The 144,179-nt window shown below is 42.0% G+C and overlaps 3 protein-coding genes and 1 non-coding gene across 6 annotated transcripts; 2 read left to right on the top strand and 2 right to left on the bottom strand.

Moving 5' to 3' along the window:
• The first annotated feature begins 9,881 nt into the window (after nucleotides 1-9,881).
• On the top strand, nucleotides 9,882-13,899 carry DNAJC28 (DnaJ heat shock protein family (Hsp40) member C28). Of its 2 annotated transcripts, none has more exons than XM_036880269.2 (2): nucleotides 9,882-10,014; nucleotides 11,106-13,899. In XM_036880269.2, the coding sequence occupies exon 2, from the start codon at nucleotides 11,157-11,159 to the stop codon at nucleotides 12,288-12,290; it is 1,134 nt and encodes a 377-aa protein (XP_036736164.2). In that variant the 5' UTR covers nucleotides 9,882-10,014; nucleotides 11,106-11,156; the 3' UTR covers nucleotides 12,291-13,899. The 2 variants fall into 2 exon arrangements, with proteins under 2 accessions (XP_036736164.2, XP_036736165.2); XM_036880270.2 differs by lacking the exon at nucleotides 9,882-10,014 and adding an exon at nucleotides 10,023-10,202.
• Nucleotides 13,900-17,675: 3,776 nt separating this feature from the next.
• Nucleotides 17,676-17,816, bottom strand: LOC118909646 (small nucleolar RNA SNORA67). Its single transcript, XR_005023723.1, has one exon. It is a non-coding gene; the product is annotated as a small nucleolar RNA SNORA67 (small nucleolar RNA).
• Nucleotides 17,817-25,132: 7,316 nt separating this feature from the next.
• On the top strand, nucleotides 25,133-71,080 carry TMEM50B (transmembrane protein 50B). Of its 2 annotated transcripts, none has more exons than XM_036880260.2 (7): nucleotides 25,133-25,288; nucleotides 47,150-47,289; nucleotides 48,889-49,001; nucleotides 50,281-50,348; nucleotides 54,714-54,806; nucleotides 58,028-58,085; nucleotides 70,663-71,080. In XM_036880260.2, exons 2-7 carry the CDS (start codon nucleotides 47,191-47,193, stop codon nucleotides 70,748-70,750), a joined length of 519 nt encoding a protein of 172 aa, XP_036736155.1. In that variant the 5' UTR covers nucleotides 25,133-25,288; nucleotides 47,150-47,190; the 3' UTR covers nucleotides 70,751-71,080. The 2 variants fall into 2 exon arrangements, with proteins under 2 accessions (XP_036736155.1, XP_036736156.1); XM_036880261.2 differs by lacking the exon at nucleotides 70,663-71,080 and adding an exon at nucleotides 61,126-62,571 and having other exon boundaries at nucleotides 25,134-25,288.
• Nucleotides 71,081-75,822: 4,742 nt separating this feature from the next.
• Nucleotides 75,823-98,068, bottom strand: IFNGR2 (interferon gamma receptor 2). The gene is made up of 7 exons (XM_036880244.2): nucleotides 97,845-98,068; nucleotides 90,268-90,400; nucleotides 85,126-85,334; nucleotides 81,537-81,682; nucleotides 79,468-79,627; nucleotides 78,942-79,099; nucleotides 75,823-76,483 (listed from the first exon to the last, which is right to left on the bottom strand). The coding sequence occupies exons 1-7, from the start codon at nucleotides 97,915-97,917 to the stop codon at nucleotides 76,304-76,306; spliced, it is 1,059 nt and encodes a 352-aa protein (XP_036736139.2). The 5' UTR covers nucleotides 97,918-98,068; the 3' UTR covers nucleotides 75,823-76,303.
• Between the last annotated feature and the right edge of the window lie 46,111 nt (nucleotides 98,069-144,179).

Below are 144,179 nucleotides of genomic sequence, written 5' to 3'. Positions count from 1 at the left end.
GGTTGAATTTTGTCAAATGCTTTTTCGGCATCTATGGATATCATTATTTGGTTTTTGTCCTTTTTGTTGATGTGGTGGATGATGTTGATGGATTTTCTAATGTTGTACCTTCCTTGCATCCCTGGAATAAATCATACCTGACCATGGTGGATGATCTTTTTGATGTGTTTTTTAATTTGGTTTGCTAATATTTTGCCGAGTATTTTTGCATCTATGTTCATCAGAGATATTGGTCTGTAACTTTCTTTTTTTGTGGTGTCTTTGCCTGGTTTTGCTATTAGAGTTTTGCTGGCCTCATAGAATGGGTTTTGAAGTATTCCCTCTTCTTCTATTTTTGGAAAACTTTGAGGACGGGTATTAGGTCTTCACTAAATGTTTGAAAAAATTCACCAGTGAATCCATCTGGTCCAGGCCTTTGTTCTTGGGTAGTTTTTTGATTACCAGTTCAATGTGGTTGCTAGTAATTGGTCTGTTCAGATCTTCTGCTTCTTCCTGGGTCAGCCTTGGAAAGTTGTATTTTTATAGAATGTTGTCCATTTCTTCTAGGTTATCCAGTTCATTAGCATATAAGTTTTCATAGTATTCTCTAATAATTCCTTGTATTTCTGTGGTGTCTGTAGTGATTTTTACTTTCTCATTTCTGATTCTGTTTATGTGTGCAGACTCTCTTTTTTTTCTTGATAAGTCTGGCTAGGGGTTTATCTATTTTGTTTATTTTCTTGAAGAACTAGCTCCTGCTTTCATTAATTCTTTCTACCATTTTATTCTTCTTTATTTTATTTATATCTGCTCTAATCTTTATTATGTCCCTCCTTCTACTGCCTTTGGTTCTCATTTGTTTTTCTTTTTCTAGTTTCATTAATTGTTAGTTAGACTGTTCATATGGGATCGTTATTGAAGGGCCCCCACCAGTAAGATGGCGAACTTCCGGCTTCTCTTCTGGGTCCTCGGTTCCCGACGGCGCCACCTAAAGACCAATCACCTCTCTCCCCACTCCCACTCCCAGCACCTAGCCAATAGCCACCAGCCCCGTAGAAGTAACACCACAATCACCCCATGCCCCTTCCTATATAACCCAGCACCTTTCCCCAATAAAGTGGATTTCTCAGGTAAATTGCTGCTGTGTGTTGCTCCTTTCCTTTCAGTTCTTCTTTCCTGAGGTAGGCCTGTGTTGCAATATACTTCCCTCTTACCACGGCCTTTGCTGCATCCTACAGATTTTGCAGTGTTGTTATCACTGTCATTTGTCTCCATATATTGCTTGTTCTCTTTTTTTATTCGGTCATTGATCCATTGATTATTTAGGAGCATGTTGTTAAGCCTCCACGTGTTTGTGAGCTTTTTTGTTTTCTTTGTACAATTTATTTCTAGTTTCATACCTTGTGATCTGAGAAGCTGGTTGGTACGATTTCATTCTTTTTGAATTTACTGAGGCTCTTTTTGTGGCCTAGTATAAGATCTATTTTTGAAAATGTTCCATGTGCACTTGAGAAGAATGTGTATACTACTGCTTCTGGGTGTAGAGTTTGTCTGTTAGATCTATCTGATCTAATGTGTTGTTCAGTGCCTCTGTCTCCTTACTTATTTTCTGTCTGGTTGATCAGTCCTTTTGAGCGAGTGGAGTGTTGAAGTCTCCTAGAATGAATGCATTGCATTCTATTTCCCCTTTTAATTCTGTTAGTATTTGTTTCACATATGTAGGTGCTCCTGTGTTGTGAGCATAGTTATTTATAATGGCTATATCCTCTTGTTGGATTGACCCCTTTATCATTATCTAATGTCCTTCTTTGTCTCTGTGACTTTCTTTGTTTTAAAGTCTATTTTGTCTGATACAAGTACTGTGACACCTGCTTTTTTCTCCTATTAGTTGCATGAAATATCTTTTTCCAACCCTTCAGTTTTATTCTGTGTATGTCTTTGGGTTTGAAGTGAGTCTCTAGTAGGCAGCATATAGTTGGGTCCAGTTTTTTTATCCATTCAGTGACTCTGTGTCTTTGGATTGGTGCATTCAGACCATTTACATTTAGGGTTATTATCAGTGGATATGTACTTATTGCCATTGCAGGCTTTAGATTCATGGTTAACAAAGGTTCAAGGGTAGCTAGCTTCCTTACTATCTAAGAATCTAACTTACCTCACTTAGTATGCTATTACAAACACAGTCTAAAGGTTCTTCTTTTTTCCTCCCCCTTTTTGTTCTTCCTCCATTCTTTATATATTAGGTATCATATTCTCTACTCTTTGTCTATCCCTTTTTTTTGGTATCATTAATATACACTTACATAAGCAGCATTGGGATTACTAGATTCCCCCCATTATCAAGTCCCAACCACATATCCCATTACAGTCACTGTCCATCAGTATACTAAGATGCTATAGAATCACTACTTGTCATCTCTGTGCTATACTGCATTCCCCGTGCCCCCCTGCTACATTATGTGTGCTAATCATAATGCTCCTTATTCCCCTTATCCCTTCCTTCCCACCCCATCCCCCATCCCTTTCTCTTTGGCAACTGTTAGTCTATCCTGGGTTCTGTGAGTCTGCTGCTGTTTTGTTCCTTCAGTTTTTGCTTTGTTCTTATGCTCCACAGATAAGTGAAATCATTTGGTACTTGTCTTTTTCCACCTGGGTTATTTCACTGAGCATAATACCCTTTAGCTCCATCCATGTTGTTTCAAATGGTAGGATTTGTTTTCTTCTTATGGCTGAATAATACTCCATTGTGTATATGTGTCACATCTTCTTTATCCATTCATCTACTGATGGACACTTAGGTTGCTTCCATTTCTTGGCTATTGTAAATAGTGCTGCTATAAACATTGGGGTGAATATGTCATTTTCAAACTGGGCTCCTGCATTACTAGGGTAAATTCCAAGGAGTGGAATTCCTGGGTCAAATGGTATTTCTATTTTTAGTTTGTGAGGAACCTCCATACTGCTTTCCACATGTCTCTCCCTTTTTATTACCTCTGGTTACAGCTATTTAACCTTAGGAACACTTCCATCTATAGCACTCCTTCCAAAATACCCTGTGGAGATTGTTTGTGGGAAGTAAATTATCTCAGCTTTTGCGTATCCGGAAATTGTTTAATCCCTCTTTCAAATTTAAATGATAATATTGCTGGATAGAGTATGGTATGCTTGGTTCGAGGCCTTTCTGCTTCATTGCATTAAATATATCATGCCACTCCCTCTGGCCTGTAAGATTTCTGCTGAGAAGTCTGATGATAGCCTGATGGGTTTTCCTTTGTATGTGATCTTTTTTCTCTCTCTGGCTGCTTTTAATAGTCTGTCCTTATCCTTGATTTTTGCCATTTTAATTATTATATGTCTTGGTGATGTACTCCTTGCGTCCCATGTGTGGGAGATCTGTGCACCTCCATGGCCTGAGAGACTATCTCCTTCTCAAGATTGGGGAAGTTTTCAGCAATTACTTCATCAAGGACACTTTCTCTCACTTTTTCTCTCTCTTCTTCTTCTGGTACCCCTATAATATGAATATTGTTTCGTTTGGATTGGTCACACAGTTCTCTCAGTATTCTTTCATTCCTAGAGATCTTTTTTTCTCTCTGTACCTCAGCTTCTTTGTATTCCTCTTCTCTAATTTCTACTTCATGTATCATGTCCTCCACCATATCTAATCTGCTTTTAATATCCTCCTGTGTTCCTCAATGATTGAATCTCTGTCCTAAATTTGTTCCTGAGTTCCTGAATATTTTTCTGTACCTCCAGGAGCATGTTAATGATTTTTATTTTGAAATCTCTTTCAGGAAGATTGATTATTTCAGTATCACTCAAAACTCTTTCTGATGTTGTTAAGATTTGCTTTGAACCAGGTTCCTTTGATGTTTTGTATTTTTATGTGGTGCCCTCTATTGCCCAGAAGCTCTACTCTCTGGAGCTGCTCAGCCTCTGGAGCAATGTCAGGGATCACAGGGAGTGGTGCTGGTGCCTTGGGGGAGGAAAGAGCTGTTTCCTGCTTCCCAGCTGCTATGCCTGTCTCCCCTGCCAGAACCAGTGGGCTGGACACACAGGTGTAAGCCTCTATGCTTTGTGTTTGTAGCTGCTGTAAGCAGGGGCTTCCTTCTGGCTGTTCTGATGCTAGGGCAGGGTTTGCTGGTTTGTGAGCCAGATGCGGGCTGGCCAGGAGGAAGGTGCAGCAGGCTGCGTATCACAGTGGTGTCCTTGAATCAGCATAGCCAGCCAGGGAGATGGAGCACCTGAAGACTGTGAAAGTTCCCAACCTGCTGAGCAGAGTGTGCCCGGACACTTTTGTCAATCCTTGCCCCTTTGGCAGCCCTCTTGCTTTTAGGAAGTCTCTCAGTCTGCTAGCCCAGATCAGCTGGATCCATTGGATCCCTGTTTTCCACAAGCAGCTGGAATCTCAGTCTCTCCAGGTATTCCACCTGTTTTAGCTTTTCAACCCCACTAATCACCAAAGCACCATGCAATATAAGTTCATGCACCCAGGGCAGATCTTCAGGTCTAGATGTTCAGCATTTTCAGGCCTCCATTCCCTCCCTCCCACTCTGCTTCTCTTCCTCCCACCGGTGAGCTGGGTTGGGGGAATGGCTTGGTTCCCACTGGGTCATGGCTTTGGTACATTACCCTGTTCTGTGAGGTCTGTTTTTATCTCCAGGTGTATGCAGTCTGGTGCAGCCTTCTTTTCTGTTGCTCTTTCAGAATTAGTTGTATTAATTATATTTTTGTATTATATGTGGTTTTAGAAGGAGGTCTCTGTCTCACCTCTCATGCTGCCATCTTTAATCCCCCCCGTGATGCTATTTTAAATGGGATAAATTTTTAAAATTTTCCTTCTCAGATTACTCAGTGCAATGCATAGAAATACAATTTATTTTTATTTTTGACCTTTTATCCTGCAACTTTACTGAATTTTCTTACTAGCTCTAATAGTTTCTTTTTTGTCTCTTTAGGATTTTCTATGCAAGATAATGTATCTATAAATATAGTTTTACTTCTATCTTTCCCATTTGGATTTCTTTTTCTTCTCTTTTCTTGTCTCATTTCCCTGGTTAGAACTTCTAGTACAATGCTGAATAGAAGTGGTGAAAGTTGATATCGTTGTCTTATTCCTGGTCATTCTTTCAGTCTTTCAATGTCAAGCGGGTTTTGATAGGTGCCCTTGATCAAGTTGAAGAAGTTCCTGTCTACTCCTTTGGAATTTTTTTATGAAAGACTGTTGGATTTTGTCAAATGCATTTTCTGCATTAATTGAGATAATTGTGCAGGTTTTTTCTACCTTCATTATATTAATATGGTGCACTCCAATGATTGATTTTCATATGTTGAACCATCCTTACGTTCCTGGGATAAATCCCACTTGGCCATGTGCATCTTTTAATATACTGATGAATTAGGTGTGCTATTATTTTGTTGAAGATTTTTGCATCTACATTCATAAAGGATATTAGTTTTAGTTTTCTTTTCTTGTGATGTCTTTGTCAGGCTCTGATGGCAGGATAATACAGGCCTCATGGAATGAATTAGGAAATTTTTTGGCTTCTATTTTTTTCTTTTCCCGGCACTCCTCAAATAAGCCTTCACCACCAAAGCAGAGGAAATTGCATCTATAAAAGTAACTTTAATTCAGCCATAAGAAGAAAACAAATCCTACCATTTGCAACAACATGGATGGAGCTAGAGGGTATTATGCTCAGTGAAATAAGCCAGGCGGAAAAAGACAAGTATCAAATGATTTCACTCATATGTGGAGTATAAGAACAAAGAAAGAAACAAGTAATAAAACAGCAGCAGACTCACAGAACCCAAGAATGGACTAACAGTTGCCAAAGGGAAAGGGACTGGGGAGGATGGGTGGGAAGGGAGGGACAAGGGGGAAAAGGGGGCATTACGATTAGCAGACATAATGTTGGGGGGGCATGGGGAAGGCTGTACAACAGAGAGAAGACAAGTAGTGACTCTATAGCATCTTACTATGCTGATGGACAGTGACTGTAATGGGGTATGTGGTGGGAGCTTGATGATGGGGGGAGTCTAGCAACCATAATGTTGCTCATGTAATTGTAGATTAATGATATCAAAATAAATTTTTTAAAAAGTAACTTTATCCCATAAGCCTTGTGCACTAGAGAGTGCACAAGCTAATCCTTCAGGAATTTGGATGGCTGAACAGATTTCATACATTTCTTATTAGTAATTATAAGAAATAGATTTTAAGTGTGTGTTTGCATGTGTGCACATATGTACACACATGCCTGTCATATTGGTAAAATTTAAAAAGAGATTACTAATCCAATGTGTTTTCAAGGGTTTGGAGTAAGAGGTATTCCCAAATATGTTGAAGTGTCCATTCATTCATCCTTTCTAGAATATTATTTAGCAATATTTATTTATTCACAAAATATAGTGGCTACCTTTCCACTCCTGTATCTTGAAATCCATGTCTTTCTTCTTAAAGGCTGCAGACCATGGGATGTTTCATGGTTTGTGTCTCCAACCCCCCGTACTTATTTGACCACACACCCCCAACCCTGACCTTTTTTTTGCTATTATAGATACTGATTCAAATGAAAATGTTGGACTCCCTCAACTGAGATTTTCAGAGGTAATCAAAATCCTAAAGTTTGTGTGTATTATTCTTATGCTGAGCCTGGCCTTTTAAATGGACAATTTATTGATTAAAATCATTCTGTCATTGCTATTTTGTTTTGTGTATTTTTATCATGCTAATGGTTTGGAGGGAAAAAAAACACCTTATTTTTCTTACCAGCAGTATTTTATTCCTGTACCTAGGTAAGAGAAGGAAACTGCTTGGTAGTTTGACTACTTTGATGAACCACCTGGCATTGGAAACCAGACAGACACCACCATGCCCACACCCTGACACACAGAAACCTTTGCAAGGCACCCAGCTGAGGATGACAAATGGTCCTTGAAAGGCTGTGAGGAGTGGCAAACTTCAAAGCTTCTGTTTTCCACATTGAAGCGTTGAACTTGGAGTGCATCTTAGAGACAAAGCAGGGAGAAGGAAGGGGAGGAGAGGAATAAGGCACCCAGCCAGGCCTGGGAACAGGAGAACAGGATGTCTAACGGCAAATTTTAGGGAGTTTTGCTTGGTGGCTTTGCATGGAATCCTCCCCTCTGTGTGCTTCTAAATAATCTTCAGTGAAGTGTCCAATTTTAATTGATACCATATAAAATGAAGATAAGGGCCCAGGCTTGCCCAGCACTGCAGCAGGCAGGAACAGAGGCTCCCTGGGGCCTTCCTGGGAAATGTGATTTCTTATTCTTAGTGCTTTTGTCAGCTGATGATTTGGACACAAAAAGCACACTAAAAAATCTGATGAGTAACTTATCGAAGGTCGAGTACTACTAATACATTTTGAACCAATTCTTCCCAGAACTGAGATTGTTACTTTAGAAAGCTGTTTGCCAACCCAATATGCAAATACTCCAGTATTTTCTTTACCTTCGGCAGTATTTAATCATGTATGTCCTCTGGATGAGGAAGGTTTTAGGAAGCATCTTGCACTAACTGTGCAGATTAAATGCCACTAACTGTGGGGCCTTAGGTATTGCCATTTTTCCCTCTCAGAAGAGTAAGACTAGATTTCCAAGGTCCCTTCTAATTTCAACATTCCGTTATCCCTTGATTGAACCGTGATAGATCTAGGGAGAAATAGGGGAAAGGAAGAATGAAAGAATAGTCTGCAGCAGGGTCCCTGAAGCTCAGCATTTTTGACATTCTGGGCCAGATAATTCTTTGTTGTGGGGGCTGTCCAGCACATTGCAGAATGTTGAGCAGCACCCCTGGTCTCTACCCACTAGACACCAGTGAGAATTCTCCACTGTGACAATCAAAAACATTTCCACCATTTTATATTCTCACCAACAGTGCCCAAGTATTCCAATTTCTTCAATTCCTCACCATAATTTGTTATTTTCTGGGTTTTGTTTTTGTTTTTGTTTGAAAGCAGCCATCCTAATGGGTATGATGTAATCTCACTGTGGTTTTTAACTTGCATTTCCTCAATGATTAGTGATGTTGTGCATCTTTTCATACACTTGTTGTCCATTTGTATGTTTTCCTTGTAGAAATGCTTATTCAAGTCCTTTGCCTATTTTAAAATCCACTTATCTTTTTATTGTCACATAGTTCTTTTATGTTACTGTTTGCTCATAAGGAAATCCCTCTGAATGAGAATTTGAGCCCTTTTCTGTGTACCTACATAGAGGGTAACAAGTTATTGTATTGTCTAAAGCTCAGAAAGGCTAGTACCTATTTCTGACTCCTTTTAGAAAACATAGTCATAATAAAAATATTGCTTAACGTGCCAGGCATTGTGGTTTACATACATTGTGTAATTCTTACAAAAACTCAGTGAGTTTGATGCAATTATTTTTCATCATATATACAATGGGGAAAACAATAGCACATACCCCACTGGGCTGTTGTAAGGATTAAGAGACTAATGTATAAAGCATTTAGCATAGAGCCTGGCCAAAAGTAAGTGCTGAATACACCCTTGTCATTTTTTGGTACTTCCATTTTGCAGACAGACACAGCGAAATGCAAGTGGAAGAAACAGGATATCTACGCAGGTCTGAGTCCCCAAGTTTCTGCCTTTTTCTGTTTTCTCTTTTTAATTACCAATCCATACAGGCGGGGGAAATAGTACACCCCCATGACAGTGGAGGAACTTAAAGCCAGGAGTCCCTATTTTATTTTATTTTTTTAATGTTAATAGTATTATTTTTCATCTCTTATTGAAGTATAGTTGATATGCGATGTTAGTTTGACTTGTACAACATAGTATTTGACAAGATATACACTATAAAATGCTTACCACGATAAGTGTAGTTACCATGTCACCACACAAAGATATTCCCAAAGCTAACATAATTTATCCCGGTGACTAATTTATGGCATAATTGGATGTTTGTACCTCTTTATCCCCTTCACCTCTTTCACCCATCCCCCCACTTCCCTCCTCTACGGGGACCACCAGTTCGTTCTCTGTATTTATGAGTTTGTTTTGTTTGTTCATTTTATTTTAAAAATTCCAAATATAAGTGAGGTCATGCGGTACTTGTCTTTGTCTTATTTCACTTAGCACAGTACCCTCTAGGTTCATCCACATTGTTGCAAATGGCAGGATTTTTTTTTTAAGGCTGAGTTATATTCCATTGTGTACATATATACATTTTCTTTATCCATTCATCTATGATGGACATCTAGGTTACTTCCAGTTATCTTGGCTATTGTAAATTATCCTGCAATAAACAGGGGTACATACATTTTTTCAAACTAGTGATTTTGTTCTCGTCGTGGAATTACTGGGTGGGATGGTATTTCTAGTTTTAATTTTTTGAGGAATCTCCACAGTTTTCCATAGTGGCTGCATCAGTTTGCATTCCCACAAACAGTGCACACGAGGGCTCCCTTTTCCAGGAGTCTCCTAGTTTGTTTTTGTCCTGAACTGTCCTCACCCCCTACCTCAGCGCCGGGCTAAGCGAGTTGCTCACTAAGTGATGAACTAATGAAAGGCTAGTTTCCTAGCCTGGATTCGCCAGGTCTTTCTGAGTTACGTAGAACTTCCTTGTCTCTGAGCTGGTGTCCCAGTCTGCAGACCCGAGGCTGTTCAGGCCCTGTTCGGGAAATGGACCTGTCTTTCCCGTCACCCTCCGAACCACTAAAGATTTGAAGGGTTCCAACCCACACTCACGACAGTACTATAAGTCCTACACGCCTCCACCAGGATCACTGGGACACTCGGGCCGCGCCCGCCAGCCTCCCAGAAGGCGCAGGCGTACTACGGGCCGGAGTCCACGGCACTTCCCGCAAACTACACTTCCCACAACCCCAATTGACCAAACTACTCCCGCTCTACGTGGGGGCGGAGGCGGAGCGGATGGCTCTGGGGCTGCACGGAGCGTTCCGAAATGTCCTGCCTGTGTCCTATTGAGTACAGTTGTTTTTAATACAGATTCTAGGGTTCCCTGCTAAGAAAAGGCGCCTGCCCCTATTAGGTAAGGTTTTGCCCGGCGTCTCCTCTGAGGTCCCCTCGGCCTAAAGCGGTAGATGGTCTAGTATTGCGGAGACCAGGCCCCTCGCGGAGGCGGAGACGCCAGAGGAGTGCTGGGGGTGTCGGACCCACACGCATGCGCACAGGCGCTGCACGGGGCGGGAGCGGCTGACGGAGCCCGCGTCCGCATAGGTGAGTAGGGGGCAAAGCGGGCCGGGGCGTGTCCCGTTTCAGGACTGCCCACTTACCCCGCAATGGCCGACGTCACCTCAACGGCCACCATGCCACCCAACTGTAAAAGCTCTTGACCTCAATAGTCCAGGAAATTGGGGTCCCCGGAAGTTCAGTTTTAGCATTTATTATCAAGTTCCCACTTCCAGTTACCCAACCTCCAGCATTTCATTGCTATTATCTATGTAAAATCTTTCTTTTCTACTGTACCCTACGTTTTATAAATAAGAGCCAACATGTTGGGAAGGCTCACGTTCCTTCTTGGGGCATGCAGCAAACAGCTCTTTCCTAACAAGCTATAGAGCTTAAAGTCTTTTGGATGCATGGCAACGTTCAATTTAGTGTCAGACTAGATACATACTTTGTCACGTCTGCTGATCATGTTTGTAAGTCATCTCATGAGAAGACTAAGACTATGAAGGCAGTGATGCACTAAAGATATAGTGGTGCTAATGAAGTTTATAATCTGCTGGGGAGACAGTTAAGCAAGCCTCTTATTGTGCCCTAACTCTAACCATTTTGCTTACACCTTGCCATGTGACTTGGTTATGTTGCATAACCTTCTAGGCCTACATTTTCCAATAAAATGAGAAGATTGAATTAGTTGATCTCTAAGAACGTGCCAGCTCTAAAATTCTGTGGTTGGTTAGTGAGGGGGAGAATCCAGATTGTATAACAGTATATTCATGCTAAACATCAATTACCATTTCTCTGCTAACATTTAAGTATAGCTGTAAGAATTTTGGCAGCAGCATTAGAAAGAACTGCTCCTAATTGTACTTGTAATTACTTTCTTATTGCTGAAAATATGAAATAAGCTCGTAATACAACTTTCTTCACCCTATATTTCTTGTTGTTTTATAGATCATCACTAGGAAGAACTCTGGGTGCAATAATGAACACAGTGTATGTGTGATGATGGCTTCCATCTTAAGATCTCATTGGATAAATGCTTCAGTGATTCCTAATCGAATGAAAATGCTTCCATATCTTGGTGTCATTAGAAATAGAATGATGTCAACTCATAAATCCAAAAAGAAGATGAGAGAATATTATCAGTTGCTGAATCTGGATGAAGGATGCTCTGCAGATGATGTCAGGGAATCTTTTCGTAAGCTTGCCAAGCAATACCACCCAGATGGTGGCTCTAGTACTGCTGATTCTGCAACATTTATAAGGATTGAGGAAGCTTATAGGAGGGTGCTTTCCCATGTGCTTGAACCAACAAATAAAGTTGAAGAAGAAGAAGAAGAAGAAGAAGGAAAATTCAAGTATAAAACACCCCAACACCGGCATTATTTAAGTTTTGAAGGTGTTGGTTTTGGAACCCCAAGTCAACGAGAGAAGCAATATAGGCAATTTAGAGCAGACCGTGCAACTGAACAGGTGATGGAATACCAAAAGCAGAAATTACAAAGCCAGTATTTCGCTGATAGTGTAATCGTTAAAGATGTAAGACAGAGTAAAGAACAAAAGATAACTCAGGCAATAGAGCGTTTAGTGGAGGATCTCATTCAGGAATCAATGGCGAAAGGAGACTTCGATAACCTCAGTGGGAAAGGCAAACCTCTCAAAAAATTTTCTGGCTGTTCATATATTGATCCCATGACTCACAACCTGAACAGAATATTAATAGATAATGGATACCAACCAGAATGGATCTTAATGCAAAAGGAAATAAAGGATACTATTGATCAACTCAGAGAGGCAATTTTAGTGTCAAGGAAGAAATTTGGAAGTCCGATGACACCAACTGAACAGAAACAGTGGAACCAAGTTTGTGAGCAGTTTCAAGAAAACATCAGAAAACTAAACAAGCGAATTAATGATTTTAATTTAATTGTTCCCCTTCTGACCAAGCAAAAAGTCCATTTTGATGCAAAGAAAGAAATTGCCAAAGCCCAGGAGATACATGAGACCCTTGTAAAAACAAAAGAAGTCACAGATAAAAACCCAAATAACATTGATCAGGGAGAAGGAGAGAAAACACCTGGAGTCAAGACAGGTTTTTATAACTGGATGAATGTGTGGAAATTTATTAAAATATGACCAGTGTTCACAGTACTGCCCCAAATCATTTTTAGTTGTACTGACATCACACATAGAGGCTGAGATTTATTGCTATTACACAAGAGTTTGAGAACTGAGTGCCTCTGTACTTTTTCACAAAACTAATCATACCTCCAGTGATGCGTGAGAAAGCTGTAAGAAACTGATAAGAGAATTGTTCAACCAGTCTACTCTGAGGATACAGCAAGAAAAGAAGAGAACTTCTAAGAAAACAATCCATTTCAGAGGCTCAATGTCAGTCACAGGTGAAATGAGTTAGAGGATGGGGTCTCAGATGAGAGATCATAAAGGGTATTCTGAAAGTCTTAGTGCAGCTTTTTTGAACACAGGTACTTAAATAACAAGAATAAAAACTAAATGTTATTATTAAAAGTCACAAAAGTATGGAATGCAGGCAAATAAACCTCCAAATGATGTAAGTTTCTTGCTAGTTTTCTGCATTTATACACCGGAGGTTATTAAAGCTCAAAACTGTCGTAAGACTTTTGGGACGCTCTCTAATGGAAATTAGCCTACTGCAGTTACTACACTCTTGTGTTCTTATGAAGGCCTTTTCGATGCATACTGAATTTAGAAAAAAAAAAAACATATCTATCTGTGTTGTACTTTTTCCTGTCTAACTTCTTGATCATTGGCTGCAGATATCCATCACCCAAGCTAGTTGATTTAGCTTTTCTAGAAATAGACTCCAGAGTCCACTTTAAAGAGTTTGAGGGTATTTTCTGAACTTTCAGAGGTGGAAAAAAAAAATTCTTGGATTTGATGGAAACTTAAGATTTCACTTTTGGCTTCATCTCTAATCAGAGATTGAAATAATAGGTCTAGATAATTCTACCTAAAGCCTGTGTTGTGGATCAGACTCCCCAGAGGGTTTTCCAACAATATGAAAATCTTAGTTTACTGTATGAGGGATCCACTAATAAACAAAGATGAGATGTCTGAATTTTGTGCCAGTTTGCACCTTTGGCAAATGAAAAGATTGACATTCATGGGATTATTGTGTGCTATCCACTTTCAGAAACAGTGGCTTTTTAGATTTGTGTAATTGCATTAGTCCCAAAATTGGGCAACTGAAAGGATATGGAGAGTGATCAAAAGGAGTGGATCTTTTTCGTTCTTTAATTCAGAGCACTGTACTATGGATACGGCTCATAACTGTGGCACTTGCCACTCTGATTTTGCAAGAAGTGTTTTTGTAAAGTGTGCACTAGTTCAAACAATACTACATCTTCAAAAGGAAATTTCGGGCCTTTCTGCTTAGATGGGGTGTTAATTGGTAAAATATGTGACTTTTATTGATTATCATTTGGCTTCTACAGTGACAGTATAGAACAGAGTTATGAACAGTATGAAATACAGCTTTTTAATTAGAGCTGTAGTTCCAAAACACTTTAGAAAGCTATGATTCTGTGAATCACGATAAAAATGGGAATTAGGTGTGTGATATCTAATTGCATTGCAGCAACATAAATAAATGAAACCTTCAGTATGGGATAATGAGAAGGTAAAGTTAACAAAAAACTCTAATAAATTCTTAATTTCAGACAGGACAGGTGTTCTATATTAATAAAGTTAGTTTTAATGATTACTCAGTGGTTCATTGTTGTATAAACAAATAATAATAATAACCAAATTTTTGGCTGACCACCTAAATAAGTGTATAAATCTTGACTGATCATATCAAAACTGATCGTGACATAGATTTTTTTAAGAAGGCAAGTTCACTTATATAAACACAGATTCACTTATTTAAGTAACTAAATACCTGGCCAGGAAAAATATTTTGGCCAGTTTATTATTGAAGTTTCTTGACTCTGATACTTAGTTCTCTTATGATGCAGCATTGACATTTTTTGTTATCTTTTCACCTTCTCACTTTGTCAGTGTAATTCTGGCGGCGGGTGGGTAGTTCAGGGGAAGGGGGAGAAATACCTTTGAACCAAAATCAAAGAGAGAAAGTGGGAGAAACCCATTTATTGCTTACAAGCAGTTCTCTACTTCTGCTTGCCCATGTCTCTCACAACCGGTTGCAGAAAAAGGGGCCAAACCCAAGCTCTCAGGTCCAGATATGCCCTTGCTCCCCCATGTAATTTACCTGTTGATATGGACATGGACTACTTCTCTTCACCCCTTGGAAAAACACCTGTTGATATGGAGATGTACTAAGGCTAGGAGAGAGATTCTGGAAATATTGCAATTTTACCCAAAGGCAGCTTTGCAGGTGGAGTGGTAATTTACTGAGACTTCTGAACCCATGAACAGGCACATACCAAATTCTGCCTGGTTCCCAGCCTTTCCCTGGCTCCTTTTTCAAAGTGGAGAACCAAGACCCTGAAGATAGTACCTTGAAATCAAGGTGGCTTTTGCCTGCCAGCTGTGTGAAACGGCCTTTGCCCTTGTTCCAGGTGCCTGAGGCTCGGCCTCAATAGTTTGGTACCTCAAGACTGTGGTTTTAAGGTCCTTGATAGAAGGACTGCATTACTGTTCATTTTCTTCCTTGTGCCCCCAGGACCTAGCCCTGCTTTTTGGGTGCCCCTCCCAGAGATAGGAGCCCCCTGTAACCCTGTCTCTATGGCTGGGCCTGTTGCTTCTTGGCATATTTCCCTGCTATCAACTGCCTGGGTCCCCATCACTGGATCCCAGCCCTCTTGTGGGACATTCCCAATATGTCCCAACATGTCTCAGGCATGACTTGCTGGTCTTTTTTCCTAGAAGTACTGTCTTTCCTCTTTAACAATGTTCTGTTCCTCCAACCTATGTTTATTGAAGTCCTGAAAGGCAATCCACCATTCCACCATCTGGATTCTCAGAAATCAGTGGTTGAGGGGGCAGAAGGACCCTCAGCCCCACATGCAATGCTCGATACTCACTTTGCTTGGTATCACTGCCACCACCACCCTGGCTCCAGGCAGAGGACACTGAGCCCCCTCTCCTCTGGCCTAAGGGCAGACCCACAAATGCAACACCCATTGTCTGGCTGAGACCAGACTGGAATATCAAAATGCAACTTTCCTCAAGGTTCGGGGATGACAGAAGGGAAGGGAAGACAGCTCCTTGGATGGAATCAACCAGCCTGTGGTCCTCCAGTTTGTCTCTGAGCCCAGTCCCCAGCCTGCTGAGTTGCAGCAGAGTTCAGCATTCTCTCACATCTGGGAGACCCCTAAAGTGTTCTAAGCATACTTCCACTCCCCAAATCTAGACCCGGGAAAGTACGGTCTAAGGGATTTTCTTTCCTGCCACGACCAATTTCAAATACCTGGCTGCTGCTTCTAGGACCCACATCTTTCCTAGATGATAGATGTATGTGCTATTCCCCAAACTCACAGACTCTGACTGAAGATCACAACAGGGCAAATACATCAGACTACACTCCAATAAACTGGACATAGTTACAAGAGGGACCTAGTCACAGTTGTGGAGCAGAGGGTCTTCCTGGTGCACCTTGAGGACCTTCTTGCAAGGAGCATATAATCCAGTGGCGACCCAGCTTTGGCATTTATAGATGAGCTTCTGTGTTCTGTGATTTCAGGTCTGTGGGTGAACCTGGTTCTGCGGTCTTGTCCTCTCAACCTTCCCATTCGGCCACAGTTTACACCATGATTTACCCAGTTGAGTCCCACGATTCTCAGTGAGCTTTGCTTAACTGATGTAGTGGACCGCCCTTGTATTTTTGGCTGCCTGTCATCTCCCAAATGGCCCATGTTGATGGTGGCATGTGTCGTTCATCTGGGAAGATGTGGTTCCTAGCTCAGGAAGTCAGACCTTCAAAGTTGGTCTTGGCAGGAGAGGAAATGCCTAGTTTTCTTAAATGTGCTCAGAAATGGGCACATGACCTAGCTTCCACCACTAAGACTTCTCCTTGGGAGACACGGGTTCAGAATGAGGCATGGGAGGAAATGTGTTGGCTCATTGTGCAAGTTCCACTTCGCTAGTGCAGGAAGGCAGTGGCTGCCAGGTGGAACTCCTGTCACAGAACTGGAGTTGGTATCCATGGCAGTGGCAGTCAAGCTCCTGGCTCGTAGTGCTCGGTGGTGGCCACAGCAACTGGTGTTTTTCTCACCAGGCCAGTTCTTCAGTGTGATTTAAGGCATTGCTCCTGGGAACAACCTTGAGCCACTTTCTCCAGCCCATCCAAAACGTTCAGTGTCCTTTAAGAAGTCCTTTTGCTGCTTAATCCAGCTACAGAGTGGGGATGGCCCTGTGCAACTAAGAACTGTGACTGATACAGATGAGATCATGGGACTCTCATGGCTTTGGGGTAAACAGGAACTGTGCACTGGATTGTATGCACAGGGCATGTGGACTGGGGTTAAACTCACAGCTCTGCCAATGTATAGGTGTGTGAGCAATTTACCAAACCTAACTGACCTACAGATTTCTCAGCTATGTGTGAATGATCAGCTAGTGTGAGGATTCAATGACATATAATATGTAAAGAATCCACATGTAATGAACGCTCCATTCTAAGTATTAAATTAAGTATGCTGTTGTGCTAATAAAATAATAAGTAGAAGTTCTTATTATTTTTAAGATTTGCTAAACAAAATTTCCATAGTTCTTCTCTTAGACGAATATTGACGTCAAAGCTGACCTTGCCAGTTTTAGTCAATTTCCTGAATTCTCTGTATGCCTTCAGCAAGCAGGGAGATTTAAAGGAAAATAAAGACAAAGCCAGTCAGGGAAGATTGTGCATTGTATGATTCCATTTATATGAAAAGTCGGGAATAGGCGAATCCATATAGACAGAGAGGAGATTAGCGGTTGCCTAGGGCTGTAGACTTTGGTAGAAAGTGAGGAGTCACTGCTAATGGTTATGGGTGTCTTTTTGGGGTTGGGTGATAAAAATTTTCTAAAATTGATTGTTGTAATGGTTGCACAATTCTGTGAACATACTAAAAACCAATGGATCACACACTTTTTTTTCCTTTTTGTCTTAAAAAGTGACATTTATTCAGAGAAAAAGAAACAAAAAAATGACAGGATGTCTATCCCATAACTGCCTTCCCTCTCCTGCTGTTTCTCTTCAACCCCACAAGGATTAAACCCTGGCTGGGGCTAGGTAGCAAGACCACCCCTGTTAGGGGGGTCAGAATCTCCTCAATGGAGGTGTTGTGGAAGGTCTTGATATCTCAAAGAATTCTCTTGTCTTCTTCTGTCACCATGTTAATAGCCACACCCTTGCGGCCAAATCATCCAGCATGACCAGTTCTGTGGATGTAGTTTTCCCTGTTAGTGGGAAGGTCATACTTAATGACTAAAGAAACCTGTTGCACATCAGTGCCTCTGTCCTCTGTCAGGAAAGATGGCAACTTCAGCATGACAACGAGAAGAAAGCATAATCTCTCCAGAAGGTGGTTAAGTATCCCATGTAGGCAGCCAAGGGAGGCAAAGGAAATAAACATCCCCTCTCCCCCTAAAACCTGTGGCATGCCAGATTTCATTCCAAGTTGCTACATACCTGAAGAGGGGCACTAGGAAGCCCCTTGGAGAGGAATCACCTTGGGTATCCTACACTTTGAGACTGAATTTTATGGTATGTGAAAGCTGGGTTTTTCTTTTAAAAAAGGTAAAAGAAAATGTAGACTGTTTCCGAGTTTGGTAGGTTGCTTGCTATTTTTCTATAGGCAAGAAATGCATCCAGAAGCATCAGAAATAAGAGAACTGCTTTAAATTGTGTTAAGCATAAAAACGACTGCCAATGTTTCAATAACTTAAATTTAGATGCTTTTACATCATAGTAAAAGTTAATTTTGATGTACACATTTCTGCAAAAACCCTACAGAACTTTGGCAGTATCCCAGGCATTTGCTTCTGTGTCTTTCTTACAACAAATAGCTTCTCTTACCAAACTGAGTGGTGACTTACATAAACAGGAATCCACGAAGTTGAGAAAGATGAGATAAAACAAACGCATATCTTGTTAAAAAAAAAACTGAGAGAAAATGGTTTTTAATTACATATACAAAAAGAGAGAGAAAGAGAGAGAGAGAGACAGAAAGAGAGCCTGTGCATGCCGTTGGGTCCCACTCTGGTGGACTTGAATATTGTGAAAGTTTTGGGAGATGCTTGTTGTAAACATCACTATGGTGCCTACCTTGCCCACAGCTCCACAGGGGCCAAAGCCATTGGCCCAAGTGCAGTGAATATATTAACTGGCTGGTGAAGTGTTACATGGTACAACAAGGTAAAGTTCTTTATTTTGGAAAAAAATTCATTTGGAAAATTCACGTGTATAGAGTATGACTCAATCAGTGCAAAAGGATAATGAACAAGTGAGTTGCCTTTTACCCCAGACCCCCCAGATCCAGACCTCCTGAACCTACTTCCCAGATCTAGTCACCATCAACAATTTCTTGCATATTTGCATTAGTTTTCTATTGTTGCTATGACTACAAACTTAGTGGCTTAAACAACACAAGTTTATTATCTTACAGTTCTGGAGGCCAGAAGTCCAAAGTGGATCTGCTAGTGCTGGTGGGGCTTCATGCCTCCGAGAGGCTTAGGGAGCAATCTAGTTCCTTGTCTTGTCTAGCTTCTAGAGGCTACCTGTATTCCTTGGCTTGTGGCCAAGAGTTGAGATTTTTAACCCATGATGTCTGTGGTTGGTCTGATTCCAGATCTCTATTCTTATCCAACCACTATGCTATTGGTGTGGGCAGAGATGGAACTGGAGCAAACCACAGCCTCTGCAGTGAGGATTCACAAACTCCATTTTCAGAGCCAGCAACAGCAGGGTGGGGCCTTCCCACATCATATCACTCTGATTCTCTTGCCTCCCTCTTTCACATTTAAGGACTCCTGTGGTTACACTGGGCCCACCCAGGTAATACAGCTTAATATTCCTATTTTAAAGTCAGTTGATTAGCAACCTTAATTCCATTTGCAATCTTAATTTCTCTTTGCTATGTAACATAACATTTTACAGATTCTGGCGGTTAGGATATTTTGGGGGGCCATTATCCTGTTACCACAATATCCTTCCAAAAATTCATATATATAATTTATACACATACACTGTCCCTCTGTCTCTCTCAAAATCACACAAATGTGAACATACTATACCTACTCTTTTTGCCTTTTTCTTCACCTGCCTATTAATGTATCTTCACAGTCTTTCCAAATCAACACAGAAAGCTCTCTCTCATTATTTGTAAGCTGAAGTTTTTGGGAACAGCAATGAAATATAATAACGAGTCATAAGATATGAGGTGACAAGAACTAGCACTTGTTGAACACTTCCCTTGCATTAACTGATTGAATCTTCACAACAATCCTATGACATCAGTACCATCATTAAGGTTTTTTGAGAGATGAGAAAGCGAAGGCAACAACAGGTGAGGTAACTTGCCTGGGGTCACACAGCTAGACAGTGGCAGAGCTGAGATTTTAACCCAAGCTGTGTATGGAGAGCCTGATTCCAGATCTCTGTTTGTACCCACCCACAGTGCTATTGGTGTGGGCAGAGACGGAACTGGAGCAAACCACAGCCTCCAGAATGAAGATTCACAAACTCCATACACCGAGGCTCCTGGGGCTGTCTCAGGTTCAGTGTGCTTTGTAGTTGGATTATCATCCTTATCCTTTTTTCCCTTGAGGTCCCTGTCCCCCTGACTGCCCCTAATACCAATGACCAAGAGGCAATATGATGTGGTGGAAAGGGAATGGACTTGGAACTAGGGACATTTGAATTCAGAGCCATGGTTTGCCGCTCACTGGTTGTGCGGCCTTCTTGAGCTCCCGTTTCCCCATCTATCAGGTGAGCGCAATCAGACCCATCATGCAGGATTGTTGTAATCTTTAGGATGATGAACATGAAACGCTGAGTGCAGGGTGAGGTCCTCAGTGGTGAGTGGTCCTCAGCGGAGGTGTTACTGCTCCCAGAGGACGTAATGGAAATCTGTGGGGGAATCTTCAATTGTCAAAATGCCCAGAGAGCACTACTGGCAGAGCTTCTGTTTAGCCCTTTTGCACCAGTACATTGTTCTGACTGGCATCTATTCTGATTTCTGATAAGTCATGCAATCCTAGTTGTTAAACATTTCAAACATCACTCCTCACCACAGGCATTGAGGAGGCGGGGCCAGGGATGCTGGGTGTTTCACAATATGCAGGGTGATGGACCAAAAAGAGGAATTGTTCCATGTCTTGCCCAACATTCAAACATCTCACTAGATATTCACGTGGGTGAAAAATCTGCCAATAATCATCTACACATAGAACAGAATTATATTTTACATGGAAACACAATATACTTTTTGCATGATTTTGAATACACTAATTCTTTTCTCCACAAATGCAACTACCTATGAAAACTATATTTTCTTGGAAATTTTACCGAGAATTGTACCCCATTTCATAAAAACATCACTGATGGCACCATGGCTTATGGCATTTGAATTACCACCACTACATGCCTACTGCAGTCTGCATTTGTAGTTTTGAATGCAAATAGGTACTGGAGGAGATTGGAGATCTCTTTTAATTTAGAACCAGATCTTACTAAATTAGTGAATGTCATAGCCAGGGCCCAGGATGACCCTCAAAGATCCCCACTTTCTCATATTCACATTTTTCTGGAGTGCCTTTCCACACTGGGTCAGAGTTGGTCTGTTGACCAATAGAATATAGCAGAAATGATGTCATGTTGTTTCTGAGGCTAGAAGCTTCCTACTCTCTCTCTCTCTCTCTAGGATCACTCACTCTGGGTGAAACCAGTTGCCCTGTCATGAGGCAGCCTTGTGGAGAGGCCCATGTGCCCAGCAACTGTGGACTCCAGCCAACAGTCATAGGAGTGAGCTTCACTGGAAGCAGAACTTGGTCAACATTGCAGATGTCTGCAGCCCTGGCTGACAGTTTAATGACAAGCTCATGAGGAATCCTGAGTCAGAACAACTCAGCTGAGCTGCTGCCAGATTCCTGATCCTCAGAAACTGTGCAAGATAATAAGTAAATGCTTGATGTTTTAGGTTGCTAAGTCTTGGGATAATTTGCTACATAGCAATAGATAATAATACAGTAGATATACATGAACTCAGTAATCTCATTAATTTCATCTGTAAGCACTGTTTTAAAATATTTCATAGGTGCTACCCTTCTAGTATAATTAAAGCAAATCTGTATTGTAAAATTTACATACTGAAATGATTTATTAATTTGGGGGTCATCTATTGGGTTTCTGTTTAGGTTGTCCCCAGAGGCTTCTTGTACAACTCTACTACTATATCTTTTCTGAGCCAGCCTTTGTTCCCTGTTACCCATCGAAGAATTTGTCTCTGTATCAGTCTTTCGACAGTAGTGTCAGATTTATCCTTGACATAGAGTTCTTGTGATATTTCATCACCACTACCGTTTCCTGTATCACAACATAGATGATTATTTTAACATGACATTTATAAAAAAAGCTTGACTCATTTGTGAGGGTATCATACTTCTCATTTTCTCCATATGTGTTATCTCTACTTCGACTGAGGTTATATTCCCCTTTTCTGTTTTAAAACTAGGTTTTCTTTTACTATTCTAGAAAACCAGTTTGAGATTGTTTTTCCTGTTACTTATAACTGAAAGAAACCAACTGGTAACGTATCTACTGTCATCAGGGTGTAGGCTACAAAGAAGAAATGTTTCCTCTTCTGCTTGACAGATGATCTTCTAAGCTTTGATATCATTTCCTATGTAAAGACCAGTTCTTTCCCCCAAATAACTGACACTGAATATCTATCCTTTCATGTGAGGGTCCTTTCAGATCCACAGGAATATGATTTTAGTCTCAAGACACCTTTATTCAAATACAACAGTTCTAACTGAGTTACTCAGAGGAAGTCTTTTGGTTACACAATCCCATAAGCTCATAGAGGAAGAGAGACAATATTTTCAGAAATGTGCATTTACATGCTTTAGTCTTTCAGCTAGTTTCTGCAGTACACATTTGGAACATATTCTCAAAAGATGGGAAGTGAGTTCTCCATTAGATTAAGATCATGAAGCAGCCTTGAGAAAGGAAAAACAAACCAGAACCTGTGGGACAGTCTGGATTGTTCCTTTCTCTTACTAGGCTTGGACCAACTGGACTGGATTCATCCTGTCCAGTGTTAGGTGAAGAAGGTCTGTTAGAACCTTTCTTGGCCCAAACCTGAAAATGGTCCTGAAGTCAACTCCAGAATCTAGGAGTGACTCCAAGATTTTCAAATAATAGGAATTGAAGAAAACATATGGTTAGCTTGCTACATGATGAAATACCAATTGAATCAGGGCATGTGTAGAATGTTTTTAAAGCTGATTTGCAATTTTATGGAAGACTCAAATTAGTACATTGGAAATGCTGACATTGAAATGTTGACATCAACAACTCAATCCCAGTATCTTTCAAATGTTCATATTTTTGAACGCATAGCTATCTATATATATGCTTGACTCTCTTTGTAAAGGAAAGGTTTATAATGAGGGAGAAGCAAGTTGCAATAGTGAACATGCCCACTCACCTCTGGAAAAGCAACTCAAAGCATGTGCATCCTACCTGCAGGTCAATGGTAATATCTTCCTTCACACATGGTGGTAAGCATTTTCTTAGAGATATTCTGTATAAAAGCTTTAAAAAATCTTGGGGAATCTTAAAATTAATACTTAAAAAAGTGATGACATTTAAGACTATCGTAGAAACTCCTGCTTGTCCCCTAATAATCCATTTTTCCTTTCTTCCTCAGTACCCAAATCCTATTTACCAGTCTTCCTTGCAATTTAGTGTAGCTAAATAACTAAATTTTTGCCATCAGAATGAAAGCAGAAATGCTATATGCGACCTTTGAGAAAGGTTCTTAAAGAGAGGGGATATTCCTTTCTTTGTCTTCTCTCATCTGCTGGTTGGAATGTAGGCATAATGGCTAGAGCTATAGCAGCTCTTTTAGGCTATTAGGTGATATTGGGAATGGAACCTGGTATCTTCCAAATGCCCATGTATTGGAAAGCATAAATAAATGCATGTGTGACTCTCCTGGCTGGAACAAGGTGGCTGGATCTGTCTCCATGAAGTACCGGATTAGCTCTAGACTAACTTTGGACTTCTTAAACATAAGAGGGAAATACCAATTTTTGTTCAAGCCATTGTTATTTTGTCGTTTCCCCCTATTTGAAGCCAAACCTAATCCTAATACAACAATCAAAAATGAAGATTTAAAATTTTATTTTAAAGTCAACTTTTAGAAGTCAGCAATTGCACTAGTTTTAAGTAACTTATGCAGCAAATATTTATCTAGCACTTAGATCTTAGCACATGTATCACACTAACAGATAATATAACTATAAATGTATTACTTGCCAGGTGACAAAATGTAAAAGATAGAAAAATAATATCCATGCAAATGAGAACTGAGGGATAGTAGGATAATAACGAGTATGTGTAAGATTTGTAAGAGTAACGGGAGAATAAGAGAATGACATTTTTTAATGGGGTATGTGGGGGGACTTGATAATATGGGTGAATGTAGTAACCACATTGTTTTTCATGTGAAACCTTCATAACAGTGTATATCAATAATACCTTAATTAAAAAATTGTTTAAAAATAAAATAAATCTTCATTCAATACATTAACAAATATCAAAAAAAAAGAGAATGGCATTTTTTGATAAGTTGGGATGCAAAACCTCTTATTTCATTATACCCCAGGTACAATACTTTTTAGAGTCCCATCTATGATACCTGGACTTATACAGTGCCTTTCCTCAAACAACTGTGAAAATTAATATAGGGAAACCTTAGTAGAGTCGGGCACCTAGAAGGGGGAGCCGCACTACCTCCACCTCAATTACTGGAAGAATTATCAGTTACAGACACCTACAAAAGAATCTTCAATTACAGGCCCCAACAGGGAAAGATGTGCATTGAGTCTCCGATAAAAAATTGACCACCCCTGCAACTCAACCAATGAGGAACTGTCATCACCATAAACCTTTGCTTTTGTCCAATGGACTCTAGTTCAAAACAACCCCTCCCAACTTCCTCCTTCTTCTCCGTAAAATAATCGTCCTCTCCTTTATTTGTGGAACTTGCTTGTGGTATTGTTGTAGCTTGCATGTCCCGAATTGCAATTTTCTGCTATTCTCTAATAAACCTATTTTTTCTGGTAAAATGACTTTTACTTTTAAGGTTAAGGCAACCAGACGTGTAGGAAATTTAGGTGGGGCTTTCAAAGGCTGTTTAAGTTATACTGAAAAATCAAGATGCAGTGTCTTTAAAGGGGACAGTAGGAAGAGACCTGAGTATAAGAAAACCAAAGATCTGGGCGTACGGTCAGAAAAAGCATCAGGGCAGAATCAGAAGAGCTGTTGTACTGGTCACCTCGGGTAGTACAGTAGTAGTTGGTAGCCTCAGACGAGTAACTTCACCTTTCTAGGCCTCCGTTTCTGAGTGGTGGGGATTAGTAACGGGCATCTCTACAGTCCTCCAGTTCCTGAGACCCCTTCTGGGGCACTTGCTCTTCCCTGGGCAGCTGGCGGCCAATGCCGCAGGACCCATAGGCGAAGGGCCCCTGCCCTCTGGGTCTTGAGCTCCGCCCCGCACGTGGTCTCACAGATGCTGCACTTGAAGTCCGCTAGCAGAAACTCACGGCTGGGAGTCAGGCTGCGACCACCGCCCTGAAGGCGACAGAAGGGGCCAAGGACTACGTGACCGCGGATTCTGAGGCGCCGGGTGAGCCAACCGCTAGAGGAGGCCCGCAAAGCAGCAGCGCCCTTGCCCCGCCCCAAGGAGCCCTTGCCCCGCCCCGGACCCTCTCCCCGCCCCTGACCGGCCACTTGCTCTGCGCCGATTGGCTGCTGCTGTGCGCACGGTGCCTCGCCCCGCCCCGCAGGCGCCCACGCTCCCGCCCGCCTCCTGCTCCCGGCTGCCGGGGCTGAGGTGGAGCGGAGGACGCCAGCCGGGGTGCGGCGCCGTCGCCTTCTCTGCTCGCGCGTTTGGGGTCGGTGCGGGAGTCGGGGAAGCCAGGTGAGTGCGGTCAGCGGCGCGCGGGGGGCTCGTGCCCCGGGTCCGCGAGCGGGGAGGTGCCCCCCGCCCGGCCTGCGCTGTGTGGCGGCGGCGGCCTGCCAGGCAGCGGCGGGCAGGGCTTCCGCCGCCCCCCGGCCCAGCCCGCGTCCCCTCCGGCCGCCGGTGGCGCGCAGTGACCTGCACGGCGACCCGCTGTCGGACTGCTGCTCGGGGAGGTCTGGAATGGTTTCCACCTTGAACCTGTCAGCTTCCCAGGGTGCCGGGCGGAGCAGAGAGCACCGCCCGCTCGCGGAGTCTGGGGGCGACTCCCGTTTGCTCTGACCCCTTGCTGGAGACAGTGCCAGTGTTCTCTGAACTTTCCGACGCCGTCTCTACGAGTCAAGAAAGAGGTGGGAAGAGGCAATGGAAGAGGGTCAACATCCTTTTGGAAATTTATCACTGTTGAGTGTCCTTCTAGATAAGTAGCGACAGAGACTTGCCATTGTAGCAATGGTAGGTGTGCTGGGGAAGAGCATTTTTGTTTTTAACTAATAAATTGGCTTCTGAGTTAATCACTGGAAGGTGCTTAATCTGAGACGTAAATATATATGACCTTTGAAGAGCCAAAGCAGCTATGCGCTCGACTATGCACGCTCCCTCCCCGCTGCTGGAGTCGTGTGCGAGTGTGCTGGAGGGGTTCAAGCCTCCGACTGGAGAGAGTGTGATCACCATCACGTTACATGTGCCTCTCAAAGACGTAACTTTCTCTTTTCAGAGTATCCCACCTCTTCTCAGAAGTCTTCACCTACGTGTATCGTAAATCCCCTTTCTTAGCAATTCCTGAGACTCTTACTCCCAGGCTTGTCGCACTTTTCCGTCATCTTCTCTTGGCTTCCCTTCTCTTAATTCGGCTTAAGTTTCAGACGTAGAGTAAACGTTAAACATTTTTACCGATAATAGTGTTGCAAGACTATTCGTTCTAAAATTGGAAATAAAGAAAGTTATCTTGAATATTGATTAAAGCCACAGGAAAAGCAGGTTTAATGAGAGCAGGAGGAGAATGTAGTTTTCCTCTTCCGGAGACACGCCCTCCCCACCTCCATCCTCTTCGCACTAGGATTACAACAATAGCCTTAACTGGCTGGATTTTTCAGAATTCACTAGTGGAGCCCAATATCAAGAATTTATCTTCTTATTTTATCTGTATTTGCTCCTTTTAAATGATAACTAATATATTCAGGTCGTAAAATTTTTTTTTAACATTAAAGAAGAATATCAAGTAAAAAAAACAACTCAGAATGGGGGCTTGATAATGGGGGGAGTCTAGTAACCACATGTTGCTCATGTAATTGTAGATTAATGATACCAAAAAAGAAAAAAACCTCGGAAGTATATCAAGTAAAAAAAATTCCTTGTTTCTTCACTTTCATCCTTACATCCTCAATTCCATTCCCTAGGAGGGTACTGTACAGTAACTGTTGGGCAACTGACTTTTAGTAATATCAGGAAACATTTCCATATCAGTACGTGTAGACCTACCTCATTTTTAAAGTGCTACATAGTATGCCATTCTTTAGATGTACTCTAATGTAGTTTATCCGGCCTGTACTGGTGGACATTTTTGTTGTTTCTGGACTTTAGCCATTTAAAGCCTTGTGGCATGAAAACTCTTTTGTCATTGTAGGGTAAGTTTCAGGTAGATAACTTGAACAGATTATTTTACACCAGTATAATTTTAGTGCTTTTTTCACCAGGAAACTTTTTTATAACTTAAAAGATTCTATAATTTAAAGGCACTTGCTAAATCTATTTGGCTTAAATGCATTTCTTAGGATCTGTGTGTCCTTTTATATTTAGAGATTGGGTCAAAATTTCGAGGACCAGGTTAAATAATGACAAATTTATTAACCTTGTTACCACTTAGTGATGTTGACTTTAAGGTCATATGCCTCACCTGAGTGGCTTGGCAGGAATAAATACAGAGGGCCTTTATGAAGAGAAAATGTGAGCAGACTTATTTTGTGTACATACCATCCTTGTGGTAATCCCCTTGAATATCCAGTAGTAACAGAAATTCTTGTTCTCTTTTTAAGTAAGTTTCTTTTATTGCAAAAAGTATCTCAGATACAAAAATAGTGTGTAGAATACATATTTTCACATATATAGCATTCTTCGTACACATACTCTTCATCTATGTAATATATATAAAGAACATGATAGCAGTGATTCTCATATGTATATAAGATATAAAAATATGATTTTAATGATCCCTGTGTCCACCACCAGATTAAGAAAACATTTGTATTTCCAGAGGTAGCCTCTATCCTGATTTTTTTCATTAATCTTTCTTTTGCTTTTTAAAATAAGCTTTACACATACATACATACACATAAATATATATTTATACATATATACATTAATATTTATGCATATACCCATCCTAAATACTGTACCTGGTTTTGAATGAATAGTGTTAAAAATGATTTTGAATGAATAGTGTTAAAAACAAAGTTCTCATATGAATAGACAGTGAGCGTGTCTCAAAGTTTTAATTACTACTGAGTGCCACAAATTGCTGTTTTAAAAGGATGTAAGGAATAGGTATTTATGTAGTGCATAGGGAAAGGAATGTCTCAATACATTTGCTCAGTTAGTTGTAGTTGGTTAATGTTCCACAGAGCAACAAAATCATAATACTTTTAGAATTAATCTTTCTACCAGGCTGTAAAGTCATAATACCTTATTAATTTCTCCAGTTAAACTCAAACCTTACAGGACTAGAAACTGTGTCTTTATTAACAGTGGATGTTTTATTAAATAAACTGTGGTATTAAAAGTATTCTCCCAGGATGCAGATGAGGTCCAAACACACTTAGTAGAAAATGCTAGAGCTTTCTAAATTTGTGACTAAAATTTTGTTTCATGATTATAACAGAAACCAAACTGTATAAGAAAAGGACAATATTGTCATTAGATGAAGCCTTCTTGGAAAAGATGAGAAGAATGGAATAGCTTCAACTTCCCTCCCTGTTCACAGGACCTTTAGGCCCTGAGGAAGGGGCCCATTCCTTAGAAGAGGACGTCAGTGGGCAGTGTTATGAGTGAGTCTAGGAAATGGGGTTCACCACAGTCAGGGCATTGGAGGGCTCTAGTGTGGACCATGTGCTGGAAGGACAGCAAAAATATGGTCAGAGGGAGTGGGCTGTGTATTTTCTGCTTCTTAGCTCACCTTTACCTGCCTGCAGTTACCAGGGTATGTCAAAGCCCGACCTCTCTGTGAGGGAAGTAAATGTCCTCTCCTGAGATGGGCTCCAGGGCTTGGAAAGAGAACAGAAACTGCATCAGCATATGATCAAGATCAAGACCAAGATGAAGCCAAGCTTGGCTGACTACAGATAGGTATAGGGGCCAGGTTCATGGGGGCCTTTAGTCTTCAGGATAAAAAGAGAGTATAGAGTTAGGACACATCTGTCTCCAGTTACAGTGCTTCAGTCTGGCCTGGTTATCCTCTTTGTCTGGGGCACAGATGGATTCTCTAGCTCTCTTGTGTTGGATTTTTCCTGTATTTTGTACTCCTGTTTTATATTGATTTATTCTCTTTAGTGGTGCTCAAACTCCAGTAGCTTCTTGACAAGAAGAGTTAGATTTTTGGGGACCTTAACCTCTGATGTTGGATGCTGTCTTCAGACATGATTGATATTTTCACTGATAATAGAATTTTAGTTGGAAATAATTTTCCTTCAGAATTTTGAAGTTACTGCTCTGTTGTCATTTTGCTTCCAGTGTTGCTGTTGAGAATTCCAAGCTATTACAGTTCCTAATCCTCTCTGTGTGACCTGTTTTTTCTTCTCTTTGCAGACTTATAGAATCTACACGTTGATCCCAGTGTTTTGAAATTTAAAATGATGTGTCATATTGTGGATCTGTTTTTATCCATTAGGTTGAGCATTTAATGGGCACGTTAAGTCCAGAAAAATGACTTATACTCTGGGGAAATTTTGTGAAATACTTTATTTTCTCCCTTCTGTGCTCTGTGTAGTCTCCCTTCTGAAACACTTGTGAACTTTTTTTACATGTGAACTTTTCAAATGTCTTTTAATTGTCTTATCTGTTTTCCATCTATCTATCTACTGCTATATTTTCTTTTATTTCCCAACCCTTTTAGAAAAAATTCCAAGGTCATATATTTAATTTCCTATGGCTCTTTTTTTGGTTTGAATGTTTCTTAGGGCAGCATCCTATTCTTGTCTAATAGATGCAGTATGTTCTCATCTCTGAAGTTATAATGATTTTGTCGTAAGTTTTCTTTCCCTGCATAGTTTTCTAGCTTCCTATCTGGAATGAGAGGATCTGGCTACCAGTTTCCCAAGCCAAAGCAGAGGAGCAGCAGTCCCTCTGTCCAGTTTCCAGTGTGATACCTACATTTTCCATTGTGCCTGGTGTCCCCCAATCCAGAACACAAGAAATAGGGGGAAAGAACCTCAGACTTTTGCCAGTATGTAGAAGCAGCATTTGACAGCACCATGAAGAGAAAAAGGAGAAGTTCTGGGGCTCTAACTTTTCCAGTTGCTTCCTCCAAGCCTTAACTGGGTTGGTTCTCAGCTTTCCCTGCTCCTGGCTTGGGGATTCAGCTTCCTTGGGTGTGCTGTCAGAGAAGCCTATCTGCTTCTCAGCTTTCAAAATTTTATTGCTGTTGACTCTTCTGTTCTCCCTATCATTAGGAATTTATGACTTTTTAAAAACTTTTATTGCAGTTTTAGTGAACTTAAAAGAGGGAGCAAAATAAGGTACTTTGCGCCATCTGCCATCTTCACCCAGAAATAGTAATCGTTTTTCTGGACCAAAGAGTACTAGCAACACTTCCAGGAGCAGAGTGCCCTCCACAAGACAGTCAGATGTATGTGGACCGTATTTTGGTAGGCAGTGGTTTACGGTATTGAGTAATCACTTCTGCTGGACGCTGCTGTGCTTATTAGCTCTCACTTTCTGAAGGATATGCTGTCATCAGCCCAGTTTACATACCAGAAAACCATAGCCTAGGGAGGTTTAAAGCTCAAACAGCACCTGGCACATAGCAACTATTCCCTGAAGTGTAGAGTGGTTAAATGAACCTGGCCAAGTAGGCACAGCTGGGAAGAGGCTGAGTGTAGGAGTGGGTGCAGGCCAGTGCTAACTCCAAAGTGTACTCTTAGCTGTCTCTCTGGTGGCTTGTGCTGGAAGATGGGATTTGGTACTTCAGGGTGTCCACTTCCTTTGAGTGCATCAGAAGTATTGTTACTATAGGCCTTTTCTGATCTCATTTTAGTGCCTTTGCTCCCAGTTCTACTTACCAGGAGGGTTTTCTTTTACCTGTGTGGGGTGAAAGCTGGGGCCCTGAAACTAGGTTCTCTGAACCGGGGAGAAGGGCGTTTATTGAGCAGTCCCAGAGAATGCAAAGATGCCTAAGCAGGGCTCCTGCAGGGGAGCCTAGATAAAGATGGTCTTGGGAGAGTGAGTTGAATTTTGCCATGACGGGATCAGGTCTTGGATTATGTAGCAGTTACCATCAGCATTAGGTGGCAATTCAGGAGAGTGTGCCTTTCTGTTTTTTTTATCAATCTATTGTTCCAAAAAAATTTTAAACATACAGAAAAGTTGAACAGTAGATTCAGCATTTTCACATTTTGCCATGTTTGCTTTATCTTTTTTTTCCTTCACATAGCCATTTGATAGTATGCTATTGACATCAATAGAGCACCCCTAGACATGTGAGCATGTGCCTCCTGAAAACAGGGCCATCTCTTTACATAACCACAATTCTACCATTATCACATTCAAGAAAATAATTCTCTTATACCCTCTAGTGTCTGACCTGTATTCAGATTTCCCCAATTGGCCCAGACTGCCTTAAAAAAAATTCTTTTTTAAACCAGGATCAGTAAAGTCTTCCACATTTCACCTGGTGTGTTAATTGCATGTTTTGCCCTAGGTGAAATTAATGAAATGAATGATGAACTCCTTTGAAGTTTCTAGTCATATTTCTCTTGGAGATTGCCTCATTACAGTACAGATGTAGGTTCACCAGAGATGTTTTAAAAATAGATAACCTGGCATTACTTTGATTTTATGATCTTTTTTGGGGGAGAGTGGGTGGGTCCCAATTACCTTTTTCTTTTCTTCTTTTTCCTTAAACTCCCCATGATGCTGTGCAGTTAGCCTGGCACGGGTCCTTGGACCTGTGTTTGGGACGCACTGATTTAGTTCACCCCTCTCATAAGCCAGTGCCACATGGCCAGAGAATGTCAGAGCCAGTACTAGAAGCAGGGTTTCCTGTGTTCGTTTTATTTCCAGACATTATTAGAATACCATTTGTTAATCATACGCACAACATAATTGCTCTGCAATATGGTGTGCTGTTATTAAGACAAAACAAAAAGTGCTCATGAAAGCATTTATGCTAATTCTGCCTAGAGAAGGAAATGGTTGATGTATGTTTCTGAAGGTTGAGTTAGGAGTTTGTAGGCAAAAGATGAAAGAAGCATTCAAAGGAGATGTATGTTTGTGTGTATGTGTGTATAAAAAATATATATCAAATTCACATATCCATTATATATAATAGATATTATGTCTAGACATTATATTAGATACATGTTATATACTTATATATGTAATACATAAATACAACATATTTAGTTATACATTAGATATCTAATATATGTTAATATATATATAACAAATTTAGTGGTTTGCCTAACAGTAGGTAGTCAACAAGTATGGGCTGCCTTCTCCCTTTTATTTCTTTTGTGGCTAGAGTATGGAGTTTATCAAGATAGTAGGTGGTGAGAGGGCTGTATATTTGGGAAGGTAGCTGTGCTCACCACTATACCACCAGCACTGCACAGTGCCCTTTATATTTTGGACTTTATCTCACAGGCTGTTGGAAGTTTTTGAATGAATGGTACAACCCAATCTGAGTGTTAGAAAATTCTGGCAGAATATGGACTTGGGGAAGCAGGGAGGATGATTTTAAGAAATAATGTGTTTGAATATATTGTTGCAGCATAATTTATTTCCTTCACTGAAATGATGTTTCTTATTCTCATTTGCTTTTACATATTAGTAGTTTAGATAAACCTAGGTATAAAGTTGAGTCTGTAACAGGATTTTTTTGTAACAGGGTAATTTTGAAAACTATAATAGATTCAATCATTCAGTATATATTTGAGTGCCTACTATGTACCAGGCACTATGTTAGACTCTGGGAAAATTATGGTGATCAAAAATGGACTTGGACTGTCCTTCATGGAACTTACTCTCTATGATGGGTTGGGGGTAGGTGTTAACCAAATAATGAGATTAATAATGCAATACTAGGGTGGATACAGTCTGGTCATGGAAGTCAGTAGCATCTTTCACTTGGATATTTCAAGTTTCTTGCTGGTCTCTCTTTCCATGCTTAGCCCCTAGGGTCTGTTCTCCTCACAGCAGCCTACAGGAGCCTTTTAAATGTCGGTCACCCTGCTCAGAAGTCTCTTATGCCTCCCTATTTCAATCTGTGAAAGCCACAGCTCTCATGATGGCCTGTGAGGCTCTACAATTATCCTTCCTTGCCTGTTACCTCTCTGATCTTGTTTTCTCCTATTCTCCTGCCTCACTCACTCTCCCTCAGCCACGCTGGCCTTCATGTTGCTCCTGGATCACCCAGGCCCTGCCTTAGGGCCTCTGCCCCGCTGCTGTTCTCTGTCACATGTCCATATGGCGAACTCGTTCCCTACCTTTAATTCTTTGCTCAGGTGTCATCTTCTCAGTGGGGCCTACCTCACCACCAGTTTGACATTTCAGCCAGCCCCACTACCACCTGTCCTCCCAGTGCCCCTGACTCTGCTCTGTCCTCCCGACTTCACACTGTCATGGAACTTACTACTTTCTAACATGGTATATTTACTTTAAAAATGATGTTTATTGGCTCTTCCTCCTTCCCCTCCACTGAAGCTCCACCACCAGTGCTTTTTATCTCTTCATGGATTGTATTAAGTGCCCAGTGCCTGGCATGTAGTAGACACTCTATAAGTGTTGAGTAAAGTAAGTGAAAGCTGATTATTTGAGTTAAAAAGTGACAACTAAGCTGATATCTGCAGTATGAGTATGAGTTCATTAGGTGAACTGGGATGCAAAGGGATCAGAAAGAGAGTGTGTGGGGTTAGGTGGGGTGACTTAGCAAGTATGAGGTGCTTAAAGAGAAACGAGGGTAACTGGAGGAAAGAGAAAGTGCTACAAGAGGAAACTGGGGCATGTAAGGACAGGGCCATACTATAGTTTTCTCTTTATCTTAAAACAAATGAGAAGGCAGTTAAAGGTTTTAAACAGGAGGAGATACCAGATTTGTGTTTTTTAAATTTTTTAAAATCATTTCTGCTGCAGGATGGAGGCATTTGATGGGGGCAGGAGTGGGTGTGGCTAGATCAGCTGGGAGGTTGTAGTGGGACAGGTGAGCAGGTGGTCCTCAGGTCACGTGGTGGTGGAGGTGCTGGAGAGAAGTCAGACTTGAGAGATACTTAGGAGGCATAATCAGGTGATGGACTGGATGTGAGAGGTAAGGAAGAAGTAACAAGGATGACTCCGGGTTTCTGGCTCATACAACTGGATGAACGATGACTCATTCATTGCAGGGAATCCAGGAAGGGGATTGGGTTTGGAGGAGGAGATCATGAATTCGGGTTCCTACGTGTTGATTTTAAGGTGACTTTGAGGCCGCCAGCGGATGTCATGCAGGTATTTGGATGTATGGATTTGGGACTGGATATTTAAATCTGAATCAGCTGCATAGAGAAGTAGTAGAAGACCAGATGCACCAAATAATCCACAGTTTTGGATAGTTAAGAGTTCTTAACGAGGATATTCCTAGGGGGGATTAGGTTATAAAATTAAAGTCTCTTAAAAAATGTGTGCTCCCAGAAGGGGATTAAGGGGTATTATGATTGGCACACTTGGTATGGGGGTGTTCCGGGGAAGACAGTGTACCAGAGAAAAGACAAGTAGTCACTCTGTGCCATTTTACTACGCTGATGGACAGTGACTGCAATGGGGTGTGGGGGGACTTGATAATATTGGCGAATGTAGTAACCACAGTGATTTTGTTTTTCTGTTTTTTTTTTTTATTAAGGTATTATTGATGTAGACTCTTATGAAGGTTTCACATAAAAAACAATGTGGTTATTACATTCTCCCATATTATCATGCCCCCCCACCCCCCATTGCAGTCACTGCCCATCAGAGTAGTAAGATGCCACAGAGTCACTATTTGCCTTCTCTGTGCTACACTGTCTTCCCTATGATCCCCCCAACAACATGTGTGCCAATCATAATACCCCTCAATCTGCTTCTCCCTCCCTCCCCATCCACCCTCCCCCAAATCTTAGTAACCACTAGTCCCATCTTGGAGTCTGTGAGTCTGTTGCTGTTTTCTTCCCTCAGTTTTGCTTCATTGTTATACTCCACAAATGAGGTTAATCACTGGTACTTGTCTTTCTCCGCCTGGCTTATTTCACTGAGCATAATATCCTCCAGCTCCATCCATGTTGTTATAAATGGTAAGATTTGTTTTCTTCTTACGGCTGAATAGTATTCCATTGTGTATATGTACCACATCTTCTTTATCCATTCATCTACTGATGGACACTTAGGTCGCTTCCATTTCTTGGCTATTGTAAAAAGTGCTGCGATAAACATAGGGGTGCATATGTCTTCTTGAATCTGAGAAATTATATTCTTTGGGTAAATTCCAAGGAGTGGAATTCCCTGCTCAAATGGTATTTCTATTTTTAGTTTTTTGAGGAACCTCCATATTGCTTTCCACAATGGTTGAACTAGTTGACATTCCCATCAGCAGTGTAGGAGGGTTCCTCTTTCTCTGCATCCTTGCCAGCATTTGTTGTTCTTAGTCTTTTCAATACTGGCCATCTTAACTGGTGTGAGGTGATATACTTAGAGTCAGGTCTTTGATCCATTTCAAGTTTACTTTTGTGTATGGAGTTAGAGAGTAATCCAGTTTTATTCTCTTGCATGTAGCTGTCTACTTTTGCCAACACCAGTTGTTGAAGAGGCTGTCATTTCCCCATTGTATGTCCATGGCTCCTTTATCGTATATTTATCGACTATAGATGCTTGGTCTGTGGGTCTGTTCTGGTGCCAGTACCAAATTGTCTTGATTACTGTGGCTTTGTAGTAGAGCTTGAAGTTGGGGAGCGTAATCCCCCCAGTTTTATTCTTCTTTTGCAGGATTGCTTTGGCTATTCGGGGTCTTTTGTGGTTCCATATGAATTTTAGAACTATTTGCTTTATTTCGTTGAAGAATGCTGTTGGTATTTTGATAGGGATTGCATTGAATCTGTAGATTGCTTTAGGCAGGATGGCCATTTTGACAATGTTAATTCTTCCTTTCCATGAGCATGAGATGTGTTTCCATTTATTGGTATCTTCTTTAATTTCTCTCATGAGGGTCTTAAAGTTTTCAGAGTATAGGTCTTTCACTTCCTTGGTTAGGTATTTTATTCTTTTTGATGCAATTGTGAGTGGAATTGTTTTCCTGATATCTCTTTCTGCTAGTTCATCATTAGTGTATAGGAATACAACAGATTTCTGCATATTAATTTTGTATCCTGTAACTTTTCTGAATTCAGATATTAGATCTAGTAGTTATGGAGTGGATTCTTTAGGGTTTTTTATGTATAATATCATGTCATATGCAAACAGGGACAGTTTAACTTACTCTTTACCAATCTGGATGCCTTTTATTTCTTGGTATTGTCTGATTGCCATGATGAGGACCTCCAGGACTGTGTTGAATGGAAGTGGAGAGAGTAGGCATCCTTGTTCCTGATCTTAAAGGAAAGGCTTTTAGCTTCTCACTGTTAAGTACAATGTTGGTTGTGGATTTGTCATATATGGCCTTTATTATGGCCTCTATACCCATTTTGTTGAGAGTTTTTATCATGAATGGGTATTGAATTTTGTTGAATGCTTTTTTGTCATCTTTGGAGATGATCATGTGGTTTTTGTCTTTCTTTTTGGTGATGTGGTGGATTGATGGATTTTCTGATATTGTACCATCCTTGCAGCCCTGGAATAAATCCTACTTAATCATGATGGATGATTATTTTGATGTATTTTTTAATTCGGTTTGCTAGTATTTTGTTGAGTATTTTTGCATCTGTGTTCCATCAGGGATATTGGTCTGTAATTTTCTTTTTTTTGTTTTGGTATTAGGGTGATGCTGGCGTCGTAGAATGAGTTTAGAAGTATTCCCTCCTCTTCTACTTTTTGGAAAACTTTAAGGAGAATGGGTGTTAGTCCACTAAATGTTTGATAAAATTCAGTGGTGAAGCCATCTGGTCCAGCGGTTTTGTTCTTAGGTAGTTTTTTGATTACCAGTTCAATTTCGTTGCTAGTAATTGGTCTGTTCAGGTTTTCTATTTCTTTCTGGGTCAGTCTTGGAAGGTTGTATTTTTCTAGAAAGTTGTCCATGTTTTCTAAGTTATCCAATTTGTTAGCATATACTTTTTCATAGTATTCTCTAATAATTCTTTGTATTTCTGCGGTGTCTGTAGTGATTTTTCCTTCCTCATTTTTGATTCTGTTTATGTGTATAGACTCTCTTTCTTTCTTGATAAGTTTGGCTAGGGATTTATCTGTTTTGTTTATTTTCTCGAAGAACCAGCTCCTGCTTTCATCGATTCTTTCTATTGTTTTATTCTTCTCGATTTTATTTATTCCCACTATAATCTTTATTATGTCTCTCCTTCTACTGACTTTGGGCCTCTAGTTTCATTAATTGTGAGTTTGGACTGTTCATATGGGATTGTTCTTCTTTCCTGAGGTAGGCCCGTATTGTAATATACTTCCCTCTTAGCATGGCCTTTGCTGTGTTTTAGATTGAAATCTTTTACTAAAATTGGTGGTAATTATTAAATTTTATTCTCGTTCCATTTGCTTTACAAGTCAGAAGGCAAGCATTTCCTGAGATTATGTAAAATTATTTTCTAAAAGTACTTGGCTCTCTGAATAATACATTCTGTTGGATTTTAAGGCTTATAAAATATTCACACTGTGAGTGCCTAGAGACCAGATTTATAGCAGCCTAAGGAGAAAAACTCTCCTCCAGACTCCTTTGGCAAGATGTGAATCAGCAGCAATCGCCACAATCATGGTAGACCTCACTGGACTTCCAGCTCTCTTCCATGACCAAATGATCACAGTGTTCTCTGAAGTGGCTATTTTTCTTCTGTTTTATTATTTTTCCCTCTTCACCACAGGCAGTGGAACAATAACTGTCTCCTCATGAACTGTGAAATGAGAGAAGGGCTGTGAAACTGCCTGATGATGGGCTGGAGTACAGTGTAATCGTCATGAACAGACATTGTGGAATTAGATCTGAACATCAGTAGGAATCCTGGTCTTACTCTAGCTGGGTGACCATGCGCAAGTTAGTCATACTCTAAAACTTTTTGTGATATGTTGTAATAGTAACCACCTTAGAGTGTTTGGGAGGATTGAATGGAATAGTCTGGAAAGAGTTTTTCTGAGGATGGAACGGAGTGGTCTGTAAAGAGCCTTGCACCAATAAGCACCCTATAACCAGCAGCTGTTAGTACTAGTAATGGTGGGGAAGATGTAGAGTGTATTTTTGTTTCATTTGGGTCAACTTGTTTTGCTCTGGCTATGTATGTAGACCTAATATCTGAAATGATATTTATATTTTGTTTTATAGTCTTTTAATCTCCTGATTTTTTGTAAGAGATTTTTTAAGGATACAAATTATAATTTAGTTTTTCAAAGTGTTAATTGGTTTCTTTGCTAGTTTGTGAATACCCTGATGATGAGAGCTTTTATTCATCTTTATTTTCTCTACCGTGCCTTGCTCATAGATGTTCTGATAATGTTCTAGAGGAGTTGTGTGCCCATTATGTATCATTATGTATGTAGGTCTGCTATAATGGCTAGCACACAGTAATTCAAGGAAGAAAGAACCGTCTCTAAATCAGAGATGAACACTGAATCAATCCCCAGTCCTTTTCCATATTTTCTCTCTGAGGTACCTTAGCTGTCCCCATGAGTTCAGTTACCACTAAATTATTGCAAGCCTCTAATCTGTATTTGTTTTAAATCACTCTTTCAGCAGTTTCTGTCCATCTGTCTTATGTACCTTTCCACCTGGATGTCCTTCAGTCATATCAAATCCATTATGCTCACACTCTCTTTTACCATTCTCCCTTCTCTGTTTTGGGTAATGGTGTCTCACCAGCCATTGAGCACCTGACCAGAGCCCTTCTTAGCTCCTCCCTACCTATTGAAATACCACTTTAATATTTCTCAAATGAAACCCTTTCTTTAAGCTTGTACAGTATGGTACATGCACCCTTATTTGTCTTTAACATTTCTCTTTTAGTCCCTCCTCCAAACTGCTCCACCAGAATCTTTCTAAGTCACACAGTTGATCTTGCCACTTCTCTGCTTATGAGCCTTTCTGGTGGTTTCCTGTAGCTTAGAGCAGGGGTATGTGAACTGACCTGTGGGCTGAGTCTGGCCTGCTGCCTGTTTTGTAAATTGAGTTTTATTGGAATTTTGCCATGCTTATTTTTTCAAGTATTGTCTGTGGCTTCTTTTATGCTATGACCAGAAGGTTGAGTGGTTGTGCCAGAGGTCATTTGGCTTGCAAGACCGAAAATGTGTACTGTCTGGTTCTTTACAGAAAATGTTGCTAGTCTCTGGCTTAGAGGATAGAGTTCAGACTTGAGTAGACTGAAATATCCTTCATGATTTTGTCCTAAACAGTTTAGTCACCATCACCCTTTGAAATACTTTAAACTCTACCCTGTTCTCTTCTGGGCCTGCATAATTTTGCATATTTTTATGCCTTGTTTTTCATCTGCCAAACTCCTATTCATGCTTCAAAACCCAGCTAAGTTTGTTCTTCCTCTATCAAACTTTCCTCAGCTGTTCCTGGCAAGTAATATCCTGTAACACACTTTTCACATTTTTATTATAGCACTTTTCTATTATAGTCCATAGTGTATGTGTGTCTTAGCACATATTGTAACGTAATTACTTGTTCTTCTGATGATCTTCCTAGACTATTCTTTCCATTGTCTTGATCATTTTTATATACTCTGTGCATGAGTTTTTTAGTAACCAGTGATGAGATGAACAAACAAACAGATGTAAAAATTTGATTAAAGGAAACATTTCTGAATTAGGTATGTTATTTGGGACTTTGCATATGGAAACTGCTCAGACCATGTTTGTATGTTAAAGTATGTAGTTGTTTTCTTCTCTTGTTTTACAAATGTCCTCTGGTTTCCTAAACTGAGTTTTTGGAAATGAAATTTTGACAGTTGAATCACTTTGAATTCAATTTGACAGTTGAATGCCCTCTAAAGAGGACTCATATTTCCTTTTTAAATAATTGTCTTAGCAATAGGAATAATTGCTGTATAATATAAGACATATGGGTCAAACCAGTAATTCATTAATTCAGTTTCGTATTCTTTTTTTTTTTTAAATTGGTACCAGGATCAGTTTTGTGGGAGAATATACCAATGATTTCCATGATCTCAAAAAAATATTTTTAAGTTTATTAAAAGCAGTTATAGACATATTGCATTATATAAGTGGTTTCTCAACAGGCAAGAATCAACAATTCATTGTGTTAATTATAATAACTCTTTAAAACTTTGTATTTAAGAAAAGGTAATTCATGCTGAGCATAGCAAACTGAAAATAGAAAAACAGAAAGCAAAACAAACACATGATCCTGTCACCCATAAATAGGATATTATGAAAGTACTGGTGTTTGTCCTTTTAGTATTTGTTCATATGTATGTATTTATTTTATGTATACTGTTAATTCTTTTTTCTAAAAGGGAAATACTATACAGTTTTAATAACCTTTTTTACACTTAGTGTTAGTCATTACCAGTTACTCATGCCATTAAATGTTTTTCAAAAATAGATTTTTTAATGTCTGCATTAACTGTTAAACATTTATTCTATTACTGAACATTTAGATTTTCTCTAAGTAGTCTTGGCCTTCATTAAAACTCCAAAGATGTATAATCCTATACTAAATATTGTGTAGTTGTTTCCACTTCAAGCCAGGGAGCTCCTGTTACTATTGTCAATTTCCATTAAATCAAGACTGTGTCATGATAAACATGCTTTATCTGTTGGTAAATATCAACAATAAAACCCAAATTAAAGTGGTCCTTCCCAGTTGAGAATTTTGGTTCCTAGTACTAGCTCTTGCCCTGACTTTCCTCTCCTAAATGTTTACCGTAATGACTGGGCTCTGGGTACCTGGGCTGCTCTTCCCCTTGAAGTTCTTCAGTTGGTTTCCAGTTACAACTCATTGAAACTGCAAATCCTTCATGAGATCCACTTAATCTGCATTGTAATCTGGCTCTTATCTGTTCCTCTTCACACTTACTCTATGCCACTAATTTACTGCTGCACTAATTCACTGTATCCTGATTCTCTTTGGTAGCAGCTAGTTCCTTGCTGGTACCAAAGGGACTTAGGGCTTGGTATATAATTTTCCTTCTACCTCTTTTGCTTCACCTTTATTTAATAAACTTTACTTAGCTTTTACATTTTCATAAGTTTTAAAATTTTAGCAAATGTTATCTCTTTAGAAAGGTTTTCCCTGACCACCTTCTAAACTAGGTCTCCCTTATCTTCTCTAATAGGATCCTGTACATTTCCTTCATGGTAATTATTTGTATTACTTTAATGTTTCTCTGCCTCTCCCCATCCCAGACCCGCTGTTAAGCCCCAAGAGTGGGGAGGAGGCCAGGACATTTAAGAAACCAGTGTGTGGAAATAGCTATATATTTTCTGCTTATGGAACTACTTATAATAGGGTAACATATGGGAAATGTATTTTACAGTAGGAAATAAGACTTTAGTTTTAACCTTCAGGCATTGTCTTAAATTCATTGTGACCTTCCCTATGCCTCCTTTTAACTAGTTAATATTTAATCTTTGATAATAATTCATTAACGTTGTCTACAGAATATCTTGTTAAAATGGGCCCATACTGCATGAAGAGTAAGACTTTAGTGCAACTAAAGCATATCTGAATGATAAAATTTTTAAAACTTCTTGTGTGTAAAATTTACATACTGTAAAATGCACATATCTTAAGTGTACACGTCAATGACTTTTGATAAATGTATGTACCTGCATAACCACTATCCCTGTCAAGATACAGAACATTTCTATCACCCCAAAAATGTTCCCGTGTAGTCATTACCCCCTATAGGCAACCAGTGTTCTGCTTTCTGGTATCATTGGTTAGTTGTGCATCTTAAATTTCATTTAAATGGAGTTGTACAGTATATGCTGTCTAGTTTCTGATTTCTTTTACTTAAATCATGTTTTTGAGGGTTTTTTTTATGTGTGTTTATATGTGGCAGTTTTTGTTGCTGAACAGTATTCCATTGTATGAATTGATCATAATTTGTTTATCAATTCTTCTGTTGAGCATTTAGCTTATTTCAGTTAAGGGCTATTATGAATAAAACTGCTATAAACTTCCTTGCATAAGTCTTTTTGTGTGTGTGGATGTTAACTTATCTTGGTAAATGCCTAGTAATGGAATTGCTGGGTTATAGGGAGGCTTATTTTTCATTTTATAAGAAACTCCCACTAGAAATATATGAGATTTCTGGTTGTTCTTCAATCTCACCAACATATTTAGTGTTATCAGTCTTTTGATTTTAGTTATTCTAGTGGGTGTGTGATGATATTTCACTAATTTGCTCTTCCACAATGACTGATAATGTTGAATACCTTTGTGTGTGCTTTTTGGTCATTAATTGTCTTTTTAAGTCTCCTGTGTATTTAAGGTCTGTTTAGATCTTTGCACACTTTTTATTGCCTCTATTTTGCTTATCTTTTTATTATTAGTGTTTTAGGAGTTCTTTCTACATTGTAGATACAAGTCGTTTGCCAGATACTTGTTTTGCAAATGCCTTCCAGTATGTTTCCAGTGTTCAAAAATAGATTTTTTAAATGTCTGCATTAAACATTTATTCTATTGTATATATATTTATTGTACTTTTTTCCAGATTAACAGATGGACCCATTACTTTAAATTTAGAGGTAGTTCACCTAAGTTCATATTTAAGCATATTATTTGAAAATGTAACTGACATACTGTTAAGAAATAAGTTTAATTTTGTGGACATCCTATACAATCTTATAATATTTGCTTTATGTAGTTGTCTTTTAAGTAAAGAGAAGAATATAAAAGACAGTTTTTTAAACTTACCCACATTTGATCATTTCTGGTATCTTTCATTCCTTCCCTTAGATTGGCGATTCATCTGGTGTCATTTCCCTTTAGCCTGAAGAATTTCCTTTAGACTTCTTTTAGTGCAGAACTGGTGATGAATTGTCTGTTTTTGTCCACCTGAAAATATTTCTATTTTATCCTCATTTTAAAAAAGTGTTACTAAGAATATGCATATAATAACCTCTACTTGTTTTAAGTCTACAATTCAATGATTTTTAGCATATTTACAGAGTTGTGCAGTCATCATCACAAATTTTAGAACTTGGTGCCCATTAGCGGTCACCTATAGCTAGGCATCACTCCTTTACTCTTTGTATGCCCCATCTGGACATTTTGTATAAATGGGATTATACAGTGTTGATCTTTCCCTTTCACTTAGTGTAATGTTTTTGAGGGTCAGTCATGTTATAACATGTATCAGTACTTAATTTCTTTTTTTTTTATTAGGTTCCTAAAATATTAGGAACACTCATTGCTTTTTTTTTTTTGGTGTCATTAATCTACAATTACATGAAGAACATTATGCTAGGCTCCCCCCTTCACCAAGTCCCCCCCATAAACCCCATTACAGTCACTGTCCATCAGCATAGTAAGATACTGCAGAATCCCTACTCGTCTTCTCTGTGTTGTACTGCCCTCCCCGTGCCCCCCCCTACATTACACATGCTAATCGTAATGCCGTAATGCCCCCTTTCTCCCCCCTCCCTTATCCCTCCCTTCCCACCCATCCTCCTCAGTCCCTTTCCCTTTGGTAACTGTTAGTCCATTCTTGGGTTCTGTGATTGTGCTGTTTTGTTCCTTCAGTTTTTCTTTGTTCTTATACTTCCATATGAGTGAAATCATTTGGTACTTGTCTTTCTCCACTTGGCTTATTTCACTGAGCATAATACCCTCTAGCTCCATCCATGTTGTTGCAAATGGTAGGATTTGTTTTCTTCTTATGGCTGAATAATATTCCATTGTGTATATGTACCACATCTTCTTTATCCATTCGTCTACTGATGGACACTAGGTTGCTTCCATTTCTTGGCTATTGTAAATAGTGCTGGGATAAACATAGGGGTGCATCTGTCTTTTTCAAACTGGGCTCCTGCATTCTTAGGGTAAATTCCTAGAAGTGGAATTCCTGGGTCAAATGGCATTTCTATTTTGAGCATTTTGAGGAACCTCCATACTGCTTTCCACAATGGTTAAACTAGTTTACATTCCCACCAGCAGTGTAGGAGGGTTCCCCTTTCTCCGCAGCCTTGCCAACATTTGTTGTTGTTTGTCTTTTGGATGGTGGCGATCCTTACTGGGGTGAGGTGATATCTCATTGTGGTTTTAATTTGCATTTCTCTGATGACTAGCGATGCGGAGCATTTTTTCATGTGTCTGTTGGCCATCTGAATTTCTTCTTTGGAGAACTGTCTGTCTATTCAGCTCCTCTGCCCATTTTTTAATTGGATTATTTGCTTTTTGTTTGTTGAGGTGCGTGAGCTCTTTATATATTTTGGATATCAGCCCTTTATTGGTCTGTCATTTATGAATATATCCTCCCATACTGTAGGATACCTTTTTGTTCTATTGATGGTGTCCTTTGCTGTACAGAAGCTTTTCAGCTTGATATAGTTAGTCCCACTTGTTCATTTTTGCTTTTGTTTCCCTTGCCTGGGGAGATACGTTCATGAAGAAATTGCTCATGTTTATGTCCAAGAGATTTTTGCCTATGTTTTTTTCTAAGAGTTTTATGGTTTCATGACTTACATTCAGGTCTTTGATCCATTTCGAATTTACTTTTGTGTATGGGGTTAGACAATGATCCAGTTTCATTCTCTTACATGTAGCTGTCCAGTTTTGCCAGCACCATCTGTTGAAGAGACTGTCATTTCCCCATTGTAGGTCCATGGCTCCTTTATCAAATATTAATTGACCATATATGTTTGGATTAATGTCTGGAGTCTCTAGTCTGTTCCGCTGGTCTGTGGCTCTGTTCTTGTGCAAGTACCAAATTGTCTTGATTACTGTGGCTTTGTAGTAGAGCTTGAAGTTGGGGAGTGAGATCCCCCCCACTTTATTCTTCCTTCTCAGGATTGCTTTGGCTATTCGGGGTCTTTGGTGTTTCCATATGAATTTTAGAACTATTTGTTCCAGTTCGTTGAAGAATGCTGTTGGTAATTTGATAGCGATTGCATTGAATCTGTATATTGCTTTGGGCAGGATGGCCATTTTGACGATATTAACTCTTCCTAGCCAGGAGCATGGGATGAGTTTCCATTTGTTAGTGTCTTTAATTTCTCGTAAAAGTGTCTTACAGTCATAATTTACATTATTCTACTACTCCTGTTTGTAATATGTTGATTTTTCTTTTGTAAAGCTGCTTCAAGTGTCTCTTTTTATCTCTGATTTTCAGCAGTTTGATTATGATGTTTTTCTTGTATTTGCCCTCCTTGGAGTTTGCTGAGATTCCTGGATTTTTAAGTTAGTATTTTTCATCAAACTTGGAAATTTATCAGTCATTACTTCTTCAAATATTTTTTTCTCCCTCATTCTGTCTTTTTCAGGGACTCAATTAAACATATGTTATATCCATTACTAGTGTTCCTCAGTTTGCTGAGGCTGTGTTGATCCCTACCCTCTCAAAAATCCTTTTCTCTAGATTGGATAATTTCTTTTGATCTTTTTTCACCTTTACTTCTACTGATCCTTTCTTCACCTTTACCTCTACTAGATCCTTTACTTCTACTGTCCCACCTAGTTAATTTAAAATTCCAAATATTTTAATTTTTTGGTTATAAAGTTTACATTAAAAAGTTTCTTTCTCTACTGAGATTCTCTCTACTGAATTTCTTCTTTAGAGAAATATTTAGTTATTTTGTCATGCCTAGTTATTTTGACCATGTACCTTTAAGTCTTTGAATGTACTTATACTGGCTGTTTTAAAGTCCTGATCTGCTAATTTCAATAACTGAGTCATTTTTGGGTCTATTTCAATTGACTATTGTTTCCTTTTTGATAACATCGCATTTTTTTCTGCTTTGGTTAATGTCTAATAATTTTTTACTATATATTGGACATTGTGGATGATACATTATAGGCACTTTGGATTCAGGTATTCTCATTTGACGAATGTCCAACAGGCAGTTAAAATACTGACTGATCATCTTGGAATTGTGGAGACTCAGATTTACACTTCGTTAGAGTATGTCTGGAAATCCTAAAGTGTTTATTAATCTCTTCTGACTTGGTAGAACAAAACTCTTAAAATGTCTTGCAGTAGGGAGGGAGCAGCTGAAATCTCTGCTTAGTTCTTTTAGCCTTCCAGCTGTTTTTTTCTGCTGAGTTTCTTGTGGTCTCTTCCATGTGTGTGCTGTTCAGGGCTTAGCCAGGTATTTAAAGGGAATTTATATTAAAGTATTTGAGGCTCCCTCTGTGACTCACTGCTTTCCAAGATTTCTCCCTTCAATTTCCAGCTGCTGTGGTAATCCTGAACTCCATCCTCAGGTCCTGCAAGCTAAAAAGATTGTTTTTTTGCTCACGTTTTAACCATTCTGTACCACAGGGTCTGTGGGGGCAGAAGTGGGCATTCAGGGAGTTCTCCAGTGGGGGAAGCTGTATGAAAGTGAATCTTACTCACTGTGTCTTCTTTCAAGGGTCAGATACCCCACAGTTTTTGTCTACTTTTCAGCACTCTTCAGTGCTTTCAAATAGTTTTTTCTTTCTTTCTGAATTTAAGGTGTCCCTGAATTATCTTATCTGAACATAGTCTCTGCTTTGAAAATTTCCACAGCATGCTCTACTCTTGCAGTTCTTTGTGCGCATGATTTTTCTCCTTCTAGTTATCTGTTGCTGTATTACAGATAACTCCAAACTTAGTAGTTTAAAACAGCCATTATATTATGCTTATGGTTTCTTTGGGTCAGGAGTTTGGAAAAGCACAGCCAGAATGAAGTGTCTCTTCTCCATGTTTCTGGGGCCTCCCCAGGGAAGGCTTAAAGACTGGGGGTAAGGTTATAGCTAGAATAGCAGTAACCTGGAAGTGTGTACTAACACCTCTGGCAGCTCACCTCCAGCTGTGGGCCAGGACACTCGTACATGGTCTTCTCAGCCTTGTGGCCTTGGAATTTTTACATGATGACTTAGAACTCTAGTATTAGTGTTCCAGAGAAACAGCTACAAGCTGTAGTGCCTTTCATGATCTAATCTCAGAAGTTGTATGGCAGAAGTTACATAGCATCACTTCCTCTACTGTATTGGTAAACCAGTCTTCATTTTTGGCCCAAATTCAAGGGGAGGAACATAGATCCACCTCCTAATTAATTTGGAGAAGTGTCAAAAAATTTGCAGATGTTTTAAAACCACTATGTTCACTTAGCAAATCGTAAGCCCCACTATGTCCTAGCACGAGTCCTACATACATGTCAGTATTCACTGAAGTATTGAGTTTTTCTTCTTAATAACAGTAGATTTGGACCTGAAGTAAATTTGTATTTAAACTTTAAGAAGGTAGTAAGATATTTTACTTCCTGAAAACACTTCCTCAGATTGATTATTTTTTGTCTTTTTATTTATAGAATATAGTGTTTAATGAAAAATCCATGATTAAGTGGTGAAAATGGCAGGCTTCCTAGATAATTTCCGTTGGCCAGAATGTGAATGTATTGACTGGAGTGAGAGAAGAAATGCCATGGCCTCTGTGGTAGCAGGTATATTGGTAAGTGAAAAAGCCTGGTTGGTGACATTTATGTCTCATCTGTTGCCCTGAAAGTTAATGTTGATTCCTCTGAACTGTGTATACCCTTCTAGAACTATTTTATTTCACTCTTGTCTTGTATAAATAATTATCAGAGTTCTAGATTCTATTACTGAGCAAAAGTAGGCCCTGGGTTCATTTGAGTTTATAACTTTGTTAAACTTAATATCTTTTTTTCAATTCAAGTGATAATACAATTATTGTAGGCAGTAGCATTTTTTTTATTAAGGTATCATTGATATACAATCTCATGAAGGTTTCACAGGAAAAACAGTGTGGTTACTACATTCACCCTCATTATTGAGTCCCCCCTGATACCCCATTGCAGTCACCGTCCATCAGTGTAGTAAGATGCCACAGAGTCCCTACTTGTCCTCTCTGTGCCACACTGTCCTCCCCATGACCCCACACACACCATGTGCACTAATCATGATACCCCTCAATCCCCTACTCCCTCCTTCCCCACCTGCCCTCCCTCACCCCTCCCTTTCGTAACTGCTAGTCCCTTCTTAGAGTCTGTGAGTCTCCTGCTATTTTGTTCCTTCAGTTTTGCTTCGTTGTTATACTCCACAAATGAGGGAAATCATTTGGTATTTGTCCTTCTCTGCCTGACTTATTTCACTGAGCATAATATCCTCCAGCTCCATCCATGTTGTTGCAAATGGTAGGATTTGTTTCTTTCTTATGACTGAATAGTATTCCATGGTGTATATGTACCACATCTTCTTTATCCATTCATCTACTGATGGACCCTTAGGTTGCTTCCATATCTTGGCTATTATAAATAGTGCTGCAACAGATTTCAGTATCTGTTATATTTAAAAAGTTTATCTCCTTGTGTATATGGTTCTGTACTTGAAGTCCAATAGGAAACAATAAATTAAGACAGAACAGGAACTAAAGATAATTGTGAAGCTATCTGCAGGCAGAATTCTTTTAGATGTGTCAAAGTTTTTCTTGCTCTTTATGATTATCTTGTCTGCACTTAGTTTGTCTATGGAATTCTTTAGCAACTTGTCTACTTGAAGTCTATTTAGGTTACAGAGAAACATTACATTTTATAAACTGTTCAGTTAGTTACACAGTATTTAATCAAATTACATAATTAAACTGTAGCAGGCTTAGTCTTGAAGACATGACCACTCCTTCTAAGCATACAGCTCATTAGTGGAAGCAGAGGTGCTTGAGCGTATTATAAAGGGATGTTCTCTAGAGAGAATGAAACACATCAGGTAATCAGGTTGCTGGTTAGTTGAGAGAGCTTCCCTTGTATATAATTATGGTGGGTGAAACAAGCAGATAATTCATTCCCAGATAATTAAGTTTTATCTTGTATTGAGAGAGAACTTCAGAATCTTACCCAGATTTGATTAGTTAGGATCACCTCATAATCTATAAAGAATAAGTAAACAAGGGATTCTTATTTTTTATATTTCAACATCCAAAACTGAAAGAAATATTTTATGTTTCACATATATGGTCTGTTGAAGAGAGGAATGTCAAGAGCAGGTATCATGCCAAGCCAAAGTGTGTTATTTAATAGCTTGGGGCGGTCTCAAGTTTTTTACAGGTTGGTGGATAATGATTGATGCAGCCGTGGTATATCCTAAGCCAGAACAGTTGAACCATGCATTTCACACATGTGGTGTATTTTCCACATTGGCTTTCTTCATGTAAGTATGAAGGTAATTCTCAGTTCAAGATTATTTTTCTAAGAACATTATTTCCTTAAAGTTTAATGCTATCTGGAATAACCTTTTTATTTAATTGATGTATTCTTCTTTAACATTATATATATATGTATGTGTGTGTATATATATATATGTATATATATATATATATACTCCCATTTTATTAGTTTTTTTATGAAGAATGTGTTGAATTTAGTCAGTTATCTTTTTAGCATTTATAAAGATTATCATGTCATTTTTCTCCTTATTTATTAAACTGGTCAATTATTATATTTTATCAGTCCCAGATTATTTTTCATATTTTAATATCTCTTAATACCAGGGTGCTTCTTATAGTCAGTGGTATCTTATAAAATTTTTTTCTTTCTTGGTGGTATAAAAGATAATGGTAAGTTTTCAAAATCAGTGACATCTTAGATTTAATATGTTATATTTCTAGATTTTTTTTAGTAATGGGTCACCTTGAGTATTGTAATACACTCAACTTTTACATGGAGTATTATTTTTTTTTAATGTGTTACTTGACTTTGTTTGCCAGTATTTGTGGGGAGGGTATGATAGGCCTCAACTAATACTGGTTTATAGCATTTCTTCTTTTATTAAATCATTTTTAGGTTTACCAATTGTCTCACTTCATAAAAAAGTTTGAAAGTTTTTCATAGATGTCTTTTAATATTTAAAGAAAATATGTTAAACATTAAGGTTACATAATTCCCTAAAACATATAGGTGTTTCAAAACGGTTAACTGTAGAAGATGGAATTACTTATATCCAAACAGGATGCTAAGAAAAGGCAATTCCTATTACAAATGAACCTTGCTTTAACAAAAACAGAAAGAGAAGCTGAACATAGTGAGCCTATTTATTTTATATGGGCCAGATATTCTCTGAGAAATGGATCAGAGAAAATCACTTGACTTCTAACAAAAAGATAAACTTTTTAACTCTTGATTATAATGAGTATCTTAAAATGGGATAACTCATACTGTCATTCATGTATAAATGCAAAATAGGCAAAGAAATAGAAAATCTTTCCCTCTTTCATAATCTCTGGAGACAAGTGATAGTAATCTCTTAAAATTATGTTTTCTGGGTATACTTTAAATAAGACCATTTCTATCCACTAGGATAGTCATTAAAAGGTATGTTCACTTATTCAGATATGACATTAATTGAGAGATGTTTCCCTTCTAAATGATACATAAATATCTGAATATTTTAGTGGCATGAAAGCTGATCAGATGGTTTTGTACCGTTCCAGGATAAATGCTGTGTCCAACGCTCAGGTGAGAGGTGACAGCTATGAAAGCGGCTGTTTAGGAAGAACAGGTAAAGGCACTTTGAGTTATAATGTACGCTGACAAAGGAGAGGTTTATTAGCAGAAAAAGCAAAGCCTCTAGTGAGTCTTTGTCTAGGACTGGTAATGATTATATAGAATCTTTTTAGTGTTATTTAAATCCTAAGAAAGTTAAAGTCTCTGTCAGAAGTTACTATTTTTGTCATATTATGCTGCCCATTGTGTATAGATAAAATGTTACTACCCCAAATCAGTGGAACTTGGCCTCTAGCTCACTCTTCCAGTGCTAATGATGGATTTATTCTTATCCCAAATGTTGATGGATAATATCACTTACAAGATAGCTGACCCTGACCACTAACAGCAAACTATGGACACATTAGGACGTCAAACCTATGTTTTCCACATTCAGTTCTGATAGCTGAGTAATCTACCACAGACTGCAACAAAATTGTTTAGAAGAAACATACTATTTGTCTCTCTATAAAATTGTTTTTGGAGTTTGAATTCTTTTGAATTGTCATCCAATAATATTCCTTTATTTAGGTTTTGACCCATTCTATTAGATCCAGGGGTTTGTTTTCAGTGGAATTTCTATGCCGTATGTGAAAGTACAGGGCTCAGTGTCTATTTCCAACCTTTTAGGACTAGGGTGATTTGTTGTTATGGTTGGAAATTTGGAGTAAGTGGGAGAGGAATTTTAAAAGATGATTAACAGCAAATACTTGTAGAATACTTTGGACCAGAGACTGTCCTGAATGCTTTATACATATTAACTCATTTAATTGTCACCATAGTCTTATAAGTGCTCTTACTGCCCTCAGTTTTAGATGATAGATTAAGGCACAGAGAGTTTAAATAAATTATGGTAAGTCAGAAAACAAGTAAGTGGTGGAGTTATGATTTGAACACTCATTCTGGCTTCAGAGCCAATGCTTTTAGCCACCATGCATTGAGGACCATTTGGTCTCTTTGTCTGGTATAGCACCACATATATATATATTGGCTTGATTGAGTATAATGTATATAAAATATAAAATTCACCAGTTTACAGTATACAGTTGGATGAGTTTTGACAAATGTGTACAGGTACATTACTACCACTATAGTCAAGTTATAGAACATTTCTGTTATTCCAAAAAAGTTCCCTCATACCCCTTCATAGTTAGTCTCCTTCCCTCCATGTCCGGGCCATCATTGGTCTGCTTTCTGTCATTATACTTTTGTCTGGTCTAGAATTTCAGGTAAATGGAATCATGAAGTAAGTATGGTAACATTTTAAACCTCATAAAGGGAGGTATGAAGAGCTTAACTTTTTTCTCATGTAAAGTGGTAAGAGCACAATGTGAGATTTGTTCTAAATAAATTTTCAGTGCACAATATATTACAGCTAACTATAGGCACAATGTTTTACAGCAGATCTCTAGAACGTATCTTCTAGAGCCAAAACCTTATGCCTATTGCAGCAACTCCCTGTTTCCCTCTGCCCTATCCCCTGGCTGCCACTCTTCTACTCTCTGATTCTACGAGTTTGACTATCTTACGCACCTCATACAAGGGAACTTCTTAAGAAAGATGGAGCCCTGTTATATCCGACAACGTGGATGAACCTGGAGGACATTATCTTCAGTGAAATAATCCCGTTACAGGGGAACAAATTAGCTTTCCTTCCTTTTTTTTAAATTAAAGTATCATTGATATACAATCTTATGATGGTTTCAAATACACAACACAGTGGTTCAGCATTCACCCATATTATCAAGTCTTCACCCCCTCCATTGTGGTCTATCAATGTAGTAAGATGTCATAGAGTCATTAAGTGTATTCTCTGTGCTGTACTACCATTCCTGTGACCTACCTGTATTGTGATGGTGAATTACTATGCCCCTTAATCCCCTTCTCCCTCCCCACCACCCTTCCCAACCTCCCCTTTGGTAACCACTAGTTCCTTCTTGGTTTCTATGAGTCTACTGCTATTTTGTTCCTTCTGTTTTGCTTTGTTTTTATACTCCACAAACGAGTGAAATCATTTGATATTTGTCTTTCTCTGCCTGGCTTATTCACTGCGCATAATACCCTCTAGATCCATCCATGTTGTTGCAAATGGCAGGATTTCTTTTCTTTTTATGGCTGAATAATATTCCATTGTGTATATATACCACATTTTCTTTATCCATTTATCTATTGATAGACTTAGGTTGCTTCCATATCTTGGCTATTGTAAATAGTGCTGCGATAAACATAGGGGTGCATGTCTTTTCAAATCAGGTATCTTGTTTTCTTTGGGTAAATTCCTAGGAGTGGAATTACTGGGTCAAATGGTATTTCTATTTTTAGTTTTTTGAGGAACCTTCATATTGCTTTCCACAATGGTTGAACTAATTTACATTCCCACCAACAGTGTGGGAGGGTTCCCTTTTCTCCATATATCCTCGCCAGCATTTGTTTCTTAAATTAGCTTTCTTTTCTACCTGATTCTTTAAATGCTGATGCAGATTGTATAACTTCACTTCCAATGGGATCCTTGAGGAATTGGAGAGGAGAGGAATAGTGATAAATGACAGACTAACCTAAGTTAAAAGTTCACAGTGTATGCACATATGTTATTAGAATGTTGTGCATAGAGCACACAATAGTTTATTTGATCATTTTTCTTTAAAGAATATTCCACAGACTTGCTGTAGATTATGTACTATTATCTATTCTCTATAGAAAATTTTATTGTAACTTACCCAGTTTTTTGAGCTTAAAGGTAGAAATTGTATTTTCCTTGCTTCTGTCTGGTTCCCATACTTTTTACCGTAAGTGACTATTAACATTTTATTCCACAATTATTTTCTACCCAGTTAAAATTCACATTACAGTTTATATTTTTATGTGGTGCATTTAGTGCAAGTTTTGTCTATTGCTTCAAAAATTAAGGGCAAACTGTCTTAAAAGCGTGCTTAGGTATTTCCACACTAAACTTTCATACTACTTAAATGGTTTATGTAACATTCCCATTTCATTTCCAGGGGAATTTGCAGGAAAGTATTATCAATGTAATAAGTACCACGAATGGAACTGTTAAATAATAAAGCTCTAAAAAGGAATGGGAACTAGGTAGAAAAAAAGATCATGTACTTAGAGTCTAGGACAAGATGGCTACTCTTGATTGTTCATTAACTGACTCTGAGCTTCCTTGCAGTCAGAGCAAAAAAAAAGAAAATAATACAGGTTTTCATGTTTTGCTAAACAAAAACATACTCATGTCTCAAGGGAAATTTTTGTCTTGTTAACTTCTATTAGAAAATTTGTGTGTGGTCATATGTAAAGGACATGAAAGAAAATAGTTATAAGGATTTTTGATAGTTCTTTTAGTCACTTAGGATAAAAGCTGTGATTGGATATAGTTTGGAGGATGTCTTTTTCCAAGGAACTAAACATTACTGTATATTTCTGGAGATCTGTTTAGTATTAAAATAAAATTTATATTATCTAGAGACCTATTTCCTTAAGTATCAGCTGTTCTAAGCATGCTGAGTTTTGATCAGTGTTTCCTGCATATCTGGTTTCTAAAACACATGCATTTCTATTCATTGAGTAACAGAATATCTGAAAATGAGAGCCAAATTTAGCTTTTTATTGTGGAAATTGGCTTGAATTTTATTTTCCCTTCAGTGGAACTTTCTTCCCCTCCTTCAGGATGGGCTGTCAATATACCTGTGATTAGAATATGGTGCAAATGTTAACCTGCTTTCTAAAGATGTGTTCAGTCTATTCAAGTGTCCAGATGATTACTTTAATGAGATTCTATTGTATAAGTTCTAGAATTCCATACAGTAGAGGGTTGAAGAAATGTGTCTGACCTTGAACTGTTGTTCAGAGGTATGTTGACTGCCTCAGTCATAAAAGAGACTGAATATACTTCTGAAGAATGGCTGCTGTTTGCACTATAGTGAGTCATGGCATAATTCCAACATTGATGAAAAGGGAACATATTGGTCCTCATTCATTTGCAGTCTCATTCCTGTGTGGTGATAGTCATCAGATATATTTGCTACTTCGAAAGAGCAATTACCTTGATAATATATACAACGGGATAATTTTCCAGGTGGGGTTTATTTAATCAATTCAGTAGAATAATTACTTATGAAGCTCTCCTGGTTTAATTTACTCAGCTTTTAGTTTCTATAGCCAATAAAAAGGTAACTTTCCCTTTTTCCAAGCACGGCTTTAACCCTTCATAGTTTTTTAAAAAAATCTTCATTCAATTAGTTGTTATAGCAGTTGTATGCAAGCATGTGATCGTCTTTGATAAGTATAACATTTATTAGGTTAACAGTGTTTCTAGTGGTATGCATTCTTAGGACAGTTACAGAGATGAGCAAAATCATAAAGCCTATTCTTCATACAGGTGCTCGAGTTTGGCTCTTCATTGGTTTCATGTTGATGTTCGGGTCACTTATTGCTTCAATGTGGATTCTTTTTGGTGCATATGTTACGCAAAGTAAGTCTTTATTCCTCCTTTATTTCACTGGAGAGATTCAGATACATTTTTTATATTTGCCATGGTCTGTTAACTACCTGGTATAAAATTTAGTTTAATTATATTTTTCAGTTGACTGGAAGATATGCCTCTATGAGGAGATACATAAGTTATTTAATATAAGTTTTCAGTGGGTCATTGAGTGCAGTTGGATAACCTGGTTAGAAAATCCAAGCCACTGACAAGACCATGTAACTCTCAGCCATCTGAGAGTCTCTGATTTCCTTCCTTTCCTTGGACAGGAAGGCTGTATATATAGCTTTATACAGCCAGGCTGTATACTAGAGGCCTGTTTACTGAGGGTTGTAGTGGTGAGAAACCTGTACAGGTCCACAGTACCTCATACACAATGCTAAAATCTATAAGGTGCTGAAAGTCGAGTTTTCCATACCCAGCTTGCAGTGAAACCAGACCTAAATTGACGTGTTCTTTATTTCCACTTAAGTATGCAAATGTGTTCTTGCAGGAATTTGGTGTATATGATTGTCAGATGCTGGACCAGACCCAGCTGGGGATGCTATGTAATATTTATGCCCCGTGTTACCATGCTTAAATCTGAAAAATTCTAAATTTCAAAACATACCTTACCCCAAGTATGTAGACCCTGATTTCTTTCCTTCCACTGATATCTCCTCTCTCCTACCCAAGCCTGTAATTTTTTTGGTCATAGATAAAAGGGGAGTTTTTAAAAGGCAAGACTGAAGACGTGTGTAGCCTTCATATAGAAACTGTTGATGCAGTGGAGTGAGCCCATAGAACACCATTCTCAGTTTTCTGGCTGTTCTAGACACCATAGCTTTTTATCCACAGGGGTTGAAAAGTAGGACCCAGTCCCAGCACTGCTTCTGGAAGCATCAGAAAAACCTGTTTCACTGGCTCTTTCCCTTCCTCCAAGATAGGAGTCAATTTCAGATAACACAGCTTATTCATCTTCTGATCCCTCTACCCCTGGAATCACTTTGTCACTCTTAACTGTCACATCTCCTTGTCCTGACCCACAGCTCACCTTACTCTTGATAGGATCCCTTCTCTCACAGTTTGATCAGGGTAAGATCTTTGGAATAGCTTTGTCTTTCACTCGGCATAAAATAAATCAGTGCAAGAGGACAGTGGTGGACTAATGTTTAAATGGTACTGCCCACCAAATATATCTAAAATGTGTTAATTAAAAATACTAATGGAGCACACAGTTCTAGTATTAAGCTCATTTTAAGGTGCTTATTTATTTTTTTGTTTTTTTATTTAGGAAAAGTACTTTTTAAAAAACAGCTTCATTGAGATGTAATTTGTATATCATGTAATTCACCCATTTGAAGTGTTTTTAATATATTCACAGAGTTGTGCCACCATCACCCCAATCCAATTTTAGCACATTATCATCTTTCCCAAAAGAAATCCCTTACGCATTGGCTGTCACTCCCCATTACCCCTCTCCACCAGCCCTAGGTAACCATAAGTCTGCTTTCTGTTTCTGGAGACTTGCCTATGTCATATGAGTGGAATCATAAAGGGAAGTTCATTTTAAGCTCATTTTATCCTTGACTCTGGGAGCCGGGTGGGCTGCTATTACTGATTTCTTTGGGAAGTCTGCATAATTACTTGAAGCAACATGTGAAACTTTCCAGTTTCTGTGATGAAAGTAGGAATAAATTCATTCTTGAAAGTTGTGTAGGAAAGTATTAAGGCTGTAAAGGTTGTACACTCATTGGTTGTATCTTAATCTTTAGAGAACTAGTACATATTGAGAAATTTCTCAATTATGCATTCTCCATATTTCTGTAGCATTGCTCATTATAAATGCTTTTCTGTTTGAAAATTATATGCTTTTACTTCAGACAGCATTTCTAAAACATTTCAAAACTTTTACTGTACAGGTTTTCTTGAACTATTAATAATAATAGCAGCTAACATTTACAGAGCACTTTATGGGTCGGGTAATGTTGTAAGCACTATACGTAGTTACACATTTCTCATTCTGTGGGGTGGGTGCTGTTATGATTCCCATTTTACAGATGAGGAAACAAGGCATAATGAGGTTCAATAATTTGCTCATGGTCATATATGTAGTCAGTGGTAGAGTTAGGATTCAAATCGAGTGGTCAGGCTCAAACTTCAAGCTCTTTACTGTATTTCTGTGTTGTTTGCTCTGATATCGAAAGCAAAAAATTAAATGTTTCTTCATCCTATTCAGTATTCAATATTTATAGTTTTATAAAAGAGATTAAATATTCACAATTTAAGTAGTTTTCTATTTTTCTTTTCTTTTTCTATGAAGATACAGGAGATATTCAGTGGAAGAACATGATGAATTATAATGATCCTTTTTATACCTGTCAGATTTGCATAATGAAACTCCTGAATTCATGAAAGAAAATACATGAACAGAATATTAAATCATTAAGAATTTAATTTGTATCTTTCTAACATTTTGCATTTTTATACAGTCGTCCCCCCTTATCTGTGAGGTTTATGTTCCAAGACCCCCTGTGGATGCTGGAAACCATGGGTAGTTCCAAACTATGTATACTGTTTTTTCCTATACATACATACTTATGACAAAGTTTAATTTGTAAATTGGGCAGAGTAAGAGATTAACAACAATACTACTAATGAAATGCAAAATTATAACAATATACTATAATAAAAGTTATGTGAATGTGGTCTCTCGAAGTATCTTATGGTACTGTACTGCCCCTTGTGATGATGTGAGATGATAAAATGCCTGTGTGATGGGAGTGGGTGAATGACCTAGGCACTGTGATGCAGTGTTAGGCTACTACTGACCTGTTGGGGGGTCAGGAGGATCATCTGCTTCTGGAGCTCGGTTAACTGCAGGTAACTGAAACTGTGCAAAGTGAAACCGCGGATATTGGGGACCACTGCATTGGCCATGGAAAGTAAAGGGGTGCAGTGCTGCTTTAACCGTTTGGGTGCAGCTAGAACCCCAGCAATTACTTTAGACAAAAAGAAAACCTTGTAAGTTCATTGTCTTTTATCCAGAGTGAGAGCAATCCTTTGTTTTGGGAGAATGAGATTGGCATTTTCTTATTTCTATTTTGTTCAGAGTTCTTAAGGTTAATAAATAATAGCAATATTTTGTAGCTGTCTTCATGAATGGTACGAGTATTTTGTTACTGCCATCTGCTGTTTGTAATCTAATCTGTTTTACTTTGTGTGTACAGATACTGATGTCTATCCAGGACTAGCTGTGTTTTTTCAAAATGCACTTATATTTTTTAGGTAAGTTGCCTAATTTCTTAACTAGTGCCTTTTACATTTACAGAGATGTCATCTTTATTATAAGAGCAGCATGTACAATGGAACATGTACAAATTCTTTGGAAAAGTTACAGTGTGTAGAACTTCTTTTAAAATCTAGTGAAAACTCCACTGTTGCTTGAAAGCATACATAAGCCATTTCAGTAGGAGTTCTGCTATGTGCCAAAACCTCAGCTGGGTGTTTTATATATGTTAACTTTTTAAATTCCCATTTAACTACCTTAAGTCTATAAGTCAGGTGGTGTTTCCATTTTATAGATGAGGAAATAAAGCTTAGAGTTTACTTAAACCCAATCAGTCAATACAGAGCTGGGATTTGAACCCAGACTTCTGCTTCCATAGCCTGTGCTTTGTTAAAAACCATACCAGGTACTTTACTGAAAAAGAAAAAAAGAAATCAGAATTAACACATAATATGCATGTTATATGCAAAATTTGGTTAAGGAACTGGATTTTTTAAGTAAGTTTTTAAGATAACCTAATATAAGTATAAAAAGAAAACAATATTAAAAGTATTTTTAGGGGCAATTTTCTAAATAGCCCTCAAAATGAAGCCTGTAATCTGTGCTTTTCAGGACATAAATGTCTTTTAATGAAAAGATGGGTATTCTAGGCATCCATTTATAAAATTATATCTCCACCAATCCCATGAAATCATTAGGATCTAAGCCCTGAAGAACTTCGTTTTTGTCACTGGTTTTAAGCAGTTTGATTATGTTGTGCTGTGGTGTAGTTTGCTTCATATTTCTTTTGTTTAGGGTCCATTGAGTTTCCTGAATCTGTGGGTTTATAGTTTTCATCAAATTTAGAATCTTTTCAGCCATTATTTTTCACATACATTTTCTGTCTACCCCGCCCTTCTGGCATTCCAATTACATGCATGTTAGGCTGCTTGAAGTCATTTCACAGCTCACGAATGCTTACTTCTCTTTTTGTTTGTTTTCGCTCTGTGTTGGAATAGTTTCTGCTGTTGTATCTTTAAGTTCACTAATCTCTGCTTCTATCCAGTATATTTTTCATCTCTATTATATTGGGTCTTTTTACATTCTCCAACCTCTCCTTAACATGCCCAGGTTTTCTTCTACTTTGTTGAACATGTAAAGTATATTTGTAACTATTTCAGTGTCTATCTAATTGTTTGTTCTGAGTCTGTTCCTGCTATTTCTATTTTCTCCTCTTATGGGGTCTCTTTTTCCCTGTTTGCTTCTTTGCATGCAGCTGGTTGGGGCTGGATTTCATGCTATTCCTTTAAGTGTTCTTGAGCTTTGTTCTGGGTGCAGTTAGGCCACTTAGAAACGTTTTGATCCTTTTGAGACTTGCTTTTCAGCTTTGTTAGGCAGGACCAGAGCAGCTTCAGTGTAGACACTAATTTGTCCCCCATATTAAGGCAATGTACTTCTGTGCATTCTTCCTGAATTCCGTGTGTTCTGAGGGTCCCGCTCTGCTTATGAGGTTGTAATGTCTTCCCATCCCTGTAGGAACTCGGGGTATTCTTCTTTCCAATGGTTTTTGCCTTTTCCCTGGGTAGTTTCCACACATGCATCTACTGATCAATACTCAAAGGAAGTCTCAAAGGGAACCCCCCCAGAGATCTCCTGGGCTCCCTCTCTTTAGCTCTCTGTACTACTGCCCCGTAAACTCCAGCCACTTTGGCCTCCCTGAACTCTCAACTCCATTTCCTCTAAGGGAGACTGCTATGCTCTGCCTGGACTCCCTCTTACTTCCCTGTGGCCTGGACACTCGTGTTTTTGAAAGATGTTTGACAGTTTCTGCTGTCTTACAGTTGTCTTGGGATGGGACCCACAGCCTTCTGGAGATACAATAAGTTTTTGTGAAGATATCTTAGGCACTGTTTAGAGGTCAAATTTAAATCTAGATCCCGCCCTTTGTAGTGGTAGATGAGTCCACGTAAACGACAGTCGGAAGAACAGAAATGTTGTATGAATAAAGGCCTGTGTTCATGTGGACAGCAACCACTGCATCAACTGTGTGCTCTGTCCAGGGGCTGGCAACTTACCTGCCAAATATGTGCTTCCTACATGTGGGGCCTGTTCTGAACGCCAGAGAGCAGCTCCTGCTTCTCTGGTCACTCTTCCTCTGTTTCCTTGGCCAGCTAATCCTTCTGCCCCTGGCCACTAACTTTTGAAGTTTCTAGGCCTCTCCTCTACTTGTTCTTTTTCTCTCTCTAGGCGAATTTTATTATGCTTAGGACTTCATTTATTGCCTGTGTGCTAATGAGCCACAGATGTCTACCTCCGTGTCTAAACCATATACCCCAGTTCCTACTTGTCCCTTCTTGGTGACTGACATTTCAAATCCAGCACATCTAACACGTTCCCGACTCACTCATGCTTCTCTTCCTCTTTCCCCTATGCTTTGTGGAGATAATTCCCACTCTTCCTTTAAATCTCAGTCAGATCTCTAACTAGCTCAGATCCTTGTATTTTACTCTCTCATTACCATGTGCCTCACTTTTACAGCAATTTTTTGCAGTTGGAATTCGTCTCCCTCATTATTCTTAGCTGTTTTAGTGAGCACATTTGTCTATTTGTCTTGTTTTGTCTTAAAGTCACATTGCTAGTCCTTAGCCAGGTGCCTGGTACCTAGGCAGTACTCAGCGTAGAACGATCACCTGTTAAATGAAGAATCGCAGCGTGGTTTGTTTTAGGAGGCTTCAGTTACTGTAGCTCAGACGGCACTGAATCTTAGAGACGGAAAGTGGCCCTGATGCCTGCCACGATGACAAATGCCCCTTTTCCTTACAAGTTTCCTAACTAATAACTTTCCGGGTTTTAAGAAAGGGTATTTAATTAAGCTCAGCCATTGCAGTCACCAGACTGCTTTACAAAACAAGCAAATTCAAACCACTACCACCACAATCTTTAATTTTAGAAATTGATAAAAATGGATCAGTGAGGTACTGTCAAAGCATATTTAGAAACTAAATTCTCTGTTGCTTGTTTTATGTTTTCCCCTCATTATTTATTTAAATATCTTTCTAGCACTCTGATCTACAAATTTGGAAGAACTGAAGAGCTATGGACCTGAGATGACTTCTTAAATCACATTTTCCTTTTGTTATATTCTATTTGTAGATAAGTTTTTATCTCCCAATATAATTTACACATTGCCAAATGGAATAGATTGTACATTAAATGTATTGTTTCTTTATACTTTCATGCTGAGTTTTGAAGTAGTTTTATGAAATTTCTGTCCTTTTTTTCACTGACTAGATTGTTAATATGTACTTAAGACTATACAGATGGGATGATGAGTATCAGTTTTTTATTCCTGCAGACTTAAAGCTGGATCTGCTCCCTGAGTCAGGATTGTACCATCATGTCATTTTAGAGTTAACTACTTTGTTTCAGTATCTCTAATTTCTGAAGCTGTGCAAAAAATTCAGCTTGGAATATCTGAAATAAGCACTGAGCCATTAAAAAGGGTATTTCCGCAAGTTGTAATTTATTTTGGCTTAAAAATTAGATTTTTTTAAAGGAAAAATATTTGTTCTTACGTATTAAAGAAGTGGACTTTTATATGAAGATTTTTTAATTGCCTGAAGGATAGTCTGAAAGCATCTTTTAAAAACAATTCCTCTCATATGACTTTATTTAAAGAGAAGGGATAATAAATGCATGATCAGATAAGCTCAGTTTTATATGGTTCATGTAAAAAGACTGTAAGGCAGCTCAGCAATGTGCTTCTTACAAAAGCAGCTTAAATAATCTATCTCCTGGGGTTCTCTTTTGACAGCCTACTATTATCTGATATTACAAAATTCAATATCAAGCAACTTTGAGACAACTGCATTTTAAAAAGCATGAACCATAGAGCAAAAAGAGTAGTTTCAAGATAAAGCACTTCTTCCCAAAGAGAATTATTATGACCTAGTGAAAAATTAGTCATTTCATCCACTTAGTTACTGACTGCAAGTCTCTTTCGCTGCAGCTCTCAAGCTTTGGGGGAACTCCTCTTGCAAAGCATATCTTTAAGCTGAAAGTTCATACGCCAGTCAAAAACTTGCTAAGCTGAGTTGGAAACACTGTATTTGCACTGTGTGTATTCCTGTGGGAGATTTCAGGGGGACAGTCGGGTCTTTATTGCTGCTCTGGCTTTCCCTTGTTGTACAGGTTTTCTGTTGCAATTTTTTCCTCCAGGGGTTTTTATAGAGCCTTTTGTTGTAAGACAGCATAATATCAGTGGTATTCTATGCAAGCCTTATTTCGCTTAGCTTCTCTCCTGTCTGAGAGGATTTACTGCGCACAGAGTATGAAGCAGTTGTGGAATGCTGTGCCTTTGTCTCCACACTGTCTTGTTTAATCACTTCTCTCTGTTTTTTTCCTCAGAATGTCAGTAAACTTTGTCTTGCTTCCAACCAGTTGTAAGAGGAATTACTTGTTTCCACTCTCTTGTAACCTGTGGCAATAAATACTACTTCTCACACATTCGAATATTGTTCAGTCTTTTAGAGAAAAAGAACCGTAAAAATCGGTTTGCTGTTCATTTTTCAGGGGACCAGTCAAAGAAGTTTCTCCTTATGGAATAAAGAGAAATACATTATGCTCACATTTGTAAAATGCTGGTGTGAAGGCTAACAAAGGGCATTCAGGAAGAGTGACTGAAAATAATGGCTGTTTTTTTCTATTCTTGGTTCTGCCATGAACATGTTTTTTTAATTGTGAGCAAATTTAGTTTCCCTCTGTTCATTTTCTCATTAAAAAAAAAGATAATGATAGGATCTACTCTTACAGATATTGTGAGTTAGAAAAGACAGAGGCCTTCATAATCACTTAAAATTAGATGTGACTTTTGTCTTGCCAATGGATTTCAGCCCTTGACAAGTTCACTATGGATTCAGTGAGGCCCAAAAATGACAATGGAACGTTCTTGGGATGAAAAGGTATTTTATACCCAACTTTATTCCCATGGTGGCAGGTCAGTCACTAGAATCCCGTACACTCAGAGTGAGTCTGCAGGCAGCAGGCCAGTTTCTGCCTCTGGGAGTCTCTACCCCCCGCAGCTGCGTCAGTCTCTGTCCTCAGCACTGCCACCACTCCAGCCTCTGCTCTCCTGCAGCCATGTGGCAGCTGTGCAGCCATGCCACCGTGTAGCCCAGAGTACTGGGCAGAGCTCTTTATATATAGTCTTTATATAGAATCCTGGCCATAGGAACCTTCACTTTATCCACACTCCATCCCTCCAGGAATTTCAACTCTCAATCTATGTGCCTTCAATCTTCTGCAATGGTCCCTGTGCAAAGAAGCTGAAACATTGTAACCAAATTCCATAACAACAACAGAGGCTATAACAATATGCAAATAACAAAACTTATGAGAAATTATAATAACCCTCAAGCCTGAGGAGATCCATTGCCACTATGTGGTCATCCTGGCTGTATTCAAACCAGTTCTACTCAAATGAGTTAACCAAAAGGACCATGGGTGGGACTTAGAATACCCACTGTATCCAGCCTCTCCAGCAGAAAGTCTCGCAGACACACAGGCCAATCTTGTTGCTCTGTCTCTGGCTTCTCCTTCTTTGTCCTTAGTGGCTGGAACTGCTGCTTAGATTTCAATTGTTGCCACAGCTCCAGTAAGATTCTCTTTGACTTTCCAACCAATTTCTCTCTGTCTGCTCCTTCTTTTATCAAATCAACCCACATCTGGGTCCTCATGACCTTCATGAGGCCGTTTAAATTCTTCGTTCGAATAGCAGGCTATTTCCTTCTGTGCTTTCATTGCTTGAGCCTGAGGACAGGAGCAGGGCATACAGTGCTCCATGACCTGGGGAGAGGGCAGCACCTCTCCTGGAGGAACCCGGGGTTGCCAAGTCTTTATTTGCTTTCAGGCTTTCCACCAACTTTCAACCGGGTGGGGGTTCAACCGAGGAGGGGCCGATGCCTTCAGCACCGGCAGGGCCTCTGTTCATCAAACCTCCACTCCTCCATTTCTGGGGCTGACGGCTCCACTACATCCTTCACCTGCCCCACGGCACCCGGCAGCCTGCGCTCTTGCGCTGCTGCTTCTTGTGCTACCACGACATCCTTTACCACTTCCACAGCACCTCATAGTGATGCCATTTCAGTCACCAACAAATGTTTTACCTCCTCAACAGCACCACACAGCTCACGTTCTTGTGCTGCCTCTTCTTGTGCTCCCTGCAGGAGGTCTTTCTCCCTTACAGCCTTTCTCAGTACTGTGAGAAAAAAGCTCCGCACCTTTCCTGCCACCTCACAGGCACTGTTTCTCAAAGGACCTACTTAATAAATAAAACAGTAATTAATAATTACTGGTTATAATATATAACCAAGGGTCACCCCTATGGCCTCAGGTGTCACCTCCACCCCTTCCCAGCCTTGAGGAGGGGCCCAGTCCTCTAGGAGGCAAGTCACGTCAGACCACATGTCCACAGGGGACACTCAAAAGTCTCCCCACCCATAGGCGCAGCCACTGAAACACTCCTCCCGTGAGAGCAGCCTGTTTTGTTCCTCTGTCAACAATGAATCCTGCCAATGTTGCCAATTGTCTTGCCAATGGGTTTCAGCCCTGGACAATTTTACTATGAATTCAGTGAGACCATAAATGACAATGGAACATTCTTGAGATGAAAGGGTTTATATACTGTGGGATAAAATGAGAGTTCCTGTGGCCAGGATTCTCACCTGGCCCTGGTTGACTAGCTAACTGCACACCTGTGGGCAATACATTCATATAAAGAGCTCTGCCCAGTGCTCTGGGCATGACACGGTGGCATGGCTGCAAGGCTGCAGGAGAGCAGAGCAGAGGCTGGAGTGGTGACAGCTCCAAGGACAGAGGCCCAGAGGACGGCTGTGCAGGACGACTGCAGAGAGGCCCAGAGGACGGCTGTGTTGGACGACTGTGAGGACAGGGGCCCAGAGGCAGAGACCGGCTTGCTGCATGCAGACTCACTCAGAGTGAATGGGATTCTAGTGACTGACCTGCCACCTGGAAATAAAATTGCATATAACCCTTTCACCCCAAGAAGGTTTTGCTGTTATTTCTTTGGTCACATAGAATCCATAGCAGGGCTGAAATCCATTGGCAAAACATATACCCAACTTTATTCCCACAGCGGCAGGTCAATCATTAGAATCCCATCCACACACAGTCTACATGCAGCAAGCCGGTCTTGCCTCTGGGCCTCTCTGTCCCCGCAGCCTCTCAGTCTCCATCCTCGGCTCTGCCACCACTCCAGTCTCTGCTCTCCTGCACCTGTGCAGCCATGCAGCAGCCCAGAGCACTGGGCGGAGCTCTTTATATAGAGTCAATAGCAACGTATTGCCCACACGTGTGTAGTGAGCTAGCTGACCAGGGCCACGTGAGAATCCTGGTCATAGGAACCTTCACTTTCTCCACAGACTCCCTTGATATAAAGATCTCCCTGTTACACAGGTTCAGTGGCTGTTATTTGAGTGTCTCTTCAGTGTGTGTTTGTGTGCAGACCAATATTACCAGAGCATTCTATTTTATTGCTTACAATATATTATAACCAGTAATTATTAATTACTGTTTCTAAAACCCTTGTATTCCTTTTGTTATTGCCAATGATGAAAAAACCCAGAGGCTAGATTTTTGGCATGTATCAGCATAGTGAAGACTGAAGACTGAAAGATGGATGCTGTCAAGCCACATGGCATTTGCTACTTGAACAAGAACCCCGAGAATGTTTGATATGTATAATACACCGAACTCAGGTTTTCTACGTTTTTACGTGGTGGGAGGTTTTCAATCATAGTGTCAACTCAGGAGCATATTTTTCATGCTGCATTTTAGACTTAATTCATATCAAATAAACTCTGCCAATCTTATAAATTTATCCCAAAATTTCCTGTTCTCTCCTGCCATCCCACCCTCATTTTGATTCTCTTGAAAATTTGTAAAAGTGTGGGGCTACTTTGAGACCTTTTAATCTCAGGTAACAACATGTTAAATTCTTAGGGAGAAATACCGGATGTTAATTTTACTCTCCTCTAAACAATTAGTCACATTTTGTTGTTCCCAGTCTGTGCTGTTACTTCAATCTCTTCACTGTATCATCTGTTCAGACAGAAAAGATTGAAGTAGAAATTATTGCTTGAGTCACTTTGTTGACTGTTTTTCTTCTTTCTCTGATAAAAACAAAGGAATAGCCTTGAAATGGTTGATAGGGTCAGTGCTTTTCTGAAGAACTGCTGAGAAAAACCAGGACATGCTTATTTAGCCCTGGAGTAGCTCTTCACCTTCAGGGAATTGTGGCAATCCTTGTTTTCACAACCCACCCCCATCTTCCTGAAAATATTTTATTTCATAAAAATAACAAAAACGTTTGTTGTATTTCCATTTTATGAAAAGTTAATTAATTTATATTTCCAGCCTGGTTCTTTGATATCCAAACACAGCCTTCACTTTTCTTATCCTCCCCAAATATTTTTTCCACCTCTTCTTTTCCCTTTCTCCATGCATTACACTTCCAAGCCTTACCCTCAATTCTCGCTATTAGCGATAGGTTGGTTCTATAAAGTCGCCCCAACACTGAATTAGCAAATCGTTGCTCCTAGGGAAATGGAGGCTTAGGTTAGCCTCTGGCCATGACATTTTCCTCAACCATCAATCCATAACCTTGCTTCATGTATGTTTCTATTTAAAAGCACTTTAATTCTGTTCATTAACCTTGAGCTCAAAATCGCATTAATGCAATGCCTGAAGGTTGCTTCTCTCTCACATTTTCTCCTGGAGGCCCATCCCAGCCTCGTGGCACTTAGCACCATGAAACAGCACTTTAGCGCTGAGCTTGGGGCCATTTCACACACAAATCACTGACAAAACACTAAAATGTGAAAAACTGTGGCATTGCATAGACCAGGGAAAGGACACCCAGTAGGAAAGCTGACATGAGGGCAGAGTGTGGCCTTGTCCACCTCGGCTGGGATCTGAGCAGTTCAGGCTGCTCAGCTTGCAAAGCTATAGATATCTGCAAGTGACTGGAGCCTGCCATGAGCACTGGTTTGGCAGTTAAAAATGAAAAAGGTGAGCTTGCAAATAAACAAGCTCAGCTGTAGCTAAAGAGCTTTTGACCTTTGTCCTTTAAGATAGTGCTATTTCTCATCATCTCTATCACAGTCCACTTCTGTCCTCAGTCATTACCCTACCACCAGCTAAGTCTTCCCATTTTAGGGCCCTGTTCCATGATGTTATTTTCCTGCTCAACACTGATGGCTAACATTTATTGAGAACTTTCTGGGTCCTATGTGTTGTCTCATTTCATTCTCACAGTTTGGAGGTAGGAATTTCACCTGGAGAGGTCAAGTAACTTGCCCAGATTAGGATCACGGCTCAGGCCCTGCCTCCCTGAGTGTGAAGCCCTGTTCTTCTAACAGACAGCATTTCCTAAGCTGCCCTACAACACTGGTGTTCCCCTAGAATGCTGTGGTCAAAAAAGCTTGAGAAGCCTGTGGATAAATTGAAGGTTCCTGTGACCAGGATTCTCACCTGGCCCTGGTTGGCTAGCTCACTACACACATGTGGCAATGCGTTGTTATGGACTCTATATAAAAACCCCTGCCTGGTGCTCTGGGGACATGGTGGCATGGCTGCAAGGCTGGAGGAGAGTGGAGTAGAGGCTGGAGTGGTGGCAGTGCCGAGGACAGAGGCCCAGAGGCAGAGACCGGCTTGCTGCGTGCAGATTTGCTCTGAGTGAACGGGATTCTAGTGACTGACCTGCCACGGTGGAAATAAAGTCGGGTATAAACGCTTTCACCCCAAGAACCTTCTACTATCATTTCTTTGGTCACATTGAATCCATAGTGAACCTGCCTGGGGCTAAAACCCATTGGCAAGACAATTGGTGACAGTCGGCAGGATGCATTGTTGACCAAGGGAAAGAACAGGCTGCCCTCACAGAAGGAGTGTTTCAGCAGCTGTACCTGTGGACAGGGAGACATTCGAGTGTCCCCTTTGGACGTGTGGTACTGGGAAGGGGTGGAGGACTGGGGCCCACCCCAAGAGAAAGAAAATTTGCTGAATGAAATGGTGTCATTATGAAGTACTGGAGGAATAGTAAAGGATGTTGTAGTAGCCCGAGAGGAAGCAGCACAAGGAGGAGCAGTGGCCCGAGAAGCAGCAGCACGAGCTCACAGGCTGGCAGGTGCCGTGGGGCAGGTGGAGGATGTAGTGGAACCGTCAGCCCCAGAAATGGAGGAGCGGAGGTCTGATGAACGGGTGGGGGTGGAGGCCCTGCTGGTGCTGGAGGCATCAGCCCCTCCTCAGTTGAGACCCCACCTGGGTGAAAGCCGGTGGAGGAGAGCCCGAAGGACTCGGCAACTGCAGGTTCCTCCAGGAGAGGTGCCACCCCCTCCTCAGGCTGTGCTCTGCTTCTAACCTCAGGCTCAAGCGCAAAAGGAAATACGGTCTGCTTCTCCAAGGAAGAATTTAAAGGGCCCCATGAGTTCGCGAGGACCCAGATGTGGGTTGGTTTGAAAAGGTAGGAACAGAAAGAAGAAACTGGATGGCTGGAGCTGTGGCAGCATCTGAGACCGGAGCAGCATTCCAGCCGCTGAGGACGAAGCAGAAGCCAGAGATAAAGCAAGATTTTCTGCTGGAAAGGCTGGAGAAGGTGGGTATTGTAAGGCCCACCCATGGTCCTTTTGGTTAATTAATTTGATAATTTGTTGTAATTTTTGTTATTTGTATATTGTCGTACATTATGGAATTTGGTTACAATGCCCCAGCTTTCTCGCACAGGGACCATTGCAGAGGATTGAGGGCATATAGATTGAGAGGCGAGATTCCTGGAGGGGTGGAGTGTGGATGAATTGAAGGTTCCTGTGGCCAGGATTCTCACCTGGCCCTGGTTTGCTAACTCACTACACACGTGTGGGCAATGCATTGTTACTGACTCTATATAAAGAGCTCCGCCCAGCGCTCTGGGCAACACCGTGGCAGGGCTGCAAGGCTGCAGGACAGCAGAGCAGAGTCTGGAGTGGTGGCAGCACCGAGGACAGAGGCCCAGAGGACAGCTGTGCATGTTGACTGTGCAGGCAGAGAGGCCTAGAGGCAGAGACCAGCTTGCTGCATGCAGACTTGCTCTGAATGAAAGGGATTTTAGTGATTGACCTACCACCATGGAAATAAAGTTGGGTATAACCCTTTCACCCCAAGAACATTCTACTATCATTTCTTTGGTCACACTGAATCCATAGTGAACTTGCCTGGGGCTGAAACCCATTGGCAAAACAAACCCTTGGGCTGAATTAAATTAAAACTTTGTTTCTGTAAAGTTTTTTCTTAAAGCTTTTTGTAAAATGTGATTGTATATTTTTAGGAGTGAGGTGTCATTTCAGTAACGTTTTTCATACTTGATACTTGGAAATTTATCTCCTGAAACACTGAGAAATAAAGTTTGGAGAAACTGCTGCTATGGTAGCTTTTGAAGAATAGCTAGAATGCAGAAAATTAACAAAAGGAAAGGGCAATTTGGGAGTGAATGTTGTGGCTTTGGGAAAAGCCAGTGGCCAGACTGATGAGAAAAAATGGAGAGGATGGAGAAAGGAGGAAGAGTATTTCAAGATGCATTGTTACTGGAGATTGCTGGTTTTGGAGTTGGGGTTCTCGGGGATTTGTGTTTAGTTTGGTTTACTTTTCCCTAAATCTGGCATGGCCACTTTTTTGCTATGTTGCACAAGGCAGCCTATCTGTAAGTGTTTGAGAATTGACAAGAGCAAAAGCCTAGCATAGTGCCTGGAAACAGTAAGTGATCAATAAATGGCCCTTATCTGTCCCTGATGGCTTTGCCTAAGGGGTGTTACCTTCCTCCCTCGATGGCTTTTTAGCCTTTTGTCACAAGGTGGCATGCCACCTTAAGAAAAACCAGTCCAGAGTTGGTTGGTTTTTGTTTTGTTTGGAGCCTGTCCTGGTGCTTATTTTCTGTAGCAGTTTTAACACAGCTGAAGTCATTTTACAAAGGGTTTTCAGATGATAATATATGTGTCTTAATTCTTTTAGCTCTACCAAATAGGATATTCCAAATTTCCATAAGTAAGTATGGCAGGACAGGCCTTCTAGTCCCTCACGAATCAGGCCTATGCAGGGAGTCCCTTATCTTTGATTTAGGGGCACCTACTGCATGTGCCAAAAAGGGATTCAGTGTGATGTTAAGTGTGTTTGTCTCCTGTTGTGAAAGTTGTGAATTTAGATATTGATGAACTGTTACTTGGGAATAACTTCAGACTTACAGGAGAGTTAGAAAAATAGCTCAGAGAATCCAATTTAACCTTCAGATCCCCCATATATTAACATTTTTACCACATTTGCTTTTGTCTAGGTTTTTCTAAGATGTTTGACCAAATGCTGTGGATGTGATGACTTTTTACCCTTGACCCTTGAATTCATCTTGTATAGTTCTGCAAATCATAGCTGCTGTGCAATACCAAGATCGGGAAGTTCACATTGATACAATACTAAGCACTTTATTCAAATTTTGCTGATTGCCTCACTAATGTGCTTTATAGTAAAGAAGACTATGCGTTTTTTCTGTTCCAGAATTCAGCCCATGGTCACGCATTGCATTTGGATGTCATGCCCCCTCAGTGGCTTTTTGGAACAATTCCTCAACCTTCGTCTTTCATGACCAGGTGTTTTGGAAGCATGCAGATAGTCGCTTTGCAGTTGCTTTGCTTCTCAATTGGGGTTTGTCCGATGTTCCCTCATGATTACATTCAGGTTACCGGTCTGGGGCAGGACTACCACAGAAGCGGTGTTTGTTATGCTGTCAGTACAACATATCAGCAAGAGATTTCGAGGACATCATTTCAGGACAAATCGGTCCTGTTGTAACTTTATTTGCCTGCTCAAGGTATCCATCTGGTTTCTCCCCTGTAAAGTTGCTATTTTTCTCCTTTGTAATTAATTAAAGTACCTTATGGGGAGAGAGACCGATTAATAAATCAAATAGAATAGATTCATTGTCTTTTACTCACAGAATTATGTGGAGTTGAACTGAAGTGGCCCTGTGATGGGGTAGAGGAGATATACAATTTGTGTGTAACAAATTAGAATTTTTACCTTACATGTATACATGCTTCTCACTTGGTTTAAGAAAGCCCCATGCATGAATTGGGGGAAGGTTTGGCCTCATCCTGAAATCTGTCTTGTGTTCAGCCCCTTCCATCCCAGTGTTTATTGCCAGATCATTGTGCTTTCATTTTATAAAATACGTGTGATATTATTTCATTGTAAAAAGGAATATCCTCATAGAAAATGGCTGGAAAATGTGGAGTAGAAAAGAAATTCACATTACCATCTAAAACCCACTAGGGGCATTTTGGTGTATAGTAAGTTTTAAATCTGATTTTGCAAGTTGGCATGGAAACCTCACCATTCATTTAACAGTCTTTCATGAAAAAAGTCTACCAAAATTATTTTTGGAACTTCAGTGGCTTATAAATCAGGATTATTAGCAATTGTGATGTACATCTGTGTTGTGTATATGGCACCCCTACAGTTGTGCAGCACATAACCTATGCAAATATGTGTAGCTCTGACTATGGGTGCTGTGGACTGAAATCAACACAACTCTTCTGTTTAAAAAAGACAGTTTATTCATAGTGTTACTGAGGATTATGGCCAGTGAAATAACCTGGGAGTTTTGGTAAACTGCTTCAAAGCCCCTTCATTTGGAGACATCTTAATTTCTTTTTCTACAGCAGAGGATATGTACAGAGAAGAGGGTACATTTATCAATACATTAAGTGACGTGGCATGGATACATTTAGTTGGTGTCCTAAAGGATTGTGCTAGACACGTTCTAGCGTGATGTGTGGTGGGAGGCGGCAAGGATCAGGATCTCATTAGGTGGCTGACTTCATCTTCCATGGGGATGGAGAGGCTGTAGGTGACATTAATCTTATCAACACTGACCAGAAAATTCCTCACTGACTACATTTCTGGGGGGAGGTTGAAGCTGCAATTAAGGTAGGTATTCAGCCTGGTTGGTGACTTGGCCTAGCTGAAGTGACCCCATGTTGGGCCTGTGTCTTTCTTTTTAACTGCTGTGCACAGCTTTCAGTAGGAGCATGGGGCAGGCCACTTGAGACGTTTAGGGGACACTTGAAGGTGCAAACAGTCGTATTAAGGTTCAGAGCAACATTTCAGAAAGGAACTAGTCAAGGAACATATCGGTTTAATTGATTAATTTAATTTTGTGCCAGGCAGGCCCTTTACCTCAGGGCACTACCTGGACTTGTCAGCTCTTTAAGGGCCAAGGTCTTCACTTACACTTTGAGCTACAAAACACACTTCCCACACTTCCCAAAACACACTCCCAGAGTCTATATCAAATCGTCCTGTTCACTTGAATGCAAAAATGAACATCTAATCCATGTTCATATTCATTATAAATTATTAGTCATACCTCTGTTCAATTACAAGGAAAAATATCTTTAATTGCAAGGAAAAAATACCTTTTGCAAGTGATTTCATGCTTTTACTAGGGGTATGTATGTAAAGAAACCTTGAGGGCCTACCATTTTTTAATAACTGGGGGCCCAATAAAAGTAATTTAATAATTGCCTTTATTTCTACCCTAGGAAATTTTAGGCAGTGTTGTGCTTAGGGCTTTTAGAGTGCTGCGAATTGCACTGACCAGCGCCCTCCCGAGCAAGGTGCTGCTCCAAGGGCCCAGGCACTAGCACCCACGTGGACCAGCTTCCCTGCCCTCTCTGTGCAGCCAGATGGCTCCCCTCACCTGGGAGCAAGAAAGCAGCCCCTTCTGCTATGTGCCGGTTAGAGAGCCCTCCCGGCTTCCTGAGGGGCCTGTGCGCAGCATGGAAGGCCAGGGAGGTCTGCCTGCCTCCTGCGAAGTGCCTGGGTGGACTTCCGCTCTCACTAAACAGGACAGTTTAGGATGTTCTCAGCTAAGATGCAGGCTGTTTGGCAAATGGCAAATTTGTTTTCGAGGGCCCTAGGGCACGTCAAAGAGATACTTAGTTGTTTTCCAGTATCAAGAGGCGCAAAATTACACAGTTCAGGAACATTAACATTGTGGACGGAGATAAGAGATTGTAAGTGAAATAAAAGTCACAAAGGCCGATGCCCCAAGCGCCAGCTAGGAACCGAGCAGCTGCCCCCGCCCACATGATCTGGGGGAGATGGTAGCAGTGGCTTTTTGTGTGTGTCCTATGGATACGGAGAGAGTCTTCTTCTCTGCCCCCACCCGGCGTCCAGCTCCTGCCCTGGGGCCTCCGTCCCCCACCCGCCTCCCACCCGCCCCTCACCCTACTGACCTCGGCTCCTTCCAGAGCCCAGGGCTCGCCCCGCCGTCCCCTTCCCCGGGGGCGCCGCTGTCCCGACCGCGGTCTGCACGGTTGAGCACTGAAGAACGCCAGGGGGCGCTATGCATAGTGCGGCCCAGGGGAAACCAGTAAGAAAATTCCTGTCACATGAATGGGAAGGGTCTTGAAAGATGGATGTCTTTGTCTAATTCACAAAGGCATCTTACAGGTTAGCAGGGGAGTGGGCCTACTCTCCTCCATTGACGTGCACACTCCTGAACTCTATCCAGCCTTCCTAGTACACAGTCCATAATGTGCTCTATTGAACACATGCAAGAATTAAATTCCTCTCCTTCCATGTAATATGTGACCCCTGAATCAATCATCTCAGTGCCAAATGGGGTTTTGTAGGGACCTTCTGTAACTGTAGAAACCTAAATAACGGGAGTGGGTGTTTTCTCTTTCTCTGCACTGAGCACTTCCTTGTCTCCATCAGGGGTCATTAAACTTTTTTTGTGAAGAGCCACGTAGTGAATATTTTAGGCTTTGTAAGCATACAGCCTCTGTTGCAACCACTCAGTTCTGCCTTGCCACGCAAAAGCAGCCATAGATGACAGAGGAAAGGACAAGCATTACTGGGTTCCAATAAAAGTTTATGGATGCTGAAATTTCAATTTCATATACTTTTCATATGAGATGAAATATTATTCTTCTGATATTTTCTCAACCATTTAAAGATGTAAAATCTATTTCTACTTTTCAGGCCACAAAAACAGGGAGCAGGCTGCATTTGGAACATGGTTTGCAGCTCTGTTATAGATGATTTATAAGACTGCTTCCAAACCCAAACATTTTATGATTATGTACTTAGCTTGACTAGAAATTGGATTCCCAAATGAGCATTAAGTATTAATGCCATTGATTAGTCATTTATTTTACATACTAGAAGTGTTTTTTTAGAAAATACTCCCGATGAAACAATTCCTGCTCTTCCCCCTAGATGACAGGCCAGCCCCACCCCTACTCAGGGTGTTCACTGCGTGAGGGTGGTCAGGGGGCCCACATTTGGTGTTCGTGGCAGCCCCTCCCTGTAAGGCAGTAACCCTGGAGGGCCTGGCCCCGGAGTGGTGCCTGGACATGCCGGCTCTGGGTCTGTCACCAACTTAAGCCGCTGCCTTCAACTAAGAAAGGACTTTAAGGGTCTGAGCCCCAGTGCCTTCCTGCCCCAGGACACTGGACCCACTCTGCCCCGAACCCAGTCCACCCTTATTGGATCTGGTCCCAAGGCCAGTCTGCTGGTCCCCAACTAGCCACTCCCTTTCCGCTGGGTTCCAGCTATTACCCTGCTCGCTTCTGCTTTGTACATCTTCGTCCCCTCCTCGTGGGGCTTCACCCCATGACCCAACAGGGAAGCCCTGCTATCCTAAGCCCCCTAAATGCCCTGAGGTAGGTGATAACAATCCCATCTACTAGCTCTTCCTCCAAGCCTGTCCTGGCTGGAGGTGCACCTCCTGACATGAACGTCTCATGAGAGGGCCCGAGGGGGTGGGGGCTGCGGGTGGGTGTCCTTTTATCTCCTGTCACTCTGGACGGCAGGACACCTGATACCTGGTTAGAGGGTGAGCCCAAGAGCCAGTTCCTCACCAGTGGCATAGCCCCAAGCGAGAGAAGGTGGTTCCATCAACTAGTGCAAGAAGCTTCATATGCCCATACTCCGCATCCCCTCTTCTCATTGTCAAGGTTAAGTTGCCCGTAGGGGCCTTGCAGCCATGGGTGGGTGTGTGTGTGTGTGTGTGTGTGTGTGTGTGTGTGTGTTGGGAGTGAAAAACCGGCGTGTGTGTGTGTGTGTGTGTGTTGGGAGTGAAAAACCGGCGTGTGTGTGTGTGTGTGTGTGTGTGTGTGTGTGTGTGTGTGTGTTGGGAGTGAAAAACCGGCGTGTGTGTGTGTGTGTGTGTGTGTGTGTGTGTGTGTGTGTGTTGGGAGTGAAAAACCGGCCTCTCTAAAGCTGACTTTGTGTGTGTGTGTGTGTGTGTGTGTTGGGGGTGAAGAAACACATCCATTTCCTAAAGGCTTTTAATCTATATCCTCTGAACAAAAGTGCCCTTCAATACTTGAAATAATCATTAGACTTGCACGCCCAGCGGGTATCACTACTGTCCATTAGCTGAGCGCCTGCCCTGGTCCATGCAGGGGACTCACCACATGCATGCAAGGTGCTAATGTAGCTTCCGAAAATCCCTCTGTGCCTTTCCGAGGTATCAGGGACACACATAGATAGTGCCTGCTGAGTGACCGTGAGGCCTCGGGAGCTCCACTGGGTGTTCAGAAAACAAGTTTAGAGATCATAATTTTACAAAGTTGAAACTGCAGAAGATAGGTCAAAATAAAGAAGGCAAAGTAGAGAGGAAAAAGTTCACATATTTTTAAAAAGTTAATTTTACAGTCTTTTATTTCTAGTTTGAAAAAAACTCCTTAAATTACAAAGAAGATATTTACAGGATTAATCACATTTTAAGCTGGGAGGCTGGACGTGTAGGCTCAGTGTCCCTTGTTGGGACAGGCTGGAACAGGTTATGTGACCTGCCAGAGTCAAGGCAAGGACCGGGTCTCCAGACTGCCTGTCCAACCAATACTGAACAAAATATCAGAGGCGTGCTGGAGCCGTTTTGCTAACAAACAATGATGTGCTTTTTTAGTGTTCAAGAGAAATCTTAATTTTGCTGGGCTATCTCTGTAGAATCATTCTAGAAACATGTATGATTTAGAAAATTTTAGTTTTGGGGAAAAAATAAAAAAGCTTGTCTCACCCATGAGACCCACTGTCTCCCCCCAGGCACCAATGGGTCTTTTTGCAACAGCGACATGGAGTCCTGGGCTCCGTGAGGTCCCAACAAGACAGCAGCTTCACTGGCTCAGAGTCCTCTTCCCACGGGCTGCTGGACTGGACCAGTGCTTTGGGTCAAAGTGCTTTGGAGAACATCTCTCTCCTTCTCTGGAAGGGAAACGATGGACACAGAGTCCCAGGCATCGTCCTTCGGGGAGCTGTCTTTATCCAAGGCCTCTAGGATAGGCTGAGCCGGGTTCTTCAAATACTTGAAGAGGTTGAAAACCAACATCATCATTAGCTGACGAGTTAACAATTCTCAGTTTTGGTTGGCACAATCATATTTTATTCAGGTTTAACTTTCTATTCTGTCCGCCAATGAAACAAGAGAACTTGAACACCCTTTCTGCCCTCACAAATCCAGCCGAAGTAATACTCCAAAGCTGCGAAAGGGCAGGACTCGGGCTGGAAAGCAAGCTTGCTTGTGGAGTATTAAACCTAACAGTACTAACCCTAATGTGTCTCTGGAGTTCTAACCTTTCAGCTGATGATGGAAATGGGTCTTCTCATTCTCCCCCAAGGGGTGAAAAAGAGAAAGTTCTCGAGCACTGTTCTCAGCCACTCCCCCACTGGTTCTTTCTATCTCACACAGCCTACGCCAAGCAGTCAGCGACAGCCAGTGCAGCCCTGAGGGGCCAGAAAGCACGGTACTCCGTGGAAAGGGACGGGTGACAGCCTCCCTTTCCTTTTCCTCCTCCCTGGCTTTAGGCTTAGCCACCAAACCAAGTTCCAAGAACCCAGCGCCTGGCTCTTGGAAATGCCGACCCTTGAGGCCACTTAGGGCGGGCTGGGTGAAAGAGGGACGTAGATGAATCATGTGCATTTGTGAAACCTCGAAAAAATAAGTGAGATGTGATTCATTGTTCTCATGTAACTTCAGATCCCTTTGATGTGTACTGTATTTTTCACACTTTCTCTGGAAAGTGGACTGAAAGACTATATATTTTAGATTTAAGCCCCAAAGGAGAATCTAGTGGTAAATTTACTTCCTGGGGCCCCGCTGATAGTTCTGTTGTCACAGCGAGATTATTAATGCAAGTAAAATGCTGAGACTGGCTGAGAGCTGCTCTTCTGTGGTGAGAATAACCAGGGAAGGTTTTTTTGTGTGTGTGGTAAGAACCTGTAAGAGGAGTTCTACCCTCTTAGGGAATTTTTAAGCGCACAATACCATACCAACCAGGGGCATGATGCACAGCAGACCTCTAGAACTCATTCATCGTCAGACCTGGAAGTTTATGCCCATTAACAGCAAATCCTGTTTCCACCTCCCCCTGGCCCTGGAAACCACTACTCTCTGCTTCTATGAGTTTGACTATTTTAGATGCTCAGAGAAGGGGGATGATGCTGTATTTGTATGAAGGTTCTCCTTGGGAATCTAACACAAAATTTGTATAATGTCTGTGTTCTATAAACACCTTGCGTCAGAGAAAGGAAATTAAGTGACTACACACTTTCTAGAAGCACCTCTGTCTTTACAGACATCAACCTCATCTACCACTATTCATTCTATATGGAACAGAATGGGATTGTCCTTTCAGTACCTTTATCCAGATTTCACCAGAGAATAAGCCTACAGAAGCAATGCTTTAAAATATTCTTCTAATAAGCCTACAGAAGCAATGCTTTAAAATATTCTTCTATCAACACACTTCTGATCCCAAGAATGTCCTGACTGTGTCCTCAGGGGGCCTGGCTGCCTCACAGAGCTTCAGGGGGCTGGCAATGGGCAAGAAAAGAAGACTTTCTACATGACCCATTCCATTTTTTTCTTTTAAAATACTAGCAACAGTCAGTGAGCACCTGGTATGTGAGGCCTGTGCTCACAGCTCTGGGTGTGTTTAAGAATCCGCCGATGGGCTCACTGTCTGACCCAAAGCTCATGTCTTGAATGCTGTCTCTACTGCCTTTGCACCCTCCAGCCAGGCTCCACTGGGGCCTTCTCCAAAAAGCATACGGTTAATGTGCTGGCTTGGGAGAGGACCTAATGCAGCCAATCTCTTGGCCAGGCCATGTTCACTAACTTCAACACCTTAAAAAAAAAAAATCTGTGATAAAATACGCAAAACATGAAATTTAGCATCTTAACCATTTTTAAGTGTACAGATCAGATCAGTGGCATTTGGTACAATCACATGATTGTGTAACCGTTGCCATTGCCACCATCCATCTCTAGGACTTTTTCATTTCGCAAAAGGGAAACTCTGTCCCCATTAAACACTTAAGTCCCCATCCCCTCTAGGCAACACCAGCAGCCATCATTCCACTTTGTATCTCTATGATTCTAACTAATCTAATTATCTCATATGAGTGGCATCATTCAGGATTTGTCCTCTTATTTCACTTAGCATAATGTCTCTCAAGGTTCATACATGTTGTAGCAGGTGTCAGAACCAACTTTTTAAAGGCTGAATAATATTCTGTTGTATGGACAAGCCACATTTTATTTGTCCACTCATCCATCAATGGACACTTGGGGTGATTCCACCTTTCACATCTTCCTTTTGGCTTTTGTGAAGAATGTGACTATGAAAATAGGTATATACAGGGCTCTGTACCACTTCTAACTCAAATTTCTGTGTCTATGACTTTGTCCACTGCTATACGCTTAGATGTTGCCATGGGGCCATTTGCTGACACGTCACCCATCTAGATGTGTGCACACATACCTCTTCTATTTGTAACGGGATGCTTGGTGGGGAGTGAAACCAGTATTTAACCAGGCCTCTGTACTTCAGGACCAGGGAGAGACAGGCCCCTGCCAGGGCCAAAAGTAACAGAAAGGTCACCACGGCGATCAGGATGACTTGCTGAAGCTTGGTAGAGGCTAAAAAGGCAACATGAAAGTGAACAAGATGACTGTCCCGCACACAATACAAACATTGGATAATTTTCATCTGCCAACTGCTTAAACAGCGCCCACATCCCAGTAAAATGGATAGATTCTCCCCCCCCTCCCCAGCCCCGGATGCTCACCAACAGCTAGTGAAGGCAATCCTAAAATAGAGCCTCAGTTGTCAGGCGGCTCTTGCTACTGTAGATCTCAGCAGGAGCTGCTTATGCCCTCTCTTCTCGTCCCCCCCCTCTGCATCTCCCCACTCCCACCACCCTTCACCTAATAAGCAACCTCCGATTTCACTATTCCAGGTGGATTCCTCTCCCAGCAGAGAAAGGACATAAGAAGGCCTATGTTACCATCTGCTGTTGTTTCGTAGCAAGATATGTTGCTTAAATGTCCAGATCTAGAGATGTTTTCAATTGTCCAAAACAGCTGTGCCTTGACTTGTAAACAGTACACTCTTAAGGGTTTTAAATCATTCAACACAATGGAGTTGCTCCTGAAAGGGCCTTTAACCTATGTAAGAAACATCAACAACCACGCATGTAAATTACCCACACAGACAAGGTCAAGCTGCTTCCATGGTTGCCATCCATGGTTGCCAAAGTTTCCTTAAATTCATAGTTAGCCCAATAACCACAGAATAAGGAGAATCTGTTTTTAAAGAGTCACTGGCTTGCAGTGGAAAAATTTTCTCTGTGAAAACTGGTGAGCCATATGAAGATGCAATGTCTCTGTCTAGGAGTCTGGAATTCTGCTTCATGCAGGGAGAAGGTGCCTGTGTGTCCAGCCCTGAGCAGAAATCCTGAGCACTGAGTCTCTAAGGAGCTTCCCTGGCCGACAACATCTCACATGTCACAGTTGTGGTTGGGGGAATTAAGTGTGTCCTTTGGGAGTCTAGCAGGAGAGGATTCTTGGAAGCTTGTGTTTGGGTTCCTCTGGACTTTGCCCCATGTGCCTCTTCCCTTTGCTGATTTTATGTCCTTTCTCTGTAATGACTCATAGCCATGAGTATATGTCAAGTCCTGTGAGTCTTTGAATAAATCTAGGGGTTGGTCTTGGGGACCCCTGATGAACAGATTCATGGCTAGGCTGGAGATCATATTGGTGGCTTTCAGAAACATTTAGGTCCTAGAATCTTTTGTTCATGGAAGTCCAAAGTATACATGCTATGTTGAAAGGGGTAAATGGGGATCCCTTCTGGATTCTTTCAGGCCTCTAATTCCAGTTGACTAGACTTTGACCTCTGATTTAGGGAAATGATTACTTCCTTCTTCCCTATATGCTAAGAGTCTCTTCTTCAGTTAGTTTTGCATTCCCCAAGGTTTTTAGACTCACCATAAAGAAACCAAAAGAAAATACAAATATTAGCTACATGGGAGAAAAGCTATGCATCAGAGCATGGACCCTCAGGTTCTCTGCACCTGTCAGCTGCTGATCTTGGGCAAGTGACTTAACCACTTGGTTTCCTTCCCTGAAAAACAGGCCAGTGTGAAGATTAAATGAGATGATGTATCTAAAATGCCTGGCCCAGCCAGACACAAAGAAAGATCTCAATAAACGTAAGCTCTTTACTATTATAAAAAGTTATAATCATTTCAGAATATATGCAAGTCAAAGCATTATGCTATACACATTAAATTTACAGTGATGTATGTTAATTATATTTCAATAAAACTGGAAAATGAAAAACAAAAAAATGATAATAATGCTGAATTTAGGAAATCATGAAGTTTACACAGATCATAAAACCTCATTATATGCAGCCTGGATGATCAGACACTGGAGATGATTAAATACCACCATTTTCTTCTTGTGCTACAGAGGGCTGTCCAGGCCCCTGTGGTCTGGCCTACCTTTGTCAGCCGTATGACTGGCCCTACCCACTCCTTACGTGGCCTTCCTTTCTGAGAGATCCAAGCACTCGCAGGTCTCCAAATGTACTGGGCTTTCTCGGACCTACTGGCCCTTCTCCCTAGAGCGCCCTCTCTCTTTCCAGTTGACTCTCCACCTGTTCCCTATGCCCTGTTTGCAGACCGTGCAGACCAGAGAAATGTACAGAGCTAAACCCTGAAGACTGTGGTGCTGGATTTCTTATAGGAATAGGCCCACCAGAACCTTCTCCAAACTTCAGAGTGTGGCAAAGGCACCATGAATACCAGCAAATTCTGGACCCCAACAATGGGAACGACGTGATGGCAGAGAGGGGCCTTTCAGACCCACCTGCTAGAAGGCAAGTCTCCACACAGTGAGGAGTAGCACAGGCTTGAAGAGGAGGCCTCAAAACCAGCTTGGGTCTCAGACTCGGAGGAGATACAGGCATATTTGCTCTCCTTGTCCATTTTAAAGTTTACCTTTTTTTTTTTTGCTATATCAGAAATTCCAAAGAAAACAAAATCAAAACAAGGAAGAAAAATGCTCTTGCCTGTTGTCTTCCTGTTTTTTCCCAGTAATGGACACAATACAAAAAAGTGGCCATGGAGGCCTCGATGCTGAAGGGAGAGGAGAGCCTGACGATGAGGGAGCCTTCTCTGGGGGTCACCCAGATGTTCCCTGGAGGCCCGATGGTAACTGCAATAAGATCACAAACAAGACTCAGATATACATATAAACATATACACCCATATAGTACATGTATATACACACACATTACATATAGCCCAATAATATAACCACACACAGCATGTACACACACATGCTTACATACATACATACACATTCATAAAAGCAGCGAGGTTGCGTTTAGGCGCACAAGCCCAACAGAGACTGCCCTGGGCACAGGATTTGCTTGGAAGGCTATGGGGCAGGAAGCCTGGCAGGGCCAGAGTGCAGCACCAGGGGCCTCTTGCCTTCAGTGGAAGGAGGGGTCCTCGAGGCAGTCCCCGTGGCAGCTGAGAGTGAGTCTCCCTGGCCCCCTGGGACATGGCTCAGGTACAAGAACCAAGACCCATGAGGGGCAGGTACACGAGCCTCCCTAGCTTAAAAGCCACAAGAGCTGAATCTCTTATAACAACTACACAGGAAGTTCCCAGAGTCCCCGCAGGGGACATGCCGAGTTACAAGAATCACTACATGCAGCAAGGCCTGTCACTGCTTCCCGGCAGGTATTAAGGTTGTCCCAGTTGAGATGCAGTTCACCAATGCAGGGTCATTCTGACTGTAAGCAACGCTGCTTAGTAACGCAGTTGACAAGCCACTTCTGTCAAGTTTCCCAGGGAACACAGCTGGAAGGTTACCAAGATCACACTTTCATGCAGCGGGGGAAAAGATTTTGTTAGCCCTTACCTGCTGAATATATATATTTATATTGTACTACACATCTCTCTCTCTCTATATATACATATGTATACTATGCATATAATTATATAAAAAGTGATGTTTAGAAACCTTTAAATATATATGTCCTATATTACTGTAATACTGTGTTTAAACATAATAACTGAGAAATACTACCAGTTAAGTCTATTTGTTAAGGCGTTTCATATAATTCACAGGACTGTGAAGGACTGTCTCGTGATATGCTGTAGATGAAAGGTTACGGCCTTTATCAAGTAAGCATTATAACTGTGTAATTAACCAAAGGAACTTAGATCAAAGTACAGGTTGGGTCCCACAAGTTCTAAGAGGCCTGTTTCTGTACATTTTAGACACTCAGATGATCATACCTCTGTGAACAGTTACATGTTCATGACAGCCAGGCTGTATTTCCCTTACATTCTGCTCTTCCCCAGGCTCCCCTTGACGAGGGTCAGGCACAGGGTCTGCCTACGTTTCTCTCTGTGCAGAGGTAACAGGTACCTACAGGGTTCGCACCTGTGCCCTCAGACCTCATTTGTGCTGGTGTAGGAATTAAGTCCACACAGAGACACACTGGGCCTGGCCCACTGCCAGCCAGAGCAGTGCTAGCGGACTGGCCTCAGGTGGTAGCCAGCTCCATTTACACCTGCTCACAGATGCTGGCACACATGTCCTTGGCCTCTCCTTCTCACAGCTACGTGCCTGAGACATGCTGACCGGCAGGGTGCAGCCGCCAGCAGGCCTCTCACCAACATGGGCCATATTCTCTAGACTTTTCTGTAACGTACACACGGGCGTGGGCAGGGGAGCCAGCCATGATGAATCACTTATTCACTGAAAGGTCAGCGCTGAAAGACCTGCCCTTCTGAAGAAGCCAGTCCTGGACCTGAGATCCAACACCAACTTGATCAGCCTGCCCCCCGAGGGGTGAGCAGTCTGCCATCTCGCAGTACACTGCAGGAACTGTGGGTAACTGTTGAGAGCAGCTTCTGTGAACTGAGATTACTAGGAACCAGGCACTGGGGACTTCACATGTGTCCACACAGATCTAGGTGGCACCACAGGAGGTTATCCCATTTTCCAGAGGTAGACTACGTTCCCCGAGTAACAGCCAGGAAGTGGCAGAGCTGCGATGGGACCCCAGATCTGAGTGCGGCCTGCCCCCTTCAGCCATCTCATCCTTCCATCCTCAAGCACTTGGTGAGCTGTCTTCACACTGGTTACTCACCCCAGCTCCACCTCAAGTGGTGACAGCAGCCGTGGGATTTAATAACACCACTGCCTCACACTTTACAAGTGAGGAGGCAGAGAACGACGACCCAGCCAGTGACCGAGGATGTCGCTGCCCAGCTCAGGCTGGGCGGACAGGCAACAGCGGAGGCTGACACCAGACCAACGACTTTCACATGACCTGCTTCTGCTACCATCCCATCTCTCCTGGACAGTGTCTGGTAACCACCATTACTATGGGTGGTGGTGGTGTTTTTTAACTAATTCCTACTTGGGTGACACTTCACAGCTCACGTGAGTCCTATACTCAAGGACAAATGACCTGCCCAAAGTAGGTCTTCAGGTGGCGCTGCCTTCACTTTGCATCCCCACATCACCCAGCACAAACCACTGATGTTTTTTCTTAGCATCCTGCTACAGAAAATCTCAAACACATAGAAAGTAGAGAGATGACCATAACCAAGGCTCATGTATTCATCACCCAACTTGAAATCGACATCAAGTCATGGCCAGGTTTGTTCCTCCTATGCCCATTCACCTTGTCTTTGCCCCTCCCCAGTCTGGGTCATTTTGAATGCATCTCAGACATCATGTCATTTCATCTGTAAATATTCTAGTATGTATTTCTAAAAGACCCACCCCTTTTTCAAAAAAACATAAATAAAATACCATTATAATAACTGCTTAAGAAATCATCAAATGTGTAGACAGTGATCCCATTTCCTCAACTGTCTTAAACTTCAGTTTGTTTGAATTAGGAGTCCAGTAAATTCTGGACTTTGTGTTTGCATAAACTAGACACTAAAAAACATTGGGCACACCTGACCATGTGAGGAGTGAATCACTGAGCAACAAACATACACGCTAGTATCTGATGATTCTCATGCCCCCTTCCGGTATCTGGGATATTTGTTCATTTAGTCATTCAACCAATCTCTACTGAATATCGATGATGTGCCAGGCACGGTTCAAAGCTGAATTAAAGTCTCTCTTAAACATAGAAGAAATTGTGCCAGAACATGTAAGGGTGATCAGTGATCAATATGCTACTATCCCATCTGGCACAGAGGTTGGCACATTTTTTCAGTAAAGTACCAGAGCAAATTTCGGCTTTGAAGGCCAGATAATCCATTGTATGTACTTAACTGTACTGTTGCAGCATGAAAGCAGCCATTGACAACACATTAAAAGATGGTGGAACTGTGTTCTAATAAAACTTTATTTACAAAAACAGGTTGGCGGGTCGGATTTGGCTTGAAGGCTATAGTTTGCCAACCCTTGGTCCAGCAAATCATACTCCCCTTGCACCAGCCTCCATGGTCAGCACTTGGGTTTGTCCATCATGCCCACCTGTTGGCTGGTTATTTAGGGTGAGAGGCAGCACTGAGGTGCATGGAGTCAAGACTGTTCAGTGAAGGGAAAGTGAAGAAAACCTGAAAACTATAAAGGAAATCTTATACCATTCTGATAGTAGGAAGTTCTCTTACCATTCCGACAATACTGGAACCATGGCACTGTGAGCCAGGCAGAAACCAGGTCTCCCAGCTTAGCTCGAACACGTAAAGAGACGTTGAAATGCGGTGGGAACCCCTTTGAGAGGCTGGTTGGGGTGAAGTTACACATGGTTGTGGTGAGGTTCATACAGTTCACCCCGATGTCATCAACACTGACGTCATACCACCTGCTGCTGATGGAGCTGGAAAGGACAAAAGCATTTCACTTCATGGAATTCTACCTCCTACCACGGATAAGTTTCCCTAGAGCTGTTTTCAAAAAGCAGCTTTACTGAGATATAATTCACGTAACACACAAGTCACCCATTTAAAGAGTATGATCCCATGGCTTGCAGTCTACTCACAGAATTGTTCAACCATCACCACAAGTCAACTTTAGAACATTTTCGTTATCCCAAAAAGAAATCTCGTACTTATTAGCAGTCACTCCTTAAGCCCCAGGCAACTATTAATCTACTTGCCGTCTCTATGGATTTGCCTATTCTGTATATTTCATATCAATGGGATCATAAACCGTGTGGCCTTTGTGATTAGCAACTTTCATTTAGTGTGTTTCCCTTAGCATGTTTTCAAGCAAGAAACATGCTATAGCATGTCCCATTACTTCATTCCTTTTTGTTGCTGACTGATCTTCTACTGTATGGATATACCACATTTTATTTATCCATTCACATGTTGATGGACTCAGGATGTTCTCCCTCTTTTCCTACTTTGAATAATGCTGAGAATATTCACATGCACGTTTTGTGTAGACATATGTTTTCAAGTGTCAGGGGTATATACCAAGGAGTGGAATTGCTGGGTCCTATGGTAACTCCATTTTTAACCATTTTCCTAAGTGGCTGCACTACTTTATATTCCACCCACAAGGTATGAGGGCTCCAGCTTCTCCAGATCTTTTTTTATTTTAGCCATTCTAATGGGTAAGCTGTGGTATCTCAGTGTAGTTTTGATTTGCATTTTCCTGATGACTAATGAGGTAAGCATCTTTCATGTGTTCACTGGCCATTTGTATATCTTCTTTGCAAAACTGTACACTCAAATCCTTTGTCTGTAGTTTAATTGGCTTGTTGTCTTCTAATTGTTGAGTTATAAGAGTTCTTTATATACTCTAGATATAAGTCCCTTATCAGATATATGGTTTACAAATATTTTCTCCTATTCTATCCCACAACTGATTTTAATGCTTCGAACTCAGCCTCTGTAGCCTGTGTCTTACGAATAATACTGCATTCAAACAAACCCCACAGCTACCTATTTTAAAAGTTTTGCCTTGCCCTTATAAAAAACCTACCAAACACAAGGCCACACATCCTTGTGACAATGCATTTCCCAGAGTCTCAATGCCACACCCCCACGTGGGACACTAGTTCCCTGCTATGACTTCCGTCCTCAGGTGATGGATTTGAGAAAAGCCAGGGAGGTGTCTGCTAGACGTCTCAGTGGGGGACAGTCTGTGCCCTGGCCTAGAAAGCAACTCTGGCCTAGAAAGCAAGGTCCAGGGACACAGAAGACATGAGGCTGCACTCACTGCCACCAGCCTTCACACGCCACATGCACTTCTACCTGCGACCTGACTGCAGACCTCTCTTCCGTTCACGTGATGAATGACAAAATGAAAGCCCCTTCCAGATGTGTGGCCAGGGCTTCCATAGCAGATGCCTGCCATGCTCAGATGCCAGCAAGTGCTGGGGTCACAGACCCTGATGGGAGAGGGATCCCACACCACAGGCACCCGTCTCAGACGGGGGGTATGCTTCAGAAGGGGTGATTTAAGTTTGACAGACACTTAAAGATACACTAACCTTCTCCCCACCAATTCCAGCTGTTAAACTCGGGCAAAAGGCCCCTCACATTTCAAAGGCTCATTCCCTGATTCATGAGGGAACTGGCCACCCATGTTCCATGTCCTTCCATCTCCTCCAAATTTGCCCCTTTCTCAGAATTACTTTTTAGAAACGTTCCTCAAAAAAGGGGTTCAAATTTAAATGACAGCTGACACACAAAGGTCAGCAGTTTTGGGGGAAGGAAGAGTAGGAGAGAAAGCTGTGTTTGGAGTGCTGCCTCCCCATCTATTTGCAGTGGGTAAAAATAAGAGACATTGGCCCCATTTAAATGAATAATGAAATGAACATGGCTTCAAGAGCAGGACACCGCCCATCGCCAGACTCACAGCCTCTCGCCCAGGGCTCTCCTCAATCTGAACCTCACCCAGAAAGTTGTCCTGACTCTTCACAATGTCCACAATGTTTGAAAGCAACCCTCGTCATGAGAGGGGAGGCCTGGTGGACTAGTAAGCACCAGGTTAAGTTATTTGTTAAACACCTGGGCAACTAATGATTTCACTATTTATCTTCTGTTAGATCACTTCCCAAAACAGTAAGTTCATCCCCCTTTAACCCAGCAGTTCTTCTAGATATGTAAGAAAACAATCAGAGATGATTTATGTATGAGGACACTACTTATATAACAGTCAGAAACTGTCAACTACCTAGACCTGGGATTGGTGAAAAATTAAATACATCATGTGTGATGCATCATATAGTAAAAAACATGCAATAAAAATGTTTACAAAGAGCTAGATATTTGAAAACAAATTCTCACACACTTAATTGCATTAAGTTAAAAGCAAAAAAAAAAAGCAGGACCCAAAAATATAACTCTAGTTAACTAGTTTCAGTTTTACACACAGGCACATTTGCAAGCAAATGCATACATTCAGGAAAAAGTTTAGAGAGAAACATGCTAAAATGAGAATAGTGGCTATTCTTGGACTATAGACTCTTAGGTCGTTTTAACTTTATTCTTTCTACTTTTCTTAGTTTTCCAAGTTTTCTATTAAAACAATTGTTGCTATTAAAATCAGAAAAAAATGAAATTAAAAAAATGTTTTAAGAAGGCAGGGCTGGGAGGCAGTGGGGTAGGGGGATGACCTAGAAAGGGGCCTGCTGCCTGACTGCCTATGTTTTCAAAGAAAACCAGAAACTGAGTTCTTTTTTTTTCTTTCCTAAGTGAAATTCCAGATTTTTTCATGTTGGCACAAACAGAAAAAAAAAAAATTTAAATACTGTGGGTCAAACACAGCTGGTAGGCTACAATCTCTGCCATGCCCAAATTAAACTAGATTTTCCTACAAAGTGGTCTATGTAATTTTGGCTCTGCTACTGTGACTGTCAAAACACAGAGTGGCACCTTCATTTACAATTCCAGTAATGTTTTATGTGGAGAACCAAAGTGGAATGTTTTTAAGTCCCACAAGCCTCAAAATTAAATTATGGAATATAACCAAAATGTCCCAACTACGTAAAAGTATAGAAACCAAGGCCCTCTTCTATCATCAAATGTACAACTGGAAAAGAAACACAATCAGATGTGCTTTGGGCTTCTAGTGACCTCTCAACTTTTCCAAACAGGGACATTCACAATTGCCTCATCTTTTGTTTCTTTTACCAAAGCCAACCTCTCTCCTGAAAAAATATCTACAGAATGCTTTCCTAAAGGAAAACAAAGGGAAACAAGTTACTCTCTGATATGAAACTGTCAAAGGCTTTTACAAAATATTTCTAATATTTGTCAACCCACAAATGTACTTCCCAGCTCATTCAAGGCTAACGCATGCTAGTTAATACATCAGCTGTGACTTCCTCTTACTGAAATTTTGTTTAGTTCTAGGACATTATGCTTTCTAAATGCTGAGGAGGGCCAGCTTCTGGACATGTGTCCTGTGCAGTGGCCAGAAGCCCTGCTCTCAGGAGGGCACTTGATTTGATGCTCCTCTGTCCCCTTATTAAATTTCTTGGTAATTTTTGAGCAAAGGGCCCTGCACTTTCATTTTGCACGGGCCTCACAAAGCAACTATCTGGGCCTCATAGACTGGTAGACTGATTACAGATTATCATGCTTGTAATTTATGGTTACTTTGAGGAACAGATCAATGTGATTCAGAGACAATCCCCAAACCCCAGTTTAGAATCTAGTATTAAGCAAATATTGTTACAATGGAGATTTAAAGATGAAAAGAACCCTGGGAAGCCACTGGGAACCCACTCCTCTAACAAATTAACTGTTGTAATTTTCCCAGGTTCCCTACCTGTTCTTGACCATAGTGACATTTTTAATTTTACACAGTTGTAACTGCTACCAGATCAGACATAATTACCCCTTTCTGTGGTTGCCAATGTTCACCTACAAGTTAACATGACACGAATTGCCATTTTTCTGCAGATGGACATGAATATACACTTCAATGTTTATCTTTATGTAAGTGGCTTATTTCTCTTTTTCTAATGGAAGGGGAGTTGTATTATCTGCTTAGGGTAAAAGTACATGGACATTTCCATGACTCTAATGTACAGAATTACTTCTCTAGAGGTTGTATAATTAATCCTGATCCAGCACAGTATCCATCAGCCACATTCCCTCAAGCACTGAGCATTACCACATCTTCACATTTTGTTGAATTAGTGATGCAAAATGCCTCAGTCAATAATTTTAACTTAGTCTTCAATTCACCTATGTAACAAGGTAAACAAGTAACAATGGAGGCCTTGAATTTTGCCTTTCTTCTTTCTGTAAGTGTTTATACTGCAAATCAAGGGATGGCACACTGCCACACAGCTGGAAAAGGGGGTGACAGGTCGAAGAGGGCCAGAATGATACACAAAATGGAAAAGCCACTTAGAAACTGAGAACTACCTGTAATTAAAGGAATAAATTCCTTCTCAGGCCACATTTGGCCTAGAAAGTTAAATAACCCAGATTGTTAAACCCGAAGAAGGTGGAGACTGAAAGCTGCCTCCTGTCCTTTCAAGACAGGAAGCCCTTTCGTACAACCTTCTCGTGAAACCAAGGAGAGAAAAAGCTTCTACCAAGCTTCAAAGCCATGGGGCCAGGCGTTCTCTGGCAGCCAGTGTCACCTAAGTCTTCGGGTCATGGAAGGTTGTGAAATCTCCGTCCCTAGGGATTTTAAAAGTACAAGTGAAATATCTTGTTCCCATGCATCTGCTTATGTTCTTGCCAAGTGGCCAAGTGGCAAGAACAAGCAGCTGGTCCCCGAGTCCATAACAACTCCCCTGCCACTCCCAGGAAGGACGTCAACAGAAAGATCCAGCTTACTATTTAAACTGCACCTGGTAGACCACCAGCCTCGTGTCATTGCTCAGGGACACCGGCTCCCAACTCAGAACCTGCTCAGCATTATACAGGTGAATCTTCGGGTTCTGTGGAGCAGGCAGCTGCGAAAGAGGGTCTTGAAAGGGACAGAGAGGATAAGAGAAGGAGGGAGAGGTGGGAGCGAAAGGGAGGGTCAAAAGGAGAAAAGTCGATTACAAAAACATTTCAGTGCATGCCACCCAACCATTCCTACCAAGTGGAGCTCTGTCCAGGCAGGTCCCTCCCGGCCTCTCGCCTCTGAGTAACGGTGGTGCTGTGGCACAGCATGGGAAAAGGGGAGTTTGGGGCCACCTTTCCACCTGCAGGTTCCAGTTCTTAGGAGGAGGGCCTGGGCATGGGAGCCGGGCCCAACCGGCATGCCTGTTCTCCCGCTAGTGTGCATCCGTGACTGGGCAGGTGAACGCTCCAGCCGGGGGTGCTTCTTCAGGAATGAGGGACAAAGAACAGTGCACCCCATAAGGGAGTGCTGTAGATGAAACTGGTGGCCATGTGACAGGCATTAGCCCCAGATGTGGTACCAAGGGAGTTTTGGTAAACCTCCACCAACACACAGACACTCCAAACCAACTTGCAAAGCCTAAAGGCGCACGGGAGGGTGAGGCCTGTCTGTGGGCTTGGTCACTGCTGTGTTTTTCAAGGGCACCCAGTATCACAAGCATTGAGGTACCCAACCCAGACTGGGAAATCTGCATTTTCAACATGCTTCCCAGTGATTCTTATGCACATTGAAGTTTGAGAACTACAAACAACAAAATAACACATCCTCCAGGGAAGCACCAGCAGTACGCTCCCTCCCTGGGGCGACCTGGAAGCACAACCCCACTGCACCTGGGCAGATGCGGCACAGCACCAGGCTACAGGCTGCAAGCGTGGGAGACTTATCTCTACACAGAAAACCTCATAATGATGAGGGTGTCTCTGAGATTGAAAGATTAATGAGAAACACCCAGAAGGTGGAAAGAAAAGTTTGAAAAAACACACGGTTCCAGAATTCAAAGCAGGAAATTCAAACCACATTTTTTCAGTAAACGCATCCACTCTTGAAGAACAGAGCCCAGCTGAGCCTACAGCCCCTCCTGCCAGCTGTTCTGAGAGGCATTACCAGAAGCCTGTGGCCACTCGTTTACTTACAGAATGTCCATTATCTCCACGTCCCATTTGCCACGTCCCATTTGCCATGGAAATCAACATAGTCACAGGTTCTGAGGCCTAGGACGGGGTCCTCTTTGGGGACCTTCATTTGCCTGCCACAGTGCCCCTTCACTGTCTCCCCATCTCTGCAGAGATGCCAGCAGGAATTTCCTCTCCCTCCATCCTTCCACTGGCCCCCCACCTCCCCAGCGGCGAACCTGAGCTGACCTTTGTTCCAGATCTTTATTCACAGCTAACCAACCCTCTCCCAATTCATACCGGGCCTCACGGAAGCCAGGGCCAGAGGCAGGCAGACAAGAGCCAGCACGCAGCAGGCGGCTCTCCGGGGCAGCCCATCTGGCTTGTTGGGGCTGCCGCGGCCCAGCACATCTCCAGACTGAGCTGAGAATGGCAGGCCTGCTTCTGGGAAGCTGTGCAGTACCCCAGGGGTGAGCACCGGGTGCGGGCTGGGCACCCATCAAAGAATCTCAGAGACCTCCTTTCACAGACCATATTAGTTTCCTATTGATGCTGAAATAAATCACCCCAAATTTAGTGTCTTAAAACAACCAGAGTTGTTTGAAACAGGCCTCACTGGGCTAAAGTCAGAGTGTCAGCAGAGCTCGTTCCTTCCGGAAGAAACAGTTTCTTGTCTTCTCCAGCTTCTTGAAGCTGCTCACATTTTTTGGCTCATGGCCTCTCCCCCAGCAATGCTGGGCGGATCCCTCCCATGCTGCCAGCTCTCTGGTTCGGATTCCTGCCTCCCTTGTCCATCCTTCACGGAACCTTGTGATTACACTGGGCTCATGGAGCCAAGCGACCCAGGATCATCTCCCCATCTTGGGATCCTTTATCACACCTGCCACGTCCCATTTGCCATGGAAATCAACATAGTCACAGGTTCTGAGGCCTAGGACGGGGTCCTCTTTGGGGACCTTCATTTGCCTGCCACAGTGCCCCTTCACTGTCTCCCCATCTCTGCAGAGATGCCAGCAGGAATTTCCTCTCCCTCCATCCTTCCACTGGCCCCCCACCTCCCCAGCCCAAACATGCAGCTATGGAAGGAAACACCGAGCGCTCAGCGTGAGGGAAGAGCTCCACCCGACATGTGTCCCAGAAGAAAGCGTCCCCGTAAAAGTTGGAGCATCCAGATGAGCCTTCCACGTCCTTCAGCTTCCGTTTTACTGAGGCGTGAGAGAGAGGAGAGCAGTTTTGTTCTTATATTTGAGTTTCTTGGAATCCCGTCTCACCAAATTCAGAGAAGAAAACAAGTCATAGAACTTAGACTTTAGGTACCGAAGCGAGGTACCGAAGACTGCCCACTCGTTAACACCTGCCCCAGGACAGCCCCCATGCACTGCTCCGAAAGCCTGTCCTTCCACATTACCCCCTGTAGCGTCCAGCCCCCGTGCCGCCTCTTTGCTCTGGCTCACTCCCACCTGCCTTGCCCTGCTGCTCCCTTTCCCTGGAACCTTCTTTCTGCTATGCTATAGCTTTCTCCCCGACCTCTTAAGGTCTCTGCTCAGGTGCCTCCTCATCAGAGTGGTTTCCTGCATAAAATGTCGAGTACGGGGGACTCCCTATGGCACCTGACTTTTCCCCATGGTGCTTCTCCACCACCTGAGGCCTCTGTTTACTCCACGGGGGTTATAGGAGCACAGATGCCAGAACTAGACGGCCTGGGTTCAAAGCTGCACACTCCCTGTGGGCCCTTGGGCAGGTTGCTTAACTTCTGTGCCTCAGTGATCTCTTCTGTAAGGTGGGAATGATAGCAGTACAGACTTCAAAGCGTTGCTATGAGAACAAGTTTACCTGTATGTGCAGGGCTGAGGACAGTGTGAGCACCACACGATCCTTGCCTCTTCTAGCAGCTTACCAACAGCATCCCCCAGGCACGAGAGCGCTGAGTTCCAGGAAGGCTGGCGGTGTTGAACTTGGGACTGTTTCATCCCCAGGGCCTGGGAGAGTACAGGATTTGGTGCCTGACTGGCCCGCAGCCCAGCGGCCTGCTCTCCTTCAGAGACGCTGGGGCTGATTTCTCGTCCTGTGGGCTGCACTCACCCACTTGAGACCCCGCAGAGCTCCAACTCCCTTGTCCCTTCTGTGCTTTATGTTCATGTCCTCCCTTTTCCCTGGTGTCTGCTGGGGCAGGGAGTGCATGGACAGCTCTGGGCCGTGGGGCTCCTCTGAATGGCTCTAAGAGCCCAGGTATTTAGGGCCATGGCTCCTCTTGTCAACAGTGGTGACAAAGGCTTAGCGGGAAGAGAACAGAATTTATGGACCAAACCCTTCGGCTGGAATCCTGATCCTGCCACCTCTGGCCACAGATCCTTCCGAGACCCCACCTGCACCTCGGTTTCTTCCTGAATAGTGAAAATGGTGCTTTCTCTCCCAGAGCTGTAGGGAGGGGAAATGCAAGACCACAATGAGAGGCAAACCAGACGCTGCTGGCTACGTGTGATTTTTAAGATGTGACCGTTTCCGGTGGTCCTGATTCCCCATGAATGACTTCTGCAGGCGGTAAGCAGCAACCAGTCACCCAGCCCCAGCCCCTGGTGACAACCAGCAGGGCACCCAGCCCAGTGCCGGGCACTGCACTCAACGGTATGACCCTGCTGTAGGCAGAATAATGGCCCCCAAAGATGTCTGTGTCCTGTGAATACATCAGATTATAAGGCAAAGGGGAACTACAGTGGCAGATGAAACTTAGATTCCTAATCAGAAGACCTTAATACAGGGAGACGACCCTGGAATATCTAGGTGGATCCAGTGTCATCGCAAGGGTCTTTCTCTGGAAGCTGGAAAAGGCAAGGAAATGATCCCCCCAGAATCTCCAAAAGGAACACGTCCGTCCCTTCGGACACCTTGACTTTGGCCCAGTGAAATCAGCATCAGACGCCTAACCTCCAGAACTGTGAGAAATAAATCTGTGTTGTTTTAAGGTTCTAAATTGGTGGTGATTTGTTACAGCAACAATAGGAAACTAATACAGTCCCCGAGGGTGGACACCAGGGCTTTAATGACACCCCAGCTCCTACAAGATAAAAGCTCCCAGTCCCAAGCTGGGTATACAAAGCCCACTCTACATTCCTTCTCCACGGTCTTTGGGGCAAGGATTCATAAACTACTCATGGTAAGAACAGATAACCTAGGTGTCCCCTGTATGACATGTGTCCTCGTGCACCTCACAGCCACAGATCCTCCTACTCCGCCTTCCTGCTTCAACCCACCACCTCAGGTCAGGTCCACTCTGGATCCCGGCATTTAAGACTTTATACATAAATTTAAGAATAGGTTACCCAGGTCTTCAAAGCATAGTTTGGTTACACACATCACACACAGATAATAAAATAAAGTACAATTAACATTCAAATTACCAATTCATCTTGACAAATGAAGACCCTTTCCACGATGGGGTATTATGATGAACATCAATGACCCTACCTCCAACAACCCGCAGGCAAGAAGTCAATAAAATTATTCCCTGAATCCTCAGCCATAACCTGGAAGTTGCTCTCTTTAGTAAATAATGGACATCAACTTATTTACCTAGACCTCTTCCTACATAGGTTATGTTTCCTTGGGAGTAAGTGGAGCTATAACCTACTTCAAAAAAATGGTTGAGAAAATTAAGAGAAGGTACTTAATCTTAGCACTCAGTATCCTGCCTGACCTAGAAGAGTGGCCTGATGATGGTAACTATTACTATCACTTAGAGTTTGCCCACAAACATTCCAGCTACCCAGTAGTTTCAACCGTTGAGATTATGGACAAACAGAGTTACTTAATGTACATTCACTGGTGGTGGTTTTATGTTGTGGGGATTTGCCATCTTTCTCTGCGGTCTCCAAGCACATTACAAGCTTTGGATATTCAAGTCAGCAAAATCATGGTAATAAAATTCTGTGTCACAAGTACATATCCAATCCACTGGAAAATGATGACAAATACAATTACATATAGAAGTCTTAATTCTTCAACACTCAGGTAGTGAAATTTAAAAAGAGTCAGGTGACTTACGGCACCTTAGGGCTGTGGGTTAGTTTTCTACCTAAAGCAACTGGCCACTACTCAAAGCATCACTACTGAAGGGGAACAAAATATGCCACCCCAAAACAGGCCACGCTGGCATGTTGATTTTTTTAAATTAGTTAAGAGACTCTGACTCTCCTTCATCCCCCTTCAAAGCAGGAAGTACATTTCCCACGTGAAGGTACCCTTCTTACACCAGGCAGGTAAAAGCCATTCTTGTTCCCAGAGATGGGGAACTCAAGGCCCAGAATGATGCATGAACAGACTTTGACTTCTTCAACGGTTCGCTTCAACAAGCCCAAACCTCTTCCTTTGGTGCAATCTTCACAAATAATTATTTCTTAATCTAACAGGTATAAAAACTACCTGCTTTGCTCATTCCTTTGAGTCTCCTATTTTTATAAGTTCCTATACATACGAAATTCATTTTTCTCCTGTTAATCTATCTCACGTCAACTTAATTATTAAACCAGCCAAAGCAGACCAGAAGGGAAGCAGTAAACTTTTCCCTCCACACACCACAAATTGGAGCAAGTCCAATCTTTTATATAGTTATCCTCATAACTCTACATGGTAGGTGTTTCAAGCCTTCCTTTTAAAAACTTGTTTCCAATACTCTTTTATTTTTTTCCCTCTACCATAAAAGCAATTTCATTATTATTGAAGGTCACTTGGTAACTATGGCAAAGTGTGGAAAATTTTCTATTACTTGATTACTATATAATCATTAATATTTTTACTTTGTGTTTTGGCTAATAGAGTTTCTCTTAAAGTGAGTTAATTTTTAAACTGTTTATTATGAAAAAATTTCAATTAGTTATAAAAATAGAGATTAATAAAATGTGGCACAGCTTTTCAAAGTATCTCTGGTGAAGAACTGGTTTATTTCAATGCACCACACAGACCCAAACATTTGTAGATAACAATAAAAGATAATTACTAGAGGGCAATGTCCAATTGCAAAGTTTGTAAATACTTTCCTCAACCTCTGCACTCGTAGCAAGTCACAAACAATTCACAGAACACCACTAGTCAGGAGCAGCCCTATAAAGTACCACCACTTGCCAAGCACCCAGTTTGGGCAATTAGCAAAATGCTGTCAATGACCACATCTCATCTGAATGAAGCCCAAGGAGAGGGCACACACTGGTTACTCAAGACTTGAAGCTGGGGAGGAACAGAGTCAGGATTCAAATCTGTCCTACTCCCATGGGAAAACAGCCATTTAACCGGTAGCACACATCCCCATAGGCAAGGCTCCCCTAATTCGGGAACTGTGGAATTTAGGGGCCTTTGCAAGTAATGGTGGTAGAAGAAACAAACCTCACACCACCTTGAGACTTCAAATGGGAGGAAAGTTCTAAATTCTTGAAGCTTTTAAATGCTACTACCTAACCTATGTTATCAGTCTCTCCCTGAGAAAGAACTCAGCAAAATGCAAACACATATACATACACAGAAAGAATGCTCTCCTACCTACACCTCTGTCACTGAGTTCTTTTTTTCCCTTTTCTTTTAGTTTTTCTATTGGTTCATAAGTATGGCCAGCTAGTGTCGGAGGAAGAAGGATGCTGAGCCGTCTGGTTGGGAAGGAAGTCAGGGCTGTCTGGGTGAGAACAGAGCTGGGAATAAAAGTCTGTTTCAGCTGACCCCCTGGCGCCCGCCAAACTGGGGGCGCAGACATTTCTGCATTCTGTCCTGAGTGCTAAAGCCCTTCCATCGGATTCTGGGGAACTGACCATCCTGCGGGGCTGGGTTTCACACGATTTCACACCCACTATGAAACACACTCCGGCCAAAACTGGGTGGCTGCCGGTGGCGCAACTCCATGGCACGGAGCTGCAAGGAGGGCCTGGGCTCCTCTTCCAGCTCAGGCTGCTGGGGCGGGCACGCCAGGCAGGGGCTGTGTTCACAGTCGGGCCAGGATGAAGACTCTGTGGCCAGCAGAGGCGGCCCTCTTTCGTGCCCTGGCTTCGGATTTTCTTTGTTAATTTAGAGAATCTAGGAGGCGGGGGCTGCACTCGGCGTCAGGGTGCGGCGGCGTGGGATGGGGCAGCAGTGGGTCCAGATTCACTCCAGGACATCGTGAGGGTCTCCGTTCTGGGACGGCTCCCAGGGGCCAGCACGCCCGCAGGGGCGCGGCCTCTCCGGGCTGCCAGCAGCTTCCCGGGGACTGCCCGGAGTTCCCCGCCGGTCGCCTCCACCACTGAGGGCGCCCCCACCACCATCCTCTACAGCTGCCGGCGGCCACCCCGCGCACCCCACCGTCTGGGCTCCCCGAAGGACCCATCCACTCGCGGACTCCCGGCCGCTGCGTCGGCGTCTCCGCCCCGCTCGGGGGCCCAGGCCCAGCTTACCCGCCGGAGGCGCCGCGGCCGTGCAGCCGCCCAGCAGCGGGAGCAGCAGAACGAGCAGTCGCGGCGGCCGCATGGCCGGGGCTCCCGGCCCCGCAGGCGCGGCGGCAGCTCTGCGCGCGGCCCGGCCCCAGCGCGGGGTCTTCCGAGCCGCTCACGTCGCCGCCTCGGCGGCCATGGCGCGCGCTGGGCGTGGGCCCGCCTCTCCCCGAGCAGCGGCGGCGGCGGCGGCGCTCGGGCCTCGGAGCCCCGCTCGGCCGCTCCCAGGCGGCCCTCCCGGCGCCCCGCCCCGCCCCGCCGCGGGACTTTCCCCGCCCCGCCCCGCTCCCCTCCGTCCCGGGGACTTGGACCCCGCCGGGGTGGGCCTCGCGCCGAGCCTCTGGCCCCACGTCCTCTTCTCCCGCTGCCCCCTGTGCCTGGGGTTGCACAGCTCGCACTTTCCTCCCTTCCGTTTAAACTTTGTCTTTCTTGATTGCCCCTAAAATACATAAGGAGTTTTCAATCCTTTTTTGAAAACGGGTTTAAGGGGATAGTGGTTAAGGAAGGGCCTGGGTGAAGGGGCGGCTTTGGGAGATAACGGGCTTGGGGCAATGCGGAGGGAAGAGCCGCGCCACAGCGGGTGCTGTGCGGGCTTGGCCTGGGTCCCGCCGTGCGGCGCGGGCGGAGGGAGCCCCGGGCGCTGGGGGCCGGGCGGCGGCGGCCTGCTCTCCCGGCCTGGGCGCGCGGGCGCCCCTTCCAGTAAATGCTGATGCCGGAGGTCTTGTTCTTAGAGTGGGAGGATGAACTTTGCAAGCTCTCAAGGTAGGAAAGCAAGGGAGAGGCTTTTATTTAGAGACAAGGTGAGAGCACAGAGGGGACAAGAGAGTCCGTGGCTGGGCGTTGTCTAGGGACTTTTACCTTTAGGTTTAACTGAGGTGTTTAGCTGTTATTGGTCCCAGCCTGAATGCTGTCTTTTTGTTTTAGCCAGTGCCACTGAAAATTGCCTATATTCCTAATTTGGTGTTTCTATCCCAAAGAATCTTTGTGACCCTGACTTTGCTTAATGTTTACCACAGAGTTTTGTAGGAGTTTCTCTGCACATTGTTACATTGTTCTGACAGTCATTATCCTGTTTTTCTTCTGGAGGCCCTGAACCTGCTCTGTCTATACCCATGGTCTCTGTCTCAGTGCCAGCTAGAAGCGTTGGAGTCTGCTCTGTTCTCCCAAGATGGGCCCAGCTCAGCACAGAAGGAAGGGAAAAAATAAGGGAGTAAGCACAGGGAAGACCAACCATTGTAATGGGTTGTCATCAAGCGTCATCAGCGCCCAGCTGGAAGCCTGCTGGGCTATTTGGCAACATAAAGCTTTACTTTTGGACTTCTTATATTTCATTGCCTTTTTGTAGAACTCTTTAAACTGGCCACTGTTGTAAAAATACATCATGAAATGTCTAGCAGTTACATGAATGATGCTTTGAATGAGTCAAGACAGAGATATTGATGTGTTCAGTGGGAAAAAGGATGTACTTCAGAATCCTCGCAAAAATGATACATTGAAAATGACCAGGGGAGATCTGCAAAATACTAACATGAAATAGTGGGCTTCTGAATGCTAAGAATGCTCTCTTTTTTATACTTTTCTCTTTTTTTCCTCAATGGGCATATTTAGGTTTGTAATTGAGAAAAAAAAAATCATGTTACAGAAAAAGATGAGTGAGCACCTGTGCTAGCCTAGGTCAGGGAGCACTTGGAATCTCCTTTGATGTATATAGTTTTCAGAGGAAGAGACAATAAAGCCCGTAGTCTTTGAGGGGGTGGTAAAACCACCTGGTTCCTTGTTTCTCTCCAGCTGGAGAATCTCCTTCCAGACCTCTTTGCTAAAACTTGGAGGTTTATGTTTTCCTTACCCAAGTCCTTGGCAGAGTGCCTAAAGGAGTAGGCTCCGTTTGGTGCCTGGACCGGCATTCTGCTTCCACCTCACACACACTCTGTCCCCAAAGCAAGTACCTACAGAGCAGCTTGTGGAAAGGCGCATTCTTGGTGGCTGGCATTTCTGTTTTCCTGTTTCTCACGGCTGGGAGACTTTTGAAGACATTATTGGATGACTCTGGCTTCCATGACATCTTCAGCTTGAAGAGAACAGTAAGTAATCTTGTTCACATTTCTTGTGATGGGTGCCTAGAGTCCGCTGCCCTTTGTCTGGGTCCATCTGTGCTCCCACATAGCATCATGTGATGCCTAAGGATTGCATATAACTAGTAAGTGGTTTCCTTTTTGCAGCTTCTCCCATTTAGAGGCAGGTTTACTATGAAACTACTGAAATCTTAAACCTCAGGGCCCCAGCCTTGCACAACTTCTTCCACAGCTATGGAAAGAGCTGCCTGCACTGTATTCACACGGTCATAGGCTTTTTGGGGAATCTGCAAAGTAAGAGATTTTGACCACAATTGTTATGACCTCTGTCTCTTTCCTCTTTGACTTCTCTTTTAACACACTTCTCATGTAGGGTGGCATTGGGTGGTTGTGGCATTTTTGAGAAATGTCTTGGCACTATATATCAACAAGTTGTGAGGTTAAAAGGAACTTGTCTAAACTATTAATAATAAACATTCTGATAAATCAATCTAGAGGAAAGACTGGATTAACTTTCTGTTCTTTCTATAGAGCATATTACAAAAGGTTGCCATATGTAATGGCAAAGAATACACTGTCAAAAATGTAGGTGAAAAAGTATTAGGCATGTCAAACACTTAGCTAATACAGATATGTTATTTTTTCTAAATTTTGTAATGTTAGTCCTATCTGGCAGGTTTAAAAAATTTGTAAGTTGTGATCTTTTTTTCTAAATAAATACTAATTTTTGTGTTGAATTATATATTCTTAGCTGTGTATTCTTTTATAAAGAGGGCTCCCACATATTATATAAACCTCAGCCTTACAAAACCTGAATTCCTCCTTCCTGTTTCATTAATTTGCTTCCTTCCAACTGGCTGACTTGGAAACATTTTCCTTTTGCTAATAATCACAAGGTGCTCTGCCCACCTCTCTTTGGTTGGGTAGATGAGGTGTGGCAGAAAGAACCCAAGATTAGCTGATGGCCAGTGGTTCTTCATGCGGTTCTACACGTGTTCATGTCCTCATGTTCTGCAAGTCCTCATGGTTAGGAGGTTATAACTGCCATTTCACAGATGAGACCAAAACTCAGAGAATTAAGTAACTTTCCCTGGGGTGGGTTTGTTCTGCATTGGTTCAGCCAAGCTGTAACTGCATTTCCTAGAATTCCCCTCCTTGCATAGTCTGAGTCAGTATGGGCTGAAAGGGATGTTTTGTACAAGATTTAGAAGGTAGATGTGAAGGTGCAGCCAAACCCCTTCCTCTTGGTGGGGTGGGGCGGGGCTTGGGCCCTTGTTGGTGTTTACAACATTGTGGCTTTTCTGCCTGTGTTCTGGATGGCAGGACCACAGCCACCGCCCTGAGGCTGCTCCAGCTCCTGCCAGGTCCTCCTCTACAACTTCTCTGTCTCCAGCACCATGTGCATGTTTAGCTCCATGACAAAGGGCACCAGCTTTTCCTGCAGACCATCGTCCAAGTTAGGAGATGATGAGACTGATGGGGATCATCCTCCACCTCTCATCCACTTTCTCCTCCTGCCCACCTGCCCCGAGAACTTCAGGCTCCGGCCCAGAACACACACACACACAAACACACACACACACAGTGGTTCTGCTTCTCCAATCAAAACCTGACTGATCATACCCAACAATCCCACAGCCCATAAGTGGTGGGATGGACTCCTCGCCAGCTCCAAGCTCCAAAGCCCCTTGGTCTCACACCAAACTTCGCACCCTGCCATTTCACTTTCCCTTCAACCAGGCCTGACTCTGCCCTCCTGATCATATTTTCCACAGCTCCAACAAGACCCTGCTATTCCATCAGTGAATCTAGTTGTCACATGGATGGCCTCCCTGTGGTTCTTCTGACACTATATGCCCCTGAACCTGCACCCCTGTATCCCCTCCCCATATCCTAAATTCTACAACTCCAGCTCTTACCTGAGCTTCTACTTCCTGAGAACTTTGTTGTCTTGCCTGATTACCATCTACTGTTCCACACTATTTCCTGTTAGTGTTAATTTCCCCTGAGGCAGATGTGTCCAAAATGTCAGTGGGTGAGTGTCCCCCATAGATGCAAGCAGAGCAGCAAGAGTTCTGAACCCACAGTCGGTCTCTGAGCATTTCCAGGTGGAGCCTAAACTTGTTACCTGGGGTCCTCCGTACTGAGAAGTGTTGCAGCGAGGTCAGAGGGTTGGCATGCATAAAAGGATGAATTCACCTCAGGTCTCAAGGGACTGGTTGCAATATAATGAGTCATGAGAAATACATATTTGTTCATTCAGAAATACATATTTCTGAGATATATTTGACCTTCATCCACAGTTCCTGAAAGCACTGCAGAGTCTTAAAGGTGAAATGGGTGTCTCGTCATGTTAATGAGAGACTTTCGGGCCCCACCCAAGGGCAGGGCTGGAGGCTGAATCAGCCAATGGCCAATAACTTAGTCAATCATGACTGTGCAATAAAGCCCTCACAAAAACCCCTTGGAAGAGCTGATGCTCCCTTGGATCCCTGCTTCTTTATTGGAGAGAGACCTTCCATGCTTGGGGAACGAGAAAGTGTCCACGTGCCACTGAGCCAGGCCCCAAGCTCCACAAGGACAGAAGCCCCTTTACTTGGGACCTTTCCCTATGGATCTCCTCATCTGGCTGTTAACTTGTATCCTTTATTTAACTGGTGAAGTAACTGGTTTCCTGAGTTCTGTGAGCCGCTCGAGCAAATGAATCGAGCCTAAGGGGAAGGTTGCTGGAACCTCCGTTTTGGAGCCAGGAGGTCAGGAGCACAGGGAACTGCCTGGGACTTGCGTCTGGAGTCTGGAATCTGGAGTGGAGGGGTGGAGGGGCCCTTAACCTGGGGAATCTGCTGCTGTCTCTGGGCAGATAGTGTCAGAATTGAGTTCTCAGACACCCTGCTGGTGTTCAAGAATTGCTTGGTGGTGTGTGTGTGTGGGAAGACCCCCTCCCACATATTTTCACACATTGGAATTGGGTCTGGGAACCCGAACAGAGTTATACTACTATGGCTGCTGGGTGTGATACTATTATGGTTGCATATGAAAGAACCCATTGCACTGGTCCTGACTCCTCGTTGTGCCCTTTATGGGCCCCTGCAATCATCTTCCAGCAAATGTGGTATTTCTGCTTCCCAGTGGGGCTGCCATAAAACCTTGTTCCAAAAATACATGCTCTTTTCTCCTCTGCTCCCTCCTATAAGAGACCCTTGCAAGAGTAACTGTCACAGAATGTGATATTCTGCATTTCATCCCCCCATAAAATGGGGATGGATAAAATCTTGCAAATTGGTGGAGAAAAGAGAGAATAAGGAGAGAGGAGAAATCTGATGGGCCCTTATAACCCCTTTAAACAGATAAGATATGCCCATATTTTAGGTAAATATGCCAGAATCTGGTGAGTGTCCTGGAAAAGCTCCAACTCCCCGGGCAGGGGCAGGGCTTCAGGAAGCTGCCAGTGGGAGTAGGAAGGGGCATATTTCTTCAGGGAATCTCAGGGTGGGACTTATGGAAGGAGGCATCTTGGGTTTTGTAATTCAGAAAAACCCAACAGATCCCTGTTTCCTAGAAGGATTAATAGCATATAATCCTTTTGTGTTTAAATTTGCCATCTCAGTCTGATAGACTTCCAGGAAAAACCTGGCAGGGAGGACATGAGTAGAAGCAGTTCATTGACAGGTTCCAGCCAGGAGGTGGCTGCTGTGAATCAGCTAGGTGTGGCCAGGAGGGGTCAGATGGGGCATCTGGTGAGTCTCCACAAGCCTCATCAGCAAACCGGAAGTTATGCCCACACCCTTGGGTAAGAAGAGGCACCATTTATTGAGACCCTACCCTATGTCATCGCTCCACCCTTATAATTAGCCGATGAGGTACGAGCAGTGGTTATTTGTCTTGTTTTTGACTGGTGAGCACCTTTTGGATAGTCTTGGTATATTTGAGGAATTCTCAACTTTGTGAGTAACCCCCCTTCCAGAAAACTCAAATTCCCAGCATCCCTTACAACCACATTACTTAGCCCTGAGCAAAGTCTCCTTCCACCATATGTCTTCCCTGGGCCAAAAACTACAAAAATTTCCCCTTCCAAGAACCACCAGGAATTCCCCTCACACCCCAGTTGTTCAACAATTTCTTGGGAAGGAAATTAGCCCTATCTAATCAAAAGACTTTTATGTGACATATCCTAAAAGCTAAAAGACTCTATTCTCTTCCTTTGCAAAGGTCTATGTGAATATCTTTTCAGATTTATTCTTTACGTTGTTTTGTGATTCCCCTTATTTTCAAAACATATATTTAAATCTTACCAAACACGTATTTTAATTCGACTACTGTTATTCTTTGTATTTGCAAAACATGTATTTGAACCTCTTGTCAAGTGTATATATACTCTGGGTTTGATCATCTTGGAGAACAGGGGCCTTCTGTGTGTGCAGGCGTGAGCACTGGAGGGGCACTATGGGCCGAATGTGTCCTCCCAGAATTCATGCGTTGAAGCCCTAACCCCCAGTATGACAGTATTTGGAGGTGGGGCCTTTGGGAGGTGATTTGGATTAGACGAGGTCGTGAGGGGGTTCAGGCCATGCTGGGGTTCAGGCCAGGGAGAGGGCTCTCAGCAGAACCCAACCATGCTGGCACTCTGATCATGGACTTCCAGCCCCAGAACTATAAGAAAATAAACACCTGTTGTTTAAGCCGTCCCATGTATGGCTTTCTGTTATAGCAGCAGGAGCTGACCCAGATAGGGGGTCTTGACCTCTGGCTATGCTTATGTGTGAAAAAGAGCTCATAAAGCAGAGATGTGAGGAATCCAAGTGAAAAAGTCACCTGGCTTCCATCTAATGGATGCTCGGCTCATTTCACGGAACTCATTGAAGAAACAGCAATAGTCACATGTCAGAGAGTCTGTGCTCGTATTGCCGCAACGCAATCCCCTGTGCGAACGACGCCGGGGCAGTGCACTTCCTGTTTGACAACCACTCAGAAGTCACCAGTCGGCATTTCTGCCCAACTCCATTGCCACACCCAGAGGGAACAATTCCAGCCATGCATGAAGAAATTGGATGTTTTAACATCTGGGAAGCCTTTCTGGGGGCGAAAGAATGCTTTCTCCAGGGCTTTGTGAACTGCTGAGGCCGCTCTGGCGGCCTTCACTCCTTCCATGGAAGACTCCCAGCGATGCAGGGACCCAGGCTGGGAACCCTCAGCTCAGAGATGATGATCCACAGTCCCTCTGTCAGTGTGCCCTGTGGAGGCCTGCTGGGCCCCCTGTTCTTAGGGGGCTGTATGAGTTTCCTCCAGCTGCTGTAGCAAATGGCCTTAAACCTAGTGGCCTAAAACAGAAATGTATTATCTTGTATTTCTAAAGGTCGGATGTCCAAAACGGGACTCTTTCATTTATAAGGATCCTTATGCTTATGGTGGGGAATCCAGGAGAGTCCTGCCCCTCCAGATCACAGCTGCAAAGTCCCTTTTGCTAAGTAAGGTAATATATTCACAGGGTTTGGGAATTAGGACATGGACATCTTCGGGGGCCATTTGTCAGCCCTCCATGGGACTGCACAGAATGACACCAGACGGGGGGTGGCTGCTCTGGGCGCCGCTACCTTGAGCCCTTGCACCCTCTCAGTCTTGCCCTGCCTCTTCACTGGGGACACATACACCTCAGAAGCCGGGTATGCCAAGGCTGGCCGCTTCACCAATATTCTCTCTCTCTCTCAAAGCTGTTGGCTGTGGACCTCACAGGGCTAAGCTTCCTGGGACTCAAGTTCTCCTGTTTCTTTTTTCAGTGCTCTCTTACCTTGGCTGGCATAACAGCTCAAAAAGAGGGGATAGAAGAATTAGCATTGTTTTCTGGAGCTTCAGTGAGGGCATGTGGGGGCTGGAAAGAGCCTGCTGCATTTCTGGTGAGCTGTGTAAATTCATTTCTGAATATGGCTGTGAATTTCCAGTTGCATAAAGGCACCAGTTGGGCCACGACCTAGGGGATGCTGGTCTGTCATTAGGTCTCCTGGGAGGTGTGTTAGGAAAACCCCAGTTCTTCCCTACCATGCTTTTCTCCTGTGTGTCTCCTTTACTCTCAAACTACTTACCACACTCACAACAGTTCTGGCACTTCTGGCCACCAAACGTGTGTGGGGTTTTCCCCACACCAGGCAGTTCTGCGATACCAACCAGGTTTCCTACAATTTAACTCAATTCTGACACTAGCTACCTGGACATAACGTCAGATCAACGGGTTAAGGACTTAGTCCCACAAGACTGTTCCTGCTCCACTTCAGATGCCACTAGCAAGAACTAGATTCTCAGGTGACCCACAATTTCTGTCCCACTGGGCTACACATCAAAGGTTTCAATGACCACATCCTCGAGTTCAATTTATTTCCTAGAGCAGCTCACAGAACTTAGGGAAATGCTTACTTATGTTTGCCACTCTATTAAAGTATATGAAAAAGGGTGCAGATGAACAGCCAGATGAGAGACACATAAAGAGGTCTGGGAGGGTTCTGAGCATAGGAGCTTCTGTCCCCGTTGAACTGGGGTGCAGCACCATCCTGGCGAGTGGATGTGTTCAGCAAGCATTCCATGGTGTAGGGCACACCAAGCTCTCTGAACCCAACCCTGTTGGGATCTTACGGCGGCTTCATCACACTGGCATGATCAATCACTGACTCCATTTTTAGCCCTTCTCCTTTCTCTAGAGAATGGGGCATGGGGCTGAAAATTCCAAGCTTCTAATCATTCATGGCTTGTTCTTTCCAGTGACCAGCCCCTGTCCAGGAGCCATCTAGAGCCCACCCAGAATTACCTCATTAGAACAAAAGCCACTCCTGCCACCCAGGAAATTACAAAGGTTTCAGGAGCTCTGTGCCAGGAACCAGGGACAGAAACCAACACGTATTTTCTACTATGTCACAGTAGCAAAGAGAAAGAACATTGAGAAAAGCAGGTTTCTCCATTTAATTCCTTTCTCTCCACAAACCATGCTTTCTGGGTACACGCTCTCCTTGAAGACTCATGGCAAGTGAGGCTTCTAGGAAATGCTGGTGTGTAATGTACTAATGCCAATGTCCTGGATCAAAGTCTGGGCAGTGTCTATGAACATCAGCTGAATTCTACTCAGCAACAATAAAAAATTAATGCCTTGCCTCAGCTGTAGAATTCTAAGGCAGTTTAGAATAATAAATATAATATTTGGCTGTTTGTACCATGTATTATTTTTCATGTAAAGATCCATAAATAAAAATGAATACATTGTACAAAATATTAGATAAAAAATTATTGGCCTAAGGCAAACATATGAATCTAGGAAATTAAGACAGAGAGCGCATCGTGGTGGGGAGGCAGTATGTCCCTATGTAGTCCAAAAGTCCTATGCATTTACTCAGATCAGCTTCACGGCAACCAAAATCAAAACCAGGCCACTTACTGTCCAGAGATGCACCAGTATCTAAGGTAAGAGAAAGGCAGTTTCCAAGCGTAAACATTTTTGCTTCCAGTCTTTCTTCCGCTCTAGACAATGGCTCCTTTTGCTTTTGTTATGTCCTTAGTATGTGGGCTAATGTAACATCAAATTGTAATTGATTTGGACTTTCTAAACTTAACAGACACATGCAAGGTTTCATTCTTGTTTTTTCCCTTGTTACAACAGCAGCATCTGCTCCCTGTGGTGAATCTATGAAATACAGAAACATAATAAAGAGGAGAAAAAAATATTCCCCCATAATCTTACGACTCGGAAATAACCACCGTTGACGTATTGAAACTCCTAAATTCTTGCACAGCAATAGAACAGCAAAGTGGCAGCATTACTTCACCCTTCTTGAGAAGAGTGTTGAAACCCCATTCAGGACTGGAGAGAGAGACATTGTGTCTTTCATTCTCTGTGTTTGGTGACTAAAAATCAGGCTGCCAATAATTTCAGGACCTTCATCAGATCCAGTTCCAACTTTGCAAAGCCTGGTACCTCACTTAGGCCAGGGGAAAAGATGCCAGGCACCTCACATTCACTCTTTGGCAACCCTCAAACTTAAGCCTTCACTGGGGTGACTTCTTCTGTGTATGGTCAAGCAGAGTCATGGGCATTGTGCTGCAGACAGTACACTGAGCTTGTCCTGCATTCTCTGGATGTGAAATGCCTGTGAACTTCCCTTCTCTTGCAGAGTCTTAAATTATTGTCAACATGAACTTTCTTTTCCTTTTTTCTTTGAAATCTTAAACGCTTTAGCTATATGACGTAATGTGTGGCCTGTACATAAAACAAACAAACCAAAAAAACAGAAACAAATTTATTTAGGCACGCTTGTTGGTAAAGGCAAGAACAGAAAGAGTCCAGGGACAGTGAAGCATGTTCAGAAAGCACAAGGTTGTTTTCAGTATTGTGTCCTTCGTCCGTGCCCTGCTTCCTTCCTTCCTTCTCTCATTCTTTTAACAAATGTTTATTGAACATCTACTCCTTGCTAGGCTCTGTTCCAAACACAACAAACAAAACCCGAGCTTGTAGAGCTTACATTTTAGGGGGACACCCAGGTCAACCAGCAAACCCAGCACCTCACGTCTCCGAGGACAGTGGACATCCTATTGAGAGGACAGTGAGTCAGACTGAATTTGTTCCAAGCTAGTCTCTTGGTGCCTGTGGTTGCAGATTCTGCGGGAGCCCCTTCTCTCTTCTGTTCCAGGGCCAGCAGTAGGTCCTGAGGTGGATGAACTCATGTGGGGAGTGGGGTACCCCTGGCAGGAACTGGAGTGGCCCTTTGGCTGTGCTAGAGAGGTATCACTCACACAGCCTTTCAAAGTTCCCAACTGTAGCTTGAGGGGAAACAGTCGCTCTGGTGCTGGGAGGTGTGCACTGAGTGGCAGTTTCTTCCCACCTGTGGAGGGGCTAACCCCCAGCTCACAGTCCCCCCACCTGCCCTGCCTTGGCCCTCCCGAGACATGCAGTAGGGAGGGCACTATTGCCTCCTGGCACTGCCCCAGTCAAAGACCCAAGGACGAGGGTGTGGTTGCAAACACCTCTCACCGACTCCCCCAAGTAGTACAGGGGCATCTATGCAAATGAAGCCCCAGAACCTACCTGGGCCATCTCAGTCAAGACAGTCTTGTTTCCCAAATGGACATCACTCACATTGCTGCAGGAACAAATCAGTCCTAAAGAACTTTGAGTCAAGTGAAGGCAATACTAGTAAATAACACGATATTCTAACACTTAAGTTTTGACTCATCCAAGTATTCAGAGATGGATCTATTTACTTTTTTATTCCCCAACAAATGTTTATGCAACACTCACCATATGCCAAGTATTGCTCTAGACCCTTGAGATAGGGCAAGACCAAAGCGTTGTGGTTAGATTTACACTTTAACATACCCTCAGCCTTCAGTAATTTAATAATTATTTACAAGAAAAAAAATGTTTAAACAGGAAGCCAGAGAGGACTTGTGGGCAAAACTGATTACTGAAAATATTCTGCACTTCCTGACCTAGATAAACCTTTTCATCAGCAGAAAGCGCATTTGTATAGGTAGGTCCCAGGGAAGGCAGTACAGCACGGACAGACAAGTTGTGACTCTATAGCATCTTACTACGCTGACTGTGACTGCAATGGAGTGGGGGGAAGGGGGAGGAGGAGGACTTGATAATACAGGTGAATGTTGAAACCACAACGTGGTTCATGTGAAACCCTCATAATATTGTATATCAATGATACTTTAATTAAAAGAAAAAAAGAAAACACATTTGTTAAAAAAGTGGGCACCACCATGCGTTGCCTTCACAAGACTCAGAAAGAATCACGGAACCATTTTTGCTATGAAATCAGGCTCCACATCCAACTTCCCAGGGCTCTAGACTTGGTCAAAACCCTAGATCTGTGGGCAGCCCCCGCTGGCTGAGGGCCCTGCTGAGATGCAACCTACTCAAGGGTCACGGAACCATCTTTGCTGTACCCACTCCTTGCTCCCCTAGCTGGAGCCAGGGATCCACATCCGGGTCCTCCCTCTGCTGCGGCCACTCAAGGCCCTGGCTTCACCCCTGCATTCCCGGATGGGTATCGGGGTGGGGAGCCTTTTTTTTGCAGGCAAACCATTCCCAAGTGTGCCCAGCCCAGCTCCCACTGCCAACTGCAAGAACATCGATATCAGGGTAAATGCAAAACAGAGAGATTGTTTCTAGTCCATGAATTACATTCCTTTTCAGCCTCTTCCCAAAGCAGGTGAGTCTTATTTTCAAGAATCAAAATTGGAACCTTCTGCTCAGCCTTGCATTTAAAAATGGTTGTAATTGATAGGTAAGGACCCCACAGATGACAGTAGAAAATAATGAGAAAAGATGATAAAACCGGTTATAAGCAAAAGGTTGCATTAGAAAGTGAAATATATATTTTGTTATTACTTTTTAAAAACCACAATACAAGAATTGCTTGTCTATTATTTAGAGGTATAATGAACTCTTTCATGTTGAAAACACAGTACCTCTGATAAGACATAGTTCTCCTTTAGTAAGCAATAACTGTTGGAATCTTTTTTTTATATTAAGTTTATTTTTGGATAATTTTAGATTTGCAGAAGAGGCACAAAAATAATACAGAAGAGTTCTGTGCCCATAACCCAGTTTCAATCTGTCTGTGGTTCTTACCTTACTAAGGTGCATTTGTTAAAAGTCAGAAACCAACATTGGTATATTAATATTAGCTAACACCCTGACTGTATTTGGAGTTCACCAGTTTCCACATTAATGTCCTTTTTCTGTCCCAGGGTCCATTGCAGGGTACACATTATAGTGCTGCAATATAATGAGCTTATAAGAAACATGTATTTGGTCATTCATATGACCAAATATATATTTCTCAGGCATATTTGGTCTTCATCCACAATTCCTGAAAACACTGCAGAGTCTTAAAGGTGACATGGGTGTCTTGTCATGTTAGTGGGAGACTTTTGGGCCCCCACCAAGGGCAGGGCTGGAGGCTGAATCAGCCAAGGGCCAATAATTTATTTAATTATGACTATGCAATGAAGCCTTCACAAAAACCCCCGAAGGAGCTTATCTTTCTGCTCTGTTCAGTTGGATCCTGCTTGTGTATAATATTATTATTGTTATACATGTATGTAGGGAAAAAAGAATTCACCATAACAACTGCATTGAATTGTTTTTGAAGTGGCAGCTGTAGGATTACGAAAAGGTTATATGTTATCCCGTTGGTCTTACTATTGCAATCTAGGTGTTCTTTTGAGTTCTGTTTGCTTTTTAAAAACAAACCCAAGCAAAAAGACCAACAAATGGATTTGTCCCTTACAAGCAAAAACTTGCAAAGGGAGACATTTTTTTGTCATTATAATCTCAGTGTCCTTTATTTTAAAGTTGTGCACAATGAAGAAACTTTGGGAGTGATAGATATTCTTTGTTTTAATTGTGATGATGGTTTCATATACACACAAACTCATCAAAATGGTATATTTCAAGTATGCACAGTATAATGTATACAAATTACACCTCAATCAAGCTGCAAAAAAGAAACAGAAAAAAACTGTAGTCATGTTTAAAATCTTAAACATAGGGTTGCAGAATGCTTGGTCCATGATTGTCAAGACAGCAGATCAATATATGTGTATCCCATAAGTCAGGTTCCACCTTTCAGAGAACCTTAATAAGAGGGAATATTAAAAGATACTCCATGGTTAATCTGAATTGGGAATCCTGAGGTTCCCTTCTGTGGACATCAGACCAGGACTCATATATAACAGTGCCGAGTTCAGTGCTCGACCCCTTCTGGTAATTCCAAGGCCCAGGGAAACTCTAATGTCACTTTGGGCTTGGGAATGCCAATGACCCAGTGATGTCTTGTACACACTAGAGCTCACCCTTCCTTTGGGCCAAAGGTCACTGGGAATGATAAGAAAAAATATATCAAGAGGCCAGAGTTGTCCCCACTGAGAAGTGAATATGCAAGAACGTCATACTGCAGGATGGTGTTAAAGGATTTAAAAACCAAGTAATACAGAATAAAATAATAAGGTCATGGGGAAATAGAGTAGGTATAATACAGGTCCACAATCCTAATCCACAACTCCAAAAATCTATATAGCCCTGAAAATTACAAACTTCTTTGTAACTCATGACCTGAGTTAACAGGAAGACTTTAATTATCCCATTAAATGTGAAAGACCTTTTACCCTTGAACAACACAGTTTGAAGGTTCAAGTCCACTTGCATATGCATTTTTAAAAAATAAATATATTGGAAAAGTTTTTGGAGATTCGGGACAATTTGAAAAGACATTTTCTTTTCTCTAGCTTACCTTATTGTAAGAATACAGTATATCATACCTATAACATACAACGTATATGTTGTGGGGTAAAATTGCAATATTTCCAGAACCTCTCACCTGGTCTTAGCCATTTATAGATCAGTAGGTGTTTCTTCCCACAGCTTCTGGGACAAGGAATGGAGAGAGGCTGTTCTCTCCTTCCCTCTCTTGCATAATTGATCTGATGCCTGTCAGCTGCAGGGGTTCCTCTGGCAGACTTTCTTCCAGAAGGGGCAGGTAGAGAGGCAAGCGTACCATGGCTGGAGAGACTGGAGCCAGAGGGAAGAATGGAACTGGGCCTCATCATGAGCAATAAACAGGTTTCTCCCAATCTAGCCTTTCCTTATACTGATTTCGGTCACACCAGTTTATTCGCCCTGCTCTGGGAACTATATATGTGTAATTCCAGGGAGAGGAAATTCCGGGGCAAAATACCTCTAAAACTGAAATCAGTCAAAGGGAGAAATAAAGTTTAAACCCCGTTTATTGCTTACAAACTGCAGTCCAGGGCCGTCTCTCTTTCCTGCTCTGGCAGAAGCAAAACCAGCACTCTCCCTCACCTCTCAAGTTCAGATAAGCCCTCTGTTGCCCAGGTAATCACCCATTGATACGGAGAAAAACAACTCTCCACCCCTGAGGAACGCCTATTGATATGCACACGCACTAAAGCCAGGCCAGATATTCTGGATATATTGCAATTTTACCCACAATATGTTAATTGACTATTTATGTTATCTGTAAGGCTTCTGGTCAACAGTAACTCTTAGTAGTTTAATTTTTTGGAGAGTCAGAGGTTATATGTTGAATTTTTTACTGAAATGGGGGCCAGGGGGTTGGTGCACCTAACCCCTATGTTGTTCAAGAGTCAACTGTAGCTACACCATTCCCTTGAGACCTATAAATGGCTTGATTACAGGTGTTGGCCCACACTCTACTTGAGGTGCTACATAATGTTACCTGTGCCTAATCACCTTTCTAAAACCCCAAATTGCAAAGCATTTCTGGCCCCAGGTTTCCAGGTAAGCGGTTATTCACCTGGGCAGATAACCACTCCCATATATTGAACAGCAGTATTTGAAATTTCAGGGAATCTTCTCAAGACACTTGTAAAGAAGATATTGGTGTCCTTTGGTTAGCTGGGAGGAGACTGGGCTCAGAGGTTAGAGTCTCAACTGGGCGTAACAACTCACCCCAGCCAGTTCAAGCAGAAAATTTGTGTATGGAAGGATATTAGGGAGCAGAATCCTTGGGTGAGCCAGAAAATAGAGCTGGAGAGCCCATGGCCAGTCCAGGAGTGCTCTTCAGGTCACCTCCAGGCAACTGTGGGAGACACAGCCTTTACTCACAACCTCACCAGCACCAAGGTATTATACTGAATATTAAACTGAGTATTTTTTGCCCAGGTTACAGGCACACACACACACACACACACACACACACACACACACACACACACAAAACCAAACCCCAAACCAAGAAACTTGTTGATCTGCATCTTTTGGCTATGAATGAGGTTGGTCATCTTTTGTTTGTTTAAGAATATTTGAATTTCTTTTTCTATGAACTGTCTGATCATATCTTTTGCCCTTCCTTGAGTGGGTTATTGTCCCTTTTAAAATTTATTTCTATATTAGTGATATTAGCCCTATTCAGTCATATATATTGTGAATATGTCTCCCAGATTGTAGTTTGTCTTTTAAATTGGTTTGTGGTAATTTTTCTCATAGAGAAATTTGTAATTTTCATGAAGAACAATGAAATATTAAAGAACTGGAAATGAGTGAGGCAGCACCCATTGTGGAGCTAGAGACTTGATTGTGTTAGGCAGGAAAGTAGATATGAGTGGGGTGGAAGGAGAGTAAGGCCAGTAAGCCCACTAGAAGGGACTCAGAGTTAGCCAGTTAAAAACAGAAAGCTCAGAAGGCTAGGAGCAACCAGGCCTAAGTTTGAATACTCCCTGGATAAAGAAAAGTATCTCAGCAGAGCCTATGTTTTCACTGTGTCAGTTAGAGCATGCCATTGTAAGATTTACTTTAGCACCTGCTACAAGGGCCAGCTTATTCAGGAAGAATTCTATCTTAAAGCTAAGATTGCATTTTAATCAAACGGACGGTGGCTCAGCCCACCTTGGAGGCAGGGCAGACGGTCTTGATTGATATGCTTCCAGACCTGATATCCTGGAAAAGAATCAAAGCAGTATGTTTCTTGTGTTAAGTTAAAAAAAGTAGAAACAATGTCTTATCAAAGATGAACATTCTGGGACAATTTGTCTGGTCCACACCTGGCCCTTTGTTGCTTCCCTGAAAATACTCAACCACCTATAAAAGCCCAGACCCTGAACCTTTCAGTGTGCTCCTCTCTCTGAGGTAACCCACACTTTCTCTCTTTTCAAGTAACTTTAAATAAAACTTTTACTCTGCTTCACTACTGTGTCTCTGTCCTTCAGTTCTTTGTTGCGGCAGGGACAAGAGCCGAGGAAAATACACAACGCTCTCCTAACAGTTGGAGTAAGTGAAAAATCTTGGGGTCATGAGATTGTGTATAGTCTACTCCCATTTGTATCTTTAAAATATGGTTCTGTATGCACCAGATATTCCATAAGGACACACCAGATATTCCACAAGAAAACATAACAGTAGTTCAATGTGTGAATATGCCTTGTTTTTAATGTGTGTATATATATCCTTTTTTTAAAAATTGAAGGATTATTGATATATAATATATTGGTTTCAAGTGTTCAGCATAGAGACTGGACAGTTATATATATTACTAAATGTTAACCACAGTAAGTGTAGTTACCCTCTGTCATCATACAAAGATATTATAATGTATGGGCCCTCTAAAAAGAAATGGTATTCTAATGTATAAACCCTTTTAAAAAAATGGACCCCAGAGGGGAGAAGGCAGAAAGGGGGACTTACGTATAATTATTTGTCAAAAACCCTCTTGTTATTTTTGAATTTTATGATATGTGGGTATCTTATCTTCTAAAGAAAGATGAATCAATGAATTATTTAATGTAATTAAACTAAATTTATAATTATTTCCTTTCATGCTTCTGAATTACTTTTTCCTTAGAAAGGACTCCCGTAGTTTAATATTGTTAACAAATTCATTCATGTTTTCTTCTAGGACTTTTTATTAGTTCACATTTGACCAATTTATAATTTATACTCATGTAAAGAATAACATTAAGATCTTAGTCCTTTTCTTCCTGCTGGCTTTTAATTGGGATACTACTGAATTGAGAAAATCTCTTGGTGAGAATTGACATAATTTTACAAAAACAAAGTGGATCTTTCTATTTACCCAAGTCTTCTTTTACATTCCTCAAAGTAATCCCTACATAGTTCTTGCTAAATTTATTCCTCGACATTTTATGTTTTGATGTTATTGCCATGACTACAGAAGAGCTCTTTTCTTCCATTAGATAAATTTTAACTGGCTTGTGTTTCTACGTGGGTAAGTGTTGCTTTCCACATATTACTTTTGCAATGAGTTACATGATTTTTCCTAATAGTTTTCCAGTTGATGTCCTTAGTTCCTCACATACATTCACAGATCTTTATGTCCTCTCTCACCTGCCATCACGCCTGATATGGGTGAAGCCTGGGTTCTAATGTGTTGTTTCCAGACCCCTAAGGTACACAGACACAGAGGATGCTTTGGTGTCTATAAACTTAGCAGGCGTGCCTCAGTCGACTTGTATATCAGGACAAGGATTTTGGGTGGTTGGCATATGTGACCTGGAGGGTGGGCTGGGTTAGAGGGGTAGCAGATGCTCCCCTACCTACCAGGCTTCCATGGGATCGTAGCATGAGTGGTTTTGCAGCCAGTTAAATGCAGTGGTTACTTAGCGCACCTCCCCATAGCTCTCAGAGGTGTGCTATGGAAACAACAGGACCTGAAGAGTCCCACTGTCCCCTGGAAAGGGAGGGGCCCCTGAGAGGGTGCCCAGACCTGGGGCTGGCATGGGGGACTCCGTGGGACATACTTCACAGTGTAACTCTGAGGTCAGTTTCACCATCAACGACGGCAGAGAAAGGCCTGGAAACTCTATCAAGGAATTCAACAATTCCCCCACCAGTGGAGAGAGAAGCCGAAGGAGAGAGGTGACTCCCAAAGGAGGAGGTTCTTGTCTCTCAGCTCATGGCCAAGGACGTGGTGTCTCACTCAGGGGAGTTAACCCAGCTGGGGTCAGAAGGAGGAGTGCCCAGCTGCTAAGGGCTTCCTCAGACCCAGAACTGACTTTGTGGGAGGGGAGGTGGCCTGGGTTGATGGGTCACTTGGGGAAAGTAGACCCTCAGAGCAGGGAGATCTGGGCTCCTGCTTGGAGAGGAGAGGGGAGCCGTGGCCTTGCAGAGTCCCTGGACACTTGACGCTGGTGACCAGTCCTGCCCCGGGCCCCCCACTGGACAGGACCTGCCCTCCTGGAAGCAGTCCCACTAATGCGGTGGATGGGCCAGATGGCCAAGGAAAGTATGACTGAAGCCTGGTGTGGCCCTGGACGTGCCTAGGCAAACATGGCTGGACTCCCGGACAGCATCATGAGGCAGGCCTTGGGAGCCAGGGTCACGAGGCTGGCTCGGAACAGGAAAGGGATCAGTAGAGGAGAGCTGGCCTCCCAGAGTAATGTGTTTGGGCTGACCTACCCCGAGCCGAGCCCAGGCAATCTTGGAATCTGCTTGTAATTTGTACCCAATCCACTTAGTGGAAATAGCCATCTGGTTCATCTAATACTCGCTGCTATGCGGTTGATGTGAGAAAACACTTTTACCGGTGGTTAAGCCCTTTGGATTTTTCACTCTTGACAGAGGAGACAAAGCAACATGTGGTTATTACATTGTAACCACACAGTATCAAAGGTTACTTAACTAAGTGTGAAAGTAACAGTAAACACTGAGAACATCAAGAAGCTTAGGAAACTTCCTCGAAGCCTCTGCCTTACATCCAGGACTGCATAAAAATCAAATAGGTATGTTGCAGATCAAGGCCATAGGCTCTTTCATGAGCTAGAAGACCTTCGCAGGGGTCTGAGAAATCTTGAGTGAGTCTCCTTGGTCCATTCCAAGGTCCCACAAAAGAGCAACTGAAAGATTCTTGGTCATTTCCTTGAGAGACAGGGTAGATTAGAGTGGGATGTCTGGACCCTGTTTCATGGAAACAGACGTACACAGACAGCTCAGATACCTTCACATCAACAAATATGTACTGAGAATGGATAAGTATGTGACACTCCAAAGAATGCAAAGCGGTAACACAGCCTCATCTTCCAAGATCTGCAGTCAAACAGGAGAATCAGGTGGGAGCACAAATGACGCTGAGGTGAGGCAGAGGAAGAGGATGGCAAAGAGGGGTCTCCGGAGCACGGGGCTGGTGAGCAGGGGACCTGCAGCCGAGGACAGGGCGGGAGAGGCCCGCCCAGAGGCTGGGGAGTGGTTGCTGGGGACAGCAGTAACTTGCAGAGAGCAGTGACGGTGAAGCAGCAGGCCCAGGAGCCACACCGAGAGGGATTAACCCATGAGTGGGTGGAAGGAAGCTGAGAAAAGCGTGGTGATGAAGCACGGTGGTGAGCTGAGGAAGTGGTAGCACCGAAGGAAATTTCTGTCTCTGTTTTCAAGTTGAGGGAGACCTGAGCATGTTCACAGGTGAGAGAGAGGCTGAGGAGGTGCCCTCGGAGGCGGGATTCAAATGTAGCCACGGCACTTCTTAGTTGCTGGAGCACATTCAAAGCACTGGTGTTTCATCTCTTGATGAACATTATTGTTTGAGTTCTGTTTGTTTTAGAATGAGAACAGCCGAGTATTTTGGGAGGTTTAAAATGCCAGCCAGAACAAGCATGTGCTGAAGTCTACCTTATTTCCTCGAGAGGTTCGGTGCAAGGTTGAGCTCAGCTCAAACCTTCAATAAACACAACAACTATTGATAAACAAAATGTGGTCTATTCCCAGTGGGGTGCAATGGAATATTATTCCGCCACAAAAAAGGAACAAAGCGCCAACACATGTTACAACACGGGGTGGACCTTGAAAACTCGAGGCTAAGGGAAAGAAGCCAGCACAAAAGGTCACATATTGCATGATTCTGTTTATTTGAAATATCCAGAATAGATTCTGGAGTGGAAATTGGAATTTCCCTGGAGGTCCATGTCGAGGTCAAGGGCTAATCTCACAAGTTGGCCCCTTGAGTTACACAGATGCAAGGCGGCCTCCCAAGGATCATGCTGATGGTGGTGGTGGGAGCTGGGCAGGACAAGTGGCTGGGTAAGGGCCCGGGGCTCAGATGCAGTCAGGGGTTAATTAGGAGACGCCTCAACCTGGGTGATGCATATGGGCTGAGTTACCGAGACCTCACGGGGACTCCAAGAGAGGGGCTGGGACTCTCAACTCTCGCTTTGAAGTTCAGTGTTACAGGAGCCATCCAGATGGATTGGGAGAGGGAGAGCTTGACTGAGGCTGATGGAAGAGAGCAACAGGGACCCCAGGCCACCCCAGGCCAGGTGTCTGAAGGGGTTAGGACCAAGGGGATGTGCACTGTGGGCCTAGAGCCTGTCATTTGGGAGGAGCATTAATCTGCATCAGCCTCTGAGGGACACAGCCACAAGCGCATTATGGGGTGCCTTCAGGAAGTGGCTGCATGTCAGTCAAAAGTAGGCAGCCCTAAAGTGGAAACAACTCACGTGTCCTTTAACTTATGAATGGGTACACAAACTGTGGTATATCCGTATAATGGAAATTATCCAGCAATTAAAAAAAAAAAGAAGTGCTGATGTGTGCTAAAACATGGGTAAACCTTGAGAATGTTGTGCTAAATGAAAGAAACCAGCCACAGAAGGTCACATGTTGTACGATTCTCTTTATGTGAACTCTGTCCAAAATAGGGAAATCCATAGACAGAAATGGATTAATGGATGCCAGGGGCTGGGGTGTGGGAAATGGGAGTGACTGCTACTGGGTGCAAAGCTTCACTTTTGGGGTCACATATTTCACCAGGGTGTCCCTGGGCTCATGCTGTTTAACTCCCACGGGCTTTGTTAATGTTTCAAAACTAGCTCTTCCCGAAGAAGCCTCCGGGGCATGAGCAGGGTGAGGAGGGCGAAGCCTGGCAGACACAGCCACGCAGGGGCTGCCCGGCTCACTCAGAGGGGGCTCTGAGAGCCTTAGTCCCCTCTTCTAGGTCACAGAGCTGTTTGTTGTCTCGGGGTTTCGGTTTCCTTTCTCTTGCCAAACTCCTGTTTGCCCTCCTGCCGAATGACTTAGAGCAAGTCATAGCTTGGGGCGTGGGAGGCCTCGAGGTGGCCCAGCCCAGTGTTCTCAGTCCTGGCTGCACTTCAGAAATACCTGGGTCTGTTTGAAGATTAGCAACGCCCAGGCCTGAATGCCCAAATCTGAGTCAGTTGGGGTGGAGGGTGAGGACCCATGTTTTGACCGTGCAGCCAGGGTGAGAAGCCGTCTTGTACAGAAAATGGTATTACACAATAGATCAAAGAGCATGCAGGCCAAAATGGAAGGCAAAAGTATAGAGATGTGTCAGGCAGTTAATTAATACAAATATTGTGCTGTTTTCCTGGATTTTGTGATGTCCTCAATATTTGACCCTTTAGTAGATTTGTAGCTTGTAATTTTATTTTCTCATTCTGCATATGTACTTTGTACTGAATTTTGTATTTTTGTTCTTAAAGAGGGACACCCAACATTGTCTAAGCTCTAGGCCACATAAGACTTGGATCTGAGCTTAAGGCTCACTTAGGTTCAAGTTAGACATTTTGGCAAGAATACTTCACTGCTTTCATAATGTCAGGGTGTCTCACATTTAGTGACCACTCAGTTAAGGTGGTGACAGTCAGACCTGTCCCTTGTCAAGGTCCACTTTCCCCACGGCCAGTAGTTAGCAATCACTGGAGCAGAATTTTATCACTGTGCACCTGTTCCACTCCATGGCTTTTCACTGAATGTTTTTAACATCTATTGCTGGGCCTTTCCTGAATCAACTATTCCATTGGGAGTTGCAAAATGCAAACATTATGATTCTCTCATTAATTTTGCCTTTATTGGCTGGGATTCTTCTATGAAGAAAGCTTTCGCTCACCAGTTTTCAGGTGATTTTGATGTCAACCAGCCACAGTTTAGAGTTACTGATCCAGCCAAGTGGCCTCCTTTACAAATGGGAAATAATGATTCAGATAGGCAAAAAGGTTTGTTCAAAAATCGCAAAAGGCTACATTTTAACACCAAAAGAATAATCTTTATCTTGAAGCAACTCTGAAAAACCTGAGGAGTGCATCACAAACTTGTTCTTCTAGAACACTTGTCAACATTTCCCAGAACAGGACACAGCACAGGAAATATGCCCAGACTTTGGGAAACATTAGAAGCTTCTCCCTTTTAGCCTGGAACTAAATTAGCATCCCACTCTCTCACTGCAATTATTATTAGTTTGTAATAATTTATAATAAAAAATAGCTCTGGAAGTTCTGGTAAACTAGGTAAGATAAGAAGTAAAAAGGAGGTATTATTATCCGAAATAAGAATACAAAACCACTCCTACTTGCATACTTGTAATAGCTTTTCTAGAACAGCAGTTCTCAGATCTTTTGGCCTCAGGACCCCCTTATTCTCTTAATATTTACTGAGAACCCCAAACAACTTTTGTTTATTTATTATAGATTTAGGTATAAATATTCATCATATTCAAAATTAAGACTGAGAAGAAAATTTAAAATATTTACTTATTCTTTCAAAAGTAAAAAAATTTAAAAAACAAAAATATGTTAATCCAACATATTTTTATGAAAAATAATCATATTTTCCAAAACAAACAAGCATCTGGTAAGAAAAGTGCTATTCTGCAACTTTACAAATCTCTTTCACCTCTGGCCTACTGGAAGGCAGCTGCATTCATATGTCTGCTCTGTACTCAGCAAGTGCAACATCAGACATAATGAAGTTGCTAGAAAATTCCACTGCATACTTGTGAGAGAATGAGAGTGAAAAAGGCAAATAACCTCCTGGTATTGTCACAAAAATAGTTCTGACTTTCCAGACTCCCTGAAAGGGCTTCTGGGACCACACTTTGAGAACTGCTATTCTAGAACATTCAAGATGCTCAACGAAAAGTTGTACTACGATCGTTTAGTGTGTTAATGTAGCTGGATAAACAATAAATATAGGAAAATGAATCACTTTCCCAAATACCAGCCTCTCTAGAATGCACCAGGCTCCACTCAGAGTATATGTCCACCATGTTACCTTTATAGCAAACCTGAAATCTCAACAGTCTAGGTGCCTTTTGGCTCATGTTGCTGGGAATCCATGCTTTTCAAGGGATCTCTTCCCTAGCCATTCTTTCTAGGCCTCCTGGGTGGGGAAAGAAGGGTGATAGGATGGCAAGGCAGAGAAGGGGGGCCCACACATACCATCAGAGCTGCGCCTGCTGTGAGCGGTCTCCTAGGAGCCCTCGGCCTTCCCTTCAAGTCCTCCCCTGAGCTGTGCTGCTCACACTGCTGCTGATATCCCGGACCTCCTGGCCAGGCTGCTCAGAGAGGATCCCACAGTTCTCTCAGTGCTACCATGATCTTTCCATAGCTCTTGGGCACTGGGGGAAGCAGATGATTGATAGGTTGGCCCAAGTGGTGGGCAGGAAGGGTGTGCTCTCACAGTCTGTGGGATCTGCCACCCTGGCCCACAAGACAGACCTCTGCATTCATGGGACTTCTCAAAGGGTGCTTCCTCTTCCTCTTAGTCAGCTGCATTTCAGAAGCTGACACCTGAGTGTGGGTTCTATATAGGTGGGTCCCTCAGCTCATGTGACTCAGCAGGTGTGACCAGGCATCAGGGTCTGTGTCCTCACATGGTCCAAGGCCATGTGGGCAGGAGGTGGCCTTAGCCTATTTCACAGCAGTTGGAAGACTGGATGACTGCAGTCACGTGTGACGGTGGGAAACTTGATAGGATAGAAGCTTTCTCAGCCTTGGAGTTCTCTGCTGTTTGGATGCTGTGCATGAAATAGAAGAAATGTTTTTACATAATTAATTGTCCAATTAATTTTTACAAAATAGCTTTATTTAGGTACAACTTATATACCACAACACATCCATCTGAATCATACAATTCAATAATTCTTAGCAATTTTATAGAGTTGTGCAAACATTACCACAATACAGAATATTTGCCCATTTTCACTTAACTCTTAAAAACACCTTAAATACCATTATTGTTAGAACAAAATATGAATGCCTATTAAAAATTTTTTTTAAACCTGAAATTGAAATTATTTTTAAAGTAGTGTGTTTTTTTCTTTCAGTGACGGTAGCTTAAACTAAGCCAATTGATTCTTATCTTAGTGAATCAACCAAATTTTCAATGATTTATCAAGCATCATGTGATGGTTAATTTTATATGCCAGCTTGGCTAGGCATGGTACCTACATATTTGGCCAAACATTATTCTAGATGTTTCTGTGAAGGTATTTTTTTTTTTTTTGAGATGCATTCTAATCTCCTCTTCCCATCAAGACACCAGTCATGTTGTACTAGGGCCCACCCTAATGACCTCATTTTGCCTCAATTACCTCTTGAAAGGCTCTGTCTCCAAATTCAGTATTAGGGATAAGGATTCCAGCATCTAAATTTTTAGAGAGGAGGGGAAAGACCCAATTCAGTCCGTAACAGATGGAAAGCTACTTCTACTTGACTGGTTTCCTTTTACCTTCTTTCATTTATTTTTCCTTGTGAGATATTCATTTGAAAAAAAAATTTCACCAGTGTCTCAGTCAGTTTGGGCTGATATAGCAAAATTACCATAGATCAAGTGGCTTAAAAATAACAGAAATTTATTTCTCCCCATTCTGGAGGCTGGAAGTCCAAGATCAGGGTGTCGGCAGGGTCGAGTTCTTGTGAGAGCCTTCTTGTGAGCTGCACTGTCAACCTCTCGTACCCTCACAGGGAGGAGAGCGAAAACGGGAGGCGAGCTCTCTGGTGCCTCACAGGGGCACCGATCCCGTTCACGAGAGCCCCACCCTGCTGACTTCATCCCATCTGGACTGCCTCCCTGAAGTCCCGTGGCCTGAACCGTCACGTGGAGAGTGGGAATTCAACTGACTATGAGGGACACAAACATTCAAGTCCACAACATCCAGACTGGAAAGTCAAAATGTAATTTTTAATAGTGTGAGCACCGTAAGAATTTAACTGAACATTCTTGTCAAAGTGATATGTCTGGAGAATGACAGTGCCCACGGCTGCCTCAGTTTGCTCAAATTTTCAGAGCATGTGGTAAACTGAAATCCCTGTAAAGAAGCCTTAGCTTTCCCAGCCTGGTACATCCTCTGCCTACCTGGTGTTCCAAGTAAAGTCATGCCAAGTCAGCAAACAGGCTTAATACTTTTAGCTTGTCTTCACACTTTGCAATTTAGAGAATAAACCATTCATTTCTTCATTCATTCATTCACTTAACCATACATTGTTTGACTACCTCCTGTGTGCCCGCTACTTTCTAAGCACTGGGGATACCACAGTGACCAAAAGAGATGAAAAGAAAAACAAAAATCCCTGCCCTTGTGGGACTCACATTCTCGTGGGGGAGACAAAAAATATACAAGAGATGTAAGATTAAAAAAATTTTTTTTCTGAAGAGAAAAAGAAAGCAGAGAGGAGGATAGGAAATTGTGTATGTGTGTGTGTTGTGTGTGTGTGTGTGTGTGTGTGTGTGTGTGTGTGTGTGTGTGTGTTGTGTTGGGGGGGATGCAGTTTCAGAGATGAGCAGGACAGGCCTTCCAGAGGAAATGACATTTGAGTAGAAACCTGAGGCAGTGCACATGTGAGCCATGGGGATAAGCATGGGTGAAGTGCATTCCAGGTAGGGCACTCGGCAAGTGCAAAGGCCCTGAGGCAGGAACATGCCTGGTGTGCTTGGGGAACAGCAAGGAGGCCAGTGTGGCTGGAGAGAAGGGAGTACAGGGAAGTGACAAAGTGTTTCACAGATCACTGGAAGGATTTGGGATTTTGCTTTGAGAGGGGAATCATAGGAGGGCTTGGGGTCAGAGAGTGGCATGGTCTGGCTCACAGTGCTGAGGGGTCACCTAAAATGACTGAAGAGGGGCTAGTGCTGAAGGAGAAAGACAAGCTAGGAAGTGATTGCGATCACCTGCCAGGAGATGATGGTGGCTCGGACCAGGGTGGTAGCCATGGAGGTGGTAAAGGTGGTCAAATTCAAGATACTTTGGACGTAGCACTGACAGGATTTCCTGACAGATAGAACGTGAGACATAAAGGAGAGGAAGGAGTCAAGAGTGGTGCAAGGTTTTTGGCTTCAGCAACTAGAGGAAAGGAGTTGCTATTTATTGTGACGGGGAAGACCGAGGGTAGGAAAGGTTGATTTGGTTTCAAATCAGCATCAGCATCTCTTATTTTACAATGAAAGATTTTTTTAAAAAGATAATCTGTCTAAATGACATGTTTCTAGTATCTCCTAGATAATCTTGCAACCAGAAGTTCATCACTGTCTATCCTAGCAACATTACTGTGACACTAGTGTGAGCACACCAATTTTTTTTTTTTGTGAGGGCATCTCTCATATTTATTGATCAAATGGTTGTTAACAATAAAATTCTGTAAAGTGAGCACACCAATTTTATATTTGTTACTATATAATGTATTATATTACACCCATGGTATATAATAGCTAACACCGAGTACTTCTTAGATGTCAGGCACAGAGAGGTGAGGTTGTTTACTCAAGCTCACACAGCCCTTAGTTGGCAGAGCTGAAATTTGAACTAGTTTGCTGGACCTTAAGGCCCCATGCTTTTGACACACTGTTTGGTGTCTTATTGCAAAACTGAATGTTATGTCCCATTAGGAAGAAATGCTTGATGATCATCCTGAATTAACCATCCCATGCTCTGGTATGGACTTCTGGTGACCTCAGTAATTTATTTTTTCTTATGGCAGTGAGTTTTAGCTTTTTAAGTTCCACACATGAAAAAATCTTCCTTGCATTAGAGGAAGTGTAACTAGAGACTGCATGCTCCGTTAAGGGGAAATTTTCGAAATAAAAGACATTATACATTTGAGGAAGTAGCTTAACAGGCTTAAGGCCAACAGGCCAACAAAGAATCAGAGAAATTTACATTTCTCCATATAACTGTTAAAATCAAAGGAACAGCCCCAAAGTGGTATACATCCTGCATGTGTAATCTGTCTAGGATGAGGATCATTAAACATGGTAATACAGAGACCCACACAGCGCGGGACACACATACACTCATGAGTGGTTGGTAGGATGAATGAATGTGCTCAATGTTCCTCTTTTTTCAACTTCCTTTCCCTGAAATGACAGAGCCATAGAACTAGGAAGAACCGGGCTTCAGCTCACGTATTTATTCTTGATGATTATCATCATTAAGATGTGAGTTACAGGAAGTGATACCAGTCACAGCTGGTACAGGGCCAGTTATAGGAGGGAGGTTTCAGGTACAACTCAGCTTTGTTTTATAGGAAAACATATGCAGGACAAATGCTTCATTTTACCAATTCTTCTCTCTTAAAAGAAAAACTCATCATTTTCCATGCAGTTATAATTTTAATGAAATCAATGGACCCTTCTTGCTCAGTGTAAATATGTACTTGGACCCCTTAAGTGACAGATCATTTTAGATGAATTCTCTCAGTTTCTAAGCCTACAGATTTCTTGACCACACCATGTAGACATGGCTAGGTTCTCTGCTCGGCATATCATAAAGTCAAAACCAGCGTGCTGGCTGGACTCGGTTCGCGTCTGGAGGCTCTGGGGAAGCTCTCCTCCTTGAAGCGTGCTCTTGTTGTTGGCAGAATGCAGTTCCTTGAAGTTCTAGGATTGAAAACCTGAACCTTATTGAGGTGCTGACTGCCAGCCAGTGGCTACTGGCCACCCCAATTCCTTGCTACATGGCTCCCCCCATCTTCAAGTCTCTTGCTTCAAATTTCTGATTTCTTCTGTGATGAGCCAGAGAAAACTCTCTGCTTTTAAAGGCCTCATATGATTAAGTCAGGCCCACCAGGGGAGTCTCCCTATCTCAAGATCAACTGTGCTACATACTATAACCTAATCATAGTATATTAACCTAAAATTCATTGTATTTACAGTCCTGGGGATTATACAGGGAATTTCTACCATGTGAGGGGATCTTGTGGACCATCTCTGAATTCTGTCTACCATACCCAGTTTCAAGAATTTATCAACCCACGGCCAGTGTTATTTCATCTTACTGAGGAATGGGTTCCCAGAGAAATAGGCTCTGAGATGAAGGGCAGCTGGCGGGAAGTGCAGTGGGGGTGCTCGCAGGATTAGCTCTGTGCAAGGGAGGAGAAGGAAGAGGAACCTCTAAAGCTGGGACGGTTCTTCAGAGGGGCTCCAAGGTGGGACTATGCGTGTGCGATAAGACCCTGCAGGAGGGCTGCCCCAGGCCAGGGTTCACCAAGGCGAGGCCCTGTTCTTAGTGAGACTCTTGGTGGGGACACCAACAGTGGCACGGTGTCCCCTGGCAGCACTTCAGCAAGTGAGAAAATAAACTTCATTTCTGATGGGTGTTCACAGTGGTTGCATTGTACTCCATTTCTGCAGCTCCTTGCCCTCATCCAATCTTATTTTGAAGTAAATCCCAGATATCGTATTCCTTTGTCTATAAACAGTTCAGTATGACTCCATCTATGAACATTTCGGTACATGTCTTCAAAACACAAGGAACTATGATGTTGTTTTCTCACCCAAAATAAATTAATAATTCATGTCATAAAAATGCAGTCAGTGTTGAAATTTTCCTTGTTTTGTAAATGTCATAACCCTCTCTCTCTTATTTTTCTTGTTTTGTAAGTGTCATAACCTTCTCTTTCTCTCTTGTATTTTTCTTTCTCTGGAAGTTTGCTTGTTTAAATAAAAATTGAAAACAGTTTAACTCTCTCTCCTTTTTCCTTGCTCTTGATTTGTTAATAAACCAGACTTGTCTTGGAGACTTGCTTATGGTCTGGAGTTTGCTAATTTTATCTGTGTGTTGTCAGGTAGTATGGTTCTTTGTCTCCCCTATTTCCTGTCACTTGGTAATTGGATCTAAGGCTTGATCAGATCAGGATAGATTTTTTGGCAAGACTGCTCCACAGATGGGGCGATGTGTTCCTCCATCAGGAGGTGCATATAGTGGGTAGTGTCTCTTTTTGTGATGTTAGCAGATATTGATGCTTAACATCTGAACAGAAGTAATTTTTGGTGCAAATTCACTAAGTAGCTCTTGACCTATAACTCAGAAAAATTCAAAGGCTTAAGCGGCAGTGACATATCAAAACTCCAGAGGTTTCCTTCCATTGCAAAGCTTCACTCCAAAATATAGAAAACAGGACCATCTGGCAAGAAGTAACATTCATTTCCAGATTCCTGCACTAATTGAAGGAACAAGCTCCACCCATTTCCTTAAGGGATGCATTTCTATGCATTGACTATGCTTGACAATTACTTGTCAAAGGTTGTGAACTATTTATGCTTTGACCAAGTGTGCACTAGTAATAATTGCAGTATAATTCAATACGGAAGAAAGTTGTAATTTTGAATTCTTTTAATTTTTAACTTTTCCTGCCCATTCACTTTCTGGTCCTTTTTTCCTCCTTGCAGCATTTGTGCTAGAAAGTGATGCCTTTGCAGGGAAGCCACCTTCTTTGTTTGGCTGGCAAAATGTCATTAGTGTATTTACATTTCTAGAGTAATATGTGTCTTTGATCATAAGAAGGAATTAGGTCGATATGTCATTTTGCAGCCTGAGTCCCACGACTAGTCTGTGGCCACGTGGCTTACCTCCCAGTGAAGCAAAAGGCATGTTACAAACTGGTTTCTCAGCTGTACGTTTTTTTTTTTTTAACATTTAGAGACTATGGTCACAGAAAGTAAAGAAAGAAATTTGTCAATTTATATGCTTTTTTGTTGCAAAAATGCATGATAGGTGATCAATAATTACATTAAGAGAAACATCTCTGGGAAGAAGAATATGAACTGTAGGAGAAAAAGGAACCATGCACAGTCTCAGAACCAAAAAAGAAGAGTTCTGCAATTCAGAGTAGGTGATGGGGATCAATTGTTTTGGCATTAGATTCTATCACGCACAATTATGAGAGTGATAAAGCAAGTTTAATTTCAGATGTTAATATTTACAACCTCTCTGAAGGTAAATCCTTTGGAACTATTTAAACTTATCAGAAGTATTTTAGATGTCAATTAGAATGTATGAGGGGGTATATGGACTTACAAATTCTTCCAGGGATCCACAAGCAAAATGTTTACACTTCTGTCTTCCTACATCCAAATTACCTGTTCTCCTTCTCTGTCTAAACTTTGGCATTCATATTCCTTCACTGACTAAGATAAATGAGGAAGTACCAGCTGACCCTTGAACAACTCGGGAGTTAGCTGAGATGACCCCCAAGAAGTCAAAGACTTAACTATCAATGACTACTGTCAACCGGAAGCCTTACCGATAACATAAACAGTCAATTAACATATTTTGTGCATTATATATATTATATATTGTATTATTGCAAGAATAGAAATAATAATAATTATTATTATGTAGTAATACTTAAATAATAAAAATAAGCTAAAGAAAATATTTTTTCAAAATCTCAGAAAAAATTTCCAATATATTTATTGAAAAAATCTGCATATAAGTGGACCCATGCAGTTCAAACCCATGTTGTTCAAGGGTCTACTGTACTTGTTTCACATTAACATCAACACATGACTAATAGCATGCTTGCTTTCAAAAGAGATTTGCATATAACAAAAGCTCACTAAATTACTTCTATACTTATATTCTGGGCAGCTAAAATAACAGATGGAGATAAAATAACAAGTGGGGACAGAGTCTCTTTAGAGAAAGGAAGAAATAATGTATCAGAAACCACACGTGAAAAGGTGAAAGCTAAGTCTGCCCTAAATTTCTCTGTTATTAAAAGCATGACGTGTTTTTTCATTTATTAGGTTTTAAATTAGGTCAGTTTCCTCGTGGTCTACTTTGACTCACTTTGTGTATCATACAGATGTCAGGATAATTGAAAACATCCAAACCTGACTCCTTAGTCCCACTATCAGAAAGAAATAATATACAAAGAATCTCCTGTGAAAAACATGTAACAATGTGAAGGTTTGCTCTTCATTAGCAAAAGCCACATTATGGACATCCAGACTTGTAAAACTGCTAAACTGGGATTGAAATCTCTTAATTAGAAACAAATTCTAAATTCTTATTTTCTTTTCCAAAAAAATTAATTACAGACTTAAAAAAACATAATGCTTTATTTTTTTTTATTTTTTTTTTATTTTTTAAATAATTATTTTTTATTGAAGGGTAGTTGACGCACAGTATTACATTACATTAGTTTCAAGTGTACAACACAGTGATAAAACATTTATATACATAATTCTAGGTTCCAGCTAGCACCCTACCAAGCTGTTACAATATCTTGACTATATTCCTTATGCTATACATTACATCCCGGTTACTTATTTATTTTACCATTGGAAGTCTGTCCTTTTTTTTTTTTATTTTTTTTTTATTTTTTTTATTTTTATTTTTGTGAGGGCATCTCTCACATTTATTGATCAAATGGTTGTTAACGACAATAAAATTCTGCATAGGGGAGTCAATGCTCAATGCACAATCATTAATCCACCCCAAGCCTAATTTTCGTCAGTCTCCAATCTTCTGAGGCATAACAAACAAGTTCTTACATGTAGAACAAATTCTTACATAGTGAATAAGTTACATAGTGAACAGTACAAGGGCAGTCATCACAGAAACTTTCGGTTTTGCTCATGCATTATGAACTCTAAACAGTCGGTTCAAATATGAATACTCATTTGGTTTTTATACTTGATTTATATGTGGATACCACATTTCTCTCTCTATTATTATTATTTTTAATAAAATGCTGAAGTGGTAGGTAGATACAAGATAAAGGTGGAAAACATAGTTTAGTGTTGTAAGAGAGCAAATGTAGATGATCAGGTGTGTGCCTGTAGACTATGTGTTAATCCAAGCTAGACAAGGGCAATAAAACATCCATGTATGCAGAAGATTTCTCTCAGAACAGGGGGGGTGAGGTTCTAAGCCTCACCTCTGTTGATCCCCAATTTCTCACCTGATGGCCCCCCTGCGACTGTGCCTGTCTTAGGTTGTTCCTCCCTTGAGGAATCTTACCCGTCTCTGGCTAACCAGTCATCTTCCGGGGCCATACAGGGAAATGTAAAGTTGGTAAGTGAGAGGGAAGCCTTATTGTTTGAAAAGGTTAGCTTTTTACTTCTTTGCATATTTATGCCCTGTGGCTTCTATGCCCAGCATTTGTCTTGAGGTATCTTTACCACTTGGAAGAATTATGATACTCAGTAAATTTGATATGAGGCACGAATTCTATTTAAGGGTTGTAATTAGGAAGGAAGAAGAAAAGCAGCAGGCGGAAGAAAACATGGGAAGATTGATTATTTCTTTGACATATCTTCTTGTAGAGTAACTTCAGCATGGATAGGTTTTAAGCTACTACTTAAATTGCACACACACATTAACATAATAGGAGTAGAGTTACATAACCAAAGCATATCTGTAATTACCAGCCATCTCCAGTGAAACCAAGAAAACCAGTTAGGCACCTTAGGCATTTGTGAAAACTTATCTATGATATGGTGGATATTGTCCAACTGAACTTGAACAGTCTGAGAGAAATCAGACAAATTAAAACAACCCATTCCTGGGGAATGTTCACATCCCTTATGTTCTTTTAACAGTAAATAGTCTGTAGTTGTAAGATTTTGGAGTGCTACAATTTGCACTTCTCCTAATTCTTGGTTGAGTTCCAACAGTATAGATCCAGTCAAATTTGTCGTTTTACTGTATGCACAGGCCAGCTTAGATATCTCCTTCTTCATTCCCATGGCAAGTCCAGGAGCTGGTGGGATGAGTGCATCTACAGCTGTAGCAGTGCGTGGATCTTTGTTGGGGTTTTTTGATGATCATCTTCTGGCATGAGTCTTCCAGAGAGTGCTGATGTTGGAAGTTCTCTTTCATATCGTATCTTAGTTCATTTTCGGGGTAGCCCAATTAGGCTTTGATCCTCTGTATAAACACAAACAGACCCTTTGCCTACACTTTTATATGCCCTTTATACCCTTGTGTAGAACTCATTGGAGGTTACCACACAGGAACTGCCCTTTTTTTTTGTTTGTTTGTTTTTGTTTTTGGTATCACTAATCTACACTTACATGACGAATATTATGTTTACTAGGCTCTCCCCTATACCAGGTCTCCCCTATAAACCCCTTTACAGTCACTGTCCATCAGCATAGCAAAATGTTGTAGAATCACTACTTGCCTTCTCTGTGTTGTACAGCCCTCCCTTTTCTCCTACCCCCCCATGCATGTTAATCTTAATACCCCCCTACTTCTCCCCCCCCTTATCCCTCCCTACCCACCCATCCTCCCCAGTCCCTTTCCCTTTGGTACCTGTTAGTCCATTCTTGAGTTCTGTGATTCTGGTGCTGTTTTGTTCCTTCAGTTTTTCCTTTGTTCTTATATTCCACAGATAAGTGAAATCATTTGGTATTTCTCTTTCTCCGCTTGGCTTGTTTCACTGAGCATAATACCCTCCAGCTCCATCCATGTTGCTGCAAATGATTGGATTTGCCCTTTTCTTAAGGCTGAGTAGTATTCCATTGTGTATATGTACCACATCTTCTTTATCCATTCATCTATTGATGGACATTTAGGTTGCTTCCAATTCTTGGCTATTGTAAATAGTGCTGCAATAAACATAGGGGTGCATCTGTCTTTCTCAAACTTGATTGCTGCGTTCTTAGGGTAAATTCCTAGGAGTGGAATTCCTGGGTCAAATGGTAAGCCTGTTTTGAGCATTTTGATGTACCTCCATACTGCTTTCCACAATGGTTGAACTAACTTACATTCCCACCAGCAGTGTAGGAGGGTTCCCCTTTCTCCACAGCCTCGCCAACATTTGTTGTTGTTTGTCTTTTGGATGGCAGCCATCCTTACTGGTGTGAGGTGATACCTCATTGTAGTTTTAATTTGCATTTCTCTGATAATTAGCGATGTGGAACATCTTTTCATGTGTCTGTTGGCCATCTGTATTTCTTTTTTGGAGAACTGTCTGTTCAGTTCCTCTGCCCATTTTTTAATTGGGTTATTTGTTTTTTGTTTGTTGAGGCGTGAGAGCTCCTTATATATTCTGGACGTCAAGCCTTTATCGGATGTGTCATTTTCAAATATATTCTCCCATACTGTAGGGATCCTTCTTGTTCTATTGATGGTGTCTTTTGCTGTACAGAAGCTTTTCAGCTTAATATAGTCCCACTTACTCATTTTTGCTGTTGTTTTCCTTGCCCGGGGAGATATGTTCAAGAAGAGGTCACTCATGTTTATGTCTAAGAGGTTTGTGCCTATGTTTTCTTCCAAGAGTTTAATGGTTTCATGGCTTACATTCAGGTCTTTGATCCATTTTGAGTTTACTTTTGTATATGGGGTTAGACAATGGTCCAGTTTCATTCTCCTACATGTAGCTGTCCAGTTTTGCCAGCACCACCTGTTGAAGAGACTGTCATTTCACCATTGTATGTCCATGGCTCCTTTATCAAATATTAATTGACCATATCTGTCTGGGTTAATGTCTGGATTCGCTAGTCTGTTCCATTGGTCTGTGGCTCTGCTCTTGTGCCAGTACCAAATTGTCTTGATTACTATGGCTTTATAGTAGAGCTTGAAGTTGGGGAGTGAGATCCCCCCTACTTTATTCTTCTTTCTCAGGATTGCTTTGGCTATTCGGGGTCTTTGGTGTTTCCATATGAATTTTTGAATTATTTGTTCCAGTTCATTGAAGAATGTTGCTGGTAGTTTCATAGGGATTGCATCAAATCTGTATATTGCTTTGGGCAGGATGGCCATTTTGACGATATTAATTCTTCCTAGCCACGAGCATGGGATGAGTTTCCATCTGTTAGTGTCCCCTTTAATTTCTCTTAAGAGTGACTTGTAGTTTTCAGAGTATAAGTCTTTCACTTCTTTGGTTAGGTTTATTCCTAGGTATTTTATTTTTTTTGATGCAATTGTGAATGGAGTTGTTTTCCTGATTTCTCTCTCTGTTGGTTCATTGTTAGTATATAGGAAAGCCACAGATTTCTGTGTGTTGATTTTGTATCCTGCAACTTTGCTGTATTCTGTTATCAGTTCTAGTAGTTTTGGGGTGGAGTCTTTAGGGTTTTTTATGTACAGTATCATGTCATCTGCAAATAGTGACAGTTTGACTTCTTCTTTGCCAATCTGGATTCCTTGTATTTCTTTATTTTGTCTGATTGCCGTGGCTAGGACCTCCAGTACTATGTTAAATAACAGTGGAGAGAGTGGGCATCCCTGTCTAGTTCCCGATCTCAGAGGAAATGCTTTCAGCTTCTCGCTGTTCAATATAATGTTGGCTGTGGGTTTATCATAGATGGCCTTTATTATGTTGAGGTACTTGCCCTCTATTCCCATTTTGCTGAGAGTTTTTAACATGAATGGATGTTGAACTTTGTCAAATGCTTTTTCAGCATCTATGGAGATGATCATGTGGTTTTTGTCTTTCTTTTTGTTGATGTGGTGGATGATGTTGATGGACTTTCGGATGTTGTACCATCCTTGCATCCCTGGGATGAATCCCACTTGGTCATGGTGTATGATCCTTTTGATGTATTTTTGAATTCGGTTTGCTAATATTTTGTTGAGTATTTTTGCATCTACGTTCATCAGGGATATTGGTCTGTAGTTTTCTTTTTTGGTGGGGTCTTTGCCTGGTTTTGCTATTAGGGTGATGTTAGCTTCATAGAATGAGTTTGGGAGTATCCCATCCTCCTCTATTTTTTGGAAAACTTTAAGGAGAATGGGTATTATGTCTTCCCTGTATGTCTGATAAAATTCCGAGGTAAATCCATCTGGCCCGGGGGTTTTGTTCTTTGGTAGTTTTTTGATTACCTCTTCAATTTCGTTGCTGGTAATTGGTCTGTTTAGATTTTCTGTTTCTTCCTGGGTCAATCTTGGAAGATTGTATTTTTCTAGGAAGTTGTCCATTTCTCCTAGGTTTCCCAGCTTGTTAGCATATAGGTTTTCATAGTATTCTCCAATAATTCTTTGCATTTCTGTGGGGTCCATCGTGATTTTTCCTTTCTCGTTTCTGATACTGTTGATTTGTGTTGACTCTCTTTTCTTCTTAATAAGTCTGGCTAGAGGCTTATCTATTTTGTTTATTTTCTCGAAGAACCAGCTCTTGGTTTCATTGATTTTTGCTATTGTTTTATTCTTCTCAATTTTATTTATTTCTTCTCTGATCTTTATTATGTCCCTCCTTCTGCTGACCTTAGGCCTCATCTGTTCTTCTTTTTCCAATTTCGATAATTGTGACATTAGACCATTCATTTGGGATTGCTCTTCCTTTTTTAAATATGCTTGGATTGCTATATACTTTCCTCTTAAGACTGCTTTTGCTGTGTCCCACAGAAGTTGGGGCTTAGTGTTGTTGTTGTCATTTGTTTCCATATATTGCTGGATCTCCATTTTGATTTGGTCATTGATCCATTGATTATTTAGGAGCGTGTTGTTAAGCCTCCATGTGTTTGTGAGCCTCTTTGCTTTCTTTGTACAGTTTATTTCTAGTTTTATGCCTTTGTGGTCTGAAAAGTTTGTTGGTAGGATTTCAATCTTTTGGAATTTTCTGAGGCTCTTTTTGTGGCCTAGTATGTGGTCTATTCTGGAGAATGTTCCATGTGCACTTGAGAAGAATGTATATCCCACTGCTTTTGGATGTAGAGTTCTATAGATGTCTATTAGGTCCATCTGCTCTACTGTGTTGTTCAGTGCTTCCGTGTCCTTACTTATTTTCTGCCCTGTGGATCTATCCTTTGGGGTGAGTGGTGTGTTGAAGTCTCCTAGAATGAATGCATTGCAGTCTATATCCCCCTTTACTTCTGTTAGTATTTGTTTCACATATGCTGGTGCTCCTGTGTTGGGTGCATATATATTTAGAATGGTTATATCCTCTTGTTTGACCGAGCCCTTTATCATTATGTAATGTCCTTCTTTATCTCTTGTTACTTTCTTTGTTTTGAAGTCTATTTTGTCTGATATTAGTACTGCAACCCCTGCTTTCTTCTCACTGTTGTTTGCCTGAAATATGTTTTTCCATCCCTTGACTTTTAGTCTGTACATGTCTTTGGGTTTGAGGTGAGTTTCTTGTAAGCAGCATATAGATGGGTCTTGCTTTTTTATCCATTCTGTTACTCTGTGTCTTTTGATTGGTGCATCCAACCCATTACCATTTAGGGTGACTATTGAAAGATATGTACTTATTGCCATTGCAGGCTTTAAATTCGTGGTTACCAAAGGTTCAAGGTTAGCCTCTTTAGTATCTTACTGCCTAACTTAGCTCGCTTATTGAGCTGTTATATACACTGTCTGGAGATTCTTTTCTTCTCTCCCTTCTTGTTCCTCCTCCTCGATTCTTCATATGTTGGGTGTTTTGTGCTGTGCTCTTTCTAGGAGTGCTCCCATCTAGAGCAGTCCCTGTAAGATGTTCTGTAGAGGTGGTTTGTGGGAAGCAAATTCCCTCAGCTTTTGTTTGTCTGGGAATTGTTTAATCCCACCGTCATATTTGAATGATAGTCGTGCTGGATACAGTATCCTTGGTTCAAGGCCCTTCTGTTTCATTGTATTAAATATATCATGCCATTCTCTTCTGGCCTGTAGGGTTTCCGTCGAGAAGTCTGATGTTAGCCTGATGGGTTTTCCTTTATAGGTGACCTTTTTCTCTCTAGCTGCCTTTAACACTCTTTCCTTGTCCTTGATCTTTGCCATTTTAATTATTATGTGTCTTGGTGTTGTCCTGCTTGGATCCTTTCTGTTGGGGGTTCTGTGTATTTCTGTGGTCTGTTCGATTACTTCCTCCCCCAGTGTGGGGAAGTTTTCAGCAATTATTTCTTCTAAGATACTTTCCATCTCTTTTCCTCTCTCTTCTTCTTCTGGGACCCCTATAATACGGATATTGTTCCTTTTGGATTGGTCACACAGTTCTCTTAATATTGTTTCATTCCTGGAGATCCTTTTGTCTCTCTCTATGTCAGCTTCTATGCGTTTCTGTTCTCTGATTTCAATTCCATCAATGGCCTCTTGCATTCTATCCATTCTGCTTATAAACCCTTCCAGAGTTTGTTTCATTTCTGCGATCTCCTTTCTGGCATCTGTGATCTCTTTCCGGACTTCATCCCATTTCTCTTGCGTATTTCTCTGCATCTCTGTCAGCATGTTTATGATTCTTATTTTGAATTCTTTTTCAGGAAGACTGGTTAGGTCTGTCTCCTTCTCTGGTGTTGTCTCTGTGATCTTTGTCTGCCTGTAGCTTTGCCTTTTCATGGTGATAGGAATAGTCTGCAGAACTGGGACGAGTGACGGCTGGAAGGACTTCCTTTCTTGTTGGTTTGTGGCCCTCCTCTCCTGGGAGAACAGCGACCTCTAGTGGCTTGTGCTGCGCAGCTGCGCGCAGACAGGGCTTCTGCTTCCTGCCCGGCTGCTATGGAGTTAATCTCCGCTGTTGCTGTGGGCGTGGCCTGGCTCGGGCAGCTACTCCAAAATGGTGGAGTCGCGTTGGAGCAGGAGCTGCTGGGAGGCTATTTATCTCCGTAAGGGGCCTCCCTGCTCCCTGCAGCCCAGGGGTTAGGGTGCCCAGAGATCCCCGGCTTCCCTACCTCTGGATTAAGTGACCCGCCCTGCCCCTTTAAGACTTCCAAAAAGCACCTGCCAAAATAAAACAACAACCACCAAAAAAAAAAAAAAAAAAAAAAAAAAAATTTTAAATTAAAAAAAAAAAAAAGTTTTTAATTAAAAAAAAAAAAAGGTGGTCGTTCGTTTTTCTTTATTCTCCGGTGCCAGCCTCAGGCCTCTGCTCACCGGTCTTTCTGCCCTGTTTCCCTAGTATTGGAGTTCCTATCCCTTTAAGACTTCCAAAAAGCGCTCGCCAAAACAAAACAGCAAAAAAGCAAAAAAAAAAAAAATGGTCGCGCGCTTTTCTTATGCCCTCTGTCGCCCAGCCTCCAGTGCCTGCTCACTGTTCTTGCTGCCCTGTTTTCCCAGTATCGAGGGCCCTGCACTCTGGCCCGGATGGCTGGGGCTGGGTGTTCGGCAGTCCTGGGCTCCGTCTCCCTCCCGCTCTGCCTATTCTTCTCCCGCCGGTAGCTGGGGGGAGGGGCGCTCGGCTCCCGCCGGGCCGGCGCTTGTATCTTACCCCCTTCGCGAGGCGCTGGGTTCTCTCAGGTGCGGATGTGGTCTGGATATTGTCCTGTGTCCTCTGGTCTTTATTCTAGGAAGGGTTGTCTTTGTTATATTTTCATAGATATATGTTTTTTTGGGAGGAGATTTCCGCTGCTCTACTCACGCCGCCATCTTCCGCCCCTCCCAAAAACATAATGCTTTTAAAAGAAATTGTGGTAAAAAGACACATAGCATAAAATTTACCATGGTAACTATTTCTACATGCACAACTCAGTGACTATATTCCCACGGTTGTGCAATACATCTCCAGGACTTTTTCATCTTGCAAAACTGAAACTCTATCCATTGAACTCCCTTTCTCCTTCCTCTAAGCCCTAGCAATCAGCATTCTTCCTTTTTCTATTAGTTTAACTTCTTGAAATACCTCATATGAGTGGAACATATTTATCTTTTTTGATGGCCTTTTCCACTTAGCATAATGTCCCTTATACATTCATGTTGTAACATGTGACAGGACTTACTTTTTAAAGACCGAATAATAGTCTATTGTATGTATATATATATATTTAATCTGTTCCTCTATCAGTGAACATTTGGGTTACTTCTACCTGTTGACTGTTGTAAATAATGCCTCAGTGAAACATGGGTGTGCTAATGTGGTGTGGGTAAAATTGTAATATTTGCAGAATATCTTGCCTAGCTTTAGGGCATCTGCATATCAACAGGTGTTCTTCAGGGATGAAGAGATTCATCTCCATATCAATGGGTAATTACCTGGGCAACCAACGGCTTATCTGAACCTGAGAGGTTAGGCAGAGGTCTTGCTTGCTTCTGCCCGAGCAGGAAAGAGCCAGCCTTGGACTGCAATTTGTAAGAAATAAACGGGTTTTAAACTTTATTTCTCCCCTTGACTGATTTCGATTTTAGAAGTATTTTGCCCTGGGATTTCTTCTCCCTGGAGTTACATGTGGGTAAAATTGCAATATTTCCAGAATCTCTTGCCTGGCCTGAGTGCATCTCCATATCAATAGGTGTTTCCAAGGCTGAAGAGAAGTAGTCCACTTCCATTTCAATAGGTAATTACAAGGGGAGCAAAGGCAAATCTGGACCTGAGAGTTTGGGTGGGGCCCGATTTTGCAGCAGGGTAGCAAGAGAGACTGGTGAGCAGAAGTGGGTGACTGATTGTAAAGTGGGTTCCATTTTATTTCTCCTTTTGACTGATTCTGGTTCAAAGTTATTTTGCCCCGGGCTGGAAAAATATTTTCCCTCTGGAGTTACAGCTAATATCTCTCTAAGATGCTGCTTTCAATTCTTTTGAAGATATATATATGTATGTATGTATATATATATATATATATATATATACACACACACACACACACACACACATATATAATCACTAGGACTATGGGTCGTATGGTGGTTTTATTTTTAATTTTTTGAAGAACCTCCATACTGTTTTCCATAGCAGCTGCACCATTTTACATTCCCACCAACAGTGCACAGGGCTCCAATTTCTGCATATCCTCACCAACACTTGTTATTGAAGGGCCCCCACCCGTAAGATGGCGAACTTCCTGCTTCTCTTCCGGGTCTTCGGTTCCCGCCGGCGCCACCCGAGGCCCAATCACCTCTCGCCACCCCCCCAATCCCAGCACCTGGCCAATAGCCACCAGTCCCGTTGAAGTGACACCTCAATCAGCTTATGTCCCTCCCTATATAACCTAGTACTTTTCCCCAATAAAGTGGAACTCTCCGGTGAATTGCTGCTGTGTGTCGCTCCTTCCTTTCAGTTATTTTCTGTTTTTTAGATAGTGGCCACCCCAGTAGGTGTAAGCTGATATCTCACTGTGGTTTTGATTTGTGTTTGTCCGTTGATTAGTGATGTTGTGTATCTTTTCATAAGTTTGTTGATCATTTGTATATCTTCTTTGGAGAAATGTCTGTTCTAATCCTTTGTCTATTTTTTAATCAGTTTTTTTTGCTGATGAGTTGGAGTTCTTTATATATTGTGAATATTAGCCTCTTAACAGATAAGTGATTTACAAATATTTTTCTCCTTTCGGTAGTTTGCCTTTTCACTGTTGATTGTTCCCTTTGATGTGCAGATGTTTCTAAGTTTGATGTAGTCTGGATAATCTATTTTTGTTTTTGTTACTTGTGCTTTTGGTGTCATATCCAGAAAGATCATCACCAAATCTTATGTCATTAAGCTTTCCTGATAATTTTCTTCTAGAATTTTTAGTTTTAGGCTTTTTTATTTAGGTGAGTTGATATGTGGTATAAGATAAGGGCCCACCTTCATTTTTTGCATACCCCATTTTCCCATTACCATTTGTTGAAGAAACTATTCTTTCCCTTGCGTGATCTTGGCCCCTTGTCAAAGAACATTTGACCATTTATGTGAAGGGTTATTTCTGGGCTCTCACTTTTGTTCCATTGATCTGTATGTCTGATTTTGTGCCCATACTGCACTTCTTTGATTGACAGAGTTTTCTAAAGTGTTTTAAATCAGGAAGTGTGAGGACTCCAACTTTATTCTTTTTCAAGATTATTTTGGCTATTTGAGGTCCCTTGAGATTCCAAATGAATTTTAGGATTTTTTTTTCTACAAAAAATACCATTGGGATTTTGATAGGGATTGCATTGAATCTGTAGATCACTTTGGGTAGTATGGGACATTTTAACCACATATTAAGTTTTGCAATCCATGAACACAGGATATCTTTCCATTTATTTATGTCTACAATTTCGTTCAGCATTGTTTTGTAGTTTTCAGTGTATAAATCTTTTACCTCCTTGGTTAAGTTTATTCCCAATTATTTTATTCTTTCTGATGCCATCATTATTATTAGGGAAATGCAAGTTAAAACCACCAGGAGATATCACCTCACACCAGTTAGGATGGCCACCATCCAAAAGACAAACAACAACAAATGTTGGTGAGGATGTGGAGAAAGGGGAACCCTCCTACACTGCTGGTGGGAATGTAAACTAGTTTGACCATTGTGGAAAGCAGTATGGAGGTTCCTCAAAAAACTAAAAACAGAAATACCATTTGACCCAAGAATTTCACTCCTAGGAATTTACCTTAAAAATGCAGCAGCCCAGTTTGAAAAAGACATATGCACACCTATGTTTATCACAGCACTATTTACAGTAGCCAAGAAATGGAAGCAACTTAAGTACCATCAGTAGATGAATGGATAAAGAAGATGTGATACATATACACAATGGAATATTATTCGGCCATAAGAAGAAAACAAATCTACCATTTGCAACAACATGGATGGAGCCAGAGAGTATTATGCTCAGTGAAATAAGCCAGGCGGAGAAAGACAAGTGCCAAATGATTTCCCTCACTTGCAACAAAGCAAACCTGAAGGAACAAAACAGCAGCAGACTCACAGACTCCAAGAAGGGACTAGCCATTACCAAAGGGAAGGGGTTAGGAAAGGTGGGTGGGGAGGGAGGGAAAAGGGGATTAAGGGGCATTATGATTAGCACACACAGTATAGGCAGGTCATGGGGAAGGCAGTATAGCACAGAGAAGACAAGTAATAACTCTATAGCATCTTACTATGCTGACTGACAGTGATTGCAATGGGGTGGGGGGGACTTGATAATATGGGTGAATGTTAAAACTAATGGTGCTTACATGAAACCTTCATAATATTGTATATCAATGATATCTTAATTAAAAACAGTTCCTTTTCCGATTGTTCATTATTATTGTGTAGAAATGTGGCCAAGTTTTGTATACAGGCGTACCTTGGAGATATGGTGGGTTTGGTTCCACTGCAATAAAGCGAGTGTTGCAGTTAAGTGAGTCAAATGAATTTTTTGGTTTCTCAGTGCATATAAAAGTTATGTTTGGTGGAGGGGCGGAAGATGGCGGCGTGAGTAGAGCAGCGGAAATCTCCTCCCAAAACAACATATATCTATGAAAATATAACAAAGACAACCCTTCCTAGAATAAAGACCAGAGGACACAGGACAATATCCAGACCACATCCACACCTGAGAGAACCCAGCGCCTCGCGAAGGGGGTAAGATACAAGCCCCGGCCCCGCGGGAGCCGAGCGCCCCTCCCCCCAGCTCCCGGCGGGAGAAGAGCAGGCAGAGCGGGAGGGAGACGGAGCCCAGGGCTGCCGAACACCCAGCCCCAGCCATCCGGGCCAGAGTGTAGGGCCCTCGATACTGGGAAAACAGGGCAGCAAGAACAGTGAGCAGGCACTGGAGGCTGGGCGACAGAGGACATAAGAAAAGCGCGCGACCATTTTTTTTTTTTGCTTTTTTGCTGCTTTGTTTTGGCGAGCGCTGTTTGGAAGTCTTAAAGGGACAGGGACCCCAATATTAGGGAAACAGGGCAGAAAGACCGGTGAGCAGAGGCCTGAGGCTGGCACCGGAGAATAAAGAAAAACGAACGACCACCTTTTTTTTTTTTAAATAAAAATTTTTTTTTTTTTTTAATTAAAAAAATTTTTTTTTTCTTGTTTTTTTTTGTGGTCATTGTTTTGTTTTGGCGGGTGCTTTTTGGAAGTCTTAAAGGGGCAGGGCGGGCCACTTAATCCAGAGGTAGGGAATCCGGGACCTCTGGGCACCCTAACCCCTGGGCTGCAGGGAGCAGGGAGGCCCCTTACGGAGATAAATAGCCTCCCAGCAGCTCCTGCTCCAACGCGACTCCACCATTTTGGAGTAGCTGCCCGAGCCAGGCCACGCCCACAGCAACAGCGGATATTAACTCCATAGCAGCCGGGCAGGAAGCAGAAACCCTGTCTGCGCGCAGCTGCGCAGGACAAGCCACTAGAGGCCGCTGTTCTCCCAGGAGAGGAGGGCCACAAACCAACAAGAAAGGAAGTCCTTCCAGCCGTCACTCGTCCCAGTTCTGCAGACTATTCCTATCACCATGAAAAGGCAAAGCTACAGGCAGACAAAGATCACAGAGACAACACCAGAGAAGGAGACAGACCTAACCAGTCTTCCTGACAAAGAATTCAAAATAAGAATCATAAACATGCTGACAGAGATGCAGAGAAATACGCAAGAAAAATGGGATGAAGTCCGGAAAGAGATCACAGATGCCAGAAAGGAGATTGCAGAAATGAAACAAACTCTGGAAGGGTTTATAAGCAGAATGGATAGAATGCAAGAGGCCATTGATGGAATTGAAATCAGAGAACAGGAACGCATGGAAGCTGACATAGAGAGAGACAAAAGGATCTCCAGGAATGAAACAATATTAAGAGAACTGTGTGACCAATCTAAAAGGAGCAATATCCGTATTATAGGGGTCCCAGAAGAAGAAGAGAGAGGCAAAGAGATGGAAAGTATCTTAGAAGAAATAATTGCTGAAAACTTCCCCACACTGGGGGAGGAAGTAATCAAACAGACCACGGAAATACACAGAACCCCCAACAGAAAGGATCCAAGAAGGGCAACACCAAGACACATAATAATTAAAATGGCAAAGATCAAGGACAAGGAAAGAGTGTTAAAGGCAGCTAGAGAGAAAAAGGTCACCTATAAAGGGAAACTCATCAGGCTAACGTCAGATTTCTCAACAGAAACCCTACAGGCCAGAAGAGAATGGCATGATATATTTAATACAATGAAACAGAAGGGCCTTGAACCAAGGATACTGTATCCAGCACGACTATCATTCAAATATGACGGTGGGATTAAACAATTCCCAGACAAACAAAAGCTGAGGGAATTTGCTTTCCACAAACCACCTCTACAGAACATCTTACAGGGACTGCTCTAGATGGGAGCACTCCTAGAAGGAGCACAGCACAAAACACCCAACATATGAAGAATCGAGGAGGAGGAACAAGAAGGGAGAGAAGAAAAGAATCTCCAGACAGTGTATATAACAGCTCAATAAGCGAGCTAAGTTAGGCAGTAAGATACTAAAGAGGCTAACCTTGAACCTTTGGTAACCACGAATTTAAAGCCTGCAATGGCAATAAGTACATATCTTTCAATAGTCACCCTAAATGTTAATGGGTTGAATGCACCAATCAAAAGACACAGAGTAACAGAATGGATAAAAAAGCAAGACCCATCTATATGCTGCTTACAAGAAACTCACCTCAAACCCAAAGACATGTACAGACTAAAAGTCAAGGGATGGAAAAACATATTTCAAGCAAACAACAGTGAGAAGAAAGCAGGGGTTGCAGTACTAATATCAGACAAAATAGACTTCAAAACAAAGAAAGTAACAAGAGATAAAGAAGGACACTACATAATGATAAAGGGCTCAGTCAAACAAGAGGATATAACCATTCTAAATATATATGCACCCAACACAGGAGCACCAGCATATGTGAAACAAATACTAACAGAACTAAAGGGGGATATAGACTGCAATGCATTCATTCTAGGAGACTTCAACACACCACTCACCCCAAAGGATAGATCCACTGGGCAGAAAATAAGTAAGGACACGGAAGCACTGAACAACACAGTAGAGCAGATGGACCTACGGACCCCACGGAAATGCAAAGAATTATTGGAGAATACTATGAAAACCTATATGCTAACAAGCTGGGAAACCTAGGAGAAATGGACAACTTCCTAGAAAAATATAATCTTCCAAGATTGACCCAGGAAGAAACAGAAAA

This window comes from Manis pentadactyla, chromosome 1, assembly GCF_030020395.1.
Source record: "Manis pentadactyla isolate mManPen7 chromosome 1, mManPen7.hap1, whole genome shotgun sequence".
NCBI classification, from domain to species: Eukaryota; Metazoa; Chordata; class Mammalia; order Pholidota; family Manidae; genus Manis; species Manis pentadactyla.
The sequence above is the reverse complement of the archived record's forward strand: the minus strand, read 5'-3'. Positions and strand labels throughout refer to the sequence as shown.

What these genes read in the sequence shown, in the direction of transcription:
- DNAJC28 (XM_036880269.2), top strand. Translation starts at nt 11,157, where the DNA reads ATGATGGCTTCCATCTTAAGATCTCATTGGATAAATGCTTCAGTGATT.
- TMEM50B (XM_036880260.2), top strand. Translation starts at nt 47,191, where the DNA reads ATGGCAGGCTTCCTAGATAATTTCCGTTGGCCAGAATGTGAATGTATT. An exon ending in CTGTGGTAGCAGGTATATTG is followed by an intron (nt 47,290 to 48,888) that starts GTAAGTGAAAAA and finishes GGCGGTCTCAAG; the next exon opens with TTTTTTACAGGTTGGTGGAT. An exon ending in TCCACATTGGCTTTCTTCAT is followed by an intron (nt 49,002 to 50,280) that starts GTAAGTATGAAG and finishes GTACCGTTCCAG; the next exon opens with GATAAATGCTGTGTCCAACG.
- IFNGR2 (XM_036880244.2), bottom strand. Translation starts at nt 97,917, where the DNA reads ATGCGGCCGCCGCGACTGCTCGTTCTGCTGCTCCCGCTGCTGGGCGGC. An exon ending in GTTCCAGTATTGTCGGAATG is followed by an intron (nt 81,683 to 85,125) that starts GTAAGAGAACTT and finishes ATCTTATTGCAG; the next exon opens with TTACCATCGGGCCTCCAGGG. An exon ending in TCCCGTTACAAATAGAAGAG is followed by an intron (nt 76,484 to 78,941) that starts GTATGTGTGCAC and finishes AACCTCTTCAAG; the next exon opens with TATTTGAAGAACCCGGCTCA.